This window comes from Molossus molossus, unplaced genomic scaffold (genome assembly GCF_014108415.1).
Source record: "Molossus molossus isolate mMolMol1 unplaced genomic scaffold, mMolMol1.p scaffold_m16_p_13, whole genome shotgun sequence".
Classification (NCBI taxonomy): Eukaryota; Metazoa; Chordata; class Mammalia; order Chiroptera; family Molossidae; genus Molossus; species Molossus molossus.
In genome coordinates this window covers 53,886,582-54,030,001 of record NW_023425348.1, presented here as the reverse complement: position 1 = coordinate 54,030,001, position 143,420 = coordinate 53,886,582, and the positions used below count along the sequence as shown (strand labels likewise).

The window sequence follows — 143,420 nt, the reverse complement described above, 5'->3', positions numbered from 1 at the left end:
TCTTTGTACTATTTTTGCAACTTCCCACGTGTCTGTAATTATTCCAAAATAAAAAGTACAAAAAATAAATAACATTTAGCCCTGCTCACACCAATACTCTGACATTTGAAGGAAGTGGTGCTGAAAGATGAATTAATGAAATCATTGTCCAAAGCAATGCTTTTGTTTCATTATTTATCTTCAAATGTAAACGCATGACTTATTCTTATGATTCAAAACTTTAAATGTATAAATAAAGTAGATAGGGGATACTCTTTCCCTTCACTAGTTTCCTTCCCCATGGGCAACTAATGTTAATGTTACTTGTTTCTTATGCTAATTTTAGTAAAATTGTGTGCACACACATATATGTACTTGTGAATGTGTATGTGAATATAAGTATGTTTGTGTGTATATTTATATACTGTTATGTTTTCTTACTTTTCCCATGTGACCAGATAGCTTGGAGGGTGTTCATATCAGTACACCAAGAGCTTCCTTAGCCTTTGTTATGGCTATACCCCATCATCTTTTAATTGGTGGATATTTATGTTGTTTCCAATCTTTTTGCTTTTATAACAAGCTACAATGAATCATCTTCACTTGTCATTTCCCACGCGTGGGAGTGTGTTTGCAGAATACATTCTTAGAGGTGGAGCTAGGTCATAGGATATCAGTCTTGTAACCTTGATAATGTTAAATTGTTTTCTATAGCACTTGGTCCATTCTGCACACCCACCAATGATGTGTTTCATGAAGTGCTTTTGTTAATGGAGGGATTTTTAAAGTTTTTTGGTGACCTCTGTGTGAGTCTGGTGAAAACTATGGGCTTCTACACAAGAAAAACACAAATTCCACAGTGTTTTGAAGACAATTTTGGCTGGTTCAGAGACCCCTGAAGGCTATCCGTGAAGCCTAGTTTAAGAACTCTGGCTGAACAGGAGGCCATCTGGTACAGGGGAAAGAGATTTAGGGCCCAAAAACCTAAGTTCACACGTACTGGCTATGGAACATCGGGCGAATTGTTTCCCCTCTTCAAGTCCGTTTTATTTTGGATGGAAACATACAATAATTCTATTTTATAGGACACTTGTGAGGTTGGATACATGCATACATGTAGAGCATGCAATACAGTGGTTGGAACAAAGCAGGTGTTCAATATACAATTGGTACTCATGCACGCACTCTCCCTCATGTGCACACAGAGCCATCAGTTCCATTTCAACCGATGTTTCCAGTTGTCTCTGTAGTAACTCCCAATGGATTCACAAGATCAGTCTTTGGAGCATCATTCCCCAGGTGGAATCCTTGAAGCCACAGCATAAGAATCACTGAGGGCCTGCATTAAAATGCAGATTCCTGGGTCCCACTTTAGATCATGGAATTAGCATTCCTGGAAGAGGGGTCCAAGCAGCTTCACAGTTGGGGATTCTAATGCATAGTGAAGTTGGAGAAACACTGCTAAAGTGTTTGGTAGATTCCTTCTAGACCTATACCTGCAGTGCTAGTAGTTACCTCCCTGTGGCTTTGCCAGTGGGCGCCTCTACCCAGTACTTGGTCTGTGCAGACACCTGAGACAAAGCATGATTAGGAACCAGGACAGTCTCCTCTGGTTCCAGCTACAAAAATAAAATTATTTATGGGTATAACAGGCAGCATGCACAGCAGTCCTGTTAGGTATTTCTCTCGTAATAACTGGGAAGGAGAGATAGTCCAGGACCGGATGCCTGTAGGAGGGCTGGGGTGGAGGCACAGAGGGCCAGGGATGGTGGAGAAAGCCTGTCATGACCGGGGTGGCTGACCCACGGCCAGGAGCTGGGGGTGAGAACATTACAGCCAGGCAGCCATCACCAGGAGGGCTTGAGGCCACAGGCCTTGAAGCACCAAACCCAGGAGCTGTCAGTATGACTGGTGAAAACATTCTGGGAGACATATGAGGGCTGAGGGCCAGAGTCACTAATTAGCAAATGAAAATACAGGATGCACAGCTACATTAGAATTTTAGATTGAAAAAAAAACAACATATTTTTTAGTATAAGTATGTCGCGTGCAATATTTGGGATATGCTTATACTGAAAGAGTTATGTGTTGCTTATCTGAGATTCATATTTAAGTGGCATCCTTTATGTTAACTGGCAACCCTACCTAGGGCTTGTCTGAGCTGCCTCTAACCTCAGAAGAGGCTGGTGCCCCCATGGGACTTTCCCAGAGCCTGGAGCTCCATGATCTCGGCTCTAGGTGGGCACGGCACCCAAGGTAGGTGAAGACAGAGTGTGGACTGGGTGTGGACTTCCAGGAGCGAGGCAGCCCTTCCTACCTGTGTCTGGGAAGAAGCAGAAACAAATTTGTGCTGACTGGCACCTATGAGATGCTGTCACTGTGCTAAGCCTTTCAGTATTATTTCATTTAATTCTCCTACAACCCTGAGTTGGGTGTAATCACTATTATTCCCACCTTAGAGATGAGGAGACTGAGGCTCCACAATGTTAAGACGACAAAGCTGTAGAACAAGGGAGCAGGGATTGAAGCCCCTGGGGCTGATGTCGGGTCTCAGGTTAGCTGAATCTCCCAGACCCTTCTCCCTGGTAATCCCAAGTGTTTAAGGTGGGAGCAGCCCCCACACCCAAGTCCCCCGGAGAGGAAATGTTCCCAGTTTCTCCTGGCTCGGGGCCAGGGTCTCAGCCAGGCTCACAGGCTTGCTGAGGATTCCAGGCTGGGAGGTGGATCTGCAGAGTTCCCTGGGTCCCCACTGGCCAGGACAGTGCTCAGCAGCATGAGGTGCCCATGGGCATTGCCATGTGCTGTGTGGATGCCCCTGGGAGGGATCCAGGGCAAGTTGCTGCCTGGAAGGCCCAGCCTGTCCTGAGCCCTGGGCCAGCCTGATCAGCATCCCCTGCCCTTAGCCCCTTGAGCTGGGCCAGAGGGGCTCCCGGAGGAGCTCTGGGCTCTGAGTCCCAGCCCCTCAGAGGAGGCGGCAGCTGAGGCTCCACAGCCAGAGGCTTCTCAGCTCTGAGCTCCGGAGCCAGATGTAACATTGACCTTAAATGGTAAAAGCTCCCCAGAGTGAAGAGAGGCTGGCCAGAGGAGGACCGGGGAATAACTCAGTTTTAGGTAAGTCCTGCTATCCAAGAATAACCTGCCTCTTCAGCCGGGAAGCAGAGGGAAACTTTTCCTCCTTAAAGGTACTTGGTGCTGGGAGGGAGGGGGCGCTTGACTTTAACTTTCCAGGGGTGTTGGCTTTGTTGGGTGACATTTCAGCTGACTATTTTAATGTTTTAATTTTTCAATAAGAAGTGACTCTTGCCAGTCCTAACTTAACTAAATCGTGTTCCTGTTGTTTGCTGTTGGACAGCACGCACAGGTTAGGGTGCAGATGTGGGCTCTGACAGAAGATCCCCACCCCCAGATTTCCTGTGGGCCCCTTTGTGGCAATAGAGTGTCCCCAAACTATGCGAGCCTGCACCGCCTACTCCCCCCTTCCCAGCCCTGCTCTGCTATGGTGCCTCTCTCTGCACCTCAACCACCCTCCCCGTGCCGCCCCCATTCCTTAGTCCCTGCTGGCCCAGGCTGTCTCCATCCTTGACCTGGCCTGTTTCTGTTCCAGCTCCTCCTGTCCTGTGTCACAGCCCCGGTTTTTATCTCTGTCCTCATCTCTCCTGTCTTAGCTTTGCCCCTCTGCTCCCGTGCCCTTTCTCTGCTCCCTAGAGGTGGGGGGTGTGCCCAGTCTGTGCCCCAAGACTTGCTCACCTCCAGGAGCTCAGGGTCACATCTATTCCTAGAGTGAGTAGCACTCAGGCCGACTTTCTCCAAAAGAAAGGCCAGCAGGAGCCAGAGCGGGGCCCAGCTGTCTTGCTGTCCACTGCCCACTAGCCAGCTGTAGAGTTTAAAGATGCTCTGCCGTCTGAGACAGTGTGGGGTCTGCGCCCCCGGCCCACACGCCTGCCTCCTGGAGCCCTGCAGCTGCTGTTCCCTTGCCACTCTCCAGGCTGCTCTTTCGGGGTCTCAGTGGGAAGTAAAGCAGCCCACGGGTTGGTTTGAGCTGGGTCTTCTGCAGGAAAAAGAAGGAAGCTTCCCACTCTTGTTAGGCTGGGAGCATTAGGGAGTCAGAGCCTGCTAAGTAAGGGTTATGTTGTCCCCACCAGGGGGCAATGACAGGCTGGTGAAACAGATGGAGTTAACTCTTCCAACCTCACCCCAACACTTTTATGGGGAGGAAACTGAGGTTAAGTGATTGCCTAAGGTCAGACCCCTAAGACAGAGCAGAGCTAGGACTCTAACCCAGGTCTGTATAGCTCTAACGCCAGTACCTCTGCCCCTCGTCACAGATGTGAGTGAGCACACTCTGCCTTGAATATGTCTTGTGAGTTTTAATGGACAAAACAGTTGTCATCGTTCTATTTGTTCAGTGCATGAGTCAGTGGTGTGTGTGTGTGTATGTGTGTGAGTATGTGTCCACAGCTGATGTAGCTTCCTGTGTACTTGGTACGGAAGACATTCCTGAATTCCCTCTAAGATCATATGGGAAGTAGAATCATGTGCCAGTTGCTACAACATGATCAGTGATCCCCACCAACATGTTTCTGAAGGAGGAATAAAAGCGAACACATTGTTATTACTATGCATCCAACACTGTTCTAAGCATGTCCCATATAGTGATTCAAGACTTCCACAACCTTACAAAGCGGGGGTCGTTGTTACTACCCTCATCTTGCAGAGGGGGATGTTAGCACAGAGACGTCGCACACCTGGTGTTTGATCTCTGGCCGCCTGTGTCTGGAGGCTCTGCTCTTAGGCACTGTGCTCTGTTCATCTCTGGTTGGTACCAGGGCAGTGGGGGAAGCAACGACTCTTCCAACGCTGCGCCGGAGGCTATGAGGGATACATCTGTGCTTCAGTTTTACAAGTGAGGACCCTAGGACTAGGGGATGCTAAATAACTTGCCAGAGCCACCTAGCTACCAAGTGACAGAGCCAGGGATTTAGTGTCCTGGATATAAGGATAGTAGGTCCATGTAATACCTTCCACTTGAAACTAATTCCCAGGGGGCTCATAGTTCCAGGGTGAGGGGTGCCGTGTATCTCTGAGAGGAAGCTCGATTCTGCCTGATGGGCTCATATGGTTCTCAGCTTCCCAAACAGCCTCTTTCCTCTAAGTCTTGGTAATAAAGGTGGATAGATGCACCCTGCGCCTCCAGCAGGAGGGGAGACTGAACTCCCTGCGGGCAGAGTCCCGTTTCGTTCTCACTGTGTGTCCTGCACCCAGAACGATGCTGGGAGTGTACCATGCTCAGGATCTTTATTTTCTTATGAAGAAATGGACATAAAGCTTATAAACTGTATTCTGCTTAAATGGGGCCCGGGGTATATAATGTATGTAAGCCTGATGATCAGATTCTTCTAGTTTGGCTTGAGAGGATGCGAGGGTGGGGGTGTGGGGGTGGGGTAGGCTCTCAAGTAACCCACCTCCCCCTACCCTGCCACTGCTCGTGGGCAGCCCCGTGGAGCCACTGGGCGGCCCCTCAGCCATCCTCTCTGCGGCTTGGCCATCAGCAGAAAGACTGTTTGCTGATTGATGGGGAACAGAGGCATGATGGATGGGGAGGAGAGGTCTGGGGAAGCTCTGTGAGTCAGGGGAGGGAGATAAGGAACTGAGTTCCTGTATAGTAAATGTAAAAGGAAGGAGGAGAGAAAATCAATATAAATTGAGTTCCTACCATGTGCCAGGATCTGTGCTAGAACCATCATTTAACTCAACCCCTGTGTTAGGGACGAGGTCAGTGCTGCTAGAAGAGGTGACGACTTGCCCAGGGCCACACAGCCAGTCAGTGGTGAGCGGGGATCCCAGCTCAGGCTGCCTTAGTCTGAACTAGGCACTTCCTGTTAGCTGTCACCCTGCCTTTAGTTAGCAACCGGCTCTCAGGGCAGTTCATGTGTCATAGACCCAGTGATGGAAACATCAAGAAAAGAGGGAGAGGGAACATTGTGTTTGCCCTGTGGACCTGGGAGGCCAGACTCTGAGCTCAGGTGCTAGCTCCTCACAGATGGGAGCAGAGGCAGTGGCCTTGGATGAGCCCAGCCATCTCTGGGAGGGCCTCCTGCAGGGGAGACGGAGAGTGGGTGACAGCCAGTCAGCCAGACAGAAACCTCTCTCCCTGTCGGCCACAGACGTGAAAACCAGTTTGTGAAGGCTGGGCGTCATCAGCTCTGGTTAGTTTCTTCCAAGTGTTCCCCCCCCCCCCATTTTTTTTTGTTCAGATAGAGTGGGAGGGAGAGAGAGGGAGAGAGAGAGAGAGACATCGACGTGAAAGGGACACATTGAGCAGCCGACCAGCCAGGGCCGGGGACAAACCACAACGGAGGCACGCGCCCCCATCGGGAACCGAACCCGGGTCTCTCTGGACCACAGGCCCACGCTCCAACCGCTGAGCCAAACCGGCCAGGGCCCAAGTGTTTCTTATTTATAATTTTTACTCATTTTTTTTCCTGGTAATAAGAGTAATGAATGTTCTTTTCTTGGAAAATATAGAAATTAGTATAAGTAAGAAATTTGGAAAGAAATAAAAATTGTTCCCCCCAGAATCCTTTTACTCAGAAGTAAATATTATTAATAATATAACGTGTTTCTTTCTTTACATGTCTCTATATTTTATAAATCTAGGGTCTTACTACACATGGTTTTATAGTCTGCCTTAAAAGGTTTTTTTAAAGACCTGTTTTTTTGGAGCAGTTTTAAGTTCACAACAATATTGACCAGAAGGTAGAGATTTTCTATATCGCCCCCTCCCCGCCTCCACACAGGCATAGCCTCCCCCGTGTTCTAGCAAAGAGCGTGCATCTGTTACAGTTGAGGAACCTACACTGACACATTATTACTATCCAAAGTCCATAGTTTACATTAGGGTTCATTCTTGGTGTGGTACCTTCCATGCATTGAGACAAATGTATAATGACATGTATTCACCGTTTTGGTGTCATAAATATTTTCATTGCCTTAAAAATCTTCGGTGCACCCATCACCCCCCTCCTCTCCTAACCCATAGCTAGCGCTGGTCTTTCACCTGACTCCACAGTCTTGCCTTCTCTAGAATGTCATATCATTGGAATCATACAGTACGTAGACTCTCCAAATTGGCTTTTGTCACTTAGTAATGTGCATTTAAGTCTCCTTCATGGCTTTTCATGGCTTGATTGCTCATTTCTTTTAAGCACTGAATAATATTCCATTGTCTGATGGGCCACAGTTTATTAATCCACTCACTAATGAAGGACATCTTAGTCTGCTTTTTAAAGTGAATATTGTATCATGATCATTTTTCCATGTCATTAAAGATACTTCAAAGCATGATTTTTCAATGGTTGTCTAATCCAGAATAGTTTTCGCTGTGCAACAGTTCAGTCATTTTTCCTTTCGCTAGGCATTTATAAATATGGTTTTCTTTGGAGACTGTCTCAGTGGCACGCGTGATGGCCTTTCCATATGTCTATGGCATTTGGAAACATGGCTCACAGAGGCGGCTTGCTCAGGGTGGCCCTCTGCCTGGGCAGCATGATGACGCTAAGTGGGACACTGACTCAGCCTGAGCACCCAACCTTACATTAGAAGAACGTTGCTCCCCTTTAAGATCTTTTCGTCCTTAGCTAAAGGAGAAAGCCTCCACCCGAGGTGCCCAGGAATGGGGGTGCTGCAGGACTCTCAGTGCTAAAATGGGAAGTCCCAGGCCAGTCGGGACAGGTTGTTCACCTGGCCCAAAGCTGCAGTACTTTCTACATTTCCTGGACACTTGCTTATCTACTTGACAAAATGAGACCAAGCCTCAGGCCCAGAGCCTCTGTCAGGCAATAGTGAGAATTTAATAACTGTTCTCATTTAATTCACTTCTACAGCTCCTGTTTATTTGTGGTATAAGCGGTACTGATTTTCCCACTTACAGTAGGGATAAAAGTTTCCTTTTTTAAATATGTGTCATGACAAGAGTAGCTAACACTTGCTGAGCGCTTACTGAGTGCTAGGTGCTGTTTTAATGCTTTGCCTGCAGTATCTCATTTAGTTCTCACAGCAACCCCCTGAAGTAGTTACTATTATTATCCGTGTTATACAGACGGGGAAACTGAGGCACAGACAGGGTAAGGAACTTGCCCAACAACACAAAGCTGGTAAATGGCAGAGCTGGGGTACCAGCTTTCTGACTCACCGCTAGTCAAGCTCAAGAATATTAAATCAGTGAATGTATGGGTGGCACACAGACATGGCAGAAATTGTGAGGGTAGTGTGCAGATGACTCAAGTTTAGGAAACACTGGCTTGGAAGATACCGGGTTCTGTGAGCAGGGGTCCCAGTGAGTGCAGGTGCTGGGGGAAGCTGAGCCACCCTGGCCAGGCCAGGGGAAGTTAGGGACCTGTGTGCTGGCAGGAGAGGACGGAGGGCGAGAAGATAACACCGCTCACAGCGGAGCTGCAGTTCTGGGGTGCGGTGCACAGGGCACGGTGGCCACCCCTCTGGAGGACACACAGAGGCCATAAGGAGTTCTGCCACTGACGGGATGCAGGGAGGATGTTTCCAGAGGGCCCAAGGGTCCTAGCTCATCAGAAAGAGAAGAAACCCTGAAGACACCCTTGACTTTGCTCATACAGGTGTGGTCAAAAATGTGCTGGCCCCGAGTTGGGAGTGGGCTCCACGTTGACCAGCTCTGCCCTCATTGTCACAGTGGGAGGTGTCGCCGTGTATGGAGTCAGTGCGGTGCCACTGCTCACCTGCTGTACACCTGGAGCTACACCTGTTTCTCTGAGCCTCAGTTTCCTTTCCTATAAAGCGGAGATAATGACGGTGCGCAGTTTGTAGGGTTAAATTTCTTCACCCGGTGTCTGTTCTTAGCCCCCAGTAAATGTTAGCTAAGACTGTTTCTGGTCTCTACCCGTCCCCTGCCACAGATCCCATTAAGAAGACTTCTGCACTGGATTTGAGGCTCTGACTGCCCACAATTCTGGGTCCCATTCTCACCTCCTTGAATGCCCCAGGGAGAGTGGTAGACCTATTCTCCAGATGACTGCCCATTGGTACCTGGTAGGGTTTTGAGAAGGCCCAGTAAAAATCACCTTCTTCCATTACTAAGTTCTAAGGCTTGTTGAGAAGTCAGTCTAATGTTACCAGTCTGACAGAAAGCTGGTATTGGAGAATGTCGTTTCTAATGGCAGGCAAGTAGGCTTTCAATGTAGAAATCAGCAGACTTACCCCCAGCCCTCTGTAGTGCCCCCTGGTGGAGGCAGGTCCCTTCCGGTCCTGGAGTATCAGGAGCACCGCAGAGTGTGTGCTCCCTGTAGGCAGCTTGTTCCCAAGAGAAAGGGAAGAGGAAAGACAGGGAAGTCTTCCAGTACCCATTCCTGGTGCTACTTTCTAAGCGGAAATGAAGACAGTATATAAGCATTGGTCCCAGGATCTAGGCTCTGTCTCCTACACATTGTGCCCTTGAGAAAACCACTTCTCCCTTCCCAGGCCTTGGTTTCCTCACCTGGGCACTGTTTACCCCCAAAGCCTGGTGAGTCACCCCAGTAGTCATATGATTGAAGCCACCCCAGAGCAAGAGTTGTGTCAGACACTGCATCTTGCAAGGAGGGTGCAGGTGTGTTAGAAGAGTCAGCTATCAGTGTTTATTCTCCAAAAGCCCTTGCAGTGCCATTAGGGACAGTCCGAACCGGCATCAGGTCCAAAGTCAACATGTTTTTAAGAAAACATGCACTGCTGCAGGGAATGCCTATTCATTCTCTGCTAACCAGGCATTTGACTCATGCTTTGGACATTTGTTGCTCAGATCAGAGATGACAGTCTTATGTTTGTCACTAACCAAAGCAGCCTCTGGAGCCGGGTCCCACTTCCCTCATACTATAGGGCCAGCTGCTCCAGGCTCTCCAGCTCTGAGAACAGGGGGTATGTCCTATGGGGTGCGCCGGGGACAGAAAGACTGTATTTCAGTCCTTTGGAAGAGATGAACCTCTCAGTCACCAGAATTGGAGGGGCCTTCAGGAAACATTGGGTACCCCCTAAGAGCTCCCTAAGTGGAGAAGATCTGGGGAACTTGAGGAGACACAGGGCCATGGTTCTGGCAGCTAACTACCGTGTACATGGCCCGTTTTAGACTGTATCTCCTGTGTTATCTCTCTAACCTTTCCTGATTCACAGTTCTGTGCCTTGTCGGTAGCATAGCCCTCCCACCTCACCCCCAGAACCACATTAGGATTTTTAGGGGCCCTAGGCACTTTTGCCTTCATGGGCACCTTCTTACTTAAGAAATTTACTTTATAACTCTGTAGGTATGGATAAATATATTGTTATCTAAGAAAACATTTTCCTTGACCAAACAGTTTATGTTGTCTTCTGATTTGAAAAGAAACAAGAACATTTGCATGGACACTAGGCACTCTTTCTCCGGACTCACCGGAGAAGCCAGCCCTGCGCATCACCTTACTATCCAGGGCACGGTCTAGGGACCCACAGCATCAGCATCACCTGGCAGCTGCTTAGACATGTGTACTCATGAGTGCTGTTCCAGACCTCCTGAGTCAGACTCTGCGGCTCAGCAAGATCCCCAGGTAATTAGTGTCATCTGAGGCATGCTGCCCATCACAGTTGCCATGGTACTACCGGGAAATTCTGAATCACAGGTCACACTGTGCCCCAAATTACAGCAAGAAGTTTAATAACAGAAAATTCTATATGCAAGATACACCTGGCACCAAACGGCCAGGTAGATGCCAACAATCCTGGCCGGCCCTGTCTGCCGAGGCCGCTGTCCTCTCTTACCCAATCAGTGCTTGCTCTACCCCTCACTGGAGAAGTGAGATCGAGGGGGAGGGGCTTCATTTGCTCCCGAGTTAGTTGTTCCAGCTTTCCCACAAGCCCTTGGCCTCCGGAGCCACCTCAACTGAGGAAGAGATGGGTGCAGGAAGCAGACAGCTCTCTGCCTCAACCCAGAGGTGACACAGTCTGTTGGCCAGAGCTAGTCACACAGCCCCAGCCAACTGCAAGGGAGTCTGGGAACCGCAGAGAAGCACGGGACTATTCAGGGAGTGTTAACCATCTCTGCACAGCCATAGAATTAGTAAGGTGAATCCCAGCTCTTGCAGAGCCTGAGGGCTCCCAGAGGCGAGGAGTTGAGTAAGTGTAAAGCGAGCAACAAGAGACACGGCCCTTGCAGACAAGTCCTAGAAAAACTGGGAGAATTAATTCAGAAGCAAAGGCATGCCCTCCGCCAAGGTCTTACTTCTGCAACAAGGGGGAGGGAACCTCAGTTGGGCAACAGAGGAAAGGGGCTTTGGCAAGAAGGGCCATCCAGGAATTCTTGGCATCCCCCGTAATGCTGGCTGTATGTTCTATACAGGGTTTTCTGTCACAGGGCTTCTCGCTATGGGGTGGTGGCCATCCCACCACGCATTAGACTTAAGTCAGTGAGATGGACATTCAGTGCCACGAAGATGTTGGGTCTGTTCCAGCAGCTACTGCTAATGACTCCAGTTTACCACCCAGACACCCTTGCCATCGCAAAGGGGAGGACACTTACCGCCTGTCACGGGCTGTCCTCTTCCTGCTGCTTTGCCAACCAGCTTCTCCGCCCGCTTAGAGCTCTCACCTCACCCCTCTGTGCCGCGTGCCTGGGTTAGGGGCCTGTTACGTTCTCTGCTATAAGGAAGAAAACTCGAGATCCCAGCAGAAATTGAGTAAGATGGATTTAGAATCTGGCTCTCTGATTCTTAGGTGCCTGTCTGTGAGGAAGAAAAAATAGAGAAGGAGTAGAAGTCTTTCCCAGCCATCAAGGGTAGGAAGGGCTATTCCTGGGGAATCTTGGCAGTCTGTTAACTGCTTCACTCCATCTTCGTGGAGAGATTTTATAAAAGGAGAGGCCGCTGTGGCCTGGGGGCGGGAGTGCCAGGTGTAGACTATGTGCCAGCTGGGTGTGGGTAAGCCCTTCAGTGAGGTTCTGGAAGGATTTTAAATGACAGTTAACATTAATGAGCGATGATTACGTGCCAAACTGTTCTCAAAAGTTTATGTGTGTTATATGATCTGCATGAATATCCTCATCCACGATGAACAAGTGAGGAAACTGAGGCACAGACAGATGAAGTAAGTTGCCCAAGGTCACACAGCTACCACGTGGCATGGCTGGGACATGACCCCAGGCAACCTGGCTGCAGAGCCCACGTGCACAACCACTCTGCTCTCACCTCGGGCCACTCACTCATCTGAGAGGGTCTCCGACTAGTGCTTTGAGGAGGACACGCTGAGATAGTCATTGAAAAATCATTCCTTGGTCAAATAAGTTTGGGAGACAGTCTATACTTTTTCTCCTCTTGGAGATTTATACTGCAGAGTTTTTCCTCCTCCTCCTCCTCCTCTTCCTCCTCCTCCTCCTCTTCCTCCTCCTCCTGCTTCTTCTTCTTCTTTTGCATAGTTGCTTCTTAAAGGCTAGGAAGTCCTGCAGGACAAAAAACCTGTCTCATGCTGCTGTCCCCAAATGTACGAAAACACGGAAACCTGTGTTTTCACAGCTCCAAACATCACCGAGAACGAGGGTTGCGGAGAACAGACTTTGGGAAGAGCTGGCTGGGGACACTCTTGCTCGAGTGGATGCAGGGCGGGTTATGTGGCGCTGGAAAGCCCTCGTGCTTGCAGAACTGCCAAGGCAGGTGCTCAGCGGGCCAGGTCAGCCCCCAAAGCATCTCCCTGGGATGCAGACAGCAGCCAGAGTGGACAACACGGGTTCCAGTCCCACTTGGCTACCCATCAGCTCTGTTACTTTGGAAAAGTTGCAGCACCAGACTGAGCCTCAGTTTTCTTATTTGCAAGCTAACATGTACCTCCTAGTATAGCTGGGGGACTGAACGAACCAACATGCCTAGGGACACGGTATGCCTTTGATGAATGGTGAGTGCTGTCCTTGTTATCTGTCGTCTACTTTGGTTGCCTTATTTTTTAGTCTCCTATCTCCTACATGTTCCATGTGGAAGTAGGAAGCACTAGGGTTGGAGGCTTGAAGCAGCAGGGCTGGGCCCAATCCCCCTGTGTCAGACTGGAGGTCATTGTGCCTCTTCTCTTCCCCAAAGAGGTCAGGGGACTCCTAAGTCCAAGATATAGTTTCCTCCTGAAAAGGGAAAGGGGGTGCTCTCTGCTTGAACTTGGGTGAACAAAAGAATAGGGCGAAATTTCAGGAGTTGAGGTTCAGTTTGTGGGCCACACTCAGACTTAGATTTATGTCAACATCAAAAAGAAGCATTGCCCTGGCCAGTGTGGCTAGGTTGGTTGAGCATCCTCCCGTGCACTGAGAGGTCACTAGTTCAATTCCTGGTCAGGGCACACGCCCAGGTTTGGGGCTCCATCCCTAGTAGGAGACATGCAGGAGGCAGCTGATTTGTTTCTCTCTCACATCGATGCTTCTCTCTCTCTCCCCCTTCCTCTTTCTTTAAAATAAGTTTAAAAAATATTTTTTTATTGATTTTTTTTAGAGAGAGAGGAAGGGAGAGGGAGAGAGAGATAGAAAAATCGATGAGAGAGAACATTGATTGGCTTCCTCCTGCATGCCCCACACTGGGGATTGGGCCCACAACCTGGGCATGTGCCCTGACCAGGAATTGAACTGGCAACTTCTTGGTTCATGGGTCAATGCTCAACCACTGAGCCACACTGACTGGGCTCAATTTTTTAAAAAATGGAGCATTAACCCAGGATTCCAGAAGTTCCCAGAAGTCCCAGAAAAGGCAAATGTACAGGCAGAATCTACCCTAGGAAAAAAGCTTTGCTTATAAATGAGGTCCCAACTGGCACAGTGTGTACAGAAGTCAGTGGTCGCATTGACCAGTCACCTAGCAAGGGGAATTTCTAAACAATGGTGAGTCTGAGAATAAATTTCAGAAGGCTATTACTATTATTTTTTTAAAGACCTTGGACAGCCCGGCCGGTGTGGCTCAGTGGTTGAGCATCAACCCATGAACCAAGAGGTCGCTGGTTTGATTCCCAGTCAAGGCACATGCCCAGGTTGTGGGCCTGATTCCCAGTGGGGGATGTGCAGAAGGCGGCCAATCTGTGTTCTCTCTAATTGATGTTTCTATTTCCCTCTGCCTTTCTTCCTCTCTCTAATATCAGTAAAGAAAAATAAATAAATAAAGACCTTGGACAGAGAGGCAAATTAGAGAGAGGGCCACTGTGGTAGTGTAGAAAGGGCCCTGGGCTGGGAGTCAAATCTCAACTGGGCCCCTAATGGCTATGACCTTGCCAAGTGACTTCACCCCACTGAGTCTCACCTCCTCATCTAAAAAATAGACATAATAGTATCTATCTTATAGTATTGCCATGAGGAACAATAGTGGGTCTGAAATAGCTTAGTCAATGGAAAACACTAAATAGTAAGAGATTGCTATAAAACACTGGGAACACCCTTTAAGGTTTGCCATCAGGATGCACCATCAGGATAAATAGTCCCTTCTTCAGAGCCAATGTGAAGTCAGCCAAGCAGACCCAGGATGCTGGTGGGGACTGAAGATGGCAAGTGTGAGGCTCTGGTGATAACCACAGAATTACCTCTGAGCAAGCTGTTCCACTCCTAGGTATGTGCCCAAAGGAATGGAAAACAGGTGTTCAAATAAAAACTTGTACAATTATGTTTATAGCAGCACTATTCACAACAGCCAGAAGGTGGAAACAATCCAAATGTCCATCAACAGATGAATGCATAAACAAAATGTGACATACCCATGCAATGGAATAGTATTCAGTCATAAGAAGGAATGAAGTGTTTATACATGCTACAACACAGATGAATCTTAAACACATTATGCTAAGTGAAAGAAGCCAGACACAAAGACCACATATTGTATGATTTCATTTATATAAAGTATCCAGCATAAGAAAATCCATGGAGACAGAAAGCAGACTAGTGATTTCCAGGGCCTGGTGGGTAGGGGGAAGGGAGGAATGAGAAGCAATTGCTTAATGTGTATGAGGTTTCCCTTTGGGGTGATGAGGAAGTTCTGGAACTAGACAGTGGTATTAGGCACACAACATTGTGAATGTACTAAATGCCACTGAATTGTACACTTTAAAATGGTTAAAATTGTAAATTTTATGTTAGGCATATTTTACCACAATTTTAAAGAAAGGTTTTCTGGTGAAGAAGAAATGTGACCCAAAGGTCAGAATCCACTCTCCTGGAGTATGGTGGAGGGGAGGGACCGGGGATTCAGAGATTGTCGCTGAAAGCTGAGGTCTTGGGACCAAGCCTGTGTTTGAGAATGACCTGTGTGGAAGACGGACTGAAGGGAGAGAGACTGGGGACAAGGAAATGAGCTGCACCATGGTCTCTGCAGGGGGCAAGGAGGTCCCCCAGAGCAAGGTCAGCGGGAGGGTAAGCCAAATCTGGTGAGCTTTGCATTAGCCAAGGTTCTTATTTGCCTGGAACAGAAACATTCAGATTTGATTAGACAATAACCAGAATTTTCTGGATCACATAATTGAGGAGTCAGGGCAGTTTCAGATATGGCTGGATCCACAGGGCTCATTCCCTGTATCTGTCCACTGTCCTTGGTATTGGACCTCTTCTTAGATGACTGCTCCCTCGTGGAAAGGTGGTACTTGCAGTTCCCAGGTTACATCCTATCCTTTCAGAACCCCCCCTATATCAACAACTCCCCCAGTAGTTTCAGAAAAGTCGCTAAATTGCATTTATTGGCCCTAAGTCACGTGTGTATGCTCAGTGAATGACCAGGGCAGGGGCAGGAGGTGTTCTGATGGGCCAGGGCTGTGTGACAGGCCCCCTCCCACAGTGGGGCCAACCACGCCCACCCCGGCACAGGGACAGTGAGGAATGCTGCTATTACAGAAGAGGGGGCGCTGGGTGCCAAACGGGCAAAAACTGCAGATGTTCCCTCAAAGCACCAACTCTGTGCCGAGTAGTTTATACATCTCATTCCACCTCTCAGCCATCCTGAGGTAGAAACGATTATCTCCATTTTTCAGAGGAGAAAACTGAGGCTGTAGACAAGCCTGTCCTGCCTCCCCACCCCTTGAGCATATTCTCTGTTCCGAGCTTCACGACATCTCCCGGGGGGAGGCAAACGGAGCCACGACAGAGGCTCACAGCTCAGAACATGACAACTAAAGTGCATGATCTCAAGCTGAGAGACCCCCGGACTGCAGGCTCTCAGACAGCCTGCGCAGCGGCTGGAGATCCTGACCGCTTAGTTGTTGGAAGATCCGAGGTCAGTCTCCAGGGGGAAAGGGAGATGCTCCTGGCCTGTCCCAGGGCGAGCAGCTGGGAATCATGGTCGATCCAGAGCGGTGTGAATCTCTAGACACGGGGCTGGAACCTGGCGGTCCCTCAGAAGCATCGAGTGCACACAAGCTTAGCAAGGCATGGAGGGAGAGGGTGCCCCGGCTGGGCAGGGCGGAGGGACTGAGGGCAGTCCGCACAGAGCACAGGATGTACGCAGGCGCGGAGGCATGCTTGGAGCAACAAGGCTTCGCGAAGACAAAACTCCCTGAGAACCCCGAACCATCTGTCAGAGGAGGACACACTGCTGTGGGAACGGCTCCCTTTGGCACTGCAGCAAGCCAGCGCGGCCTCCCCAGGTGACCCCGCTTCCCGGTCTGCACGGTTCCCATTAATTCACATCCAATGACAGAGAGCACCCAGGCCACTTCTCCAAGGGGCCCTGTCTGCCCTTCTGCGCCGTGTGCCAGGTTAAAGGCCTTTGGCTCGGCAGCAGCAAGCATAAATCTCGAGCATTTCCTGTGCGGGGAGCAGTGCCAGTGAGGCAGATTGAGAGGCCTGGGCAGGAGTGAACGAACAGAGGGTTTAATGGTCGCCCAGCCCCACTCGGGGGTCTGACACAAGGCACTCTGCGAGAATAGAGATGTTTTAGAAATGCGGACATTCCCGGGGGACCGGTCCGGCCCAGGATGGAAGATAATTTTAGATGCTCTGACTGCTATTTTTGGAGCTTGGATCCCATTAATTCACTGCTGCTCCAAATGGTGGGCAGCCTGGGAGGTCTTCAGGGCCGAGGGCCATTTCCCAGCACAGCTCTGGTCAGCCTCTCCAGAACCTGCAGGCCAGTGCTCCCCTCCCCCAGCCCCAGGCGCGGGCCTGCTGTGCATCTCCTAGTTATGTGGTGGCACACAGCACCACAGCACCCAACACCAAAGAGCATCCTTTCTAAACTGGTACGAAGGGATGGGTTGCCATTTTAGGATGTGACTGCAGGCGATTTCAGCAAACTGTGCGGCTTGGACTCTGGCTAAGTCTGGAGTTAGGAGAAAAGGGATCAGAGCAGAAGACATCCAGAAACTTCCTTGGCCTTCCCTTCTCAGAGCTGTTTGACTCAGGCAGGGAGCAGACACTGCAGGGAACAGAGTCAGTTTTCCTGCTGAGCTGAGATCCCCTCTCATGTGCCTGTCAGCAGTAGGAAGCCACAGGACAGGGGAGACGAGTATCACATGCTTTTATTGGGCCAGGTCTGGATGGGATGAGACGAGAGTGGAACAGAATGTGTTCTGGGAACGTTCCAGCGGAAAGCCCAGAGGAGCAGTGCTGGTGTGCTTGTCACAGGTCATGTTCTTTGTTTCCAAGGCCAGTCCTCACTGATGAAAAGGAAGGAGGACAAGGTGTCGCCAGACTTAAGGATGAATCCTGCTCTTGAGCTTTGTTTCATAGAGACTTCAGGGGGAGAATAAAAGGTGCCATTCCCATTCATGCCCATACTTGTACAGACATATATTTGAACGTCTTTGTTAGGAGAATTCTAAATGCCTCAGATGAGAAATGGTGCTCCCTGTAAAATGATTTGACTTTTGGGAATGTTGCATGCTAAGTGTGGTGCATTGAGTGTGTGTTGCATGTGTGTATATGAGCTTGCATGTACCCTGTGTACTCTGGAGCATATTGAACAACTGCAAGCTCTCATTCCCCATGCTTGTAATGTCCTGACTGCTGCTCCGTCTCTAAGCACTGAGCTCAGCTCGCCTACCTGGTTTACTACCATACACAGAGCTTAGCGTTTCGTAGATGCTCAGTAAAGATTTGCTAAATGGAAAAATGGACAAGTGACATGTACACACATCTCAGTGAGTTTCTCTTTCTTTTGGAGCAGAGTCTTGTTTCCATGTCTCTGTCCGTCTCTCTGAGCTCGTGTCCGTTGTCCCTGCATCTCTTTCTATTTCTTTTAGTCTATTGTTGTCTCCTCTTTCGTTTCTCACCACATAACCCCATCCTAGACCCAGTCACATGTACTCCTTCTCTTTCCTCAACCTGTTTTCTTAAATTACACACACTTGGGAATGTTAGAGGTGCAAAGAAGCTTAGAAAACATCCAGCTTCATTTCTATCTCTGATGTTGGAAGAAACTGACCAGACTGGTCACAATGTAGCAAGAACAAAAGCAAGTTTTCCCTTTCTTCCTTCTCCTCCTCCTCCTCTTCTTCTTTAGAAGTTTTATTTTTAAACATTTTGTAAGATATAATTCACATACCATACAATGAACCCATTTCAAATGTACGATTCAGTGGTTTTTAATATATTCAGAGAATTGTCATCACTACTGTTTAATTCCAGAACATTTTCATCACCCCAAAGAAACCCTGTACCTATTAATAGTTACTTCTCATTCCCTCATCCTTCCAGCCCTAAGAACCACTCATCTATTCTCTGTCTCTCTATTGCTCTATTCTGGACATTTCATATACATGCAATCATAAAATATATGGTCTTTTGTGACTGGCTTTTTCACTTTGTTGAAAGTTTTCAAGGTCCATCCTTAATTTAGCATGTGTCGATACTTCATTCCTTTTTATGGCTGATTAACATTCCATTGTATGGATAAACTGCTTTTTATTAATCTGTTAATTAGTTGAACATTTGATTTGTTTCTGCCTTTTGACTATTATGACTAAGGCTGTTAAAAACATTGTGTACAGGATTTTGTGTGGACATATGCTTTCATTTCTCTGGGTATATACCTAGGAGTAGAATTGGTGGGTCATATGGCAAATCTATGTTAAACCTTTTGAAGAACTACCAATTTGTTTTCCCAAGTGACTGTATCATTTAACATTTCCACCAGCAATGAATAAAGTTTCAATTTCTCCACATCCTTGCCAGTACTTGTTCTCCTCTGTGTTTTATTTAGCCATTCTAATGAGTATGAAGCAGCATCTTGTTATTGTTTTGATTTGCCCTTCCCTGATGGCTAATGATGTTGAGCATCTTTTCCTGTGTTTATTGACTATTTGTATATCTTCTTTGGAGAAATATTTATTCAAATTTTTTGCCACTTTAAATTGTTGTCATTTTAGTATTGATTTGAGAAAGTTCTGTATATATTATGAATACACGTTCCTTATTAGATATATTATCTTCAAATATTTTCTCCTATTGTATGGATTGTATTTTTACTTTCTCAGTGGTGTTGTTGGCAATGCAAACATTTTTAATTTTGATGAAGTTGAATTTATTTATTTATTTTCTGGTGTTGCCTGTGCTTTTAGTGTTTTATCTAAGGTATTGCCTACCTAAGGGCACAAAGATTTACTCCTATGTTTTCATCTAACATTTTTATAGTTTTAGCTCTTTCATTTAGGTGTTTGATCCATTTTGAGTTAACTTTTGTGTATGGTATAAGGAAGAAGTTCAATTTTTTTCTTTTACATGTGAAACAAATAGTTTGCCAGAACTGTTTGTTGAAAGGCTCTTCTTTCCTCACTGAATTATCTTGGCACACTTGTCTAAAGCAACTGACTATAAATGTAAAGGTTTATTTATGGACTCTCAGTTCTGCTCTATTGATCTTCGTCTACCCTTGTATAGTATCCAGGATCACACTGTCCCACTGCAGTTTTATATTAAATTTTGAAATTGAGAGGTGTGAATCATCCCCTTTTCTCTTCTTTTTCAAGATTGTTTTGGATATTCTTGATCTCTTGCATTTCCATGTGAAATTTAGGATGTGCTTATCAATTTTTTTTTTTTTTTTTTTATCATCCTTACCCGAGGACATTTTTCCATTTTTTTGTTCAGGTAGAATGGGAGGGGGAGAGAGGAACAGAGAGAGAGAGAGAAACATCGATGTGAAAGGGACACATCGAGTGGCCACCACCTGCATGATCCAACCAAGGCCAGGGACAAACTGCAACCGAGGTACATGCCCTTAGCGGGAACCGAACCCGGGTCTCTTCAACCGCAGGCCAATGCTCTAACTGCTGAGCCAAACCGGCCAGGGCTTTGCTTATCAATTTTTGCAAAAGAAAAAGCAGCTAGGATTTTGATAGGGACTGTGTTGAACCTGTAGGTCAATTTGGGGAATATTTCCATGTTAACAATATTAAATCTCTGATCCAAAACACATGATGACATTCTATCTATTTAGGTCTTTTTAATTTTTTCAACAACATTTTGTCATTTTCAGAGTAAAAGTTTTGCATTTCTTTTGTTGTGTGTATTCCTACATATTCTGTGATTTTCGATGGTACTGTGAGTGGAATTGCTTCCTTAATTTCATTCTCAGATTGTTCTTTGCTAGTGTATAAAACACAACTGATTTTTGCATATCATTCTTGTATCCTGCAACCTTGCTCATCTCATTTATTAATTCTAATAGCTTTTAGGTGGATTCTACAGGATTTTCTATATACAAGATCATGTCATCTGCAAATAGAGATAGTTTTACTTTTTTAAAAATTTACAATTTTTAATCATTAAATACTTTTTTGTTGTTGTTACTCCTCACCCATGGATTTTTTTTTCCATTGATTTTTAGAAAGAGAGGGAGGGAAGGGGAGAGAGAGAGGGAAAAACACATAGATTGGCTGCCTTCCACACGCACCCCAACTGGGGCCTAGGATCAAACCTGCGACCCAGGTATGTGCCCTTGACCAGGAATTGAATCCGTGACCCTTTGGCACAGTCCAATGCTCTAACTGCTGAACCACTCTGGCCAGGGCAGTTTTACTTTGTAAAAACTAGAATCCGTAGGGTCTAGGAAAGAGAATTTTTATTTGATTACAAGGGTCCTAAAAGGGGCATTGTGGTTAACCTATAGAAAAGAATAAAACAGTTATTTCCCCAAATTCATTGATCCCAATTCCAAAGATTAGATGTTTGAAACAGACTTGAACTTAAACCTGACATGGCTAAGAATGTCCATCAACAGCCGTATTAGTTTGCTAGGACTATCATAACAAAATACCACCGACTGAGTGGCTTGAACACCAGAAATTTATTTTCTCACAGTTCTAGAGAAGTCCAAGATCAAGATGTCAGCAAGTAAGCAGGTGTCTCTCTCCTTGGCTTGCAGATGGGCACCTTCTCCTTGTGTCCCCACACGGCCTTTCCTCTGTGCACACACATCCCTGGTGTCTCTGTGTGTCCAGATTTCCTCGTCTTATAAGACAGTGTCAGATTAAGTCAGGGCCACACTGATGGCTTCATTTTAACTTTTGCCTCTTTAAAGGCCCTAACTCCACATGTAGTCACATTTTGAGGTGCTGGAGGCTAGGACTTCAATGTATGAATTTTGGGAGGACACAGTTCAGCCATAATAATAACCTTCTGAAATAATAATAATATTCCTCTGAAATATATGATCTCTGGTGAGTTGTAACTAGTAAAGCCAGAATTTGTTAAATAACTCATTCACCAAATGAGAGTGACCTACAGTCAGAATTAAAAGGCATTGCTAGTTGTCCCTGAGCTAAAGGACCCTTATGTGTGGTTCTGCATGTTCCTTGAGCTCATTTTCCAGGGTTTATAACAACGTCAAGGAGGGCTGATGACCAACTATCAGACTCAGACATGCACTTAACACCTAGAACCTCTATACTTCTTTTAAAAAAGCGAAAGTAATTCCAGAACCTGCTGTTAAGCAGAATGGTGATGTAATTACACGAGAAGTCCTGTGACATGATATTTGAAGTTAAATGTTCAAAGACTCCTGTGAACTTTAAAGTTCTTCAATGCAAAAAGCTCACTCTAATTTTGTTTTCTTTTGAGTGGTGGGTAAGTTTTGGTGAGTCAGTTCAAGATATAACTAGTTTTTGCTCTGTAATTTTTATCATAGCCCAAAGCAAGCTGCTGTTGATCTCAGTTAGCTATGTCAGTAGGCAGTGAAAATCAAGATTTCTTTCTAGGTCACCTGAGCTGAGGCGTCATCCCACCTTGGTTGGAGTTATCGTCCTCTTTCCTTTGCAGTCTCTGCTCCCCTTTCCAGTATTTTATTTATTTATTTTTAAAGGTTTTCATCGATTCTAGAGAGAGAGAAAGGAAGAGGAAGAGAGAGAGAGAGAGAGAGAGAGAGAGAAACATCCATGTGAGAGAGAACCATCCATAGGTTGCTGCCCGGAAGCACCCCAACTGGGAATCAAACCCGAAACCCACGCATGTGCCCTGACCAAAAATTAAACTGGCAACCTTTTGGTGCATGGGACGATGCTCAGCCAACTGAGCCAGCCAAGGCCACAGTGTTTTATTTTTAACTCTCTTGCCCTCTGAGTGTTTTTACTGACATCTGGCCACAAACCCATTTTTTTTTTTTTAGGAAGCAGGCAGTTGTAAATCACCTCTAAGGAAGTCAGTAAAAACTAGTACAATCCACAGTGACTGATTTGCCCCCAGATAACCAGGATCCTGCAGGCTCAGCAGTTACGTCCACGGGGGTATTTGCAAGGAGCGGGAAGGCAAGGGGGCATTGCGTTCTGAAAGAGGGGTGGGTTGCTGACTCCCAGAGGCTCAGGGAGAAATGCACTTGGCCTCCGTCCATGCACTTCTCATCTGGCCTCAAGGGAGAGCTCTGTGTTTCCATTTCATCCAGCTCAGATTTTCCCAACCACATCCGTGGCATTTTCTTATCTCCCAAGGATCTGCTTCAGAGCTAAAGTATCTTTCTTAAGCCCCAAGAAGGGGCAGTGTGAATTGTACTTGCTGGGGAGGGGAGGCAGGGCTGTGTGTTCCTGTAGCACAGAACCATGGAAGAGGAGAAGAGAAACTCAGTCAATGTGTCTGTTGTCAGGCTACTGTTTTTCTCACCACGAGCCCCCTGGCCAGAACTCCAGGGAGTCAAAAGTTTGAAAGTCATTGTACAGAAGCTGAAAGCTAGGCCCAGCGAAAGGCATGGATGACTCCCCAAGGTCTCAGAGTGGTTTCATAACTGGCTCACAAAGAAGTGGCCTCACTGCTTTGAAATCCTGGTTCCCTTTTCAAAAGGAGCTTAGCTCGGGAAATGCAAGTTCATGGGAAGTCAAAACTAAAAAAAGAAAAAAGTTAATTTACAGAGGAAGAATATCAATCAGTTGGTTAATTAAAAATGAGTATATCAAATTGCCCACTGTAAGGACCATGACGGTTGTCATACCATTTGGACCAACCTTTTATGCCTTCTCGGATAATGGGAGTATCCTAACCTTTGAAAAGAGAATTTCCTACAAGGGGCCTTTTGTCCTCTCCCCATCAGGGAAAAGTATTCCAACTGCAAGGTCCCAGTGCGGGGTCAGGTTGCGGAGGTGGTGAGAGAATCTGCGGAGCACTGAGGGCAGGTCCTCCGCTGCCCAGGAGGGAGGAGCAGGCTCAGAACAGGGCTGCAGGGAAGAACGCAGGTCCTAAGAATGCCCAGTTCCTCCAAGCTGTATCTCTATGACATCAGCTGTGGTTCTCAGTCTTGCCTCCTTTCTCCTTGGGGGCTTTTGGGAGATATATGCATTTAAAGTGGGTTAAAAAATTATTTGATTCAGTTTAACATTTGCCAAACCTCAATTAAATATAAAGTGCTGGGGATACAAAAATGATAAGGATTGGGTTTTGAAGGATGAATAGGAGTCTTCCATGAAAACTATTGAGTTGTCGTCAGCCAAGTTGGGGAGACCGACCTGAAAACAAATAATTACAATTATGTTAGAGCAAGATTGGCAAACTTTAAAAATAAAAAGCCAACCTGGCCGATGTGGCCCAGTGGTTGAGCGTCGACCCATGCACCAAGAGGTTGCTAGTTTGATTCCTGGCCAGGGCACATGCCCAGGTTGTGGGCCTAATCCCCAGTGGGAGGCATGCAGGAGGCGGCTGATCAATGTTCTCTCTCATCAATGTTTCTATCTCTCTCTCCCTCTCCCTTCCTCTCTCTCTAAAATCAATAAAGAAAAAAATAAAAATAAAAAATAAAATAAAAAGCCAAATAGTAAATATTATAGCCTTTGTGAGTCAGATAGAGTCTGTTTCAACTACTAAACTCTGCCTTATAGTGCAAAAATAGCCATAGGCAATACATACATGAATGACTGTGGCTGTGTTCCAATAAAACTTTATTTACAAAAATAGTCAGTGGGTCAGACTTAGCCCACATGCCATAGATTGCTGAACCCTGTGTAAGAGGAATGTCATGATAGTATGGTAATACAAATAGTAGTAGTAGTAATAATAATAATAATAATAATAAAAGCTACCATCCTGAGAGCTTACTCTGTGCTAGACCCTATACTAGGCACTTTATATACAATTTTCATATATTTTTGTACTTATTTTTTACAACAATTAGTGAGAACACGGAGATTCAACAGCCAAAGTCACAGAGCTAGAAAGTAGCAAATACAAGGTATACCGTCTATGCTCCCAACTAAACAATTTAAAGTTCTGGAAGGCAACGTGCAGAAGGGGGCAATGTGGCGAGGGTCAGTGGTGGCTCCTGAACAGTGAGGAGCGTCTTCCATGGACAAAGATGGAAGACATGGGCCTTCCGGGCTAACAGAGTGCCAGGGAGGCTTGAAAGTACGTGGAATATTCTGGAAACTGGGGCATGAGGTGATGCTGGGGGTGGGATACCTTGGTGGCAGTCTGAAGAAGAAACAGGAGAGGTCGGTGAGCTTAGAGCAGGAAGTGCCATCACGCCAGTGAACCAAACTTTGTCTGTGGACGGGGGTTTTCCAGCTCTGGCCTTCTGGGTGTGCTACCCCAGACTCTGCTGAGGGACCGCCAGCCCTACAGATTCCAAAACCTAGCCCCAAATATTTGGATTCAGTAGACGTGGGATGGGCCCAGGAGTGTGCATTTTATCAAACACCTCGATGATCCTAGTAAGCATTCTCGGGTTTGGGAGGCAGGGCATCGAGTGCTGTCGAAATGTTTTACTTAAGGGAGAAATAGAACCACAGTTCTGTTTTAGGAAGGCCACTTCCACTTGAAAGATGGATGACTTCATCAGGTGAACCCACCCTCACAAGGGTCTATTTTCTGGTTAGTTATCAGCTCCTCTCATCTGGAAAGGCAGATGAGATTTTTCCAGAAGCTTCTGCATTTCCAGAAGCTTCTTAAGAATGACTCAGCTCAAATCCTGGATTGAACTCTAGCCTGTTCACCAAACAGTTAACTTAGGGAGAGACATGATACAAATAGCAAACTGCAACTGAATAGACAAAACATGTGTGAAGCTGATGTTAAGAACAACACCTTCTCCAGGATGGGTTGGTGAATTCTTAGCAGAAAACCTTCTACTCATGTTTCTTTTGTGCTGGTAGAGGTGGTGCTGGTGGCTGATGCCACTGTTGCTGGGTTCTGTGTTGCCCTTGAAGCCTCGTCGTGGTGTGTTGAACAGAATCCTGGCTTGGATGCCTGGAGCACATTACTTATCCTTTCTGAGCTTTAGTTTTCTCATCTGTAAAATAGGAATAATAATACCAGGCAGGGCTGTTGTAAGGACTGAATAAGATAAGGGATGTGAAGGGCCAGGGAGAATGCCTGGTACAATTAATATTGGTTCTTTTCTGCTGAAGCTATGGAATTGTTTCCATGTGCTCCACATCTTTCCATTGTAAAGATGACAGCTCCTCCAGGAGAAATCCTCTACGGTGACTTCCTGTCTCCTATCATTAACAGCACCGCATGCCTGTTGAAGTGGCGATACGATGAAATTCATGTCTAAGCCACCTAAGTTTGCTGTTGGGAGAGCTATTCCCAAGCTCCTGCTTTCACCCTGCCCGCCCCCGCCCCCCACGTCATTTCACGTCACTGTTTACCATAGTCTGTCCTCAAGTGGTGTCTAAAGACTCAAACCCTGCAGCTATTTGCATATATTTAGATACCAAGGAACTGCTCTGTTTACTTTCCTGGGCTTCTTGTGGCCATAGCCTTTGTTCAAGGAGCATCTTTTGAGTTGACCAAACTGCAAGTACATTTCAGCTCAGATTTTTTGGTGGGAAAAAAAAAAGACCTCAGCCAAGATCCACAACTGCTCCTCCCCCTCCATTCGCCTTGGTGGGCAAGGTTTGAGCTTCTTCCTTGTCCTGCAAACCGGGGTCCAGGGCAGAGGGTGTCAAGCCTGTTCACACAGCCTGTCATGGCTCAGGTCTTAGGGGTCTACTCTCCAGGGAGGGTTAGCATTCAGATCCCATCCAACTCTGGGCTAAGGAGTAGGTGGAGTGAGTCCCTGGAGGTTATCCGGAAGGAGGCAATGACATCATTTGCAGGTTGAAATTTGACTCCACAAACTTGTCTTTATGTTCTTTGGGTTATCTTTTAAACAGGAACATGGAAGCTGGTCAAATCTAGTACCTCCTCTGGAGCCTGAGTTAAAATGTGTGTGTATTAGGAGGAAGGGGGTGGGTGGGTATTCCTGGGCCTATTTCCACAGCGTCTGAAAACCAGGGTTCCCAGAGTGGAGACAGACAGCGGGTGGGACTTGAGCTGGGGGTGCTCCGTCCCAGCAGGGAAGAGCTGTCTTCTGTTTGCCTTCCATGCGGCAGCTTCCGGTCTCCCCGGGGAGATGCGGCGGGGGCACTTCCAGTTTTGTGCTTCAGCTAGAGTTGTCCTTGCCGGCCCAGAGGCAAAACTGATTGGGAACCGTCAAGAACCCCCCTCAGGAAACATCTCCCAAATACTCTTGTTTTATCTCTGCTAAGGTAGGAGAAGAATGGGAAGGAGTCCTTTCCTTAGAAGGGCCGGAGACCAGGTTTCAGTTCTGAATCTGTTTCCTAGCTGTGTGACCTAGAGCAAGTCACTGTACCTCTCTGAGGCCCGATTTCCTCACCTGTGAAAAAGGAGCTGTGAAACCTTCCTCTCAGAGCCGAGAGGGTTCAAGAGCTAATCTGTACATGCTGTGTCAGGTGTGTACACAGTAAAGCGAGGCTTGATTCCTAGAGTCCTGTCCTTTGTGGCAAAAGGGATCCACCAGGTATTGAGCAATTGCTCTTGACCTGCGCTGTGTCCCCACAGCTGGAGCCCAGAGGAAAGCTCTTCTGTCAGGCTTGGCAGGTGCGGTGAGTGTGCAGGAAACAGACACTGGCGCCTGGCAGATGGGGGCAGCTGCACAGGGCTGCGGTGGAGAGAGCACACAGCATCTGGGAGAGGCCGGGAAGGCTTCCCTTGAAGGACACACTGCAGAGCCCCAGAGCCTCCCACGGCACCTGACACTGAGGAGGTGCTCGGCCAGCACTTCTTGAATGAGTGAAGGATTTAGGCAGGCACTTCGGAGACTATCTTTCCCTTCTGACTTGCCCAAACCAGTTCCCGCCTCTAGGCCCTGATGGTCACTCCCAGAACAAAGCTGGGCAGGGAGCGGGAGAAGAAGGAGAGGGAGGAACGGCAAAGAAAGGCACATGGGAACTGGATGTTCACTTGTATTTTTTATTTTTATTTCGCGGGGGATAGGGCTGTAGCTGAGTCAAAGAAGACGTTTTGTTTTTCTTTGGAACGAAGTTCCCAAGGTGATAGAGGGCTCATCCTGCCCTTTCAGACAGGCTGCCCCTGGAGGTCTGGCTGGCCCTGGACGATCTCATGTCCTAGACAAAGGAGCAGATTGTCTTGTTCCATCTTCGTCCCATCCTAAGGGATCGACGTCTTCAGGTGCAGAGGCCAGGGGTCAAGGAAGGGGTTGTTGGCTCGCGCTTGGCCCCACTGTTGGCTTCTGAGAGTCTGAGTGTGCAATGCGGCAGGACTGGCTGCTGTCGGGTCCCACTGAGGCCCATCAGACTGGCTTGATTCCTCGTCTTCTCCTTGAAATAAGGGACAACAGTTCCCAGAGGCCTGCCTCACAGGAATGGGGGGTCCCGGGTGCCGAGTTGCTAGGACCCCCAAATCAGAGTGCCCCTGTCAGAGCAGAAGCTGGGCCATGTGAAGGGTTTGAGGAGGGAGGCTATGACCACCTTGCCCACCCTCGTGGCTCCACTCTGCCGGGAAGGAGGTGGTTGCAGGGGCGCCCAGCAGGCAGGACGAGGGGGACGCACGTGTGAGCTCACAGCAGCAGCTGGTTGGGGAAGGCATCAGCTAGCTCTCCGTGTGGAGACAGAGGGCCAGGGGCCTGCTCTGTGGCTTCCTGCTGGTTTTAGGTTAAAGCTGCAAGCCTGTTGGTAAGTTAATTCTGAAAGTCACTTTGCAAAGTACTCCTGGATGGTCACACAGAGGCGTGAAGGTGGCAGGGAGTCCCTGCCCTTTGTGAGGTATTAGTTGGTAAACTCCCAGGGAAAAATCTGCACATGCGTGTCAGGGAAGACAGGAAACCCAGTTACATCATTGAGAGAACTCGCTCAGTGGGAATGAGGACGAGCAAGGCCATCCACCTGCTCAGGCCGCTGCCCAGGTGATGTGTGTTCATGTCACACCAGTAAGAGGAAAACGGAGCCAATTCCACCCCACTTTTCACACAGGGGACTCCACGGCCATGATGGGGCCACAGGTGAAATCAGCCCTGGAGGGGTCACTGGGCTTCCCAAGGCTTCCTCAACACCCCGGGTTTGTTCTCTTAACCCTTCTGTAGCATAGAGTATGTGACACATTTTCTTTCTTTCTTTCTTTCTTTCTTTCTTTCTTTCTTTCTTTCTTTCATTCATTCATTCATTCATTCATTCATTCATTCATTTATTCATCTATTTAAGAAACCTTTCAGTTTATTGATAATTTCACTGAAGATAATCACTTTTGGGTTTTAACTTTTTGACCTTCTCTTCTCCCTACTCCCATGGATAAAGGTAGCCATATAGCTATCTACATTATTTCACATAAAATGTATACACATAAAAATACATATAATTTTGTCAATGAAAAAAAAGGAGAAACATCTGTACCAAAAAATATATATAATTTTTATTTATTTATTTATTTATTTATATTTATTTATTTGAAGTCCAAATAACAGCCGTTTATTAGCCGGCTGGCATCTGATTCCGAACACCCCTGTGACAGAGTCTTTGAAACCAGCCTATTTATTTATTTCTTTTGGTATGTGCCCCTAGCGGGAACCGAACCCGGGACTCTCTGGTCTGCAGGCCAATGCTCCAATCGCTGAGCCAAACCAGCCAGGGCCTACATAGGATTTTTAAATGAAAGTAGACTCATACTACCTGATTTTCTCCCCAATCAATATATTGTGAACACAATGACTACGTTGAAAGCATCGCTTTCTGCCTCTTGGCCATCTTGGATGGAAGTGCTCTACAATGAAACCCACTCCCGTCTTCTGCACGGGGCCGGCGCCCGGGCTGCGCTGCATTCACCCCCACCCGCCTTTGTGCCAGCTGTACACCAGGGCGAGCCCAGTGGCCGGGAAGCTGTCTGAACGGCCCCCGAGTCTGGGCCAAAGTAAATTTTTAAATTAGATTTGACATTTATAAATTGGGAGATATCATATTTAAACATTTGGAATTTGGGCTTTTCTTGAAAAAAGAGAGAGGTCTGGCAAAGTAAGACTGCTATTCTTTTTTAATGACCTCAACATGAAATCGTAACTGTCCCCATTAGATGGAGTCTGCACTTCCTGGTCTACCACACTCTGTAGGGCTGTCACTCATCTCATGCACCTGGCCCATCAAGGACTTGGATTTGGACTCACCTCTACATGAGTCCTATTTTTACAGAAACTGCTGCCAATTAAAGCAAAGCCTTCTTCATCTGTTTATTAGTGATAAGGTTTCATTCATTAATTCAACAAACATTGAGTGAGTAGCCATTCTGTGTTTGACTCTGTCCTGGATTTGGGTCAGAAAATATATTTATAAAAAGTCATAAAAATATAAATAAGAGTATAGTCCCTGCTGCCGAGGTACTCAAATTCTAGCTGCGCTGAGGTCTGTGCACAGTGCTCTGGGAGAGTAGAGAAGTGTGATGAACTGAATAATTCTCCCCTGCCCCCTGCCAAGATGTCTACGTCCTAATCCCTGGAACCTAGGAATATGTTACCGTAAATGGAAAAAGGACCTTTGCAGATATGATTAAAGTAAGAATCCTTATATTGAGAGATTATCCTGGATTATCTGCATGAGCCCAATCCCAAGGGTCCTTGTAAGAAGGAGGCGAGCTGGCCAAAGCCAGACTAGAAGGAAATGTGAGGATGGAAGCAGAGGTCAGAGAGGAGAAAAGATAACACATTGTTGGCTTTGACGATGGAGAAAGGGCCACCAGTCAAGGAATGTAGGCAGCCTCTAGAAGTTGGAAAAGCTAGGAAATGAATTATCTCCTAGAGCCTGCAGATGGAACACCACCCTGCTGATACTCTGATTTTAACCCAATGAGGCTGATTTTTTAATTCAAACCCCCTGAATTATAAGATAATAAATTTATATTATTTTAAGACACCAAATTTGTGGTAAGTTGTTATAGTAGCCATAGGAAACAGGAAAGGAGTAACTTTTTCTGCAGTGAAGAGTTGGAAAGGGTTTAAGAAGAAGGGGATATTTGAACTGGGTCTTGAAGGATGAATAGGAGTTCATCAGATATAGAATGGGAAAGGAAGGGAGCCCAGACATAGGCAAAAAGATATGTGCAAAGGGTGTGAAAAACAGGGCACTTTTGGAGGTTGGCTGTTGGTCCATTGTGGATGGAGCATAAGGTGTATGAAGGCTGAAATAGGAGGTGAGACCAGAGAGAGGGAGGTAGGATCTTGACTTAGGACTGATCCCATGGAAAAACAGAGTCCTCAGAGGTTTTAAGAGGGACAATATGATCCAATTTATGTTTTAGAGAGACTTCTCTGAATCTTGTGGAGGGTGGTTGGAAGGGGCCCGACCAGAGGTAAGGAGACCAATGAGGCTATTACAATGATGCAGGTCACACAGAGTCATGGCAGGGGTGGTGGCCATGGAAGGTGGGAAGTGATCAAAGACATGTCCGAACTAGGATTGACAGGACTCGGAGTCTAACTGAGGGGATTGATGAGAGGGAGAAATAATGAATGACTTCCAGGTTTTTAGCTTGGGTGTCATTCACTAGGGCCAGGAACAGTGGGCTTGGAGGAGGGCAGAGCTGAGGAGGGGAAGAAACTGTGGGCTCTGTCTGGGACTTGGTGAGTGGGAGCGGCCCACTGTACACCTGCGAAGAGTTATCCAAAGGCAGTTGGCAATCAAATCTCTATATACCACCACGGGCTGAGATGAAAGTCATCTGCACTCCATCTGCACCTTGGTAGGGGCGCAGAGGAGGGGGCCTAGGACTGGGAGGCTCAGTGGTGTGCTAGTAAATGCTCTCTGAGGGAGAAAAAGGCCTTGATATGTAGCATGTGCCGATTCCTGTAGTACAAATACTCCCACGATGACTAATTTCAAGGTCTAAGTGGTCACTGAAGATGGAGTTGGGAAGGGATGCACAGCAGCTCATCATTACAGTGTGTCCACCACACAGATACAGTAGAAATACATGGTCTCGAGAGCACAGATAATAGTAAAATGTAGCAAAACACTCAGAGCAGGGTTATTTTGCCATTTATTTCCTTTGTTTTTAATGTAACTTACTTGTAATTTAATTTTTAATGATGTCTGTTTAACGACCAGCTCACAAAATTGTTGCCAATTTTATATTCAGCTCTTGTGGACTGTTAGGAGCATGTCCTGCCCACCACTAGAGAGGCTCCAACAAGCGCAGGAGGGAAGGGCCTAGCAATGCACCTCCTTCTCGGGCAGGCTGAGGGACTCCCCAAGGTTACACACGTGGGAGGCCAGAGCCAGCTCCAGGACCTAGGAGCAGTGCTTCCTGCCTCCGTTTCTCCTGATGGCCCCTGGATGCCCTGGTCAGCTTTGCAGACCCAGGAATATCGTGTGGTCCTTGACCCCAGGACGATGACTCATGCGCCCTGGAGTGAGTGACTCAGAAAGGAGGCTGCGGGGCGGCCCGGAACAAAGAGAACTGGACGGGATTTATTTCTGCTGGGAGCTAAATGGGAAGCTCAGATGCGGCTCTGCTGTTCCCGGTGCCTTTGAACCACCTCCGATTGAGCAATTGCACATATTTCCAAGAAGCAAAAAAATTTTCAAGTGGGCTTATTTTAAAAAAAGAATTGCTGAAGTGAACGAGCTGGAGAGGAAACCTGGGGAGATGTTCTGGCTTACTTCCTGTCACGGCTAGGGTAGGGGTGAGGGTGGGGGCGGGGGAGGAAGTCTGGCCCTGGCTTGACCACTTTTCAGGGCATGTTGAACCTGAGTCCCAGGCATTTCAGGGTTTCTCCAACCCTCCTCTTCCTCCATAGTGGCATTTAAGGTCCAAGGGGCTCCCCAAGTGCCAGGGAGTTGGGCTGAGGAGGGAACCCTGGTACCCCATGTCATCTGTCCTGGCTGGCATTTGACAACATGTCAGTACTTTCTGTCGGTCCTTGGTGGGTAGGTAATCTCAGGACCAGCATCTCAAAGCACCTTCAGTTCAGGCAACTCTGCTCTTGGGTGCCCAGAAATGACTGTGCTATTTGCTCCCAGCCCCCATCCACTCCCAGATGCAAGAAACTGAGGACACCTAAAGGTCTCATCTCTCCAGTCACACCAGAGAGCCGCTTCTTCCTCTCTTGGGGTCTTCTCCTAGGAGTCTGGGAAATGGGCCCCAAGACCTCTCTGCTCGCAGTGTAGGGACCTTTCCTCAGCTCCCCAGGGAAGCGGGGTCAGCCTCTTCCTCAGGGACCACCAGAGCGCTCACAGCCTCTACTCCCCTCCCATCTGTCTCTTCCCCATCATATTTTACTAGTCTTAGTTTGGGGGAGACTTATCCTTACTTAGGATGCCTCCCCCCCAAATCTCTTTTCTGTGCCCTGAGCACTTGCCGTTTCCCTACGAGCTGGCCCTTGCTGATGTACAGGGCAGAGACCCCCTCCCTTTCTCCATCTCCTGCTGCTACGACCTTCCCGAGACTGTGAGGACGGGATGAATGGCCTGGCTGTCTGTGTGCGGAAAGGGCAAGGCGGGGGCGGGGTGTTACTATTTTAAATGTGCCATCTCTCCCTCTCCCCTTTACCCCCCCCCCACACACACACACTGAGCACCATACTCCTGACCTCTTCCTCTGGGAGCTGGCGGGGCCTCTCCTAAATGTGGCCCTGGCACTGTCTCAGGATGCTGGCTCACTCCCGGGGCTGGAATGGGTTCTGCATCAGGGAGGAAGGCACCCCCAGCCAACAGAGCCCATAGGAGATCCTCAGGACTGGTGAGCGCGGCAGAGGTGCAGCCCCAGGGGTGCAGACCTGGGGGGAGGTTTGCAGTGCTCAGGGCCAGCCTCACTGAAGCACCCCTAGGCCGCAGCAGCCCCCAGCTCAGAGGGACTGTGTTGAAGGTGAGAAGTCATTAGGGAAGTGCCTTCTGTTCCGTCATCCTCCCCTTCTTCCTTCTGCCCTTCTATACCCCACCCTTGCTCCATCAGCAGTGACCACAGCACAGACCTGGGACTGACCACTGCATCCTCTCTCTCTAAACCCACCACCTGCAGCCAGCGGCTGCCCCACAGCAGAGTGGAGGTCAGCATCCCCAGATGCATGGCCCCTGGCAAGCTTAGTTCCAGTCGTGTCTGGCGGTCTTCATCTATCTGTCAGTACAGAGGAGAAGCCCTGGCCAGGCCTGGACCATGTTTCCTTTACTTGCAAGAGGCAGGTCAGGAGCTCTTCCACCCAGGATGAACGCAGACCATCTGGGCCTGGTTGGGTTGTGATGATGCCGTGGCTAAGATAACTCAGCTGCCCTATTCAGAGAGAGGGAAAGGAACTCATTGAGTACAGCGTACCAGCACCTTGCATGTACTTCCTGACAATAACCCTAAAAGGCAAACACTATCACCTCCATTTTACAGGTGAGGAAACTGAGACCAGGAGAGACTAGAAAGAGGCAGAAGGAGGATTAGAACCCATTCTGCCAAGCTCCAAAGCCCTCTTGCAGCATCCTGAGATGAGGAAGCAGTACAGGGTCACCCCAAGGTGGACCCCTACTCAGACTGCCTTGTAGGGGTAAAGGACCCAGCTCTGCAGTTGGCTAGGCCCTGGGACCCACAGAAGTGCCTCTCAGCACTTTGAGCTGATATCTGATGCTCCAGGAGATTCTCCAAGTCTGTTCAGGACGGCCCTGGGGTGAGCGCAGGGAGCGGGGAGCATCCTCTCTCTCCCGTGAGAGTGACCGTGAGAGGAAGGAGGACTGGAAGGCACTGCCCAAGGACTCCTGTTTCAGAGCATGGGCACCTTTGCTTATTATTCACTAAAAGTAAACCCTGGGCCCAGGGATTGGGGGTTCTGGGACCTTCTCTGTCTGCCCCTCATTCACAGGTGTGGCTTTGGTCAAGCCCTTGCCTCTATCTGGACCTGTGCGTTGGGAGCAGGGGGCAGGACTGGCCATCTCCACCGGCCCACCCTGTCATCCCCTGAGGTTGCAAAGGGGCCGAGAGACGCGTGTGCAATCCCCTCCTCCGAATTCTTCATCTAGACATAGACCAGTGGTATTAATAGCAACCTAATCTCTTTTAAATTCTTTGTGCTGCTAAAATGAAAGCAAAAATTCAAAGCTGGAAGAACAAAAAAACCTCCCTTCTGAGAATTCTGAGTCACTCCAAAAAGGCCAGTGGAGTCTGGGTTAACCCGTTGCTTCCCTGAAGGGCCTCCGCTCTTCTCCAGACACCCAGACATTCATGAGAGAATGTGCGAGACTCTCGGCTTGCCGGCTGTGCTCTTGGACCACTGTGGTTTCGGAGAGGGCTTTGGTCTCCTCTGGGCTGGTCGCAAGGCTCTGGGAGAGGCATCCTCGGGGCCATCGTGAGAGGCCACTGTTTGCCAAGAATGCCACCCTTGAGCTGATGGGCGTGGCCCTACAAGGAGCTGGGGAGTCGGACAGACCTGCTCCAACTTTGGACAGTCACTCATGGGCCATGTGACTTTCAGCAAGTCTTTGAGCCTTTGTTTCCTCATCTGTAAATGGGACTAATCATAATGTTTGTACTAATAGTACTCACTTTACCCACCTCACAGGGATGCTGAGAGCACCAAGGGCGGTCTCTGCACTGGCTCTTGCTAAATCATGACCCCTGGGGATGGCCGAGTGCCTGCTGGGACATAGGTGGCCCCGCAGCTGACATGTGCAGAAGGGAGTGCTCCTTCGGCTTCCGTGTGGCCCCCACCAGAGCAGCCTCGCCTGCCCCCTGGCCGCGTTCTCTGCCCACAGCCACAGGGTCCTTCAGTGGCCACTCCTAGGGGCAGAGCTTGTGCTGTTGACATAACAAGCGTGGGATTCTCTGAGCTGCAAGGTTGGATGGACAAACTAATGGACTAGTTGTGTAAATGGAAAAGTCAGAAGGCAAGTAGCTAAATGGATAGACAGACAGACGGATGGATGAACAGGTGAATTCGCGCCCCCATAATGGGAGTCATACAACCTCACACTGTCCACCTGCTCTTTTGCCCTCATAAGACCTCTGGCTTGACAACCTGCTGCTCCCCCCTGCCCCATCACCACCCTTAGCTCCACAGGGAATGCACACTCTAGTTCCGGGGCAAGTGCTCACCCTGGGTTCTGCTGCCACAGTCTGGCAGAACCCCTGGTGGAGGAGGCAGAGTAGAAGAGGGGAAAGATGATGGGCATTAGAATCAGACTCTCCCGGGTTATCATCATTGCCCTGCCACTTATTAGCTGTGTAATCTTGAGCAAGTTGCTGAACCTCTCTGATTCTTAGTTTCCTATTAAGTAAAATGGAAACAATAAAACCCATCTCATGGGGGTTAAATAACATAGCACTTGAAATGCACCTAGCATAAGTGTCCGATACTCAGTAGGCAACCTAAAAATGTCTGACGAATGGAAGAATCAAAGAAGTATGTTAGTTTGCTTTCTTCCATGAGCATGTCCAGGGGCAGATGACATATTTAAATATGGTTTAGAGACTGTTGGCCTTTTCAGTTACACACTGTCAGAGGCTCTCAGATAATTTGCACCAGGTACAAAGACAACTGGACCTAGTGAGGTTGCTTTTCTTCTTTATACCTCAGTTTTCCTTCCTGTAAAACAGTCCAGGTTAAACTTAAACACTGGTGGCTGGGGGCAGAATGAGTAGAATCCAAAGAGCTGATTGGCTAACAACCCACCTGACCCTTTACTGACCAGGCCAGAGAGGCAGCAAGAAGGGCCTTGAAAATGCGTTGAAGGAGCGGCTGGAGACCAAACATTACCAAATATTTTTCCCTTTTATGGGTCGGTGCTCTAGATCACCACTTCCTGGAGATTGTATTCTAAACTTTGCTGTGATGGATGCGAGGTCCGCATGCCCACGAACTCCAGCAGAACCCAGATGTCACCCCGGGGGAGGGACTCAGCTTTTACCTTGCTATTTTAAGCAGTAAGTTTATAATAATGGATGGGAGAGAAAGCGAAGGGGCAGGAGCAGCGTGGGAATGGCCTGGGCAGGCGTGGCTGCTGGGACTCCCCCTGAGCAACTTGGGGTTCCGATTTGTCAAGTGTGGGACCGCAGCCAGCCTCTACTCTGCTTTATCCTGCAGCAGCTGACACCTTTCAGTGCTTGTACGACTTAATTCATTTCTGTTTTATTTTACTTTCTGACCCAGGGACTGAATTAAGGTCTTTTTTGAGGAGTAGGAGGCAGAGGAAAAAAAGTGCAGAAATTTCTGATGTGATTTTGGAATATCATGATCCCAGAATCCTATGGGATAGGACCATCAAATCTGGGATTTATTGTGACTAAAAGAGTCCAGGATGTTAGGGACATTCAGGGTTGGAAAAGACCCCTGAAGTGGGTAGAAACCCTGTGACCCTTGCCCAGCCTTTGCCAAAACTCTCCCCGGAACAGAGAGCTCACTACCTGAAAGAGCAGTCCATTGTATCTTCAGATTGTTCCAACCACTAGAAAGTTTTCTCTTCCATTGCTCCGACTTTTCGTTGTTCATGAACCTGCCCTTTGGGAACAATAGAACTACCCGAATGGCTTTCAAATATCTGAGAAGATATTTCGTTCCTCCCTGAACTTTCTCTTCTCCAGGCTAAAGATCTTTAGCTCTTTAAACACAACTTCTTGTCTCCCTATATCCTACTTCCCTTTTCTGAACATCGCCAATTTGTCAGAATGCTTTATAGCATTCAGAGCATAATATACTTTGTGTAGATTAAGACATAAAAAAGTGGAACAGTCACTTCCCGTGTTTTATAAATCATACTCCTTTTAAGACAGCCTGGACCTGCACATACATCACATCATTTTAAGTGGTTTCTTGAGTGGTGCAGCCAAATTCCCAGATAGCACTGAGTTTGTGGATACTCTCGCTACCTTGTTATCAGCACCATTGATACCACTGCTGCTGAAGTCCAAATCAAGGTATTAGAAATTAATCACAGAGTTCACTGTCAGGCAACTACAAAGCTCTGTTTATCTATGTAGTGGCCATTTGGGATGGGGGACAACATGACCTGGCCACATAGCTCGCATTCCTGAGAGCTGGGTTCAGTCTGTCCAGCATGGCTTCTCCCTTCCTGTCTCATCTCCCTCTCTAGGCCTCCCGCTGGTCTGTTCAGGGAATTCCACTCAGCATGTCAGTGCTCATGGCTCAGCTCAAACACCATTTCTAATGTAGAACCCTCACTACAACTGTATTCCACCTATCACAACTTCCATGGTTAGGAACCTTTTTCTCAGATCCCGCAACTTCTCACTTTCAAATGATTTACTCCATTATGCTGTTTTCCAACTGTCTCCTGCCACCAGACTCTGTTCTTCTTGAAGGCCAAGACCACATCTTTATCATCTTCATGTCCCCAGCACCTAGCACAGGGCCTGGCAGAGTGGGTGTAAAGTGAGTGTTTGTGGTGAGTGAGTGAGTGAGTGAGTGAGTGAGTGAGTGAATGAAGGAAGAAATGCTCAGTTCATGGATATTCTACTTGACACGAGATTTCTTGAGCTGTCCAGTAGGGGTCACCCACACTGTTTCAGAGATGAAGGGGGACTACCTTTCCACTGCAGAAAAGGATGAGGTCAAGATGACAGTCACATCAAGCAACCCCCGGGCTAAAGTTCTCTAGTCTTCAAATACAAATCAACAGAAATTTTGGGTAACTCTGGTTACCCCTGAGGAATCAAACCTCTTGCCTGCATCGGGAGCTTAGTCGGGGTCACGTGTCATGGCAGCTGGCGGGCCTCTCTGGCTTTGCCCCCTGCCGCCTCCAGCAGTCTGTACCTTGCCTAGGACCCAGGACGTAGGGGTACTCAGTACAAGAGCGTGGCCTTTGTTCTTTGCATGTGTGTCCCAGCAGCCCCCTGGCCGTGGCTGAGGACTGGGTCCAAAGATGACCCTATCTGTGTCTGGTGGTTTTCATCTGCTGTCCAGCAGAGCAGCTCCTTCAGGGAACCTCTGAAATTGTAGAACCAGACTAGTCGTTGGTACTGAAGGTCTGTGAAGGTGTCCACACCCCACTAGGGGAAAGGGACCTGAAGGCGTTAGAGGTGGGAAGCAGCCAGGCAGAGCCCTCTGGACTCTGGCCAAGCCTCCTGGGCTGCAGACCTGCTGCACCTACATGGCCTCTGGGAGCCCTACTGCATGGGGCACGCTACCTCATTTCATCCTTGGAGCGTCCTCGTGGGAGGCATTCTTGTCTCTGTTCCCCCGACTAGGAAACCGAAGCTCAGAGGCCACACAGACCCTGAGTGGCAGAGTGGGAACTCCAACCCAGGAACCTGGTTTCAAAGCCTGCGCCCTTTCTACCTTGCTATCCTGTCTCTCCAGATAGAGACCCAGCACCACTGGTCTCCTTTGCTAGGAGGAAGCAGAAGAGCCAGACCCATTGGTTCGGGTCTGTTGGAGAGATCATGGTCTTAGGCCCCTTGACTGGCAAGAAACATGAAAGAGCAGTTAGTCATTACAAGTAAACTCTGAACAGATGTACACACTAAGAGATTTGTTTATGTAACGGCTAATTTAGAAAGAGTTCAGCGTGCAGGTAAACCCGGATCAGGGCCCCAGCTCCATTTCCCTGAAGGTCTGTTGACTGTGCCCTGTCCCCCATGTGTGCCAGTTGTACCCTCATGGAAGCAAAATGACATCAGCAGCACCAGGGTCAGGTCTGTGCACTCCACCACCCGGAGCAAGAGAAAGCACCTGAGCCCCAGACACTGCCACGTGCTCATTGGCTCAGGCTAAATCTATTGTCTGTCCCTGAGCCAATCACTGTGGCAAGATGGCTGAGATGCTGCTGGTTGTGGTCAGTCTCAGCCAGGCCTCAAGGCTGCTATACCATGGGGAGGGGGAGGCAGCCCAAGTTTTCTGGGGTGAGCACTGCACAAGGCGCATGAGATCCACGCAGGCCAAGCATCCAGCATCACAGCTTTAGCAGGGCTGACAGGCCCAGTGAGGTCGTCCACAAGTCAGACAGCCCCGTACTGAGTGTTAGAAATGCTGCTGAAGGGTGTGAGGCGACCCGTGGGGCAGGAAGGCAGGAAATACCACCCCTTCCTCTTCCCTCACCCGGCCAAGGAAGGCTGTGGTATAGCGGAAAGAGCCCTGGTCTCAAAATCAGGAAGATCTAGATTCAAATGCATGGTTCTTTATGAGTTGGGTAAGTGGTTGTCACTCTCTAAAGCAGTTTTCTCATCTATAAAACGTGAGTGTTAACGCTTGCATCAGAGGTCATCGTGAGGATTAAATTAGGCAATGCTCCTAGGACAGTGGCTGGCACCCAGTAGGTGCTCAATAAATGGTAGACAAGTACATCTGGTCCCTGTGGAGTGTCCTCCACCAGCTAGGGCTTTGAGGAGGCTGAAGCACTTTTCTCCTTCTGGGGATAGCTGTGTTTACTGTGAGGACCAAATTAGATGCGAAATCTCTATGGCTGCCTCTGGCTTTGTAAACAGAGCTAGTGAACAGGGGGAATGCGATTCCAAATGCCCTCTCTCCCCACCTGTGGTGTTGACCAAACTCAAGCCAGCTCTCTCTGGAAATGGAACCCAGCTTGGGTCAGGGACGGGGGTGGATTTGACCTGTCCTTTTGGCATCTCCTCAGCCTGCGGAGCCCAGGCCTCTTGGAGCATCTTTGGGGCTGACACAGCAGAGGTTCCGGGCCCCCGCGGCCACTCCTGCCAAGGCTGCCATGCCCCACATTCCCGAGGATGAGGAGCCCCCCGGAGAGCCACAGGCAGCCCAGAGCCCCGCCGGCCAAGTAAGTGCCCCCTCCCTGCCTGCAGCTAGCCTGGCTGGGGCCAAGCTGAGCACCCTGGGAAGAGGCCACAGTGCCCAGCCTGGCCAGGGGGTTTGCCGACAGCCCGTGCAGGCTGCAGTGGGCGGCTGGGGAAGGTGTACAGCATCCACACTGAGGAATAAACACACAAAGTTCTTTTGAATTCCCTGAGGCCCCCACATACCCCGAGAGTGGAGCCTCCTAGGCTGTGTCTGAGGCCTCCTGGGACATCAAAGCACCCTAACCCTGTAGGCTCCTCCTTGGAGGAGAACCTCCTCATGTCAGGGACATGATCACCAACAAGGGTCACTTAGAGTGAATCTGCTTAAAATGAAGATCAAAATTTTCACAGTAAATAGAGATAAAGATTTTCAGCAAAATTATACTATGAAAAAGGAAACGGTGCAAGTTAAAGGGTCTCATTGAGATTGTAATGTACCAATGAGATTATAAAAGCAAGTTATTTTAGCTATCTTTACTACAAAATATCGATTATATGTCACTTTTCAGAATGAACAAAGCATTAATCAACTGTGTTGACTTTGGTGTGGGTATTTTACTTTTATACCAACAAGGCGACCTGTTAACATGATACCATTCATTCCTTCACTTTGTACTGTATAGCGCCTTCGTTCAGAGATTCTGTTTGTTTAACATTTTAGATCTTCATTTGTTTTCCCAAGGACCTCTTTCAAACCTTCAATATTCAAATCATTCTCTTGTGAAGAACCTGTCTTTCCTCATCCTCATAATTTCATTCTTCATTTGTTACTAATCCAGCTCCATCTGCTCCTCACTGGTCCCAGACCTTGCACGTGAAGCTCTCCAACCTAGTTTTCCTTGACCTCATGAACTTGGCACTGAACTTGCACCATCGCGTTATATCTGACAGTCATCCCAACTGCCTCCGCCAGAAGGCACCGACGCTTGTTAAGTGAGGGAAGAATGCACGCGCGAGCATTCGTTTGACAAATGGGAAGATTCTTAGTGAATATTTTCATGTTACGATGACATTTGTTTTCTTACACATCATAATTCTGGGAACTTAGATAATAAATACTTAGAAAAGAATGGCCTCTTGTATCTCCATGTCTCTAGCTCATGGTGTTGCAGAATTTGGCAGCCTTAGGAAGCCCTTGAATTTGTAAACGACAGTGGGCCAAGCCCCCATGTCTTTGGCTGGAGGCGGCCAGCTCGGGGTTTTATCGAGCCCCCCTCCAGGAATGTCTTGGGCATGGTGGGTGCTGCCCCTCAGTTGTTCTCAGTGGCCCCAGATTGCTCTTCTGCGGTGACCGCTGGCCTTCCCCAAACCCAGTGCTCCGCTGCAGCCCCGGTCCTGCTGCGGCTCCTACCAAGTGTGGACAGTTCCCCCAAAGCATTGCCAGCAGTGGACTATAAGGGTTAAGCAACCCAAAAATGTGTCGATCTACTGAAAACTTGCAGATTAAAGACAGGAGTGACTACACAGAGCAAAATATTCACATCTGGACTTAAGTGTGACTGCTCCCAGGCCTCGGGTCACTGCTTTCCAGGGTTCCCCTGAGCGTCCCTCCTCCTCAGCCCTGGACTCCTTGTCTTGGCTGTCCCTGACCGCTTCCATGTCACTAACAATGGTGGTGCCCATAAGCCAGATTCCGATGCAAAATCTAGCTCTGAAATCCTGGGCAGCTCCCTCAAACAGCTGCCACGCTGTGCCCCCCAAGAAGAACCCTAGTTGAATAGCTGGAGCTCCAGATTCCTGGTCCCCGCAGGAATCTGTGACCTTGAGCTAGGACCAGACTTCTACAACATGAGGGGGTGGGCCCTATGGTCTCTGAAGGTCCTTGAAATGTCACGACTCTATCTCTGTGTTTGTGAGAAGTCAAGAAAATAAAGAGACTGTGATGGGTTCAATAGCAGCTGAGTTGCCAAAGCCCAGCAGAAGGACCCATGAGGAATTCAGGTGGCCCAGAGCCAGGATGCCCAGGTCGTATAAGGGAGGACTGTTAGCACAGGATTTCAGAATGTGGACCCGAGTCCCACCAAGCTGGGCTGGACTCTGCTGCTCCACATCCTGGCCAAGAGGCCTAGTGTAAGTCTGTCACATTTTCTGTGCCTTCAGTTTCTCATCTTTCCCCAGGGCAACTGTTCGTGGCTGGCTCCCAGACCCCGTCTGTTCAACCAGCCTTTGAGTGCTTTCTTTGGCCCAAGGGACAACAGAGCTGGGGCAGGTAGACCTCAGACTGAAGGCCACGTCAGATTTGGCATTCTTTTATCCTCTGCCCTACTGACAGGACTGGGCCTCCCTGAGTTCTCAGAAGCCCACAGTCATCGTCAGTGAAGAGCTCTCTCTCTTGCACCCATCAGACAAGCCACTGCCTCAGGGGAGGGTCAGGCCCGTGTGCTTGGCTGGAGCCTCCAGGGGCTAGAGCCTGAGTCCCTGGGAGCAGCGGAAACCAGACAGCCAGGGAAGCAGGGTTGGCCAGGAGGGCTCGGCTGGAACTCCTAGTAGCGTGTGAATTCCCACTCTGTGAAGCAGGCAGAGAATGGAGCATCCTTCTGAGTTTACAGCTCCCCGGGGTCCAGCCCTACTTCTGGCTCCTTGGGCCCCAGCCCCCATTTCCCATCACTGACAAGCACTAGCTGAGGCCTTCTCACACAAAAACACTACATGGTAGACCTCGATCCTGTTTTTCTTTCTGCATGCACACACAGACTCTCACACATACACATACACACAAACATAGACACACACACAGACTCACACACACATAGATTCACACACACAGACACACACACAGTCACACACAGACTTACACACATATACTCACACACACAGACTCACACACACAGACTCACACACATAGACTCACACACACAGCCACACACACACAGACTCACACACACAGTCACACACACACAGTCACACACACACAGACACACACACAGACACACACACACAGACTCACACACACACAGTAACACACATACACTCACACACAGACTCACACACACACAGACTCACACACACAGACTCACACACACACAGACTCACACACACACAGTAACACACATACACTCACACACAGACTCACACACAGACTCACACACAGTCACACACATACACTCACACACAGACTCACACACACAGCCACAAACACACAGACTCCCACACACAGTCACACACACAGACTCTCACACATAGACTCACACACACAGACTCACACACACACAGTCTCACACACACACAGACTCACACACACACCCTTGAGGTCCCTCATCAGAAGCTGTAAACAAAACCCACAAGGAACTGGAGTCTCCTGCCAAGCACTGTGAGGCTGTGCCCTGAGCGCGTGTTCTGGGTTGGCCTTTGAACAAGGAGGGCCACCTCCCTGGAGATCCCTTGCAAAATGTGTGCTCCCTCAGTGGGGCAAAAAGGACCCAAAGAATCAATTCTTTCTGTCAGGATTGAGATGAAGACAAAATAGATATTACATGTAAGAAACCTGGGACCTGGTAAGGACTGTGCAGAGTGGGGACGCCTCCCAGCTCACCCACTGAGAACCCTCCTGCCATGCTTCCTGTGTGACAGACACTGCTCTAAGCACTTTATATGCAGTAACTTCACAACTCTCGGAGGTAGATATGGTTACTATCCCATTACAGGTGAGAAACACGCATGCTTCATCGCTGGAAACCAGGGGTACCTGGATTTTGAATTCATCCTCCCTGAGCTCATTTCCACTTACCTCATCATACCCTTTGCAAGAACAGCCTTGATTAAGATCCTTGGTGAAATATCTTTAAATAAATGATCAGTAAAGCATTAGGATCTGAAGACAGCTATTGGGTACCCTCTACGTGCTCCTCCCTCCAAGGTAGATATTCTTATCATCTCTAATTTATAGAAGGAGAAATGAAGTCTTTGTGAGGTTATGTAATTGTCCAAGGTCCCACAGTTGTGTCATGGTTGCGTGGAGACTGAAACCCGAGTTTCTGCTGAGGAGTTCCTGCCAGCTTTGCCTCCTTCCCTGGCCCTACCAGCGGTGAGCCGGTGCCCTGGACACCGGAGCCCCCAGACATGGCGAGCAGGTGCTTGATGCCCCATTCTCTATGGAAAAGAAGCTTGGAAAGGGTTGAGAGCACAGTTCCACCAGGATGGCTCTAGTGGCTCTGGGCACAGAGCAAGGGCTGTGCCCAGGTCAAACCAGAATGTGTTTCAGAAATGTTGATTGTTACAGCGGTCAGGAATATATATTACAATTATTTGTCCTTCGTTCCTGATCTGAGCAATGGAGTAGCTTGTCATTTTTTGTCTCTCTGATTCCTCTGTCGAACTACATGTGGGCTACTTAGGGCCAGGGGCTGCCTTTCATGTGTGTGTCCAGTTCGCAGCATAGGTTGTACGTAGCATGCGGTGGTTGCTCACGGGAGGAGGGCTGGCTGGCTGCCTGGCTGGCTGGCTGTGTGATAGGTTGGGTGGATAATTGGCAAGCTGGATGATTAAATTCTCGGACTGAAGGGAGGAAGATATGGAGGAAGGAATGGTGTTAGGAAAGGATTGGGGAGGAGAGGATGGAAGATGAAGATGGATGAACGACTGGCTGGAGCGAGGCTAATAGACATTGTGTGCATGTCTATACTCCTCAAGTCAGCTATCATAAGAGTCAGACAGTGATGAAGAAGGCAGGATAATCTGGTGATTACTGGTCCCTGACCTCTCGGAATAAGTGGACAGTGGCAGGAGGAGGGCCCGCGAGAGGCCTGGCAGGGCTCGGGTGCACTGGGAAGTGGGGACTCTCCGTGGTGGCACCCAGGAGTTTTCACAGAGCCGGGAACTGGTCCTCCGTGCTCGGCAGGGAGGAGCCCGTGTCCAGCAGACCTCAGCAGAGGCACTTCCGCTCTCCCCCGTGCTCTCAGGACCTGCCTCTGGAATAATCATCTTCTCGCAAGTCCCCAGAGAGTCTTCTTATCCTGCCACAGGAGCACTGACTCCTCTGTGAGGCCCGACCCCCTCTCTCCAGAGGCAGCCCCTGTCTGCCCTCCAGGCTGTGAGAGAGCGGCCTGGGCCACAGCCACAGGGTCCCCCTCCACCACCACCCTCACCATCCTCACTATTACTGCTTTATCGAATCGGATCCTTAAAGCAAGTCTGGAAAATGAGGATTATTAGCTCCACATAATGTTCAAGTACAGGCAGTTAAGTAGCTTGCCCAAGGCCACCCAGGTGGGATTCCAGTCTGGGCCACCCTGACTTCACTATCCCACACTGCCTGTGATGGGGTCCTGCTCTCTCCGGGGCCAAGTGCAGGAGCTACACTCCTCACTCCCGCCTGGGCTGGGGCTGGGGCTGGGGCAAGGGCAGGGGCAGGGCCTGGGGCAGGGGCTGGGGCAGGGGCAGGGCCTGGGACAGGGGCTGGGCCTGGGGCAGGGGCAGGGCCTGGGGCAGGGGCAGGGCCTGGGGCAGGGGCAGGGGCTGGGGCTGGGGCTGGGGCAGGGGCAGGGCCTGGGGCAGGGGCAGGGCCTGGGGCAGGGCCTGGGGTAGGGGCAGGGGCTGGGGCTGGGGCTGGGGCAGGGGCAGGGCCTGGGACAGGGGCTGGGGCTGGGGCTGGGGCTGGGGCTGGGGCAGGGTCTGGGGCTGGGGCAGGGCCTGGGGCAGGGGCAGGGGCTGGGGCAGGGGCTGGGGCTGGGGCAGGGGCTGGGGCAGGGGCAGGGCCTGGGGCAGGGGCAGGGCCTGGGGCAGGGGCAGGGCCTGGGGCAGGGGCAGGGGCTGGGGCAGGGGCTGGGCTAAGGCTGGGGCTGGGGCAGGGCCTGGGGCAGGGGCTGGGCTAAGGCTGGGGCTGGGGCTGGGGCTGGGGCTGGGGCTGGGGCAGGGGCTGGGGCTGGGGCTGGGGCAGGGCCTGGGGCAGGGCCTGGGGCAGGGGCTGGGCTAAGGCTGGGGCTGGGGCTGGGGCAGGGGCTGGGGCAGGGGCTGGGGCAGGGGCTGGGGCAGGGGCAGGGGCTGGGGCTGGGGCAGGGGCTGGGGCAGGGGCAGGGGCAGGGGCAGGGGCTGGGGCAGGGGCTGGGGCTGTTGCTTAGAGCTTCCTAGCCCAGGCCCGGTCACGTGACACCAGGGAAAGGAAGATGCTATTCCCTTCTGACACTGGCCTATATTTATCCTCGCACCCAGGCAGATAGGAAACTGTTGTGCATTCCTGGGAACTTATGAATGAAATAAATATTTACATGTTTCTATAAGTTTATTTAAGGAGAACAAAATGTAACCTGCTGGCTTATTATAGGGTGAGTAAGCTTGTGGGGGTGGCCCAACCCCCAGGGCTCGGCTGACCCCGGGGAAGGGAAGTGGACCCGTGGGGAGGCTGGGCCCCCAGAAGGGAGAGGGGGTGCCCCTGCTATCTTTGCTCAGCTGTGTGTTCAGCCTTGTGCTGGGAGGGCTGCTTGGAAGAAGGGGCTTAGGAAGGAGGATGCAGCCTGGAAAAAGAAAGGAGGTTGGAGACCTGTGGGACACCAGGAGCCAGGGAGGTAAGAGTAGCTTGTGCTGAGGGAAAGCCAACGGGCCTAGTATTTAGCCCCTTCCACATCTACACCTGCACAGCCCTGCGCAGGTCTGTTTTTCTTTGGTAAGGGAGGGATTGAAATGGGAAAGAGAGGAGAAAAGAAATGTACCAATCACCTACTTCACACTCAGGGCGTTCCCTCTCTCTCATTTCCCCTTCACAAGTCCATGCGGTTGGCGGTATCACCCCCCCCCCCCCAGCTGCAGCCACGTATTCTGAGGTTCATTCACAGAATTGCTGGTCGGGTTGAATGAGAAGGCACACGGGAAGAGTCGGGGTGGGGCGTGCACACAGCAGGTCTGAGGGAGTGTCAGTCCTTCTACCCACATTTGTTCCTTGGCTTCTCTTGTCTGAAACCCACAAAGGGCATCTGCTCTCAGTCTGAGAAGCAGGCAATGTGAGAGGATGCGGAGCCAGGGGGAGGTGACCTTGGAGGTGGGCTTCCCTGGGAGCCACTGTTACGCAGGCTGAGTGGTCAGGTGCCTGGTGAAGGTGCTCTGTGGCTCCCCCTGAAAGGCTGGGCCCCCCCATTTAACTCCAAATGATTGCTCAGACCCAAAACTAAGAAGGACAGTCTCTTCAAAACCCAATTCTAAAGTGATAAATTCAGTCCCAGAGGGAAGAGTAGTAGAATGACTCCTGGCTCTTGCTGAGCACTTCCTGGGGCCAGGTGCCCCCTAGACTTGCCATCTGGAGCGGCCAGGTTTATCAAAGGAGAACACACCTATGTCCTATGTCCGTGCCGTATTTGGGGCATACTCATGCTAAGAAAGTATTCGGTGTTTACTTGCATACTGGGCATCCTGTATTTTATCTGGCGATCCTATTTCTACATCAACCTGTTTGATTCTTGTGACACAGTCATTTTACAGATGAAGCAACAGAGGCACAGAGAGTCGAGGGGACTTGCTCAGGTTCACACAGCTGGTAGGTGAGAAGCTGTATCCCGAGTCAGTGTGGCTCCCAAGGCCCAGGCCCTTGCAGTCCTGAAGCTGTGATTTGCCCGGGGTTCTGTATTTGGAGGTGCTGTCCTGCCAGCTTTCTTCGGGTCCTGCCTCTGAAAGCGCAGAGTGGGAGCAGGGATTCGCCCCAGAGGGCACTGCATCTCCCCACATTCTCTCCTGTCTCCCCAGAGACTGAATGTTCCCCTCAAAAGAGTTCTGAGAAAAACTGGAAGTGGTACAGAACTTGTCCAAGCATTCTGTGAGGCGATTAGGGAGAGAACACTTTGATTTTATGACTGTGGATTTTGTGCACATTGGAAGGAGAGAGTGAGGAGTACTCCAGGACATTCCATCAGGGATAAAAGATTTCTCTCTGATTGCTTCATGCCTCCTGGCTTTTAAGCAGCTAAAAAGTGTGTGCTTACATGCTTGGCACTTGCCACCCACGGTCTCTTTCCGTCTTTCTGTGTGGGCACCTGCCCCAACCCTCCTCTGAATGTGGGTACCTGCAGCCCCGGGCACAGTAACCACCTCAGGAGAGCTTTGCTGCAAGTGGCCTTTACACAGAAGGCAGAGAAAACTCACCAGAAAGCAGCCCCCAGTGCCCTGCAGGCCATTGACCTCATAGGCATTGACCTCACCTGGCCCTGGGTGCCACCTGGGGGTGGGAGTTGCGGGAAGGGTACTTCCGCCCTATTTTCCACCCCCTTGTGCTAACTGGGAAGCCTTTCAGAGGCTGCCTGGTTTACCTGTCGTCCCAGGCCCTCCTCCCTTAGACCCATCACATAGCAGGCATTCAGTAACTATTTGCCAGGTGGGCAGAATGAGGCAGGCTAATGTAAGAATGTTTACAGAGCGACCCCTCTCTTAAACCCAAAGACTTTTGAAAACTTCTGTGAGTTGATCATAAAAGGAAGAATCAAGACAATCTGCTCAATAAGTAATTGGATGAAGCATGAGTAAGCTGAGGAGGGAAGGAGGGAGGGAAGGAGAGAAGGAAGAAGAGAGGATTTGGGTGGGGAGGGTAAGCAAGTGAAGAGTCAAAGGGGAAAGAACAGGCAAAGATGGGAGTAGGATTCGTTCCCCTTCAAGTCCTTTGAGAGGTGAGAGTGCAGACAGGTTCTTTTGGCATTGGTTGTTTTTGTCAGCTGAACAGTTCTTTAAAGCTGTCCTTCTTAGTCCTGGCCGGTTTGGCTCAGCGGTTAGAGCGTCGGCCTGCGGTTCAGAGAGACCTCTGTTCGGTTCCCGCTAAGGGCACGTGCCTCGGTTGCAGTTTGTCCCTGGCCCTGGTTGGGTTGTGCGGGTGGCAGCCACTCGATGTGTCCCTTTCACATCGATGTTTCTCTCTCTCTCTTCCTCTCTCTCCCTCCCACTCTATCTTAACAAAAAATGAAAAAAATGTCCTTGGGTGAGGATTAAAAAAAAGCTATCCTTCTTAGAGTCGGGACCACACGGATCACAGCTTCACTGGGTCTCAGGTTAAATTGCTGAACTTCAGAGTCGAACCCTGGGTGGTCAAGGAGCATGCATTTCTCTTTATCTGCTATGATGTTTATATTGACCAAGTCATTCCCACATTTTTATAGTCTCATGTTTTTATATCTTATATTTTATTGCTGGTTAGTTCAACTTGCTTTACGAAATTGGTAGTGTGTCAATAAAATAAAACAAATAAACTGTATTTTACTTACTTAGCAGCCTGAATATAGTCAACTCTTAGACGTGGGTATATAGCATAACCCCAACACTGCCACCATGATTTTTTTCCCAGAACACAACATGAAGAAATTGATGAGTGGCCTCTCCTGCTCCTTTGTGTAGACCGAAACCCTCTTCCCCAAAGCATGCTGGGAATTTGTAAGAGCCCCTCTCCAAGGCATGGCAGGAACCTTGTGATATAACCAGCATGAAAATGATAGTCTAGCCAAAGTAACTTTTTTCTTGTTCACCAAAGGATTCATACAGGGAAAAAACTCTAAATATGACAAACATGAATATATTCTGAGCTCAAACTTTCATGATCAAAATAAACTCCACCCAGGGAGGAACCTCACACATGCTGTAAGCTGTTGGGGTTCCTTTCGGTGGACATTCCTGTGGTACCGTCACCCATGAGGCCACGGAAGAAAGCAGCTCCATGAAGAAGAATGTGGGATTTGTACAAGATGAGTAAATTCTAGAGACCGGGGTGCCTGGAGTCACCAATACTGTATTGCGTACCTAAAAATTTGCTGAGGGGGCAGATCTTATCAGTGTTCTTGTCGTCATGATCATCATAAATAAAAGGCAAGAGGACACTTTCGGAAGTGATGAGTAGGCTTATGTCATAGATGGTGGTAAGGATTTCACAGGTGTGTACTTGTAAACTCATGAAGTTGTATAAATATGTACAGATTGTTGTCTATCAGTCATACCTTAATAAAGTGGTTTAAAAAGAAAAAAGATGACATGGGTGGAGGAATTTTTAGCACATTTACCGAAATGTAGGGCCGTCACTGAATACCAGGAATGTTTGGGTGCTACCCCCTCTTCTCCTGACCTCCGTTTTCCCCCACCAGGCTGACCGCAGCCTGAGCACGCGCCACACCTTCCCAGACGGTCAGTAACTTCCTAGATTGCTACCACGGATGGCTTAGACGTTCCCTAATGTTAGTGCATTAAGCTAACATTAAGCTCAGGTGGATGCCTGCTGGGGAATGAAGGGGAAACTGCCTATATCTATTTTTCTCTAAATAATCCAAATAAACTACATTTGTCCCCTTATCAAGGTGGCTCTGAGCGTCACGATGCTGGAATAAATACTCTAGCTCCTGGAAGCTTCCTCCATCCCAAGCCTAACTTGACCTGTGTTTTTGTTCTAAACCACCAGGGCCCTCCCGCCATCGTCCTGACTGGGGATGCCAGTTCACCGGAAGGAGAAACTGACAAAAACCTGGCCAACAGGTACATCCCAAGTGCCTGATCTTTGTGCCGTGAAGAACAATATTTCCTGGCTCCCAGGGATTAGACAGCTGTATTTTTATAAATCTTTCCTTCTTTCTTGAATCATTTTATTGATGAAAGTACACTTATGCAACTTTTCAAAATGTGAGAGAGAGCTTGGGATTTTTTTCCATTATCCCTCCCCCACCCCCCCAAAATTAGTTTTCCTCTCCTGGATTTGGCACTTTGCACTCTGCTAGCCTTTAAGAAAAGTGCAAATATAGCAGAGGAGTTTCCTGTAATAAATGCCTAGATATGTCCAAATAGACCTGAAGGATGTGAGCCTTTGACTGTAGCATCCTGCCCCTGGCCAGAGAGGGTCCTGGATGGAAGATGATGTCTTGGAAGGGACCTTGGCCACATGTACGGGAACGTCACTGCCTTGGGGGTTTTACACAGCACCTGCCCATGCATTAGTCTAGCTAGAATGAGGGTGTATAATTTCCAAAATGTTACAAAGATAATTCTCATACAAATATAGAGTGAGCATGTATCAGAGATGTATTTAACTCATTAATGAGAGACCCATCAGGGTAACAAAGCCAGCTCCAAGGAGGGTGTAAGAAATGGATATACATATATAATCACTGGGGAAGAAAAGGATGTTGGAATAAAATTACTAAGTTAGCTATAAAACAGGTTAATGTTCTACAGGGCAATGAAGTCATATTTTTATCTTCTCTCCTAAGCAGAAATCATCTGCATCTCTACTAGACAACAATTCTTTGCATGTTAGGAGTTTTTCAGAAGTTAGATGTTCACTCAATCTGGGCCCTAGCAAACAGCAAGTAGTCAAAGTGACAGCTCACCGGGGCAGTGGTTTGGGAACATCAGCTGCAGACACACCTGGGGAGCCTGGCAATCACGGGTGGCTGGGCCTCACCCCAGTTTCTGATTCAGTGGGTCTGGGGTGGAGCCTGAGAATTCTCATTTCTGATGAGTTCCCAGACTTAGGAAGCTTGTAAGAGGATGCTCTCGTGTGCCTTTGGAAAAGCAGCCAGGCGTGTGTTTGTCTACTTCCAAGCTGTGCACACATTTTCCTAACAAGAGGGCTCCTTTCTTCCAGAGCTCACAGTCCCCACCGGAGGCTTTCTCACCGACACTTGAAGGTTTCTACGGCTTCGCTGACCTCCGTGGGTAAGGGCCAACCTATCCTGCATCTGCAACTAGAGCTAGGGGCCCCGCTGAAGGTGTGTTTGGGTAGAAAGACTGAGTGAGGTCTGGCTGTTAGACCGGGCCGGGCCCCTGGCCCTCCCATGCTCCTCAGCCAGGTCCATCCCCATGAGCCCAACAGGACAGTCCATCAGCCCCTCAGGGTCGGTGCCCAAAAGAAGTGTGATGTCTCATCTCAGTTTCTTTTGGTAAAAAGACAAGACCAGGGTGTGAAGAGGAAGATGAGGAAGTCAAAGACAGAACGGCTGTGTGAGGCTCGATCTGGGGCTCAGGGAGTGCCTGAGGTAGGCAGGTGCTCGAATGCAAGGCTGCCCCAAGTAGTTCCTCAACCTGCTCTGGGCCCTGAGCACAGACATGACGCAGACTTGGCCCTGCCTTCATGTTGCTCATCATCTGCGAAGAGACTGAGACGTGAACAGATATAATCAGGACCCTGAATTTAAGGCTCTTTACAGGAGTGTAAGGAAACGGAGGCATGAAGGGGCTCAGTTCTCCCTGGGGAGGGGGCAGTTCAGACAAGTATTCCAGAGGAGAGTGTCTGAGTCACACCTCAGCAAGCTGGGGGGATAGACAAGAGGGAGGACAGGCATTGCCTTCCAGGGCGAAGCAGCAACATGCTGGGGAGCAGAAGCCGTAACGGAGCAACTGAATGTTCAGTCATGCGTATCAGTCAGGGCTCTCACATGATAGAAACCCCACTCAAACTAGCCTAGACACCCCAAAAGGAAAGTGAATAAAAGCCAGGGCTGTGGTTTCAGGTGGTGCTGAATCCAGATGCCCAAGCTGTACCATTAGTAATTGTCTCATCCCATCGCTCAAGTCTCCTCTCTTCTTGGCAAATGGCTACCAACGCCAGGCTTACCTCCCTTCCCTGGAAGGAGCTCCCCTTCCACGTTACCCAACAATTCCCAAGGCTGCCTCTCACTGACCTCCCACGGCCGTCCGGGAGCCAGTCACGGCGGCCGGGGCACTGAGGTCATTGACGGGCCGAGGCTGGTGCACAGGCCCACTCCTGGCACCTGGAGTGAGGTGGGCAGTGGGAGCAGCTCCTTTCTGACTAACAATTGAGACGAAGAGGGACTTCACTCAGTGCAGATTGGGGAGCTACGAAGAGCAGAAAGGGGAATGCAGGCGGGAGACACACGTGGGAGCCGGTCCCCACCGAGGGGCTGCAGGGGCGTGGCCTCAGGAGTACAGGGGTCAGCAGAAGTGGCCGGGCCCAGTCTGGCGTTTGGGCATCGTTCCATGAGGAACCCCGATAAGGTGAGGCAGGAGAGTGCGTTGTCAGGTACGGCTCTTAGCAAGGTCGCTGTGGTAGGCCGAGGAGGATGAGATGGAGGGGGACCTGCAGGTGGGCGGGGCTATAAAGTGGCTGATGTAACTGCAGGTGAGAGCTCAGGAGCAAGGAGGGGGGTGGCGGGCACGTTCCAGAGACAGGTACCCACAGCATAAGTGATGGTCAGGACTTGATGGTCAGGACCTGATGGTCAGGACTTGATGGTCAGTTGGTTGGATGTGGGGGATGAGGAAGAGGGAGGAGTGTGGGGTGACTCCCATGTTTCTGAGCAGCTGGGTGAGGGGAGGTGTCACTCACCCAGAGAAGGGGCAGTTTTGAAGAAAGATGGAGTGAACGGTGAGCAGAGAGAAGAAGGGCGCAAAGATGGCCATGGGACTGAGTCTTTGGCACCTGATCTCGGTGCTCCCTTTGCCCACACTCCTTGAGCTCCTAGCTTGGAGACACAGACCTGAAGGAAGCGCACTCCAGGAGGGGCCGATACATGGAGGCGGGGCTCCTGCTGCCTTCCCTCATAGCAGAGTGCACAGTGCTGGCAACCTAGGTGGCGTCCTGACCTGCCACAGCCGCAGGCTACAAGCCAGGAGGGCCAAACCTGCCGAGGAAGCCTGGTCTGCCCCCACACAGCCCTCTGCATCGCCCAGCGTTGGGCCGAGGGTTGGCTGGCCGTCTGCTCCAGGCAGCGCCCCTGGGTTGGCATGTGGAGTGGCAGGGGCTCTCACCCTGTGCTCACCCTCCCTCTGCAGACCCTGCGGGGCATGTCATTGACCTGCTAAATGACCAGCTGCCAGACATCAGCATCTCAGAGGAGGACAAGAAGAAGAACCTGGCACTGCTGGAGGAGGCCAAGTTAGTGAGTGAGCGGTTCCTGACCCGCCGGGGGAGGAGGTCCAGGAGCAGCCCCGGAGACTCCCCGTCAGGTAGGATGTACATGGGCTGCCCTGAGCCCCTCTGAGGAGGGCTGGGCGGGGGAGGGCCAGGCCCCAGCTTCATGGGGAGCCCTGCTATGAAGGGGTGGCCTTTGACTTGCCTGTCCCCAGGCCTCTAGGCCAGGAGGACAGAGCCTTATGGAGAGGATCTGGTAAGGAGAGGACATCTTCCCCCATTTCAGAAGCTCCAAAATACTGACCCATCTCTGGCCCCCAAACTCTGCTTTTGGTGTTCTGGCCTGTGTGACTGTTGCGGCTTCCTGTTTCTATAAGAAATGTCAGCACTTGATCCCGCTCCTTGATTTCCAGCTGCGGGGCCCCGAAAGGATGCTCGGCACTGGGGAGGGAGAGGAGGTCTTTGGTGTCTTCATGGAATTTCTGAATTAGAAGGAAGGTTTTCTTGGGCCCTGAAATCCACCCTGCTACACCTTTGGCTAAAATCACTCTTTTTCCTGAGCAAAGAGTTGAGGCAAGGTTTAGACAAGTCTGAATGTACTCAGGCAGCAATGTATTCAGGAGCTTCTGAAATCAGGGCATCCTGTCAAGTCTAGGAGGTACAGCCCCTGCAAATGACCCGGTGTCCCTATGTCGGGCTGGCAGCAGGGGGGCACTGGGCTGTGGGAGGGTCTTTTAATGGCAATCCAGAATCAGCCCCTGACCTCAGCGCGTCGGATCTAGTTCCCAGAGGTCAGGAGCACCTGCAAGAATGTTTCTGTTAAGCTGAAATCCTAAGCCTTCACGAATGCTGGCCAATTTGTGTCTGTCTCAACAGCGGTTTCCCCAAACCTCAGCCCCGGAGCTTCTCCTACAACCTCACGGAGCAGCTCACTCACTGTCCCCACGCTGCCTGGTGAGGTCCAGCCCCTCGGCATGTCCCGCCCTGTTTCTCCCTGTGGGTGGCCGCTCAGCCCCTCCCCTGGCCTGACCACGGACTGCTCATCTTGCAGGCTTCCCACGCAGACCCCCTGTTTGGCCCTGTCCCCAGGGTTCCCAGCTGGGCCTGGCTAGGCTGCCTGAGGCAGCAGCTATATGTGACGTTGGGGTTTGAGCTAAGGTGGGGGGACAGGTCCGGCCCAGGATGAGGCAGGTGGTGGGGAGGGGGCCATGACTTGCGTTCTCTGCCCTGAGAGAAATCAGAGAGAGGCCATTTCAGAGCTTATTTGGAAAGGCCTCCATTTGGGCCACTTTGGCTTTTTGGTTTCTTTCCTTTCACTGGGCTGTGTTCTGGGCTACACCCCCAGACCAGCAGGGGAAGGAGGATGCCAGGGAGAGCTGAGGGGAGGCCTGGGTTCAGATCCCTTGACCTCCCTCTGCCTCATTTTCCTGAGGTGGTTTGTGTGATGATTACATGAGGATTCACCCCAGAACCTGGCATGTGAGAGGCACTCCCGAGGCTGGCGCCACCGGCTCCCAGGCCTGCGGGGCTGAGGGGGGGCGTTCTGGGGGCAGACGGGCGTTGCTAGAGGAACAGCTGAGGGCGGGGCGGCTCTCACCTGTGTCTGGACCCTTCCAGGTTTGGATGCGTGCAGTGGCCCACAGTCCCCTCCGCCTGGAGTACCCGCACAGGTATCGGGCCCTTCTTGGGTTTTCTACACCAAATGTCTCTCCTCTCACCCCTTAACCCCGAGAGGCCCTTCACGACCCACTGAAGCGAGGGTGCGGGGTGGGGGAGGCACCTACACTATAAATACCTCCTTGAGGGTATTTCCAGAGTCAGCCACATTACTGACGGACTCTTGTTGCATTTCTCCAGGAGAAGGAGGATGAGGCCGAAGTCCCTTCACCTCACTTTGGCGAGCCTGTGAGTTTGAGCTATGCCCAGTTTGGGTGTGGGAGAGAGTGTCCCAGCCGCCAGCTGGCCCTGGGCAGCCGGTGAGAGGGTGTGCACGAGGGGGGAGTCAAGGCTAGGGAAGCGAGAAGCTTGCTCTGCCCTATGGTGACAGGAAGTCTGAGGCGGGGGTGTGAGGAGGCAGGATTCCATGGGGTGACCTCCATGGTGGGCCTGCCTTGGACCCTGCACCCTAGCCAGGCTGCTGGCCAGAGACCAGGCGGACCACCGGGCCCAGCAGGAGCCAGGCAAGTCTGCTGCCCTCATGAAGCTCACAGGAGGGTTCCCGCCCCTGGCCTCCAGGAAAACCCCCTTTTCCCTCACACCTGCTCAGAGGAAAGTGCTCAAGGGTGTTGAGGGCAGCATACACTAGTCTCATCTAGAACTGGGTCTGGGTTAGTCCTCGGGGAGAGTTTCAGTGCAGGTGCGACAGCCACACAAATGTCCAGACGCAGAGCTGCAGGCTCCTCACGAAACTGGTGTCCCTTGGGCAACGGAAGGAGCGTGAACTGCTGAGCAGTAAGGTATCACCTTTGCACGAATCGCCTCGTCTGACTATTCGTAGCCTCTTTTGGATTATGGAACTCTGAGAAATTGTTAAAAGCTGTGGAATCTCTTCCCAGAAAAATACAACACACACACACACACACACACACACACACACACACGCATATATGTTTGCATATCATTTCAGAGGGTTCACAAGCCTGATGGGAAATCTGAGTCCTAAAAGTGAAGGGCTTTGCCAGGCAGAGCCAGGACTAGAATCTGGGGCAACTGAGTCAAGGCAAAACATGGGACTGCCCCCAAGCTGTCCTCTGTTCCAGACTTCTCTCCCGCTCCTAGCCCTTCAGAAGTTCTTGGCAAGTTTTGAATGGCAGGTTCCTTGTCCTGGGTATTTTACAAACCTTAGGCTTTGTCTGGGGGTCCTCTTCCCTGGCTCAGACTTCCACCGAGCTCACCCCCTACACACACACATACTCTCTCTCACACACCCCTCAGCAGGGTCGATGGGTCAGAGGCCCCACAGCAGAAGGGTCCCACCTGTCTCCTCCCCAACCTGCCTCCAGGGTCTCAGCTCTTCCTTGTCTCTTTCAGAATATCCCCAAAGGGCTAGCTGACCGGAAGCAAAATGACCAGAGGAAAGTGTCTCAGGGCAGGCTGACTCCTCGCTCTCCCACAGTTGAGAAGTCCAAAGAGATTGCAATAGAACAAAAGGAAAACTTTGATCCCCTCCAGTGCCCCGAGGCCACACCCAAGGGCCCACCTTCTGGCTCAGGCAGTGGTGGGAAAATGGCTCTGAACAGCCCCCAGCCTGGCCCTGCTGAGAGCGAGCTGGACAAGCCGCTCCTGAAGACAGCCAGGGAGGGCAACCCTCTGCCCAGAAGTCCAGCCCAGGGCTCGGGAGGGGCAGCGCCCCCGGGCCCCCAGGGAAAAGGCCCAGCTGGAGAGCCAGTAGGGCCCAAGGTTGGCTCCAAAGCCGAGCTTCGGCCCCCTCCTTCCCGGCCGCCCCTGCTCCGGGGGGTCTCCTGGGACAGCGGCCCTGAAGAGCCTGGCCCCCGGCTGCAGCAAGTGCTTGCCAAGCTGCCCCTGGCCGAGGAAGAGAAGCGTTCTGCGGGCAAAGCTAGCAGCAAGCTGGCCAAGGTGCCTGGACTCAAAGACTTACAGATACAAGTGCAGCCTGTGCGGATGCAGAAACTGACCAAGCTCCGTGAGGTGGGTTACTGGGGGGCAGTGGGGTGGGGTGTGCACTCTGGTTCCCCTCTGGGAGGAAGACCTCTGGGCTGAGCTGGGCCCTGGGGCAGGACAGTTCTGGCCTGGACTTGGGCCTTATGAGGCCCGAAACTTCCCTACCCTGATTGAGCAGGTCCACTGTGCAGCAGCTCTTACCCCACTTGCTAAGGGGGTCAGCGTGGGATACGGTTGCCACCCAACGCCACATTTCAGGGGGAGGTGCTGTAGGGAGGCACCAGGGCCCTCAGCCCTGGGCTGTTCCCCCTCCAGCTGGAGCTGGTAGCTCATAAACAGGAAGCCCATGATGGAGTGCCTTGTCATGCCTAGGACTGGGTTAGGCAAGCATGGAATGCTTTTTCTTTATCATGCTCCCAAGCTTTCCTTCCTGACGGCTGTTAACAAAGGCCCTCAAATCCATCCCCAAGTATGATAATGGCCATGAGGGGCTGCCCCCACTGTGGTGAATTTCTCCCAGCATCCCCCAGTTTTCATTGGCCCTCAAACCAGGCACAGTGCTCTTTGATGGGGCTGCCACCCTATGCAGGGGTTGATTGGGGGTGTCCAGAGATGGAGGGGAGGGAGACCCGAGTGTGAGGGACAGAAGAGGTCAACAGGACAAAGAAGTCTTTATCCAGCCCCCTCTTCTCCAGAGGGCCAACCCAGGCCACAGGCCAAGGCAGCCAGGACCCCACAGGGCAGGACGTGGCACTCCCACAGCTTGAGCGGGACAAGACCCTCCTGGCCCCTCTATGGAGGGGCGTGGGGCAGGGCAGGAATGGAGGCACCGCCAGCAGCCAGCATAGCGGGAGGTTTCTGTGCCGGCAGACACTCTGTGCTGACCACTGCCCTATTCAGAAACCTTCCACGATGCTGATGTGGAGGCTCGGGCTGGCTGCTGCTGTTAACATTTCACACAGAGAACCCCACCCAGTCGGAAAGGCCTCACTGACTAGTGGGTCAGCACAGGCCTGGAAGGGCTTCCGGGCTGCCTGTGGGGCACAGTCCCAGATCTCTGGGGAAGGTGGTGCCAACACAGCCAGGTATTTGCCTTCATGGGCCTCTGGCAATGAAGGCAGGGCAGGCCCAGGCAATAGGCCACCCCCACCCGATACCCCTGCAAGTCTTCACAGGTGTGAGCTGACCTGTGCCGCAGACTGTGGTCAGAATCCCCACCTCTCCCCCGGGCTGCCCGCTGAGGCCCCAGGAAGGGCAGTGGCTGCTGAGCCTGTTGCCTCGAGGCAGCAAGTCTCAGGCCTCATTTGTCTGGCAAGTGTAACAGCTCAAGAGAGGTCGGAGCAGACCACCGAGAGCCCACAGCTCCTGGAAGTGGGCACTCACTGCCTAGGACAACAGGGCAGGAAGCTGCAGCAGCCGGAGCGCGGCCACGACCTCACCAAAGATTGTTTCCGGTGGCAGCCACACACATCCAGGGGACCCTCCCATCCCCAGAGCCCTGGGCTCTGCTTCTGTTTGTCCTCCAGCCTCAGCCCCAGGATGGCTGGCAGCTCATTCACTCTGAGGCCCACAGGCTGACTGAAAGAGCAGATGGTTCTTAACTTAAGGAATGTGGTGCCACGGGTGGGCTTCAGGCAGAGTTGTGGGCTGGAGAGGGCTGTCCTCCTGTGCCCTCCAATGTCACCTTGTTATGCCTGCCCATCCACTTTGGAGGCTGACCCTGGTGTCTCCCACGTTAGGTGGAGTGGCCACAGAGCCACAGACAGAACTGAGAAGAGAGTCCAGCCTGCTGTCTCATCTGAAATGCTGTGGTCTTTTGCTTTTTCTAAAAAGGAGCACATCCTGATGAGGAATCAGAACTTAGTGGGGCTCAAGCTTCCAGAACTTAGTGAAGCAGCTGAGCAGGAAAAAGGTAGGTGGGGTTGGGGCCTCTGCTCTCCTCAGGCCAGGCCTGGCTCATATTTGCCCGATCAAGGAAGGCGAAACTGTAAACACTAGATTTCATGTCACAGCCTTTATCTGTCCCAGTGGTGAGTGAGGACCATACACAGAGCAGGCCCTTGGTAAATATTTGCAGATGAATAAATTAATCAGACCATATTTCCTGCCCACTAGGAGAACCTCCAAACTTGTCTCCTTCCAACCAACCCTCCTTCTAGACCCTGCCAGCCTTCTGGAGCCTTGTTAGCACCAAGTGGGCCTGGAAAGGTGACCCAGGCCCGAACTTTTGACACTTCCTTTTTCTTTTACACCCAGGAAGCCACCCAAATAGAATAGTTCCTCTTTCCAAGACATCCAAGTCATCTCTTGCTTTCTAATCTGCTGTCACCACAAAGTCCAAACCCCAACCCTTCCCTCCTGATGACTATAAGTCCCCACCCAGCCCTGCTGCCAGACTCGTCTTCTGAAAAATGAGACTTTGGATCTTGTCCCCCTGATGCCCCCATCTCTGGCTCACCTCTCCCGATACCTCATATCTCATGCTACCTGTAGTTAGTCTCAGCATAGAAGCCTTCTGCTTAAGGATTGTCCCATGGGCGTATGTATCCAGGGTGCCACCAACCATGTTGGAAGACCCTGGTCTGAAATATAGCAACTAACACCTACCGAGTCAACATTAACAAGAAGATTCCCGGAAGTAAAATTTCCAACAGTTTTAAAATCTTTGTATTATTTATTAATTATTGTATTATTTTCCTTTATATTGGATGTATTGGGGTGACATTGGTTAATAAAATTATATAGGTTAGGTGTACAGTTCTATACTACATCATCTGTATATTGCATTGTACATCACCCTAAGCCAACAATATTTTAAAGTACTATTTTTTTTTAAAAATTAACCATCTTTAGAATAAATTTTTGGAAAAATTATTATATACCGTTCTGCTTTTAATTTTTAACTTGTTTATGAAAACAGATTAAAAATACTAGGTAAATATTCACCTTAAAGTTTCACCCATAACTCCATAAATTCTGAAAAAGCAACAATTTTTATTTTTTTCCAGTATTTACCCATATTTATAATTTTTTCACAACTAATTTGATAGTAAATATAACTTCCTACTCCTACTTTTTTTTTTTTTTAATCCTCATCTGAGGACATTTTTCCATTTTTTGTACAGACAGAGTGGGAGGGAGAGAGAGGAAGAGAGAGAGAGGGAAACATCGATGTGAAAGGGACACATCGAGTGGCTGCCACCCTCACGACCAACCAGGGCCGGGGACAAACTGCAACCAAGGTACATGCCCTTAGCGGGAACCGAACCCGGGTCTCTCCGGACCACAGGCGGACGCTCTAACCGCTGAGCCAAACCGGCCAGGGCCCTACTCCTACTTTTTAAAAGTTATTTCAGCCCTGGCCAGTTTGGCTCAGTGGTTGGAGCATCGCCTGCGGACCAGAGAGTCCTGGGTGTGGTTCCTGCTAGGGGCACGTACAAAAAAAAAAGTTATTTCATAACTAATTTCATATATTTTGACTCGTTCTTATATTTATAATTTAATAGGTGCATACTATCCTTTTGTATTGCTGTATATATTGTTGGGTATTTCAGATGTGTATAGTTCTTGTAACTACAATGAAGAACCCTACTATGAACAGCTTTGTACTTGTAGTTTGTTTATTTATCTATTTATTTATTTAATTTTTATCCTCACTCGAGGACATTTTTCCATTTTTTATTCAGATAGAGCGGGAGGGAGAGAGAGGAAGAAAGAGAGAGAGAAACATCAATGTGAAAGGGACACATCAAGTGGCTGCCACCCACATGACCCAACCAGGGCCAGGGACAAACTGCAACCGAGGTACGTGCCCTTAGCGGGAACCGAACCCGGGCCTCTCCGGACTGCAGGCCAACCCTCTAACCACTGAGCAAAACCATCCAGGGCTGTAGTTTATTTATTTATTCCTTTAATTTATTTCCTTGGGATAAATTCTCAGGCTTGAGAGTCACAGGGTCTAGGTGCAGAAATATCTGCATTGACGAAATTGCCTCCGAAGTATAAAGCTCCCTGCGAAGACAGCCTTTCTCCTGAGAACCGCCCACACTAGGCTTGGCTTGGCTTTTGCTCCTTATTGGCCAGAATACAGTGAGAATGAGATAATCAATAATAATAACAGATAAAATGTATTATTAGTATAAGCGTGAAATGCCACGTCATTATAACTTCAACTAATTTGCTAGCAAGCAAGCTCAAACTTTAAGTTTTTAAATATTTATATCCTCCCCCCCACCCCTTATTGGGTGAATTACCATTTGGGTCTTGGGGTGTTTTGTTGGTTTGTTTGTTTTTGTTGGTAATGTATATAAACTCTATAAATAATAACTGTTGGTGGTATTTTTCTGTTTTTCATTCTATCATTTTTTTTTTGCTTTTAAACAAATTTTGTGTTATTTTAGAGAAATCGAAATTTTAATATGTTTGCCTATTTTTTCCTTTGAGAAGTCTTCCATTATTTAGATCATTATAAAACTATTAATTCTCTTTAATTGGGATAGCAAGTTTAATTTCTATGAATCTATAGTTTGATCTATTTATATTTATTTTGCTAATACCTCTAAAATTAACATACAGGTATTTGAAGATTTAAGATCCTGTTGCCTCCATCACATTTTAACAGTATTTATATTTCTTGCTATATTGTGGCTTAGATAAGGATATACTACATTCTTTTTTATACATTCCAAAGACTAGCTCTGAGCCTTCGAGTCTGTTTCATTCTGATCAGAACTGCATCGTTTTTATTTTTGTTTTTTTTAATCCTCACCCAAGGACATTTTTCCATTTTTTGTTCAGATAGAGTGGGAGGGAGGGAGAGAGAGAGAAAAACATCGACGTGAAAGGAACACATTGAGCGGTTGCCACCCACACGACCCAACCAGGGCCGGGGACAAACTGCAACCGAGGTACGCGCCCTTAGCGGAAACTGAACCCGGGTCTGTCTCTCTGGACCACAGGCCGACACTCTAACCGCTGAGCCAAACTGGCCAGGGCAGAACTGCATCGTTTTTATTGCTGCTGCCTTGTCATATGTTCCAGTGTGCAGCGGGGTTACTTCTCCCTCGTCGCTCTTCTTTTTCAGCATATTCATTTCATCCTAGATGCAAAGATTCAGTGTAAACTAATGGAAAAACAACTAGACAAGAAGTCAGGAAATTTGAGTTCATGTTCCAGTCCAGACACCAATTAATGGAGTCTTTGAACATGTCCCTCATCCTCTGTGGGTCTCCATCCCCTGCTGGATTAGATGACCTAGGATTCAAGGATTCCATTCTTTTCCAGTTTGCCTGTTATTTACCCAATTCTCTAAGTGCAATTTACACCATTTTATACATTTTCATTGTAATAGCTACAATGGATTCAGAACGGTCCAAGTTTTGTTTGTTGTAGCTTATAGATTTTAAAATTATTTAATTTGCAAACATTTTGTTCTCATGCAGGCACATGATTTGTCCCTCTGTTAATTTAGGTATTTCTTTCTTTTTCCTCTAAAAGATTTAAAGTTCTTTTGATAGGTCTCCCATCTCTTTTATTGGGGTACGTTGTACATGATGTATATTTTTGATTATTTATGAAGAAGACTCTTTTTAAATAGATTTTTGTAGTTGATAATTAGTGGTATAGATAAATGCTGCTTGGTTATTATACATGTTTCTTGTATAATATTATTATTACCAAATGGTAGAGAGTGATCAGCATAGTGATTAAAGAACATATGGACTATAATTAGAGTGATTACTATGTCCCAGGTACTGTGCTAAGCATTTGACAATATTTCACATAATGCTCATAACAACTTTGGGAGGTGGGCCTTATTATACCCATTTTACAAATGACGAAATTGAGGCTTGGGGAGGTTATGTTCGCATGACCAGTAATGCTGAAGCCAGGATTGTAAGCCAGCTGTATCTAAATCCAAAGACTCTCAATCACTTTGCAGATTGACTTTCTTTTTCCAATTCACAATCTTTTTATTTGATCAAGTTCACTCTTTGTCTTAGTTGTATGACTGCATGTAAATGTGTGTAATTTCTCTTCTGTATCTATATATGTTTTATTACTCTGCAACATTCTTTAATGTGATAATGTTGATAAGGAAAATACTTGCCTGGTTTCTGTTTATGATTGAATTGTTTTTGTTTTTTCAAGGATCATGTTGTGTCTCATTATTAAATAAATGCACTCTTTTAATTTTTAAATATTATTTATATTATTTTACATTCAAAAATAAAAACTATATGTAATCTTTTGTTACATATTATATTTTATTTTATATATTTCTTATATTTTGTTTTCATTTTTTAAAACATATCTTTATTGTTGAATGTATCACAGATGTCCCCTTCCCCCCCATTGACTCCTTCCTCCCCAATCCCGCCCCCCCATGCCTTCTCCACATTATTGTTTGTGTAAATTGGTTATGCATATATGCATAGAAGTTCTTTAGTTTATCTCATCCTGCGCCCCCTCTTCCCTTTGAGGTTCATCAGTTTAACAACCAATTTGTACTGCTTAATTCCTTCATCTTCTTCACTCATCTTCCCAACCCCCCTCCCATATGGCAAGTAACAAAAAGTTCTCTGTGTCTATGAGTCTGTTTCTGTTCTGTTTGCTCATTTTGTTTGTAGATTCAATTGTTGATAGATATTGCCTTTTTATTGTTCATATTTTCATTCCTCTCCTTCAAGAAGACCCTTCAATATTTCATATAATACTGGTTTGGTGGTGATGAACTCCTTTAGCTTTTTCTTGTCTGGGAAACTCTTTATATGTACATCAATTCTAAATGATAGCTTTGCAGGATAGAGTAATCTTGGTTGTAGGTCCTTGCTTTATATCACTCTGAATATCTCTTGCCACTTCTTTCTGGCCTACAAAGTTTCTTTTGAGAAATTGGCTGACAGTCTTATGGGAGCTCCTTTGCAAGTAACTAACTGCTTTACTCTTGCTGCTTTTAAGATTTTCTCTTTGTCTTTAACCTTTTGCATTTTGATGATGATGTGTCTGGGTGTGGACCTCTTCAGATTCATCTTGTTTGGGACTCTCTGTGCTTCCTGGAATTGTATGTCTATTTTCTTCACCAAGTTAGAGAAGTTTTCTGTCATTATTTTTTCTAAATAGGTTTTCAATTTCTTGCTCTCTCTCTTCTCCTTCTGGCACCTCCATGATGGGAATGTTGGTATGCTTGAAGTTGTCCCAGAGGCTACTTACACTGTCCTCATTTTTTTTTTTTTTTTTTTTATTCTTTTTTCTTTTTGCTGTTCCGATTGGGTGTTTTTTGCTTCCTTATATTTTAAACCAATGGTTTGCTTCTTGGCTTCACCTATTGATTCCCTGTAAATTATTCTTTATTTCAGTTAGTGCATCCTTCATTTCTGACTGGTCTTTTTTTTATGTTGTTGATGTTTCTTGGAGTTCTCCTTAAGTTCCTTGAAGGTTTCACTAAGTTCCTTGAGCATCCTTATAAAACTAGTGTTTTGAACACTGCATCTGATTGACTACTTATCTTTATTTTGTTTAGTTCTTTTCCTGGAATTTTGTTCTGTTTTTTCACTTGGGACATGTTTGTCTCCTCATTTTGGCTGCTTCCCTGTGTTTGTTTCTATGTATTATGTAGAGTTTCTATGTCTTCTAGGCTTCTTAGGGTGGCCTATTGTTGTAGGTGTCCTGTAGGATCCAGTGGCACAGCCTCCCTGACCACCCCAGCTGGGCCCTCGAGGTACACCCCTAGTGTGGACTGTACCCCCTTCTGTTGTAATTGAGTCTTGATTGCTATTGGCACATCAATGGGAGGGGTTTACTCAGGCTGATCAGCTGCAAGGACTGGCTGTGCCCACTAACCACCGACCTCTGACTACCTTGGAGGATCAGCTATGTAGGGACCTACCACACAGCTCAAGACTTACTTCAGCAGGGCTCTGGTACCTACAGAGTCCACTCATTGAGTGTGTCACTTGTGGAGGTGGTTGGATGGTGGTGCTTCATGTGGTCTGAAGCTGTCCACTTGGTGTGCTGGCTCTGAAGCAAGGTCAGCCTCTACCTGTGTTCTACCTGGGGCCACCCAGCATAAGCTACAAAGTGATCTGCAGACAGCTGCTTCTTGTGCTGGGCTTGGAAGTGCCCAGGAAAAGCCAAGTTGTGAACAAGGCTGGTTGCTTCTAGTGCCGGGCCTGGGGTCACTTAATGAGAGGTATGGGGCTTGCTGAGATCAGATGCTGCTTGTTTGAGAGATTTTAGGAAAATCTGAGGCAGGATCCAAAACAGGCCAGTCCTATGGTAAAGCCACTGGACAGCTGGGGTGGGCCCAAAGATTGGGTGGGGCAGGGCCCCAGGCAATCACCAGGGCGGGGCAAACAATATGAGCCAGATTGCTGGAGTCCAAGAATATGATGGCTTCTGCTGCCCCAGGGAAGGGTTCACCAAAGGAACAATGGCCTCTCACAGCAAGTCTGTCCAGGAGAAAGCTGCCGCTCCAGCTCTCGCCCCAATGCTGAAAAATTCAGTTCTTCCCCGTATGTCTCTGGAGGCTCAGCTGCCTCCCCAATGCTGGAGCCCAGAAGGAGCCAGTCTGAGTAAGTCTGTGTGTGGGCCCTTTAAGAGGAACTGCCTGGGACTCCAGAAGCCTCAGCCTCCCTCAGCCTCAGTTTCTGCTGGTTTTAGTGATGGGGACTTCTCTTCCTGGCACTGGAACCCTGAGCTGGGAGCCTGGTGTGGGATGGGGTCTCACAGAGGACCTTCCCAGCTGAGGGATCCTCCTGATTTTTATCCACCACACACGGGTGTGGAATCAGCCTCCCTGAGCCTTCTCCCTTCCTACCAGTTTCGATATGGCTTCTTCTTCAATTTCATAGTTGTAGGACTTCCATTCAGCTCTATGTCAGGTGGTTCTGAATGATGGTTGTTCTGTAGTTTAGTTGTAATTTTGATGTGGCTGTGGGAGGAAGTGATACCGCAATTGCCATCTTGACCAGAAGTCCCTTGCTTTCATTTTTTATTTTAAGGAAATATTCTTGTCTTGCAAGTTTCAAGATTTGTGTTAAATTTTATCAAATTGCTTTGGATATGTATTGAAAGAATAATGCATATTATATCATTTAATATATTAATTAATCATTTTCCTCATATAGAAATAAACCCTTGTGGTCCTGGAATAAAAAAGAGTTCTTTTAGGGGGTCAGAGATAAGAGAAACACTAAACATTTCATTTCATACTGTGATAGATTTTATAAGGGAGAAGGATCTGGAGGTGTTAGGAAGGTCTTCCCTAGAAAAGTGCCAGTTGAGCAGACATGTGAAGACTAAATGGGAGTCCACTGGGCAAGGACAGTCCAGGTAGAGGGAACAGCAATTGTTGAGCCTGAGGAAGAGGAACAAGTTGCTGAAGATCCCGAGATGCTGGGGAGGGTTAACCACAGAGGCCTTGTAGGTCCCACTGTGAATTCTGGTGCTCATGCTAGGAGCAGAAAGAGACCTCTGAAAATGCTGAACTGGATTTGCATTTAGAGATGCAAATGCTCTGGCTGCTTGTGGCCAGTGCACTGGTCTGGGAAAGGGGCTCAGGAGTGCAGATGAGACCGGAGGCTGTGGAGATAGCCAGGGGAACTGCGTATGGCCCCCAGGTCAATGCCCTCTCCGTAGTGGCAGGCTGAGCCTTTTTCATCCCTGCATCCCCAGCACTCAGCCCTGGAGCTGGCCCCCAGTCAGTTTCACATCTTTGGCTTGGAATGACCTCCAAATGATCCTACGTCCTGCAGACCCAAACATCCTACAAGTGGTCCCTGTGAAGAGAACTGGTTGGATTGCTGGAGACCACATGCAACAGGGAAAAGGCCCATCCCCACCCCAGTCCTCAGAAATTGACAGAGAGCCAAAGTTCTTAAGACTCCGGAATGTTCTGATAAGGATCTTCCCCATCTCCCAAAGGAACAGCAAACAATCATCATAAGAGACTCGAGTTTACCCTGTGAGCTCATACGTACTGTTGTATTTAGAGCCTGTTAAAGGGCCAGCCTCTCCAGCTCCCAGGGAGGACTCCCAAAGCCGCCTGCCCTGGATACAGAAGGAATGTGGCTGTTTGATAAGGCTTTCAGAATGTAGGAAAAAGAAGTCAGAACTCTGTGGATATCAATCAAAACACATGTGGTTGCCTACCACGTCTCCAGCACTGTCCTATACCGGAGAGCACAGAGTACAACATCCCACTTAGCTGGCAAGATAGAGTCCACAACCTCGATGACAGGAATTAAAATGTATGCTAGGTTTCTGCTGAAAGAAAGACCAGTATCTCATAAAAACATTCTATGAGCTCAGTGAAGTAGGTACTGTCATACCCATTTTATACATGAGCAAACTGAGATATCTAGAGAACAAGAAACTTGCCCAAGGCTCTGCAGGTTGTAAGTGGGAAGCTAGAGCTCTTAGCCACACAGATCCTAGAAATGAGAAAATGGGAGGCAGGATGCATTTACTGAACACTTACCATGGTTAATTTTCTTTCTTTAAATTCAGTGTTTATAAGAGTCAAATTCATTTATCTGATAATTTCACTTCTGAGATCCGTCTTGTTCCCTGCCGGCATTGGATAGCGAGGTGCTGCTGTAGGCAACAATATGGAGGGAGAAACAGTCAGCTCAGTTGTGGTGAGTAAGTCAGGACAGTTTTCCAGAGGAGCGCTTTGAGTCGAGGAAGATAAGGGTATCCCAGGAGGGAACAGCAGGAGCAAAAGAATGCAGGCATCTTCTAGTGCTTGGCGTGTTCTGGGAACAGAAGGAATCCATTTGAGTCAAGTATGGGCCAAGTGTCCCAGAGAGAGTGGGGGAGGGGATCAGGGAGAGTGAAGACTTTGGGGGCAATCAATGAGTTTGAACTTTATTCAGGACCTCTTGTAAATTCAGAGAAGCCTGCAGGTAAGAAAGCATCAGGATAGAAATTGAGTTTGGGAATAATTTCGGATAGATTATGAAAGCTGGCCTAAAACTGGAAAGGCTGGGGCAGGAAGACCAGGTGAGAGGGTATGGAAACAGCCTGGTGAGAGGGGATGAGACTGTAGGCTGAGCTAGACCGGTGGGGGCACGAGGACAGGTTTGAGAGCTATTTGGAGATCAGCTTGGTAGGACTCGGTGAGGAGATGAGGTGGAAAGTGAGACCAGGAAGACCACTTGATGACTGTCTGTGTGGCTGAGGGGTGATGGTGCCATTATTCAGGATTGGGAGCACAGAGAAGCTCACTGGAGAATGAAGATGGTGAGTTTGGGTTTGGACATGTTGAATACCCGTAGGGAGCAGCTTGGATGCCACAATCAGACAGACCTAGTTTTGCATCCCAGCTGTACACTAACCAGCTGGGTCCCTGAGGATCTACTTAACTTAGCTAAGCCTTGGTTTCCTAGCTTGCAATTTCCCCAGAAAATGAGCTGAGCAATATTTACTTTGCAGAATTGTTGTAAGGAAGAATGAGGAAGTGTGTCTAACGCATACTTATGTTCAATAAATGGGAGCTGTTTAATGGCTTTTATTATCCTGATCCAGGTGGTAATGTCTAGAAAGTGGGTGGGTTTCTGGACCTGGATGTTGATAGAAGTGTGGGCTGAGGCAGAGACGTGCATTAAACGGGCAGTCCTCCCAGACACCCCAATCTGGGCTCCGAGCCTTCAGTCTCAGGAAGGAAAAGGCCTCCCTGAGAGGATTGACCTGAAGAAAGTTTATCCCCCACCAGTAGCTTTAGCCTTTTCGGGGTGATCCTGGGGCTCAGAGCACCTTTAACTACAATCACCAAAAGTTACTTTTCCAAGAACCTGAGATTTCCAGAAACAAATATTTTCATTGGAATGAGCTAGTATAGGCAGATATTTTAAAAATAACTTTACTGCTTTTGTTAAAAAGACTTCGTGTTCATTATTTTAAAATTCAACTAATAGTGAAAGATACAAAGAAGAAAGTAAAAATCGCTTACACGAAATGTTCCCTTCCCCACAAATACAGGAGGAGGAAGGGTGGAGGGAGAAAGATTATGTTAGATTGCTAGAAATTTTTTTTTTAAATGTATTTAAATTTAATTGAACTTCAATATAAGTGAAGTGAAACTGTAGGACTTGCTGAATTTTGGTAATTGCTTCCTCCAGATAAAAAGAGATTAGTTTTTTAAAGTTTTCAAATATATATTATGAAATGCATTAGGGTTTGGAATCATTGAGGTACTTTTTTTTACATCATATGTTTCAAATTTAGATAGTGACTTCCTGTAAGAAAAGATAAAATGGCAGCATTTCTTCCCACCCTTATTATTTCTTCCTACCTTTTCATATCTATACATACAAATGATGTTATTCTTTTTATATTGTTAAGTTTATAATATTTACATTTCATTCTGTAACCATAATTTCCATAGTTTTTTAAGCCTTAAACTTATATGTAAAAGGATTTAATGCTCACCACTAATCCCTTTACTATGGCTGCTCATTCCCAATTTTATGATTTTGATTTATGTCTTGTTTAGCTGGGTTTCATTATTCAATAGTTTTCCTAGAAGGACTCAAAGGTGCTATGTTCCCTGAATTCTAGCATGGTTGAAAATGTCTTTAATTCTTGAAGGACAGCTTGAATAGTTACAACTTCTGGGCTACTCTTTCCTTCAGAACTTTGTAAATGCTACACTGTATTTAGTGTTGTAGAGAAGTCTGAGACCAGCTGATTTCCAACACCACTCAGTCCTCACCTCTCCCTGTAGATGGCTTATTCTTCTAAGAGGGTAGCTGGAGCAGCATTTTATACACATATAAAATGCAATCTGCAAGTTCAGCTTTTATCTCAATTGGGAAAATTTTTCTTCTGTTCTATCTTTGGATATGTTTTTTTTTGTTGTTGTTCACTACTTCAGAGACATCATAATCCATGAATTTCTCATCAGTGTCTCAAGTGCAGGTCTATTATTCCATCTCCAGATACTTTAATCTTTCTTTTACATTTCTTGTGCTCATCTCAATCCCTCCGATCCTCCTTGCTCATTCAGTGTGAGGCTGTATTTGTTTTACTCTTTCATACTTCCAACACATTGTACTTCTATCTTTTTATAATTTCCTACTTAGTTCTGTTATTTTGGTCTTTATTTCCTTAAATTGTAATATTCTTCCATCTTTGTGTGATCCTCTCATCTCATCTCTGATTTCCTATTTTCTTTCTTTTTTTTTTTTTAGGTTCTAATTTTTCCACAAGTCAAAGAATATGTGGTATACATTTTGCACAAAATTGCATTTTTGCTGTGTTTGTTGCCTCTGTTTTTATCCTGACATCTGCCTCCTGCATGTTTCCTTTCTTCGTTCCTTTTTACCTTCCTTCCGTTTTTCCTTCCTATTTTGACTGTATCGTATTTTGATATAGTTGCCATGACATTTGTTTTCACTTTATTTCTCTTTTACATGGACATTTCTACCTGGATTTTCTCTGTAGCTAGATATGTTGTATAGGTCAGATTTCACTGACTTCTTCCTGTCCTGAGATCCCCGTCCTCCCTGCAGCCCTTAGGGGAGGACTGTGTATTCTGTGGCTGCTTCATTACTGCTTGAGTGGTGGGGGAGGGGAAGTTCAAACAGAGCTGTGTGTATGGTGTTTGTGGGATTGGTTTCTGCTCTTTTTCTGACTTTGTTCATAGTCCAACACTTGGGTTTATTACATCAAAGTGGAGGCTTGTCTTATTCCCTTAGGTGGGGAGTAGTGGGTGATGGATTATTTCACCACTTCAGGGTAGAACTATGGAGACAATCTACTCTGGTATTTATTTCCCACATTGGATCCAGCTGTTTTCAGCAGCCACTTTTCCTGATCCTGTCAAGTGAAGGAAGGAAAAGGGGTGAAGGTCAAGGAGTTTGGCCACTATGCTTTATCTCAGAAGTGGCAGGGGTGGGGGGCAGCTTCAGTTGGGGTTTTCCAGGTGTCTCACCCCATCAGAGAAGCTTGTTTTCTCTTCATTTTCCTTTCTGGCAAATCCCTCCATAACGTTCTATGTAATCACCACTGGTAGACTACTGTGCAGTCTTTTCTTTCTGTCTTTCCTTTCCTTTCCTCTTCCTCAAGAAAAGCAAACAGCGCTTTTTCTCGGGATGGAGTCTTGTTACGGTGGGACGGAGACCTTTCTACTCCAGAGAAACGCTCCGAATCTCCTCTGCGCTGCCCTCCGCTCTGGTATTTCACTCGGTCAAAACTCTCCCTCTCACCTCTGCCTCTCAATGCGGAGTCTTTGAGGGAAGAAGAAAGGGTTCCCAAGGGTGGGAGCACTACATTTATTTCTAAGTTTTGTCTTTCTCTGGGCATTATTTTGAAAGATTATTGCCTTCTTCTGTATTTGAGAGTGGCTGGTATATCTTTGGTTAATTTTAAAATTTGTTATTATTGTTAAGTTAACTTGGTTGAGTTTAGGAAGAGGTTGGCTGGTCCCGGGATCCATCAGTTCTAGGATCACTCTTCAGACAGCCACTTTAGCAGGGCTGGAAGCCCTGACTAGTTACTTTTTGGGGTAGGGGATGCTCAAAAAGTGCCTAGGGCACTTTTCTAGGCAAAAGCCACTGGTATGATTTTTACTTGATTATTAGACCTTGGTATGATTCAGTCAATCATATAGATTTCTCAGGAGCCTATTGCTTATTTATCTCTTAGTTGGGTATTGGTAGAATGAGGCCAGAAACAACACAGGATTTACCATCTGTCGCATGAAAATGACAGAGAGCAGTAGTGCCAGGACAGAACCCAAGAGGTGACAGGTAGCAAAGAGAATATCTAGTCCAATCTTATATTCAAAGAAGGACCATTGACTGCCGTGCCTCTGACAAATGGCCCTCCAGACTTTTGAGGGATACCTTGAGTACCAGGAATTGCACGAACATCATTCTGTTCTTGGAAAGCTCAAAGTATTTAAGCATTCTTTACCTTGAGCCAAACTACACCCCCTCTTCTTTCTGAATGGTCTCCCTTGGTGAGGCTTCTAATTCACGTGACTCCCAACCTTAGCTCCATTTGGATGGCCACCACAGCTATGCCTATAGTCCTGAGCTCTGGCCTGGCCTACAGTTCTGAAAAATAATTGAACAGGTTGGGAATATTTTGGGTCAAAACCCATCAGAGATGGTAAAACATTTCACTATAAAGTCCTGCATGCAAATGGAAAGTAACCATGGTATGGGACGAAGATACCTGATTTGGCTCAAGTGAAAGAGATTTGAGGCTTTTTAACCCTAAATGTACTGTCCTCCCATAGCAAGGCCAAGTCTGTGCTGCGTGAACAATAAATGTGGACGTCAGGGACAGGTGCCAAGTCTTCCTGAGCTAGGAGCTTATAAGAGCACATCTGGGCCTCTGGGACAGCAACAGCTATAGTGTGTGCAGGGAGGGGATGAGATCTAGGAGCCAAGGGCCACAGTGGGTTACAGTGAGCAGCTGGGAAAATGGGGCTAGAGCCTGAAGGAGAAAAACTTTGGGAGAGGTATAAGAGCCGTCTTCAAACAGGAGAAAGATTTATGGGAAAGAAAATATTTCATTTGTTCTTTTTGCCTTCAGAGCAAGACCCTGGATAGTTTGAGGAGATAACAAAAGCTTGTTCATCAATTCTGTTGACTAGGAGGCATTTATTTCTGAGGTCATCAAAAGACCTACTGATCTTAGGTTTACCCTGGAAAAGTCCTGTTTCTATTCCTGTTTAAGGGGATATGGAACCAGATGCTGATTTCTAGGTAGGCCACAGATGATTGAACTGTTGAATTCATTTGAGGAAGAATAATTGGGCAACAGTCCTCCTGAAAATCCTGCTAATGAGAGGGGAATTTTGCAAACATTATGCCAAATAGCCAACCAGCTTCCAGTTGCCAGAAACCAACCTTTGACCTCAGACACAAGAGCCTGCTTTGTATTTTGGGAAGCAATGGAAAGAACTAGAATTTGGAACAGACAGAATTGGCTTGAAGTCTGCCTATGCCATTTACTAATTCTGTGACATGAAACAAGTTCTTAACCTTGCTGAGTCTTGGTTTACCCACCTGTAAAATGAGAAGATTAAGTTCTAGCTTATTGAGTCATTATTGAGTAAGGATAAAATGAGAGTCACAAAGCCCCTGGAATATAATTAGGTTCTCATGAATGTTAAAGTTCCTTCTATCCATTGATGCAAGTTGCCAACAGCACTACTGCAATTTCAAACAGACATTTTATAAGTTAAGCCCTTTTATTTCTTTTAGGGCTGCCTTCTGAACCCTCCCCAGCTACTGAGGAGGAAGAATCAAAGAGTGGCGTGGATGTCATGCCCAATATTTCTGACATGCTGCTACGCAAACTGCGGGTCCACAAGTCTCTCCCTGGAAGGTAAAATCAGGGCATGGGTTGCAGAAGACCTGTGTTAGGTGGCCTGTGTAGATGGGACCCAGAAGTGCACCGGCCTTGATCTTGGACCCCAGATGGGTCAGAGTCCAATGGTCCAGAGTCCAATGGTCCAGACCGAGCAAATGCATCTAAACCAAAAAGAACAAGAAAGGGCCAGGTGGGTGGTTCCAACTCAGAGAGCATGTGGGGTTCTCAGGCATGCACAAGGGTCACCAAGGGCCTCATGGCAGCAGAGGGTGGTGGGCTTTGGGCCAGGAGACATGGTTTTAATCCCAGTTCTTTCATTTACTTATAACCGAGAGATTCTAGGTCTGATATGTGCATAGATAGAGATGTAGAACATTTGGTACCACGTGAAGAAGGATTGCTTAGAAAACCTACCAGGCTCTTCCACACATGGGGAGAAAGCTGCTTCACTTCCTAAGCCTCAGCCTCCTCACCTGTACAACAGGACTCTGTCACTGGTGGCTCAATGACGTGCTATGTGCACCGGGACTTAGGATTTTATCAGCACATCACAGGCCCTTGATAACTGGGTTGAAAAATGAACAGTTTCGAGTATAAAGGAGAGAAAACAGGGTACCACTAAGCAATAAGGATTGGGTGGGTACCTGCAAATGAGGCCTCCCATGAAGCCCAGGAATCTGGGGACTACCCTTTTGGGGACAAAGGCCATTAGGAGGAGCCTATTTTGGGGTAAATATGAAAGGAAAACCAGTTTTGCCCATCAGGTGTTATGCGTTTGAATTCCACACTGTAATCACCTGAAACAGAGCCTGTCAGGGCAAGACTCAGAGGGACCCAGTGACTACACCAACATTGAGAAAAGGGCTAGAAACAAGTTGGAAGCAGGCTGAATTCACAGCTGGAAAAGGGCGTGGCCAGTTCACCTGGTAGAAAGGCACAGAAGGGGCATCCAGAGACAGAAACCAAAGGAGAAGCACCACAAGTCCATGGTTTACATGCTGTGTGTCTTCTGGTGTTTGCGACAACACAGTGAGGCAGAAAAGGAAGATTTTATTTGGTTTACCTTCAGTGTGACACAGAGAAGCTAAGCGACATGCTGGGAGGTGATGGAGTCAGGAACTGAATTCAGGGTGGACTGATTTGCCTTTCCAGCTATACCAGGGGCCTGTCAAAAGTACCAAAACGTTACCTCTGTAAAGTTGAAGATAGTTAGTATGATTAGGGAACACTTCTAGCTAATTAAACTTCCTCAGCATCCCAGGAAAGGGAGACTGAACAGTTCTATCATTCTTGAGAAACTTAACAGTGACTAGCTACCAACCATGAGGCCAGGCTGGGCTTTCATGATCAAGGAACAGGATCAGCTTCCAGAGCGTGGGGTCCAGGCTGTTAGATCGAGGTCAGTGTCTCTCATGTATTGTGTCAATAGCCATGTGGCCCATCCTCAACTTCCCTGCTCCAAATACTAAATCAGCCTCCTGCTTCTGGCCTCAGTAGAGGCTGTTTTAAAATTGGGACCTTGGTTGGGCCCGGAACTCTCTAGCTCTGACTTGGGATGTGGGAGACATGGACAAACAGTCATGTAAGATGTCATCCAAAAGAAGAAAGCCGAGCTTCAAGATTTCTTTCCCAAGCAGAAATACGGAAAGATTATACTTGAATTTTAACATGCAGAAGGAGTTTGTTTTATGTTCTATGTGAATTACGTGAATTGGGATTGAACCATACCAAGAAGGAGCTCATAGGGTCAGCAAACTGAATGGATTCAGTAGAAAAACCAGGTCTAGAACCCAAGCCAGGGACATGGTCAGTGGTTGGTTAACAAGAGTGCAAAGAGGAGATGTCACTGGATAAGGGTCAAACACCAACAGGAGCACTAAACAGGCATTTAATCAACAAGTATTCATTGCGTGCCCATTATGTGTCAGACATTAGAATGGAGAACAAGAAGACACAGTCCCTGTTCTCATTACATTCTGGATGAGGAGAAAAATAATATTCAAGTAACAAAATGAATAATTTCAGGTAGCACAGCTTTCAGGAAGACCATGAGATGGGCACATATAGAAAATGACATAGGAATGGAGCACTGGGTAGAGTCCAGGAAGGCCTCTATGATAAGGTAGTAATTAAGTTGAGACCTACAAGTGACCAAAAGAAATTATCCATGCAAATATTTCAGGGAAAAAATTTCCAGACAAAAAAGCACAGTAATTTCAACAAATTATCCTGGGATGACTGGACAGCTACCTGCAAAAGAATAAAATTGGATCCTATCTCACACAATACACAAAAATTAGCTCAAAATGGATCATAGGACTAAATGTAAGAGCTAGTGCTTTAAACTGTTAAAAAATATATATATAAGAGCAAATCTTTGTGACCTTGGGTTAGTCTATGGTTTCTTAGATATGACACCAAAAGCACATGCAGCAAAAGAAAAAAATACATGAATGGCATTTCACCAAACTTTTGTGATGCAAACAATATCATCAAGAACGTGAGAAGACAACCCATAGAATGGAAGATAATATTTGCAATTATGTATCTGATAATGGACTTGTTTCCAGAATATATAAAGAACTCTTAAAATTCAATAAAAAGACAACTAATTTTTTTTAATGGGCAAAGGATTTAAGTAGACATTTCTTCAAAGAATATATATGAGGAGTTAATAAACACATGAAAAGAGGCTCAACATTATTAGTCATTAGAAAAATGCAAATCAAAATGATAATGAGATACCACATTACATCTACCAGAATGGTTATATTACAAAAGATGAACAATAACAATGTGGAGGACTTGGAATCCTCATGAAAAGGTACAGCCACTTTGGAATAACAGTTTGGCAATTCTTCAAAAACTTAAACATAGTTACCCTATGGGCCAGCAACTCCAAACCTAGGTATATAACAAAGAAAATAAAAATATATGTTCACATAAAAACTGTACATAAATGTTCAATAACAGCATTTTCATAATAGCCAAAAAATAGGAAGAACTCAAATGTCCATCAACTGATGACTGGACAAACAAAATGTGATACATTCATACTATGGAATACTATTTAGACTCAAAAATAAAATACTGATACATGCTACAAAGTGGATGAACCTGGAAAACATGCTAAGTGAAAGAAGCCAGTCACAAAAGACCACATGTTGCATGATTCCATTTATAAGAACTATTCAGAACAGGGAAATCTCTAGAGGTGAAAAGTAGATTAGTGGTTGCCTAGGGCTGGGGATGGAGGGTTGGGAAAGATGGAGAGTGACTGTTAATTAATGGATATAGGGTTTCTTTTTGGTATGATGAAAATGTTCTAAAATTGTAGTGATGATTGTAAAACTTCTGTGAATATACTACTAAAAACTACTGAATTATAAATTTTATAGTCTGTGAATCATTTTTCAATAAAGTTACAAAAGAAAATGAAAAAAAGGAAAGAAGGGTGACTGCAAAGGCCCTGGGGCCACAGTAAGTGTGTTTGAGGAGCAAAATGGTCAGTGTGGCTGGACAGTGGGAAGAGGAGAGTCTGGTAGGGGCTGGTTCGCAGAGGGCCTTGATTTTATTCTCAGGCCGATTGAGGGAGGCTGAATTCTGAGGCAGGCAGTGCCATCCAGAGTGGTCTCCTTGTATGTCACCTGCAAGCCTTCATGTTTTTGGAGACCCAAGGCTCTGCCCCTACCTGCCCATGCCAGTTCACAAGGCGTAGCTCTCTGCACCGAGCTAGCTGTCCGTCATGTGGCTTCCTTAACTAAATCACACCTCCCCAAGTCCACAGGGCTTTGAACATTTTTTTGAAAAGTGTATGCTATAGCAAAAAAGCAGAAAATGAGTCATCTAAATAGAAAAATACGTTTGGTTAATAAGTGATAAAATATGCAAATGTCACACAAAGCTAGGAGTCAAAGGCAAGCTTAACAAGTTTTGATAAATTATTTAAGCAGTATGTGCATGTTCTAGAAGATTATATTGACTGGCCCACAGCAGAAAAGGCCTGATGGGTGGGGTTGTGACAAGAATTGTAAGCATTAAACATGTTTGCAGTTGTTTATCTCATGCTCTGTACTCTGCTGACTTGCTGACCATGGGGTCTTGCCTCATCCTGACAGGAAGGGTTTCAGAGTTCCTTGTCGGGGTGAGAACCAGACCCCTGTGGAGATAGCTGACCCCTACCTTTGCTCTTGGGGTCCCTCCACACCTGTCAAAGGGAGGAAGCTGTGTTTCCTGAGAGTCTTATCAATGGCACACTGTTGCCAAGTCCTATGATGCTCACAGGACCTCTCCCAGTCCTCCCACCCCAGCACAGGAAAGGGCCTGGGCAATATTTACATTGTCCAGGTTTCAGAACAGGGCTGGCTTAGTCACCAGCAGGAGTGGCAGCAGCAACAACACAGTGAGCGTGCAGAGGCAGGACTGCTTGCTGTGGGAACCGCACATGACAAGGAACCTCAGAGTATGCCGCTGTGCTAGCTGGGACTTCCTCGCTCGATCTCTGGTTCCGGCTCTCAGGAGCGTTCTCGCTGTGGAGAGGAGCTCTGGCCACTCTCTCCCACCTTGTACTCTGTGTCCTACATGCACCCTGTACAGTCCTCAGAGACAGGAGGAGGGTCAGGCTTTGGGGACCTGGGTAGCCCCGAAAAAACGGGCTGCTCAGATGTGTACAGTTTATAATGTAGCACATGTATTTTCTTAGTAAGTCCTCAAAACAAGCCTGTAAATGAGTCATAATATTAACATCTGACTGCCTGAGTGTGGATGTCATGTATATACATATGTGTACATACACATATACCTATACACATAAATACACATGTGGATATCATATATATGTGAATATATGCACACATATGTACATACGTATATTTATTATAAGACTGCTGTAAGATAAATATATTATCCCCACTTTACGGACAAGCAAACAGAGAGAGATTAAAATAACTTGTCCAAAGTCATGGGCAGTAGAGGCACTGATGAAGGACTGACCCCGAGATCCAATACTTTCCACCGCACCTCCTCTGAAGGAGTCAGTCCCTGATAGAATTTCCCACACATTACAGAGTTCACATGAAGCGTACCCTGAGTCTTTCCCATCTCGTTAACTTCACTTAGTTCATTTCTGGAAAGCCATGGTCTACTGGTTATTCAAAGTCACCTTTTTGTTCATTTCGTAGGTTGGATAAGGTTCATTTGCGTGTCTTTTCTTTTTCACAGTGCCCCTCCGCTCACCGAAAAGGAAGTTGAGGTGAGTAACTCCGGTGCTTTGTGAAATGATGAAGCCTGGGCTTGATTGGGTTTTATTTACACTTTTGTTGAGAATTAAACATTGAACATTATTGATAAGTTTAACTGGACTGAGGCTTGGGTAGGACAGAGACTCACCACCCACTGACACTGGTGGAGATGGGCCACGGGAGGTGTCCAAGGGCCGCCCCTGTCCTCAGGTGTGTGCTGAGATGACCAGTACCCAGCACGGCGAAAGCAGGGCCGGTTTGGAATCAGACAGGCCGTGGTTGAATCCTGGCTCTGCTGCTCTGTGTCACCTTGAACAAGATAATGACCTCTCTGGGCTTCGTCTCTTTACCCATATATGGTTATAACAGCGTCTAAAGAGAGGGTTTTGTGGGAGTAAATGGTGCATAAAACTCAGCATTGCTGGCGTATAGTAGATGCTCAATGAGGAGTGGTTTTCAGTATTGCCGTCGCTGGCTCAGTCAGGGCCCTCTGTCCTCTGGAGATTTCTGCCCACTGTGGGCCTTGTTACATGAACTTCCGAAGCTCAGGCGGAGTTATCTCACCACAACGGTATAAATCTGCCACCACTGGACTCAGGCAGAGCAATGAAAGCTATAAAAACGAAGGCCATCGCTTCCTTCCTGTGGAGTCCAGCTGTCTCCTCCTCCTCCCCAGTAGCTTCCTATTATTCCCGGAATTCCATGTCTGATCAGTACCAGCTTTCAAAGTTCATTCATGCAGGCTGCGTTTCGGGCATGACACTTGTTCCCGAGAGCTTCTCCTACTGAGTCACACCTGACTTCACTTCATCCCCCGGCAGCCCTGAACGCTGCTTTTCAAGGAGGGCTTGGAATGCTCGGGCAAGATGCTGGCTGACGTTTGCTTTAAGTCAACAAGGCTTACATCTCAAATTTTCTTTACAGTGGTTTCAGGCAAAACCTCCAAAACCCACGTGTAATAAATCCTAGCATGAATCCAAACTGCTTACATAATCAGCTGAGTTGGCCCAAGTTTATCTAAACCCAAATACAGGATGTTATTTTCTTAAAGTTCAGGGAAAAGCAAAGTGTTATTCTTTTATTATTCCTCAGTAAAATGCATTTGGTCTTCTGGTTTGGGGAAGGACCGAGCGTGGTCCTCGGGTTACTGTTTCACCATCCTCTGAGCAGTTGGCTGTGTTGGTGACCGGTCCCAGGAGCTGATGTAAAATGCTCCTGCAAGGACACCCCCTGCAGCCGTGCTCCCTGCAAGGACTCCTCTTAGCACCTCTCCCACACTCTTGTTCCCCACAGAACGTGTTTGTACAACTCTCCTTGGCCTTTAGAAATGACAGCTACACCCTGGAATCTAGAATTAACCAGGCTGAAAGGGAACGCAACCTGACAGAAGAAAACACCGAGAAGGAACTGGAAAACTTCAAAGCTTCCATCACGGTAATTGCCGGGCCTGAGTAGGGAATCCAGGGAGGAGGGTCTGTCTCCAAGGGCTGTGCTGGGTATCCTGCTTTTCTCAGTCACCAAGTAGAGTCTCCTGAAATGAGAAGTCAGGCCAAGGCCCTGAGCCAGACAGCCTTCCTCAGAGTGCTGGGAGGAGCTGAGCAGAGATGCTGAAGGCCTGGTGACCTCAGGGCTGTGGGTAAGGCCTCTGGGCCCTTGAGAGCATCTCAGGAGGGGGCTGGGTGATCTAGCATGGCAACGGGAGCTCTGTGGAAACCAGAGACCCGGATGTGATTCCCTCTTTTAGGCCAGCCAAGTATAGCGTGTCCACTGGGCTTCTCCAATCCCCAGAAGGAGCTGTAGCCCCGGCCCCGCAGAGGCCACTCCTCTCAGACAGGACGGGGACCAGGGTTCATCCTGTGAGGACCCCAGGTGACGTTCCTTCTCACTCCTCAGTCTTCAGCTTCAGTCTGGCACCACTGTGAGCACCGGGAGACCTACCAGAAGCTGCTGGAGGACATCGCTGTCCTGCACCGCCTGGCTGCCCGCCTCTCCAGCCGGGCCGAGATGGTGGGGGCCGTGCGCCAGGTGAGCCGCGCCAGCTCCCAGCCCTGCCAACGGGCTGCTCTGCCCGCAGTAACTAGAGCATCCTATGCGCAGTGACAACTACAGACACCACCTGTTGATGGCTCCCTCTGTGCCAGGCAGCCTAGGTACACGATTGTGGTTTTTTCAGAGCTTTTTGGGTAAACCGCTAAACCCTCAAGTGCTCCTTGTGGACACATGTGTGAGAACGACTGCACACTCCCTTCTTTCCCCGGAGATTTCCAACGCACATTGCAATACTCTAGACTTTGAGGAGTCTCGCAGTGAAGAAGCCTGTTTAAGTCCACCTCTGTGTTTCCCAAATGCCTTGGACTGAAGAACTACCGCCACTCCTTTACTTTTACTCACCAAGTACCTACTCAACTCCCATGGAGCTACTATTTGGCAAAACATACTTTCGGAAAAACTGCTTTGTTTCATTTAATCCTCCCAGCAACCCTGTGAATATCCTTATCCCCTGAGGAAAGTAATAGCTCAGGAATGGCAGAGCTGGGATGCCGGCCCGGGCGCTCCCTCAGCCTCCGGGAAGTCCGGGAGCACACACCGCACTGCCCTGACACTGATGGCGCCCCAGGAGCAGACTGCCTGAGGTCTAATCTCATTGCCACCAGGATTCACTGTGTGGCCTTGGGCCATTACCGAGCTCTCTGTGCTCCAGCTTCTCCAACCGTAACACGGCTCATGATAGTATCTGCCATGCAGGGCTGGTCTTACTGTGGACGCATGTCCTGCTGCACTGATTGCGTCAGCGGGGTGTTGCTGGGGCACAGCCCCAAGCAGTTTTTGTAGAACAAAGGAAGGACAAGCCACTGGCTTCTGGCTTCTGGGGAAAAAAAGCACCTGACTCAGCAGCAGCACCCAGGAAGTCAATCCAGCTGGGAGCAGCCACAGAGGGAGAGCTCAAAGAAAGTGGTGGGTCTCAGCTCACGGCCATAAGAAACTTTTCCAGGGCATGGTCACTGAGCATGTCCCTCTGTGGCCATGCAGGCCCTGGGCTAGGCTGTCTGAGGGATCCAAGGAGTATAAACAGAGAAAAATCTTTCTTATCTGCACAGCTCTCCCAAAAGTGTTTCTAGGTCCACGTGTTTTGCTCACTTTAGTCTTCCCCCTTCTCCAAATGTCTTTCCACGCCTGTCTTCTGAGTCTCAGTCCTCACCTCTCTCTAGTTCCACAGCTGGTTCAGGCACACCTTACTCCACCAGTCTCACTCCTGTCTGATTTCCACTGTGGCCTGATTATGTCACTGCCTGCCTTTAAGACAAGGTCCTTCACAACCCAGCCCCAACTACCTTTACTTCTTGTGAACAAACCCAGCTGCTTGCTGATTCCTACATGAGTGGCATGACCTGTACCTTCCTGGTTTTCCAGACACTCCTGTTATTTGCCTATCATCCCAGCATAATTCTTCTTATTTTTAATTTTATTAAATGTATGGGGGTGACATTGGTTAATAAGATTACATAGGTTTCAAGTGTAAGTTCTATCATACATCATCTGTATATTGCATTGTGTTTTCACCACCCAAAGTCAAGTCTCCTTCCGTCAGCATATATTTGACCCCCTTCACCGTCTTCTACCTCCTCTCACCTCATTCCCCTCTGGTAACCACCAGACTGTTGTCTGTATTTATAAGTTTTTGTTTGTTTATTTTGTTTGTTCATTTGTTGCTTTCTGTTTTATACTCTACATATGAGTGAAATCATATGGTTCTTGTGTTTTTTTCCCCATCTGACTTATTTCAGTTATTTCACGCTATTCTCAGGATCCATCTATGTTGTAGTAAATGGCAGTATTTCATCCTTTCTTATGGCTGAGTAGTATTCCATTGCACATATGTACCACATCTTCTTTATCCAATCCTCGATTAAAGGACACTTCAGTTATTTCCATGTCTTGGCCACCATGAATAAAGCTGCAATGAACACAGATGTTCATATAACTTTACAAATAAATGTTTTCAAATTTTTCACGCAGATACCCAGAAGTATTGCCTATTCATATGGTACTCTACTCTTAATTTTCTGAGGGACCTCTATACTGTTTTTCACAGTGGCTGCACCAGTTTATATTCCACCAGCAGTGAATGAAGGTTCCTTTTTCTCTACAACCTCTCCAATACTTGTTATTTCTTGTCTTGTTGATAATAGGCATTCTAACAGGTGTGAGATAGTATATTATTGTGGTTTTGATTTGCATTTCCCTAATAGCTAGTGAAGTTGAGCATGTCTTCATACATCTGTTGGCCATTTATATGTCTTCTTGGGAGAAATGTCTGTTCACCTCCACCCCCTCACCCCCGCCTTTCTTTTTTCCTTTTAATCCTCACCCAAGGATATTTTTTCATTGATTTTCAGAGTGGAGGGAGGGAGGGAGGGAGAGAGAGAGAGAAACATCGACATGAAAGAGACACATCAGTTGGCTGCCTCCTGCATGACCCTGACGAGGGCTGGGGACTGAACAGCAACCGAGGTACATGGTGGCCTTGACCAGGAATCAAACCCGTGACTCTTTGGCCCGCAGGCTGATGTTCTAACCACTGAGCCAAATTGGCCATCCCCTTCCCCCTTTATTTTAATTGGATTGTTTGTTTTTTTGTTGTTGAGGTGTATGAATTCTTTATATATTTTGGATATTAGCCCCTTATTGGGGGTGTTGTTTGTAAATATCTTCTCACATTTGGTTGGTTGTCTTTTTCTTTGTTGATGGTCTCTTTTGCTGTGTCTCTTTTTGAGTGTGATACAATCCCATTCATGTATTACTTTTGCTTTACTTCCCTTGCTTTGGGGTCAAATTCATAAAATCCTGTCTAAGACCAAGGTCCATAAGTTCAGTACCTATGTTTTCTTCTATGTATTTTATTGTTTTAGGTCTTATAGTTAGGTCTTTGCTCCCAGCACAATACTTTTTTGTTTTTAACCCTCACCCAAGTATATGTTTTTATTGATTTTAGAGAGAGAGAAAGGGAAAGAGAGAGAAAAAGAAACATCAATGTGAGAAACATCGATCAGTTGCCTCCTGTACATGCCCCAACCAAAGATCAAACCCACAATCTAGATATGTGCTCTAACTGGGAATCGAACCCATAACCTTTTCGTGTATGTGACAGCATTCCAGCTGACTGAGCCACCCAGCCAGGGCCCCAGCATAATTCTTAATAGCACACTCCCTTTCACTTTCAAAGGACTCCTGTTTGGAGGGTAAATTCTTTTCCTAGATACAAGGCCTATGGTTTCTGTCTCTGGACCCTTGCTCTCGGAGTTCCCTGGCCTGAATGCTCTTTGTCCATTCTGTTCATGTCTAGATGCCCAGATGCTGCCCACACCCTACAGCTACTTCACTCCATCTCCATGCGACCTCCCTGACCCGTTCTCTAACACACTTGCACCTGCCATCCACTGAGGCGTGGTGACTGTGCTTTTCTTATTCTGAGTGCCTGCAACCCCTCTCAGCTCATGTGCTGGGCAGCAAACTCCTAGAGGGAAGGGTCATGTCTAATTGGTCACTGTACCCTTGAGATTCTCCCAGCCCTGAGCCTCACTCAGTGCAAATAATTGCCAATGAGCCTTTCCTCCAAATGCCCATGTGTTCATGCTCTCCTCCCCTGCAGGAAAAGCGCATGTCAAAGGCAACAGAGGTGATGATGCAGTATGTGGAGAACCTGAAGAGGACGTATGAGAAGGACCATGCGGAGCTCATGGAATTTAAAAAACTGGCGAATCAGAATTCAAGCCGCAGCTGCAGCCCCTCTGGTAAGGAAACAGGGTCCTGCCCTCATCTTGGGCCTGCAATGTGGGTTCCTGAGGTCTCTAGGCTCGGACTGCACCTATCAGGGCTGCCCCAGGACTTATTTCAGGTTGAGCATGGTTCACTGCCCCTGCCCAGCGCTGCCCATAAGGGCTTCACCGCTGCTGCTCCAGTGAGCCTCGGGGCCTGGAACCAGAAAACATGAACGGCCCTAAGCGACTCCTGACTTCTGACCCAGTTAACCAGAGTAGCTGACCACTGACACAAAGCCCACAGGCTGCAAGAGCTCACTCTACTTTGTGAAAAGACAGACCCCAGACCCTTTGTGCTCTGGGGCCCCCTTTTAGGCAACATATTAAGGAATTTGGACTTTATCCTGGAAAGCATTAGAGATCCAACCAAATATTTTAGCCAGGGAAATGACATGATCATATACGGAGTTTAGAAGGTTCCCTCTGACTATGGTAAGGCAAGTATATTCCCGGGGCAAAGCCAGAGACAGGGGACCCCATGAAGCTGTTACAGCAGCCCAGGTGAAAGATGAAGTCTGGGCAGTAGAGCCAGGTGAGAGCCTGGCTAGGGGAGGTGTCGCTGAGATGAGACTTGTGGGCAATGCAAATGTTTTGAAGAAACATCTTTTTTTTTTTTATCCTCACCCAAGGACATTTTTGCATTTATCTTCAGAAAGAGTGGGAGGGAGAGAGGGAGGAAGAGAGAGAGAGAAACATTGATGTGAGAGAGACACATCAACTGGTTGCCACCCACACAACCCCAATCGGGGCCGGGGACAAACTGCAACTGAGGTACGTGCCCTTAGCAGGAACCAAACCTGGGTCTCTCTGGTCTGCGGGGCAAAGCTCTAACCACTGAGCAAAATCGGTCAGGGCTGAAGAAATATTTTTTATAAAAAATGTTCTATAAAATTGCTATAGGAGCAGAGAGGAGGGGGGAACCTGATTCTGCATGAGGGAATCAAGGAAAGTTTTACAGACAGGTGGGGTCTGGGCAGTATTCTAAAGTAAAACTAGGAGTTCTTCAAGCAAAAGGGAGACATGCATCCAGGTGGAGCTAACAGCATGTACAGGGGTGTGTGGCTGCAGTGTTGGGGTGTGATAATGACAGGCTGAAGGTGAACGAGGCAGGCCAGGGCCACCTGCCAGGCCTTCGTTCCCTAGGCAATGAGGAGTCCCTGGTGAGTTGACACCACCTGACATTGTCAGATTGTATTTTTAGAATATCTGACTTCAGAGACAGTGATGCAGAGACGGTGGGGAGTGTAGACACTGAGGTATGGAGAGATGCAATGGGAGGCCTTGAAGCAGCCTGGAGGAGGAGGACAGTGCCTTGGAACAGAAGTCTCCTTGGGAGCTGCCAGGTGCAGGCTCTGGCTGATGACGGTGGTGTTAGTGGGACAAAACAGACATTTCAGTGACAGGAATCCTCGTGGAGTGCAAACATCCGTGTTACCAAGAGCGGCAGGAGGGAAAGTGCAGAAATTGTAGCAGACGGAGAAACCTTTGTAAACAGGAGGTTTCACGAGTTTCCTGGGGAGTATCACTGACGCGTCCAGCTCCAGACTGTCTGCTCGGGATCTTGGCAGCAAGGATCCTGAGCCACATGCACCCGGGCCTTCAACAAGCCGCTCTCTGTCAGTGTTGGAAGCAGGGGAAGTTGCCATCAAGGAAACCCTAGTACATGGCTCTTGAATTATTGTCCTGCAAGGGGCAGTGACACCTGTGAACCACCTTAGCCCAGATTTATGAAACGAGCAGTTACCTATTTATTCTACAGATGTTTACTGAGCACCTTTGGTGTGCCTGCATGGTACTGGAATAGAGGGAAAGGGCCCAGAGCCCCTGACCAAAAGGAGCTCCCAAACCCATGGGGAGGACAGGGCAGTGTAGCCAGTGCTGTGGCAGGTTAAGCAGACTTCGTGGGGAGCACGCTGCTCAGTCCCACCTTCAGCCTGGGGGGAGGAGAACGTGCCTACAATAAGTACCGAGTCCTGAATGGTGAACAAGGGTTGCAGACCTTCGTTCCCACTCCACTGTCTTTCCAAGCCATACCTGAGCTCGGCTGGTGCAGAGAGGCCAGCACTCACCCGACAGGTGTGTCCATCAGATACTCTATGACCATTCCCTAATATATAGTGTTTATTTTTTAAGCCTTTACGTAACTTCTGGCAATATTTGTCTTTGCCTGAGACTCTACAGATGACAGTGAAATGAAAATACCTCTGATTTCAAGAAAAGTGATACACATGAAAAAAAAAGACCTAGTATTTTTTCTAAATGTAACACATGCTTATTGTCTGCATTTTGGATGTTTTCCTTAGGACAGATTCTAGAAGTGTAAATATAGATCATGGGAAAGACATACTTATAAGGCTCTTAAAGCAAATTATTTTCAAGTAACCCATTGATATTTCCATTTAGTGGGTTACAATAATGCTCAATTCATTGTACCATTGACATTTTTGTCCTTTCTTTTTGAAAAATATCTTTGACTTTTATGGGTCAAAATTGTATCTCATCTCATAGTTTTAATTTGTATTTTTTTTTAACCTTTTCAAATGTTCCCTGGATATTTGTATTCCCACTTTCATAAATTCTCTAATTATGTCTTTTGTTTACTTGCAAGATAAATATTTTACTAATTTGTATGAACTCATCATATATAAAGAATATTTTCTGGTTCTGCTATTTTGGCTGACTAGGAAATCTGTAAACCTTTGACCATAAATACTTTTTGCTGGATGAAATAAAGCAAACATTAGTCTAAAAGAATAGCTGAATCTACAAGAAAGAACCTGAAGTACTCAGATACAAGAAAAGAAAAGAGAACTGAAACCAAGCTGACCCTGCAGCCTCCCTGGGACAACGGCAGCCTCCCAGTCATCTGAGTGCTGGGCTCTGCCCTGGCACAGTCTAAGAGGCCCTGGGCACCTATGGCAGAGTTGGCTCTGTCTCCCATAGAAAGTTACGACTTTCTGAGGTCTGCATCTTTAGACAAACTTGGACAAGAAAAAAAAAAAAAATCACCAAACAGCAGAGAAAGAAATCAAGGAAGTCTGTGTTGCCCTGGGCTCTGGTAGGAAAAAAACACGTTCTCCTTCCTCATAGGAAAAGTGCACACCCCAAAGCACTTGCCATGACAGTAGTGATGACACAATATGTGGAGAATCTAAGAAGAGCGTGGCAGTGGGACTCTGGCCCACAGACACTTGGGCTTAGTTTCTGACTGTTTCCTACTGGAGCCTACTCTGAAAACTTACCCGAGTTCTCCTCTCTGTTCCCTCCTGTTGCAGAAGACGGGGTCCCTCGCACAGCGCGGTCCATGTCCCTCTCTCTGGGAAAGGTATGCATGTTCAAGGAATTCCAGGGCTCCCGAAGGAAGTACAACAGAAGTTTCCACAGTCACCCAGGAGATCATTCATTCTTGGATCCAAGGGTGGCAGAGTCTCTAATCCAGCTCCCCACACCTGCTAGCTCATCCTCCAGCCTTCTATTGTTCATGTTTTTCCTGACTGTACCATCCCTTAAATGAATATGAAATGATGCATACACCTTGGTATTGCTATAGTTTTCATGCACTATCCAGGATGTTACCCAGAGACTGGGGGTCATTTCTGTTTTATTTCTTCAGGATTTAATAAGCAAAAATAGAAACATGTTGAGACATCCCTCACCTCTAAAAGAAAATTTCTGTCAACTTTGGCTACTCTCTCTACACCAACTCCCACCACCATCACTGTCCCTAAGCCAAACCATCCAGTGAATATTATTACAGCATTAGGAATGAATAGGTATATTCAGGGCCTTTCTCAACTGTGGGTGCTGCTTCCTCCAAAACAGTGGGCCTTGTCAATTTTCTTCTACAGAACATGCCCCGTCGAAGGGTCAGTGTTGCTGTGGTTCCCAAGTTTAATGCCCTGAACCTGCCTGGTCAGACTCCAAGCTCCTCACCCATCCCCTCCTTACCAGCCCTGGTGAGTATGATGAGCTTGCCTGCTGGGCCCTATTTAATGTCTCCCTCAGGCTCACTAATATGTGGGTGATGTGGACGTGGGCAAGGTCAGTAAGGTGTGGACATTCCCAGCATAGATTCTGGGCAATGGGCTTAAACAGCCCAATATAGACCAGGCTCCCATGTCTTCCACTGTTCTGGGAAGAAGACATTATCCTTGAGCAAGGTGCTGGCAACTCAGAGAGTGTTCCTTGTAAGGCATATCCTTTTCTTTCTTGTGCTTAAACCACAACCCTCCAAGGTGGGTGTGATTTTGTCCCACTCTGCAATGGTCTTGAACAGCTGAGTTGCATTGTGTAGTGTTAGAGCTGAGCTTGAACCATAGGCTCTTTGATTCCAGAGCTCAAATTATTATTATTATTTTTATTGGAACTGCTTTTTATTCATTTAAACCATGAGGTTTGCAAACCATCAAGGAGCACTTACTTGGATGGTGAAGTTGTTTATGTTTCTTTACATTTTTGTCACTTTCTCTCATGGATTTCTTGGGTTATTACTAGTGAATTTGTAGCAAGGTCCTTATCAGATCAGAATTCTGTAATGCCAAATGGTTTATTTGAATCTCCCTGCCCTTCCTTTCTTTGAAGTTGGCAGGGATAATTCAATTGAGATAGTGCTTGGGTGTGTCTACTTGGAAGCAGGCTGGGCCACTGCATGTGTTAGAGACATGCCCATTTATTTATTATAGATGAACATTTATTGAATGTTAATCTGAAAGTGAATCTGAAAGCAGATGTCTGAACTGCTGAGGGTCTCCACTGACCACTTGAGGTTTACTCGCAAACTCTTATGTACTTCGTTTGAGATTCACATGTTCTATTTTCATACATTTGGTCTTAATAAAAAATACATGTGCTGTCGTGTGGTTATAGCTGTAAGGAAAGAGGTTTACCATGCTAAGTTTAAAAAATTATAAAAAATATTTACACAATATTTCACTTTTTAAAAAAATAGCAGTATTTTGTTCATGAAAAAGTTTTATGATTTTACAGGTGCTATAATAAACTATTCTCTTTTGTTTCAGGAATAAGTTAAGTATCAAATGTTTAGTTCCTGAATTCTAGAACATAGAAATCATGGTGGTATAATCAAGTTTCTATTAATTAGGGTGTCAAATTATTTTTTTAATCCTCATCCGAGGATATTTTTCCATTTATCTTCAGATAGAGTGGGAGGGAGAGAGAGAAACATTGATGTGAGAGAGACTGCCTTCCGCATCACCCCAACCAGAGCCTGGGTCCAAACCGCAACTGAAGTACGTGCCCTTGACCAGAATCGAACCCGTGACCTTTTGGTGCATGGGCCAACGCTCTAACCACTGAGCAAAACCTGCCAGGGCAGAGCTCAAATTCTTAAACCCAATGTTATCCTGCCTCGATTCATTGTAACATTGTTTACAAAATGAAAAACTGTAGACTATTCAAATGTCCAATAAGAGATTAGTTAAATAAATTAGGGACATTCCTATAAGGGGTTTCTATGCAGTTGCTAAAAATAATGATTAGAATATAAATACAGGGTAGAGAGAAAGTAGGTTTACAGTTGTTCATATGGAAAATAATACAATAATTAATAAATGATATAAGAATAAACTCTGTTTCACATACTCACAACTGTAAACCTGCTTTGGCCCCACTCTGTATTTATTCACATGAAAAACATTTCATAATTATTTAGTAAAAAGCAGCCCTGGCCAGTTTTGCTCAGCGGTTAGAGCGTCGGCCTGTGGTCCAGGGAGACCTGGGTTCAGTTCCCGCTGAGGGCACGTACCTCGGTTGCAGTTTGTCCCCGGCCCTGGCTGGTCGTGCAGGTGGCAGCCACTCGATGTGTCCCTTTCACATCGATGTTTCTCTCTCTCTTGTCTCTCTCGCTCTCTTCCTCTCTCTCCTTCCCACTCTATCTGAACAAAAGATGAAAAAATGTCCTCAGGTGAGGATTTAAAAAAAGCAATTAAAAGCAGTATATACAAAAAATAGTATATATAGTATAATTCTGTTTTGTAGGACCACCTTTTCCGTGTTTCTTTCTTAGGAATGAATCCAGAGCCTTTCTTCAGTCTTCCTTCTTATCTTGTTGGTAGATTTGCTCCTTTTCTAAACCAATCTCAGGCTTTCCATTTTTAAAACAAAGTCAGTTCTTATATAACAAAATTTTTTCCAGATCCCCGTGAATCTACTTAAGCCTATCCAAACTTCGACTTTTTTCTCCAGTTGTCCCTCCATGCCCCCTCCCACGGCTGGCAGTGCTCTGTAAGGAACCAGCGATGTGCAGGCAGCGGGTAAAGCAGACCCAAGCACTGCTCTGCCAATAGGTAGCAGTCATCTTAAATTTCTTTCACATCTTCCTGCCTCAAACATTGCAATCAGCTTTGAAATCAGCATAACTCCCAAATCACCCACTGAAACAAAGGAGCCTAAAATAAAAAAAATTTTAAAGACCCTTAGGGAGGACTAGTTAGTATGTTTTAAAGGACCTTTTTTTCATACTATACTAAATGTGTAAATGTGGTTTCCAACTATACATATATATATTCCTTTAGACTAGAGGTTGGCAACTAGGGCTATATGTTCAAATGACTTGGGGTACTTCTTAAACATTCTGTGCCTGGGCCCGCCCAAGATTCTGGCCTGGATCAGTACTTTTTTTTTTTTTTTTATCATCACCTGAGGACATTTTTCCATTTTTTCTTCAGAGTGGGAGGGGGAGAGAGAGAGAGAGAGAGAGAGAGAGAGAGAGAGAGAGAGAGAGAGAAACATGAAAGGGACACATCGAGTGGCTGCCTCCTGCATGACCCCAACCAGGGAATCACAACTGAGGTACATGTCCTTGGTCGGAATTGAACCCGTGACTCATTGGTCCACAATCCAACGCTCTAACCGCTGAGCCAAACCGGCCAGGGCTGGATCAGTACTTTCAAAAGTCTCCTCAAGGTGATTCGAATGTGCAGCCAGAGTTGAGAACCATTGCTTATGTCAAACCCATTGCAACAGAACAATGTGATAGTCCTGGGATATTTATTATAAGAAATGTGTGATGGCTTGAGATTTTAGTAAGGATGGGCATCTCCTGAGAACTGTGCTTGGAGCTGCATCTCCAGGGCAGTGGTGGGCTTGGGATCTTGGGGTCTGTGTTTGGTAGGAGGCCCACTGGTATTTAATCCAAGTCAGGAAACAGTAATCCAAATGAGGAGTGAGGAAAGGGAAAGAGGGGGAGCAGCGACAGCCCCTCCACCCCCAGCATCATCAAACACCCAGCAGCTCTAGTTTCTTCCTTCCTAGCTAATCCTCAATTCTGTCTCCTGTTTTCCATTCAGTCAGAACCAACTAATGGGAAAGGCAATTTTCCTGTCGTCACCTCAGCACTGCCAGCACTTTTGGAAAAGTAAGTGTCAATTTTCCTCTGAACTTTGGGTATCTGAGGAAAATTTCCCCAACTCACCTTTCCTCCCATCCTCACTCCAAAAATGCAATAGAAAGCAAATTTAGTTCTGAAAGAAATAAGTGGGACTCTGAAACCCACAAAGATTTCAGACCCAGGGTGCAGAATTCCTAGACCAGGAAGATGTTGTGGCTTAGGTCAAGGGCACCTAAGACCTAAAAAGAGCCCATTGAAGATGGGAACCTTCTCTGTTGGTTGGGACTCTTTGGGCTACAGATACAAGAAAGCCCCAACTCAAAGGGGCTTAACTAAGTCCAGAGAAGGGTCTGCTCCAGGTGTGGGCCCCAGCTCTGTCTCTCTACACTTCCTTGCCTCTGCCCATTTTGTGCGTTGACTTCATCAGCAGGCTTGTGGCAAATGGCTGCTGGTTCAGGTCCTACCCAGACACGACAATATCTAGAGGAAAAAGGACCACCTTTTCCCATGTTTCTTTCTTAGGAATGAATCCAGAAGCCTTTCTTCAGTCTTCCTTCTTATCTTGTTGGTAGATTTGCTCCTTTTCTAAACCAATCTCAAGCTTTGGGAGTGGGATTGTCATTCTGGTCTTAAACTATCCCCTGGAGATGGAAAGAGAGGACCAGCTTCCCATGAAGCAAGGTGGCTTCATAAAGAAGAGTCAATTCTTCTTCAATAAAATCACGTTGCTATGATGAAGTAGAAAGATGATGAGTATTGGATGGGCAACCAGCGGAGTCTGCCATCCCTAACTTGTTGAGACATCTATGCAATTTGTAGGTCTTTTCATCCTCAAAGCAAGGCAGGCCATTTCTACAGACTGAGAGGAGTTTATACTTGCTTTTCTAATTCTTCCATTTGCTTGCTGGAAAACATCTGGACCACAGCTGCCACCTCTCAGAACTTTCCCCTTGTGTCTTTCCTCACTTGGTAGAACATTCACCTTTATTCTTCCTTCTTCCTTGCCTTGAGACAACTTTAGTCCTTTATTTTTCATTGCTGTTAGAACAGTTTTGCTTGACCTGGTAAAGAATGTCCATGTTGGGCCCTGGCTGGTTTGGCTCAGCCGTTAGAGCGTCGGCCTGCAGTCCAGGGAGACCCGGGTTTGATTCCCGCTAAGGGCACGTACCTCGATTGTGGTTTGTCCCTGGCCCTGGTTGGGTCATGCGGGTGGCAGCCACTTGATGTGTCCCTTTCATGTCAATGTTTCTCTCTCTCTCTCTTCCTCTCTCTCCCTCCCACTCTATCTGAACAAGAAAAAAAAGAAAAAAAAAGAATGTCCATGATGGGCCCCTTTTCAGTACAGACAAGCTCCCAAGCTCGCCACCCCCAGATTTAGCCTGTTTTCTTCCCCTCTCAGTATATCAACCACAAACCTATCCCTCAGTGACTGACCCCACATTAGTCTTTTTTTTTAAATTAATTAATTAATTTTTGTTACAGATGTTTCTCCCTGTTCCCCCACTGATTCTGCCCCCTCCCTCCCCGCCCTATCCCCAGCTTTGTTGTCCATGTCCATTGTTCATGCATACATGCATATAAGTTCTGTGGTTTATCTCTCCTCCATTACCCGCTCTTCTGGGGATTGTCAGTCTGTACCCCATTTCCATGTCTCTGGAACTACCCCATTCCTCAGACTGTTATGTTCATTATATTCCACAGATAAATGAGATCATATGATACTTGTCTTTCTCTGTTTGGCTTGTTTTGCTTAGGGTAATACTTTCCAGGTCCCTCCATGTCATCTCAAAGGATAAGAGATCTTTCTGTCTTACAGCTGCATAGTGCTCCATTGTGTATATGTAACACGGTGTTTTTATCCATTCGTCTACTGACAGACATTTGGGCTGTTTCCAGATCTTGGCTATTGTAAATAGTGCTGCTACGAACATGGGGGTACATATATTCTTTCTGATTAGTGTTTCAGGCTTCTTAGGGTATATTCCTAGAAGTGGTATCACTGGGTCAAATGGAAGTTCAATTTTTAATTTTTTGAGGTAACACCATATTGTTTTCCATAGTGGCTGCACCAGTCTGCATTCCCACCAGCAGTGTACTACAGTCCCCTTTTCTCCACACCCTCGCCAACACTTGTTGTTTGATGATTTGTTGATGGCAGCCATTCTGACAGTTGTGAGGTGATACCTCATTGTTGTTTTAATTTGCATCTCTCTGATGATTAGTGATGATGAGCATTTCTTCATATATCTCTTAGCCATTTGTATGTCCTGTTTGGAGAGGTGCCTATTTAGTTCCTCTGCCCATTTTTTTTAATTGGGTTCTTTGTCTTTCTTTTGTTGAGTTGTATGAGCACTCTCTATATATTGGAAATTAACCCCTTATCTGATATATCATTGGCAATGATGCTCTCCCATACAGTGGGTTGCCTTTCCATTTTGATGATTGTATCTTTTGCTGTGCAGAAGCTTTTGAGTTTGATGTAGTCCCATGTGTTCATTTTTTCCTTTGTTTCTGTTGCCTTAGGTGTTGTATCGGTGAAAATTCTGCTGTGTATGATGTCTTAAATTTTGTTGCCTACATTTTCTTCTAGGATTTTTATGGATTCATGAGTCACATTTAAGTCTTTTATCCATTTTGAGTTTATTTTTGTGTATGCTGTAAGTTGATAGTCTAGTTTCATTTTTTCACATGTAGCTGTCCAATTTTTACAACACCATTTATTAAAGAGGCAGTCTTTACTCCACTGTATGCTCTTGCCACCTTTGTCAAATATTAATTGAGCATATTGCCTTAGGTCTATTTCTGGGTTCTCTGTTCTGTTCCACTGGTCTATAGGCCTGTTCTTGTGCCAGTACCAGGCTATTTGATTACAGTGGCTTTGTAGTATAACCTGATTTCTGGTATTATGATCCCTCCAACTTTGTTCTTCTTTTTCAAGATTGCTGTGGCTATTCGAGGTCTTTTTTGGTTCCATATGAACTTTTGAAATATTTGTTCTAGTTCTGTAAAGTATGTTGTTGGTATTTTGATGGGGATTGCATTGAATCTATAGATTGCTTTGTGTAGTATGGACATTTTAATGATATTAATTCTTCCAATCCATGAACAAGTTATATGCTTCCACTTTTTTTATCTTCCTCTATTTCTTTTTTCAATGAACTGTAGTTTTCTGCAAATAGGTCCTTTATTTCTTTGGTTAAGTTTATTCCTAGGTATCTTTAATTTTTTTGCTGCAGTGGTAAATGGGATTGTTTTTTTAGTTTCTCTTTCTGTGAGTTCATCATTGGTGTATAGGAATGCCATTGATTTCTTGATGTTAATTTTGTATCCTGCTACTTTGCCAAATTTATTTATTAAGTCTACTAAATTTTTGATGGAGTTTTGGGGGTTTTCTATGTATAGTATCATATCATCTCTGAATAATGACAGTTTTACTTCCTCCTTTCCAATTTGGATTCCAATTTTTTCTTCCTGTCTGATTGCTGTGGCTAAGACTTTCAGTATATGTTAAATAAGAGTGGCAAAAGTGGGCATCCTTGTCTTATTCCTGTTGTTAAGAGAAATGCTTTTAATTTTTGCCCTTTGAGTATGATGTTGGCTGTAGGTCTTTCATATATGGCTTTTATTATGTCGAGATATGATCCCTCTATTCCCAGATTGCTGAGCGTTTTTATCAGAAATGGGTGCTGGATTTTGTCTAATGCTTTTCCAGCGTCTATTGACATGATCATATAATTTTTATTCTTCATTTTGTTTATGTGTTGTATCACATTTATTGAATTGCGAGTATTGTACCATCCTTGCATCCCTGGGATGAATCCCACTTGGTCATGATGAATAATTTTTTTGATGTATTGCTGGATTTGATTTGCTAGTATTTTGTTCAGGATTTTGGCATCTATGTTCATCAGGGATATTGGTCTGTAATTTTCTTTCTTTGTAGTGTCTTTTTCTGGTTTGGAATTAGAATAATGCTGACCTCATAAAACGAGTTTGGAAGGCTTCCTTCTTCTTGAATTTTTTGAAATAGTTTGAGGAGAATGGGTATTAGTTTTTCTTTGAATGTTTGGTAAAATTCCCCTGTGAAGCCATCCGGGCCCGGGCTTTTGTTTGCTGGGAGAATCTTGATTACATCTTCAATTTCTTTTGTTGTTATTGGTTTGTTCAAGTTTTCTATCTCTTCCTGGTTCAGTTTTGGGAGACTACGTGTTTCTAGAAATTGGTTCATTTCGCTTAGATTGTCGAATTTGCTGCCGTATAATTGTTCATAATATTTGTTAACAACCTTTTGTATTTCTGTGGTGTCAGTTGTTACTTCTCCTCTTTCATTTCTGATTTTGTGTATTTGGGTTCTCTCTCTTTGTTTCTTGGTGAGTCTAGCTAATGGTCCATCAATCTTGTTTATCTCTTCAAAGAATAGATCTCTTTGTTTCATTGATCTTTGGATTGTTTTTTTTTTGGTCTCCATGTCATTTATTTCTGCTCTAATTTTTACTATTTTCTTCCTTCTACTTGCTCTGGGGTTTTCTTTTTGTTTGCTTTCTAGATCTTTAAGTTGTGAGGTTAGATAGTCTATTAGAAATTTTTCTTGTTTCTTGAGGTAGGCCTGCAGTGCTATGAACTTCCCTCTCAGAACTGCTTTCGCTGCATCCCATAGATTTTGTGTTGTTGTGTGTTCATTTTCATTGGTTTCCAGGAAGTTTTTAATTTCTTCCTTGATCTCCATGGTAACCCATTTATTGTTCAATAACATGCTATTTAGTCTCCATGTTTTCAAATGTCTTTGCATGTTCTTGTTGCAATTGATTTCTAGTTGCATGCCATTGTGATCTGAGAAGATGCTTGATATGATTTCAATCTTCTTGAACTTGTAGAGACTTAGTTTGTGCCCTAACATGTGGTCTATCTTTGAGAATTTCCCATGTGCACTTGAGAAGAATGTGAATTCTACGGTTTTGGGGTGTAATTCTCTGTAGATATCTATGAAATCCATTTGATTTAGCGCTTCATTTAGAGTCTGTGTTTCCTTGTTAATTTTTTGTCTAGAAGATCTATCCAGTGATGTCAGCAGGGTATTGAAGTCCCCTGCTATGATTGTATTGCTGTTGATTTATCTTTTGAAGTCCTCCAAAAATTTTTTAATATATGTTGGGTGCATATATGTTTACCAAGGTTATATCTTCCTGTTGGATAGGTCCTTTCAATACTATGTAGTGGCCTTCTTTGTCTCTAGTTATGGCCTTCATTTAGCAATCTATTTTATCAGATATGAGTATTGCTACCCCAGCCTTTTTTTTTTGTTTCTGTTTGCTTGAAAAAATTTTTCCATCCCTTCACTTTCAACCTATGTGAGTCTTTTGTTGTGAGGTGGGTCTCTTGAAAACAACATATATGTGAGTCATGCTTTCTTATCCAGTCAGCTACTCTGTGTCTTTTTATGGGAGCATTTAATCCATTCACATTTAAGGTGATAATTGAAAAGTACTCATTTATTGCCATTTTTGTTTAGTGTGGTTCTATTTGTCTTCCTATTTCTTCTACTAATTACAGCAGTCCTTTTAGCATATCTTGCAGTGCTGGTTTGGTGTTAATATATTCCCTTAGCCTTTTATTGTCTGGAAAGCTCTGTATTTAACCTTCTATTTTGAATGATAGCCTTGCTGGGTAGAGTAGTCTTGGATTCAGATCCTTGTTATTCATGACCTTGATTACTTCATGCCACTCCCTTCTGGCCTGTAGTGTTTCTGTTCAGAAGTCAGCTGAGAGCCTTATGGGATTTCCTTTGCAGGTAACCTGTTGCTTATCTCTTGCTGCCTTTAAGATTCTCTCTTTGTCTTTAATTTGTGGCATTTTAATTACTATGTGTCTTGGTGTGGGCCTGTTTGGGTTCTTCTTGCTTGGGGCTCTCTGCGCTTCTTGAACTGAATGCCTTCTTCCTTTACCAAGTTAGGAAAGTTTTCTGTCACTATTTCTTCAAATATGTTCTCTAACCCTTGCCCATTTTCTTCCTCTTTGGGGACTCCTATGATGCGAATGTTATTACGTTTCCAGTTGTCCCACAGTTCTCTTAAGTTGTCTTCCTGTTTTTTAATTGTTTTTTTCTTTTGGTGTTCTGATTTGTTGATTTTTTTTCTACCCTGTCTTCTAATTCACTGATCCGGTCCTCAGCTTCCTCTACTCTGCTGGTTAGTCCTTCCGATGTGTTCTTAATTTCTGCTCTGTCATTCTTCATTTTCACTTGGTTGTTTTTCAATGTTTCTATATCTTTACTTATGGTGCTGATGTCCTTACTCATGCTGTTGAGCTTTCTCAAGATCATGGCTCTGAACTCTACCTCTGATAATTTGCTTAGCTGCATTTCATTGATCTCATCTTCGATAGAGTTCTCTTGTTCTTTTATTTGGGATTTGTTTCTTTATTTCACCATTTGGGCTATCTCAGTGGGTTTTGGAGCCTACCAAATTTTTCCTGTGGATGTTGGTGTTCTGCTGTTTGTGACTCCCTCTACTGGGTTTGGATGAGCCTGAGTGGGCCCATGTTAAACACCAATATCAAGTCTTACTTTCCTGGGTAGATCTGCAAGCCCAGGATAGGTTCAGTTATCCTCCAGCTTTTTCCTTGTGGCTAGTAGTCTCAGTTACTCAAGTGCCTTGGAATGTAGCCCTGGTGTTCTGCATAAGAGGATTTCTGGGATAGATGCTGGTTATTAATGAGCCTCAATTTGCATTTCTTTGCCTCACCTGGGAAAAGCTGAATCTCTGAGGTGGGGGGTGCTGCTGCTTTTCCCCACAGCTTGGGGAAGGAGCACACTGGCCACCGTCCTTCATGGCCACAACTAAGCAAAAACTTTGAGTGCCCTCCAAATCCCGGGTATCCCCACAGAGTTCCAGCCCAGTCTGCCCTCCCTCTGCCTTAGCCCCCAGGTGAGTGGCTGTGGCTATTTTAGTGCTCTGTCCTGGCTCTCTGGGCTGTGGAGCGGGCTTGGTCTTTATTCCCCAAGGGCGCTGCTCACAGCTAGGACTGCTGCTGTCCGTGGGCTCGCAGCCCACCACCCTCTTATACCTCCGCAGATCCTACCAGTGTCCCTAGTTATATGATCCTGTACTGCTGCTTTTCTGTTGCTTTTTTTCCGAGGATTTGTCTTTATTTTAGTTGTAATTCCCGTTTTGTCCTGGGAGATCATCTGTGTAGCTTCCATTCACTCCGCCTCCATTTTCACATCCTCTAAGCCTACCTTGTGTGCAGCTGGGTCTCAAAGGCCTCTCTGGTGCCCCCGCACCCTGCAGGTCCCGTCGGTAACTGGATCGCACAGTCCCTCTGGGGACCCGGCTCTATGCCTATGTTATGGGCTGCTGGGGTGCACAGGCCTCTCTGGTGCCCCTGCACCCTGCAGGTCCCATGGGTGGGCAGCTGGATCGCACCATTCCCTCTCAGGCTCTGGCTTTCCACCGCTCTTGTGGGCTGCTGGGTCGCACAGGCTTCTCTGGTGCCCCAGCACCCAGCAGGACTCACGGGCAGCTGGATGGCACCAGTCCCTCTTGGGCTCTGGCTTCCCACTGCTCTTGTGAGCTACTGGACTACACAGGCCTCTGTGGAGCCCCAGGTCCTGTTGCTGGTGGCTGGGGAGTGCTGCTGCCCTGTGAGGCTCAACTCCTGCTCAGCTTTTACTGTAGATTTTGGGGATGGGTGTCAGCTGCTGGTCTGTGCTTCTGTTGCCTGGGGATGGATGTCTGCTCCCCAGCCTCTGTTGCTGGGGGTATGTCTCGACTCTGATCGGGCTGCTACTATGGGGGATGGTGCTGGGATCCTGGCTGTCTGCGGCTTCCGCGACCAGCACCTTGGGGGCTCCACTACTGTGCACTGGTCTGTGTTGACACGGTGTCCACTGGTCCGATGGAGCCAGGTGCGCTGGTGGGCTCAGGTTGCTTGGCCCTACCCGCTCCCACTGCCTCCTCCCAGGGAAGAGCCGGGATCTTCCAAAATGGTGGGGCCTCCCCGCGGTGCAGGGAGAAGCGCCCTGAAGGGCCGCTCACCGCGGTAGCCGGCTGCTCCCTCCACAGCACAGGGACCTTCTGCTCCACGGCTCTGCACTGCTCGGGTTTCGTCGTCCACCTTCACGTCCACTCACACTCTCTCACACACTCCCCCTCCCTCGGTCCTGCCTGCCGTCATGTTCCTGCAATAATTTTCCCACATTAGTCTTGATGTTTTTCCAGCATTTCCTCTTTTGGCCACCTTACCCCTCGTAAGCGTACGGGTCCTTGATGTTGTATAGGGCATTTTTGTTTATTTGTTTCTCTCTTTTACTGATCACTATAAGAAAATATAAAGGAATGACAAACTAACAACCACATGGACATAGCCAAGGTTATAGAATCTTACCGAGTCCCGAGAGTCATAGTATGTAGTCCATGGTCTCTGGATCTCTGCAGAAATAGTCACTTATGCCTTGAGAGAGAAACATGCTAAAATTCTCCCTTCCAGTCCTGCCTTGGGATGCACCAACCCTTTCTCTAGGAGAGCCCTCAACATGGCCCCATTCCCAACTCTTGGGCTACAGAGCTAATAAGGGCAGAAGATTTATGTCCCCACTTCCCTCAAGAGACCAATCATGATGGAACAGGGCCCGGACCCTGTAGAACTAATGTTCAGGCCAGCTAAGAACTTCTACCTGAGGCAGTGAGGATCACCAAGAACCTGAGGCAAACGTGGTAGGAAACAGTGAGGTGCAAAATTGGGGACAATAGGCACCAGCCCCAAATCAAAAGAGGCAATGAATGAGCATCAGCCGTGACAAAGATGTCTGCAGCTCAGTCTTATGGGCTACCCAGAGAGATTGCCGTGATACATTCATTACCCATGCTGTGGCTGACTTACCTGTTGGAAATATACCCAGACAGTCAAGGTGGCTGCACAAAGGGGAGGGAGAATTCAAAGGAGGAGGGATTCAGGACTAAAAGCAGCTTCCCACTGTGGATTTCTAAAAGGTGCTAAATGATTTCCATCTGAATGTATGAAACTGGAAACATTTAACAGATGGCTAAGAGACTTAACTGAGACAATCTGTGAATGACAACAATTCATATCTTCTAACACAAAAACAGTCAACTCTAGCTACCTTCTCCATACTGTTAAAGAAAAAGAATGTGCATTACTTTCTAGATTATTTTTATATTCAACTTAATGTTAAAAACATGTCACATTTCTCTAAGCATACAGTGACTAAGCAGGAAGGGAAATGGCTAAATACATGAAAGATAATAAGATCACATTGCCTATGGCTAGTTCTCAAGCAAATACTTGTTGACTGCACTGCCCGGTGTGATCTGAGAGAATTCTGAGCCTTGTTCTTATGGGTCACTTTATAGTAAACTGCTCTTCACTCAACAAGGGTCTAAGAACCTGTAGACTTAGAGAAAAATATAGAAAGTGAAACATACAGTAGTCCGCCTTATCTATGTGGAATACATGCCAAGACCCCCAGTGGATGTCTGAAATTGTATCCAGTACTGAACCTATTATACTGTTTTTTCACTCATACACACACATACATATATATGATAAAGTTTAATTTATAAATTAGCCACTGTAAGAGGTAAACAAAAAAATAAAATAAAATAGAACAATTGTAACAGTAATAAAAGTTATGTGACTGTGGTCTCTCTCATATTTAAAAAAATTTTTTTTTCTTTATTCATTTTAGAGAGAGAGGAAGGTGAGAGGGGGTGAGAGAGAGAAACATTGACAAGAGAGAACATCGATTGGCTGCCTCCTGCATGCCCTCCACTGGGGATTTGGCCCACAACCTGGGCATGTGCCCTGACCAGGAATCGAATGGCGACCTCTTGGTGCATGGGTCGATGTTCAACCACTGAGTCACCCCAGCCAGGCAAGTCTCTCTCACATTTTATTGTGCTCTGCTCACCTTTTCACTTACAGGAAGCACTGTGCAGCTTCTCTTTGGCATATTTGAATTGCCAGCATCACTACTCTTGCAGTTCAGGCCCATTATTAAGTGAAATAAAGGTCACTTGAATACATGGCAGTTGACCTACTCAGTGACTAACAGGCTGGTAGTGTATACAACGTGGATACACTGCACAAAAGGGTGATTCACGTCCAGGGCAGGATGGAACAGGAAAACGTGAAATTTCATTATTCTACTCTGAAGAGTGTGCAATTTAAAACTCATGAATTATTTATTTATGGAATTTTCCATGTGATGCTTTTGGGTTGTAGTGGAATACAGGTAACTAAAACCACAGAAAGTGAAACTGTGGGTAAGAGGGGAATACTGTATATATTTTTAATTAAATTAAAAAAAAAATTTGCAGTTTACATTCATTATTCTTTTATATTAGTTTCAGGTGTACAGAGAGGGGACTAGTATATTTAAAGTGTCATAAAGATGAAAATAGAACAAAGCTCGAGAACACTTTCACAAGTATGAAGAGCTATTCATTGTCTTTCATTCTTTCATTTCTTTGACAATGACCAAGAGCCAGGCACCTCGCACGCACTCAGGGAGCTCACAGTCCAATGGGAATGACAGGTGGGAAAGGGCGTTGCAATACAATGTGAAGGGTGAGAGCATGGGCAATACAGGCTACCGAGGGAACCACACATACAAAAATGAGCACTTTAACCCAGATTTGGTACTGTGAGGGGAGCAAGGGCCTCAGAAAATGTTTCCTCTAGAAATTTACTTTTAAGGTGAAACCTGAAAGTTATATAGTTAACTAGGTGACCTAGAGGTTAACAACATCTCAAGATCTAAGGTGAGAAAGTCAGGAGTCAAGGAATGATGATGATGATGATTACGCTTCTTGTTTGTTGCATGTTTACTTTATGCCAAGTGCTGTTATAACTGCTTACATTAATGCTCCTATTGAATTCTTACAATAATCCCAAAAGATAGGTCGAGTGTTAATATCCTTATTTTATAGATGAGGAAACTGAAACTCAGAGAAATCATCACTTGCCTGAGGTTACATAGCAAATAGCAGAATTCATGCTCTTAACCTCTTCATGAGCTCTCCAACTACAATAGAAGGAAGTCCAGTGTGACTAGAGAGAAGAGGATGGATTTAAGAGCTAGTTTTGAAAGAGGTCTTGTGAAAGAACCTGCTGACCGGCTGGGAGCGGAGCGGAAGGCAGAGTGGGGTAGGGGAGAAGGGTGTATGAGGAGCCATCCACTGGGATCAGCACAGCCACATCTGTGGATGACATGCAGGCCGAGTTTCATAAAAGGAACCATTATGCTGATAAGTCACAGAGCAATTTTAACTATAATCTATAAAATAACCACTTTTCTACACTTTTGCAGTAGCCAGGAAAAATTGCTTAAAGGTTTCATATGATATCACATAAGCAACTCCCCTTTGCTGATAGAATTCTAGAATGAATTAGCCCTCAGTCAGCTAGTAGTGGACCCCAGGGATCTGGAACTGAGTACTAGGGGGGAGGAAGCTTTTCTGGCTCAGGCCCCCTGGGCTGGTCTTGTCCGTGGGAGCCGTGGCAGTGAGGGTAGCTTAGAGACATTGCTAAGCCCAAGAAGGTAAGATATGTCCACTGGTAAGTGTTGTAGTCACTTTCAAATATTGTTTAACATGTGGGGAAAAATAGCCTTTAGTACACCTGCCAGTCAAACAACACATTTTGACTAAATAGCCGTCATGTCACTGAGAGTTGAGCATAATGAAAAACATTGTTGACTGGGTGAACATGAGAGAACAATGAGCCTCATTTTCATGAATCATCTTCCCAAAAAAGCATACAACATTTCAGGCTGGGACTAGATTGCGAGGCCCATGAGCGTTTGGCTCAGACATCCCTAGAGTAGGCACAGGCTGTGCTCAGCTCCAAGTTTATAGCCATGAATAGAGATTCCTTCAGCTCAACTCAAACACTGGGTTTTCAGGAAATAGCCGTTTACAGAGAGGACCTGCTCATTTTGTAAGATGAATAGGCAGGGACTGGATGAGCCACAGTAAAGTCAATGTAACTCAGCAAACACTTAAACGCACTTACTGTGCCAACCACCATTCCAAGTCAAACACAGTGTCTTTCCCTGCGATCACAGTCACAGGGAGGGATGGGCATATATATAAAACATAAAAATTCCCTAACTCCAAGTTATGCTGTAACAGAGGTGTAATGAGGGCAGAGAGGGAGGGAGAGATCAACTTTAACCACAGGCTGTGGGACAGGGGAAACATTGGCAAAGATTCCACAGAGGAAAAGGTATTTGAGCTGAGTCTTAAAGATATATAAGGAGAAACTTCCAGGAAGTTGGAGAAGATAGTTCAGGAACTGTAAGCTCAGTCTAGAGGTCAGGATATAACTGCAAACATTTCACATATTGTGTATTTCCCCTACTTGCCATTCTACCCTCAGTATTAAACCAAAGGTTCTCCTAGTCTGACTCTTAACTCTGAACAAGCAACCTTTAAAAGAAGGGCCACATCATATGCCATGACCAGCTTAGAACAGGCATGTCCTCACTCAGCAGGTTCCCTGGAACCACACACTGCTCAGAGCCCCAGAAAAAGACTTCTGTTGAAACAGAGGGCTCAAGGAGGTGTGGAAAGTATACTTTGACATGAAGTTAGTAGACCGAGGAGAGAGTCCCAGCCAGGTCCACTCGCCACCAATAATGTGAATTTAGGCAAGTCACTTACTCAATCTGAGCTTGGTTTCTCATCTTTCAAATGGGATAATGCCCCCCATGGGTTGTAGATGGTGCCGCCAAGAGAACAGGCAAATGTCAGACTGCATAGGATCAAATTTAAGCTCTGTCAAACACCGATTGTGTGATCTTGGGCTGGTTATTTAACCTTGCTGCGTCTTGGTTTTCTTGCCTGTCAAACTGAGAACAATAGCATTACTATCTTATTGGGTTACTGTCTTAAGGGAGATCTTAGCACAAAGCCTGATAATAGGATAAATATTAGCTCTTCTTATCACTGGGAGGGTCAAATGAGAGAACTGTGTGAAAGCATGTTAAGAACTAAGGCCCCATAGGTGAGTTGAGTTGCACAGGGCAATCAAGTCAGCCCAGGAGATCTGTACCCTGGACAGAGGATTCACATGTTAAAAAGTTGTTGAAATGGGCTTCCTGGTTCTATTGGGGAAACATTTTAGTTCTACAGAGCATTAATCTGAGGGCAGTAAAAGTTTGTTTACATCACTTGGTCAGTAAAATTTAAAGGTGCATGAGTGTATATGGAAAGCGATTCTATGTCCAAGTCACAGTTAGGGTTCTGATTCCGAAGTGTCAGAGTAATCTGTATCAAGTTCTCCTCTTGAAGATATAAATAATCACCTGGTAATATATCGGCTTGGATTTTTTTATGGATCAGGTTTGGAAGAACATCAGATTGCTCCCAAAATCTACCAATAAGTTTACTGCATAACCAACAATAAATAATATCATTTGTCGAGTACCAAATTACAGAAAGTTTACTTTTATTTCTTCATTAATTTTTACACTATCACCTTCAGGTATATAGTATTATCTTGGTTTGACAGTTGAGGAATCTGAAGGTCAGGATGGTTAAGTGATTTGCATGTGTTGGAGCTGTTTGAACTGGTGTTTGCCTCAGGCAGGTTCTTGTCCTTTGTGCTACACTGCCCTTCAGACATGTTGACCTCTAAGGTTGACAGCTGTAGATAAAAGAAATTAAAAGTCTGAACCAACCCTTTATTTCTAATATGTAAATATATTTAATAAAAGAATTGCTTTTGCTGCCTTTGGCTATAGCCATATTTTTACTGCTCTTGTTCCAGTTGTTTGGACAAATAGGAAACTGCACCTTAAGCAAAGGTCACATGGAAGGGAGTGGATAATGTAATTTGCAAAAGGAGAAACGTTATGAATAGCTGATATTTTTAGAGTGTTATTTTTCTTGTTCACAATGGGTTTTGGTTTCCAGCCTGATAAAATATAAATTCTACAAGGTCTGAGGAGAACTAAGAGATGAGACACTGATGCCCAGTGTGAGGGGAAGATATAAACCTCACTCATAAAGCCTGTCTGAGGGGTGGAGAGAGTGGCAGCTGTGATCCTCAGAGTCCTGGCTGAAAAACTCTGTTCACTCTTCTGCCTTATTTGAGAGTTCCTACTTAACGTGGCTCCCACGGGATTCTGGTTACCTAGGGGGGCTGCAGGATCTGTAGGGACGGCGGGGCCATCGGGGTACTTCCTTTAAATTTGTGAGCCCATACCTCAGACCGGTTCCCAGCACAGCCCAGCCATCATACCATGACTTTCTAACATGTTTGTTCGTCCCCCGCCCCATGACTCTTTATGCCTTCTCCTCTCTCCTGAAACCTGCCTAGGCCTCTCTACCTCTCACTGTCAGTACATGGCCTTGTCTTTCACTTGACAGAGAAAATTTAAGCTATCAGATAGTAGCCCTCTCATCTTCCTTCACCAAATCCCCAACCTGCAGCCTACCATCCTCTCTTTGATGTAACCAAGGAGAAGTTTCTCATTCTTTCTAAGATCTGTCTCTGCTTCCTTTTTCAAAGACTTAGTTCCTTTGGTCATCCTCTTTCTCTCATTCCCTCTACTGGATCATTTCTGTCCACATTCAAGTGTGCCTGCATCCTTTAGCCCACTTCTTTTTAATTAATTAATTAATTATTTTTGTTACAGATGTTTCTCCTTTTTTGCCCCCTGATACTCCCCTCCCCATCCCTACCCGACCTGACCCTAGCTTTGTTGTCCATGTCCATTGTTCATGCATACATGCATATAAGTTCTGTGATTTATCTCTCCCCCACCACCCCCTCTCCTGGGGATTGTCAGTCTGTTCCCCACTTCCACGTCTCTGGGACTACCCCATCAGCCCACTTCTTTAGTTATGAGTTCCCTCAACACACTGCCTTTCCTAGTCAAATTACTGTGTCTGTGTCTTCCCCTTTCTCATCTCCCATTCTTTTCCCCACTTCCATGTCTCTGGGACTACCCCATCAGCCCACTTCTTTAGTTATGAGTTCCCTCAACACACTGCCTTTCCTAGTCAAATTACTGTGTCTGTGTCTTCCCCTTTCTCATCTCCCATTCTTTACTAAGCCCACTTCAATGTCTTTGGCTTCTGCCATTTCATCAAAGCTCCTCTTGACCTTCATATTCTCAAATCTAAGAGTTACTTTGTACTTATCTAACTTGAACTCTCAAAAGTGTGTGTATGACACACAACTCTTCCTCCTTGGCATGCTTGCCTCCCTTGACGCCCCCGACTCCATGCTCTCCTGGTATTTCTCCTACCTCTCTGGCTGCTACTTCCCAGACTCCTCTGTAGCTCCTTCTTCTCCACCTGAGCTAAGGGCAGAGATGCCAACGGCTTGCTCCTGAGTCCTCTTCTCATCTTTCCTCGTACTATCTCCTAGGCAACCTTACCCATTCCCCTCACTTTAAGTATTATTTGTATTATGATGGTACCAAATGAATTCCTTCTGCCTTTGGTATACCCAACTACCTACCTGCTCTCTCCACTGGGATGCCTCTTGTCCAAAAGTTAACTCCTGCCTCGCTGCCTCCTTTCAGTGCCTCAAATATCTCTGTGTCTTTTGTGTCTCAGGGTCTTCATATCCTGCATCCTGTACCTAGACAGATCTTCCCTCTGTAATAGATATAACCAACTGACTTCTCATCTTTTAAATCTATGCTTCAGTTATACCACCTCTGGCCTTTTTGACCATGTGGTCTAAGCAGATTCTTTCATTATTGTCTGCCACCGTACAGATTTGTTTCTATCATGAAAGTTACCACCACTTGCAATGAATTAGATATTTTTTCTTTCCTTTTTGGACTTTTTTTCCTGCTAAGCTCTGTGTTGGCAAAGATCATTTATTTTCTGATGTATCCCCAGCACATTACAAGATGCCTGAGTCCGTCAGTACTCAGTAGATGGACAGAGGAATGGAATGACATTGAAAGTTTGGGTCCGCCTCCATCTTTCTCGTCTTGGTGCTGTGGAGCTCCCAGTAGCTGTCTGTCCACCCGCAGCATCTCCTGGAATAAGAATAAAGGTGGACTTGGGAGCATGAGTACAAGAGGGAACTGGCGCAGTATTTGATGTTTGGGGGCCTAGGGAGGATTCATGGACTAGGGACTTTATAAATCTTGTCTCAAGGTAGAAAGACTGAAATGAACTCAATGCAATGAGTTTCCTCACTTCTGACCAGGAATCAGGCCAAAGACGTGGTTTGGTTTTCAGATGCCCAATCTGTCCCTGAAAGGACACACTGTACTTCCCTCTTCTCACTAGTGGAAAAACAAACGGGGCCCCAGATTGTGAAGCCTCTGCTCCCACGCCAACTCCAAGCTGCCTGGAGGAGATTAGCCAGGAGACCAAGGCCGGGATGGAGGAAGAAGCGTACAACAAGAGGTGAGTCAGGCCGCTCTGCGGTCACCTGGCTAGTCTCAGAAGATACCTTCCCACAGACCTTCCCTGTCTCCTAGAAGATTTGGGGAAGCAACCAGCAGCCCCAGCATCTCCTTGCCTCAGTAAGGAGCTACATCGGAAAGAGTAGTACTATTCCACAGGAAGCACAGGAGGAAGCAAGGCAAGAGGGTGTGGTCAGACAATAACAAGACTGTCCTCTTTACAGGCAAAAAGCCACCAGAACGTCACTGCCCAGAATGATATAAAAATCCAGGGCTCTGGGTGGGTTCCTCTTGAGGGTGCTTGAGGCTTTTGAGCACCCCGAGCAGTCATGCCGCTGCCAAAAATGCCCAGGAGCAGCTGCGACTCCGCTTGCGACAACTGCCTCAGCCTTTCCTTCTTCCTGTAAACCGGAGTTTCCTCAACTTCCAACTGTCCCCTTCTCTAGCTGAGCTTCAATAGCAACTCTGGCTTGTCAGTCACAGATGGGACAGAGTACTGATCAGGGCCCAAGCCCAGCCAGGTGGAGGATTACCTCTGACCAGGCATCGCATCCTGAGGCTCCTAGGGAGACAGCTTCCCACTGGTGTAAAACCTGGAGCCTGTGTGTGGCAGCCACGCACGCCATCCTCGGGTGCCCCAGCCAGACTGTCCTGGTAAACTCGGCGTAATATTGATGCCGGGAGAAGGAAATCAGAAGGCTCTCTCTGGGAAAGCCTGTGCTTAACCCAGAGCTATCCTCTGCTCTCGGAACGTGTGAGCATAAATGACTCCATTGGCTTTGTACACATTCACTGAGTACCTCTCTAAGGCGAGCTGTGTGCCTGTCACTTCCATAAAACTTCCCACAAGCCTGAGTGACAGGTGTCACCCTCCCTAGATCAAGCCGTCTTCCCGGCACTTCCTCGGAATGTTCCAACCCCCGCGAGACGAATGACATGCTCTCCACTTCACACGTGAGGAGCTGAAGTGCCAAGGTTCCATAGCAAACAAATGCGGGCTTCGCCCCACTGAGTGTTTGGTGGCACAAGAACCCAGTCGCGTTCCTCCCTGTCCATTTTGTCACACTTTTGTAAACAGGAAGGATGACTGAAGATTGAGGGGAAATTGTACTGACATGAGCCATGGGAGTCAGGGGAGCTTCCCAGCTTTTTCCTGTTGTGTGGAACCACGGGACGTGCGTCATTACTGGAGGTGCTCAGGTCCTCTCCTCTCGGACATCAGGAAAGGATGCTCTGTGCCTGGTCTTTCCAGACTCAATTATTCCCTTTTTGACTTCCAGATACCAGGAAGATCTAAAGAAGACCAAGGAGCTCCAAGACCTAAAGGAAGAGGAGGAAGAACTTAAGAGTGAGGGCCCTGAGGAACCCAAAGAGGCAGATGAAACTGAGGAAGAGGGAAAGGACCAGAAAAGCAGGTGGGATCCCTCGCCATTGCCGAACTGAGTCACGATGCATTAACTGCACAACATCTGCGGAGCTGCCAGTCCAGGGCATCAGTGGGCCTGCGGCCCAAATGAGCAGGCAACAGAAACCAAGAGGGCACTCGTGTTGGGGGAGGAGGCAGAGGAAACTCCAAAGAGCCAAAATAGTTAACAAGGGGATGTTTGCAAGAGCTGAGAGGTCAGAGGTGTTCTGGGGGTGGTGGGGGCTGGGAGCTGTAATCAGGAGCCAAGAAACCAACTTTAAGGTTCCCTGACTGGAGTCCCTCCTAGCCCAGCCACAGTTAGCTCCTTTTCCAGCCATCTTCATGAATGATCCAAGGTCAAGGAAGCTGGCCTGAAGCCCTAGAGGGGGTTTCTTACAAAAACAGAGGCAGCGAGAATACATAGATGTAAAGGACAAACTCAGGCTGGTGGCAAAGGTGAGTTTCCAATAGGTCCCTTCTTCCATGCTGAGCAAACAAGCTTGGTCTCTAGACAGTGGTTTCACTTTGGATTGGAAATACTTGGAGTTTTAAAAGTATGCTTTATATTTCAAATGTATTTTTCTCTAAATCTGAAAATATGTATAACATGTAGATAAAAATAGTATAGATTCTGCATCTTGTCCTTTTTGTGTCCTGGATTTTAATGATATCCCAACTTCATATATTCTACCCTATTATCTGTATTAGTACATTCAACCCAGAAGTCGAGTTTTGATGATTGAAAATGTGGTTACAGCACACTTGGAACACTTCACCAAAATCTTTGTTTTTAGACCCCCAGGCTATCCTAGGGTTGAGAATTTCTCCAGCCGAAATAATCAATGATCTAATTAGCTGCTAAACTTGGGACAGGGTATGTGCTATGTCTGGAAGACTGTGGAAATCACATGTATGCAACCAAGGTAATAAAATGAAGATTAAACATGAGATAGATATGCTTCAAAGCACATAGGAACAACCAATAGAGCCCAGTTGGTGGAAGATTCAACCACAGTGAAAGGTCTCGGCCTATATGAGTTAAGCCCCATGTTCAAGGGAAGAGCTTCACCATGGAAAACAACCTCTGCTAGGATGCACCACCTCTACTAATGAAGGAACCCCCAAGTTTCAGCAGTGAAAGCACAGCCCCTACTCCAAGCAGCTGGATCCTGTTCTCCTTATGTCTTCTCTCTCTCGGGGTCGTCTGCTCTTATTTTGCAGACCACCACAATGCTTTCCTCCTTTTAATGCAGTCAAGCCCAGGCCTGGACAATAGCTCCTCTTTTGGCCCCCTTCAATAGAGCTAACACAGGCTGGAACTTCTAACATTTCCAAACACCGAGAAAAAACAAAAGAGAACTAAACAGAGTATATGGAATATAAACAGTCTGGTTCACAAGGCACAGGGCTGGAATCCTTATCTAGCTAATTTGATCTCAGAAGATTTGTGGCTTCCTCCCATTTCATGAACCCCCAGGGAAAGTAAGCCCGTGCCTGTGTCCCTCTCTGTACAGCTCCTGGTCAGTAGCATAAGGAAATGGCTGCCCTTTGCATTCTTCATTTGAGGGTGTCCTCCTGGTTCTACCTATCCTGAGGGACCTCGTTCTCTCTCCAACCTTGGCTCCCTTTCGGATTTACATTTGGTCTTGAGTACATGCCTATACCACAGGTGATGGATACCAGGCATCCCCACAGCCCTAAGAAGGGTCCCTGTCCTTCAGCATAGCGGTGTAGCTTCACCTTTTCAGGCCATGCATGATGACTGACATTGCTGTCATATATACTGCCCTCTCAGAGTTATAGGCTCCCTCCCTCAACTGGGACCTAAGCCAGACTAGCCCGAGAGCTGTTGTGTTCAATGCCAAGCAATGCACTCATTTCTGAGTTCCTTATACACACAACTGCCTGCAGGCACCTTCATTCAAACATGATTCCCCCATGAAATTTTCCTATCTCACCAACAAGCAAGGTCTGAAGTCATTGAAAGTCCATGTCCTACTTAGTGAATTTCAAAACAAAACACAGAAAATACTGGAGTAACCTCAGCAGCTGACCCCTTATTTAAGAGATTCAACAACAAACACTAAAGTCTTTTTGTCTGAATTTCTCCTCTGTTTAATAATATATAGTAATGTAATCTGTTATAAATATTACTTTCTGGAGGATCAGCTTAGATGAACTTTGGTGAATCAATCCAATATCTTAACCGTATTATAAAGAGAACACAGTTTTCTGACATTGAACAAGTAAAACTCATTGGTGCAACAGAAAACTTTAATCTTTTCTCCCACTGCCTGTTCAAATTTGCTCTACAGAATTAAGGTAATATTAGGTACATTCTTTTACTTTTCCAAGAACTCTCGGAAAATCTAAGTCCTCTGGTCAAGTTTAAGTCCCAAGAATAACCTCATTTCAGTAATTAAAATGGTCAGTTCCCTGAAATAGTTAAAAGTTTAAACTTCTTATAAAGTTCAAGTGTCTTCCCTCCCCCAGCTCTGGTCTGCTTCAGGAAGGAAGTCCACATTGGGGACAGGGAGCATGGCTTCTCTCTCAGTCTCCTACTTACACTCCTACCTGCCACCCCAGCTTGGCTAATGCCGTGTCTGACCTCTCCAGAGTTAGTGCTGGGAACGGGAATCTAGAGTAAGGGGTAGGAAAGGCATTACTTGGCTGGTGTTGTTGTCACTGGGCTCCGGGCCTTGCAGGGTTTGAAGCTGATGTTCTGACTGTTCAGTATGGCGCTTTATGGGACCTCCCGAGAAAACCACGTCTCCGACCCCAGCATCACACACGTTCAGACCATTGCTCAGGCTCTCTCAGCTGCAGGCTCTTTTATGAGGGTAAATGCCTCTTTTCCAGTCGGCTACTTAGAACTTGTCTCTTGGTCCTTGGGCATTCGGACGTATAGCTTCATTGCTCAGCTCCTAGGTAGCATTTCCAGACAGAACCCACCACCTCCCATGCCAGCTCTCCTTCACCTGACTACACCCAGTGGAGGTGAAATATGTACCTTTGGCCCACTCCTGGTGGGAGGGTAGTTCTCCTCCTCATGGCCCCCTACTCTGATGCCACAAAGCACTTCAGCAAGATCCTCGCTCTTCAGATTTCTCAGGTGTGAATCACACACAACAGTCCACTGTCCCCCTTAGGGCTGCATATCGGGCTGTCCAAGCAGCGCCCCCAGGTGAGGGGGAAGCACCTTCACCCCGCCTTATGGGTGAGTGGGCAGAACTGAGAACAACCAAAAACTGGTTTCCAAAGGAATTCTATTTCTAATCTAATTCTATTTCTAACCTCTTTTATAGGCTGAAAGTGGGTGACCAGCTAAGGGTCATGAAGCCAGATCCTGACCGCCTCCTTTGCCGTCCCACAAAGTGTGGGGCTAAAATGGCATTCTCTCCACTGTAGCAGTTTGTTTTGAGAATGGAAATACAGCCCAAAAGAAAGGCTGCATTTTAGCATTTAATTATATCTAAATAGAAATGAAAGAATCTGAATACAGCTGAAAGAAAATAAGCTTGCATGTCTAAGCTCTCCCTTTCCAACAGTTGTGAAAATAGCCGATGATTTTCACCTCAGCGAATGTGCTCAGTTTTGCTTTGCTCAGTTGCTCCTGAAACGAACATCAGAGAGTTCCCACATGGGAAAGAAACTAATCAGTACCTTAGCTTAGCATCCGAGGCAGGCTCTCTCAAGTATCTGGTCCCGTACTAAAGAGGGCATCGTTGAGTTATTTTATGCGTTGTTATGGCGTCTTTTGTCTGGTCACTCTGCAGTAGAGTGCTCTGCTTCTCAGTGAACAGCCTGCCTGTTTCAGTGTCTGTGTGACCCTGCAGGTCTTCAGAAAGCCCTCTGCCACTGCTCATCTCCTCCATTTGGTGATCTTCAATATTCTCTCGTATATTGTACATATTTAAATAGATTTGGGATTAGAAACAGGAAGAAATTCTAGGTTAACGAATGTGTCCAGGGCTTCTCCAGAGAGACCTAAGAACGGACTCTTCAAAGCCATCTGACGAAATGCCTTTTCACTAGGCCACAAACAAAGTGGAAAAGTTGAAAGGCAGTTGGGAAGAGGGGAGTGAAGCAGGCAAGAAATGAAGGGGGACGGAGATGAAAGGGAAGGAGGGAAGAAGGAAGAGAGAGAATGAAAAGGGGAGAGGGAAAGAATATGAAGAGAAAGATAAAGAGAGAAAAAATAATGAAATGAAAATCAATGGGGTTGAGAAAACATCTTAACGAAGCCTCGCAGAGGTTGCTGGAGCCCACGAGTCCTCTGGTTGACCCGGGGTGGTTTGAAGTGAACTCTTGAGGTTGATCTGGTTGCTTGTCATTTATCATTGACATCAAGTCTTCTAGGAGTTTAGCATAATCCTTCCACTCTGGACATAGTCAGATGTGAAAATGGGGACAACAAACCGTGTGTCCGAACAGGGAGGCAGACAAAAATTAGAACTTGGAACTGATCACTAATACCGCTAAGTGCAGAAAAGATGCTGGTCCTGCCTAGATGCATGGACCTACAGTCAGCTAACCTTGTATCCTGGGGCGTGGGAGAGTTCAGATATCTATGCCATCTCATGAACAGATGAGAGCATGTGTGAATAATCAAACAAGCAAATAGAGTGTTGTATCTCAGTAGCTCCTAACATCAAGGCTATGGATTGGTGGCATCAAAATCATCTGGGGAAACTCTTAAATATGGATTCCTAGGCCATACCTTTGGCGAGTCTTATTCAGTAGGCCTGGGTATTTTGAATAAGTGCTGCCAAGTGACTCTATATACTACTGAGTTTGAGAACCACTGCTCCAGATAGTATGGAAAGTATCCCAGACAGAGAAGTATGGGTCTGGGCATTGTATATGTGCTCAATATATTAAATCTTCCACCTATTTTTTTCATTTCACAGCAAACTTGAAGAATTGGTTCATTTCTTACAAGTCCTGTATCCCAAACTGTGTCAGCACTGGCAAGTCATCTGGATGATGGCCGCAGCGATGCTGGTCTTGACTGTGGTGTTGGGGCTGTACAATTCCTATAACTCTTGCGTGGAGCAGACGGAAGGGCCCCTTGGAAGATCCACTTGCTCAGCAGCCCAGAGAGACTCCTGGTGGAGCTCAGGACTCCAGCACGAGCAGCCGACAGAGCAGTAGGAAACCTGACATCTAGCTAGTGTCCTGCTCCAGCACACAGCTCATCACCCTTTCCCCAAGTTACAGTGCTGCCGGGCCCAGGTGTGGTCTTGCTGCCACCAGCCCATCAGGGAATGAGCAGGGGTTCTTTCAAAATCAGCTCCTCTGTGAAAGCTAATCACACATCATAAACTGATGTTCTCAGAGGATCAACAAAACTTCTCTGGGAAAGCAGCCAGTGGATGAAGAAGTCACCTTCGCCATGGAACTTTAATGGAAGGGAAGGTCACCTGCCCTTGGCTCAGATGGCCAGGAGAAATAAATACCTTCACTGCGGGGGACAGTAAGAAGCTCCCTCTCCCCCTTTTCCTCTTTGCAATAGGAAATCAGGAAGAATTGTGCCTTAAGGCTCACTCTAACCCGAGGATCAGGCTTGGAATTTGGAGTCACAGCGTGAATATCTTCCCATTTCCCATCTCATTCCTATTCTCTTTCTGCCCCTTTGGAATCAGAGTTTCTCTTTACAGAAGTAGGAAAGGTTTCTCGGAAAAATATTTAGGCTGAATTTAGCTCAGCGCTTGAAATGCAATGGGAAGGTGTGAACTAATATATACGCATCTGTACACACACACACAACACACATACACACAGCACGCATGTGCATGAAGCCAACAAGCATCCAAACATGTGCTCTGGATAAAGCCAACCCACAGATTTTTACTAGGTATAGGGCAGTCGCCAGACACCTGTTCAATGAGCTCTCCATGTGGATTCAAGATGTTTGCAAAACACTGAGAACTCATGGCTTCGAGGGTGAACTTGCTGGTCTCCGTGTCGAGTACAATTCTAAGCTGTTGTACAGCACAATCTACTCCCTGTTGTTCTCTCCCCACTGGGAGCAGTTAACCCCCATGTAGGGTGAATGGGGAGACACAGTGTGCTTCAGCTGCCGTGTGCCCACACGCCAGTGTGCAGCTGCACCGAGAGCTTCAGTCCCAGCGGAACTGCCAACTCAAACGTGTTTCAGAGCATTCCCAGTTGTGTAGCCAAACACGGAGAAAGCACATCCCCCCTTCCATTGGACCTCTCGCTCCACCTTCACAGCCTTCATTCAGCCCTCATCAGTTTCGGGGTGTTGGTTTCTGTGTGGGTTTTATTGTGGTTGTTTTGCTTTTGTTTTTGTTTTGTGGAAGTTGTTTGTTTTTGTTACTAATACTCATAATATAAAACTATGAGACAAACACGGTTGTAGGTATTACATAGGTATTAATTCATTTAGTCCCCAAGAAAATCAAACAAACAAACTGTGAGGTGGGTACTACTCTTCTCATTTTCAGATAAGGAAACTAAAGCACAAAAAATACAAGTAACTCTGAGAGGATACCCAGGTAGTAAATCATGGGGCTGGAACTCAAAGCCAGGCAGGCTGGCCCAGGGGCTGCGCTCTTAACCGCAGCACTAAATTGCCTCTTCCAGGGGTCTCCTACCTGGACGCCTTACTTTCCAGTCCCACTCCGCCAAGTGACCCTTCAGCACCTCCAAACCATTTCTGGTTCCCAGACTACCCTGTTTTTTCTCACAGCTCTGTTCCTCCACTGACTAGTCTTTCTTCTGCTATTCTCTTTTCTTCTGGTCACTCTTCAGGACCAAGTGCAAAAATCATCTCTCCCATACAGGCTTTCATGACCTCCCGCCAGCTCCCCACTCTACCCCACGCAGTAGGACACACCTCCTCTGTGCTTTCTGACACTTTTTAGACATCCTCGTTATTGACCAAACAATAATGTGTAGCAACTTATTTCTGTGTCTCTCTCCCCTAGCATTTTTTCTTCAAAGACAAGAACCATGTCTTACCAGTTTCTGGGTAAGGCTTATTATGGTGGCTAATGCTAGGGAGGTCGTCACTAAATGTTGGTTGAAAGAACAAGGGAGCCTCCAAGGTGGCAGGGAGCAGCCTGGGGACAGCTGACATTTTTCATACTTCCCAGTACCAGCACCAGCACCACCTCTATCGCAATAAGAAAAGTAACATCTTTATTAGCCTCGACTTATTCTAATATTTTTCAGTCTATTCTGAGAGAGAACAGAAATGGGGCCCAACTAGCAACATCATTTCCAAGCTCCAGAACGAGGCGTGATGCAAGCCTTCCTTTCAGAAGACCCACCTAGATTAGGCCCCACTTGAGAACGGCATGTTGATTTAAGGGGCACATCCTTTCCAGTGTCTAGAAAATCACTGTGAGAGAAGCCCAAGCCAAGGTGGACCAAGGATGTGCATTAGGTAAAGAGGTGCAGATCAAGGCAGACAGACTGGGGGCATGGATGGATGGTTTCCCTGCCCCTTCCAGGGAGACCAGACATGAAGGAGCTCTAGGCCCTCGGAGCAAAAGACAGGATGCAAATAGAGCTCTTGAGAGAGTGGCTGAGAGACGGGGCTCTAGGCTGTTAATGTCCAGCCTCCGCCTCCTCTTAAAGAAGGACTAGCTGAGCTGATCTACTGTCCACTTGGCCACAGGGTTCCCACCTTTGTTTCCAGTTGAGGCAAAGGCCAGGAAAGGGGGTACAGTGAGTTCCTGAACCTCCAGGCGCTCCACAGAAAGGCCTGCTAGAGTCCTCCCAGACTAGGCCTTCACTCAAACTACTCCGAGAATAAGGGAGACCGAGGAAAAGAAGGGCCATGAGAATAACCACATTTCCGTGGGTATTCCTGAAAAAGTACTCATCGGTATTTCTTTTCTGAAAAGCAAAGGTCAACCTGAAGCGGATGGAACTGTTGCCAAAGCAGCAGGGAAATGGAGAGAAAGACGCTCTGTCTTTCCAAAAGTGATATTGATCTGAAATAAAAGTTCCCCTCAAAATGCCTCTGAAGTCCGACATTTCTGCTTTGCCCTAGGACTCTGGTGCCTGTTCTATTGCAGAGTGATGTGTTGTATGTGCCATTGTTGATGTCACCTCCCGAAGGACCTTCAATTTCCAGCTGCTACAAAGCCAATATGTATTGCTCCCTGTGTACAGCCTGGCAGAGCAAATGGAGAGGGAGATGCTGGATTTGTGTAGCACTGGCTGTCGGTTCCTAATATTGTTAAACCTCGCACAGGTGTGCTAGCATTGAACTGTAGAGTGTCACATGCCTGAGTTTGAAAATAAAAGCACATTTCCAAACCTTTGGCAACAGCTAAATGCCTCCTCATTTTATGGAGCTGAGCCAACAATCTTGCCCCAAACCAGAATTAAATAGATCCCATTGACGATTAGTATCTCCCAGAGCAAGCCAGAAGTCCCCAGTGCAGGCAGCTGGATCAGTTCTTCTCCTTCTCCCCTTCCCTTCCTGACCCTAGTTCCCTGTGCCTTCCTGGCCTGTGGTTTAAACTAATACATTTTTGCTATGATTGAGCCTGCTGAGTGTTTACCAACCTAATTTCCACAGCTAGACTACATTCTTCAGTCTTTCTTGCAGCTGGGTGCAGGGGAATGTAGACCTTCCAGATCTAGTTTCCTGGAAACAAACTATCTTACCAATACTTCACACCCTCTTTATTCCACTCTGTTCTCATCAAATTCAGAGGATTCAGTTGAGGACCCGAGGCTGAGAACATGGCAGAACCCCTAGCAGAAGCTGAGTCTCTGAATGGGCACTCAAAGCATTCCATGACATGAGTGAAAACGAAATTTTAGTGTATTAAGCTGCAGAAATTCAGAAATATTTGTTATAGCAGTGAGCCTACCCTGACTAATGCATATACTTGAACCAGAAATGGGGTGCTTCAATAACACATTTTCAAAATATGAAGCACTGTCTTAGCAGTCAAGTGTCAGGAAATTAGAGACTGGTAGCAGGGCCGGAAATAGTGTGACACCATGTTATGAATAAAACAAAACATTTGGTAAGGTCTTACCCCTGATAACTTAGGGTAAGCCCATGGACAGCCATTATATTTAGAAGTGGTTGGAAAGAGTCAGAGTTGGAGTATGTGAACTTGTATTGGCTACCCTTGGCAAGATATTGTAAGAAAAAAAAGCACTCAGTCAAGAAGTGGCTATTTGGCTCTGGCCGGTTTGGCTCAGTGGTTGGAGCGTCAGCCTGTGGTCCAGAGAGACCCCAGTTCGGTTCCCGCTAGGGGCGCGTACCTTGGTTGCAGTTTGTCCCCAGCCCTGGTTGGTCGTGGGGGTGGCAGCCACTCAATGTGTCCCTTTCACGTCAATGTCTCTCTCTCTCTCTCTTCCTCTCTCTCCCTCCTGCTCTATCTGAGCAAAAAATAGAAAAGTGTCCTCGGGTGAGGATAAAAAAAAAAAAAAAGAAGAAGAAGAAGTGGCTATTTGGATGCAGAAAGGGAAAAAAAAAAAAACCCCAGTGTTCAGACTGAAGGGTTAGAAAATCTAACTTCTTCTAAACCCCAAACAGTAACTAAAAAGAGCTTTGAGTGAAAAAGAACCCATAAAATTTCTTAGTTGAAACTAGATCAACTTAGCCCTATGGCAAAGACCAGATTAAGGGGACTCCAATTGTGCTTTTAAATTAACTAGCCACCATTAAATTAGAGAGAGGGAGGGGGAGGGAGAGGGGGAGGGGGAGGGGGAGGGGGAGGGGAGGGAGAGAGAGAAAGAAAGAAAGAAAGAAAGAAAGAAAGAAAGAAAGAAAGAAAGAAAGAAAGAAAGAAAGACAGACAGACAGACAGACATGGGCCTGAGAAAAAAATGAAATACATCTTGAGAATTGTAACTGGGAAAGGATTTGGGATATAATTATCTTGGGATCTAATCAAAGGTAGGTAACTGTGGCGGGCAGAATTTCAAAATTCTTCCACCACAGAATAAGCATGGAAATGGATATTTTTCAGTGTCTCCAGGTGACAGCCCAGCCCAGCCAGCACCCTGATTTTAGTCTTGTGAGATCCAGAACAGAGGACCTAGTGAAAGGCCACCCAGACTTCTGACCTACAGAATGGTGAAATAATACATGGGTGTTGGTTTAAGTCATTAAGTCTGCATTGATTTGTTACACAGCAATAAAAAGCTGACACGGTGGCCTTTATAATGTCTCTTCATTGGTATTCCAGAACTCCTACTGCCCGGTGACTGCTGTGTCACCCATTTCTCTCCCTTACCACATGGCAGTTTTTACTGAGGTGATCAAGATCTTGCTTCACCATTGCATAGCGGGGAAGGGGGGGGGTAGTGTGTGTGCAGCATACAACTATTCTAGTTCATAGGTTACCAGACTACAAAGTACCTACCACACCTGGACCTGATAGAGGTGGCTGAAATAACTCAGAGATCATGGACTTTGAGCTGAATAGAACCTGGAATTGTCTCCTTTGAGAACAGAGTGACTGTATTTTGTGTGTGATAGAAAAAGTAAATTCTATACTGGCTGATCAGAAGGGTAAACTGTGGCAGAAACTGCTATGTTCACCAATTAACTTTTCCTTTTGTTCCTGGGCACACAGCTAGATGACATTCCAGACTCCTTTGCAGTTAGATGGGAACATGTGACAAAGTTTATCCAATGGAATATGGTTGGAAGTGATATAGCTACTTCCCAGGCCTGGCTTAAAGGCTCATGATGGGGAGAATCTGATTCCCGCCTTCCTGTCTACCTTGTTCTATAGTGGTAGTCACATACGTTTCTGAGGTACCCATAGCCTGAGGCTTATGCTCACTGAAGTAATGAGGTCTAAAGATATTAAGATATTTAGATATTGGAAATATTTAAGGGCTATCTCCCAGTCTCTTAGAAGTTTCCTGTGTTTGTGTAGAGGAGATTCTCCTTTTGCTCTTGGTATTTTCTGTATAGATAAATAACTTATGAATACCATTTATATAGAAAAGAACTAGTTATTCATACACTATTCCTATATATGACATTCAGATCGGAGAAAACTCATAAACCTTTGCTCAAGGCATTACTCTCAAGCCAGAATTTCATAATTACTATGGGGGACCAACCACTGAAAATTCAGCTGGAAAAACAGAAGACAGTCTGCTCATAAACCTCCCATTCATCAAGGAGAAAAAAGAAGTCTAAATTGGATTTTGGTCTACCAGAGAAGTTATTTGGTCTATAAGAGAAGTTATTAAAGAAAGTTATTATAAAGGACCCCTGTAGTAAATCCTATTGTAAAGTCAAAAAAACCTTTCTTGTAAAGTATAAAATCACTAATTTGGTAAATTGCCCCCTACTTGCATTTTTGAATATGAATTTTTTTGTGTTTGGTTTCTTTGAAGAAGGAATCACCTGCAGTGGTATAGAAAACTGAAATGTGTAAAAGAAGTCCCAAAGGGAGGCATGAAGACTCTGTAATTGGTATTTAAATGGGCATTTGTTTTCATGAACCTTAGCATCATTCCCTAACAGATCAGAAGACTATGCAGCTGGGAGAAAAAACACACCCCACTGATTGTGAAATAAAAAGTACAATCCATGCTCACTCTCTTTTAGAGACAGAGACAGAGACAATCCTAGGAGTACATGATGAATGGGCTCCACAGGCAATAACAAGGCGCATGTGAGAGATGAGCTGGTGGGGGCAGTGGGCGGTGGCACGGAATATGGGAATTGGGGAAACCTTCAGCAGTTTACATTGTGCTATCTGCCTTCCTCATTTCTGTGCTTTCTGAGTCAGCATTAGCTAAATTTTCCAGAAAGCTATCCACAAAGTACAGCCTGAGCATTCAAGGACGTCACTCATTTCCCCCAGTGACCTTGACAAGTCAGAGCTTGAAAGCAGGGAAATCCGGATGTCTCGGTTATGAAGTGGAGCAGTGGGGGCCCCAACATATTTCCAGAAGTCTCCATCCAGACTGGTGATTGCACGCCTCTGTTACTGCCAGTGGCTGTCTGAGGTGTTTCTCTGGCTCGGAAGGAGTTGACACAATGACCAAGTGCTTCAGCCTGGTGTTGCTTCTTACCTCCATCTGGACCACAAGGCTCTTGGTCCAAGGCTCTCTCGGGGTACAAGGTAGGTTTCTTAGCAGAATGCCAACCTGAGACAAGGCAAGATCTTAAAACCTGTCCTAAGCCTACCAAGTTCTTGACTGTGGATTGCTGGGAGTGGGGCAACCTTCAGTGTCCATAGAAGATCAAATTGGTAATATTTGTCTGCCAGGAATGTTTTCACCATATTGTCAATTTCACCAAAATGATTCACATTTACCTTTATGTTATCTTGACTTTTGTTTTTGGCTATGGATTATTTTTAATGATATTTTTAAATAAAACATTGAGGAGAGATCATTTGTTTTTAAAAATGTTTCATTGAAGAAGCAAATCATAATTATAAAAAATAACTAACTTTCACAGAATATTGGCTTGTTTTATATCTTTGGAAGTGCAATATAATTATTTAAATTTCAATTTTACTATATTATCATGAAATGCATATGTTTTTAATATGCAGTAAATAGCAAATTAAATGAAAGAATTATGAAATATAGGTTTGAAAATTGGCCATCAGTTTTCCACCAAGGGAATGACTTGAAATGATTTTTGGGCTTTGAGATGCCTAAATGGTAACCTCATTCTGCATTGTAGGCAAAAAAACTGTAACCACAAATCACTCATTTCAGCTCTGGACAAATGGAATTCTGAGTACATGCAAAGAAAATTGTGTATTCCTATGCCGAAAGATGCCTGAGACACAAAATAGGTTGAGAACAGACATCCGGAGTTAATTCATATATTGTTGTCTTTAATTTTATAAAGGAGGCTAGAGTTATATAATTGACTTTTTTCAAATACCAGAACTGTTACTGTCAAATAAGTTTGGTCCTCTTTGAAATTCCCCCAAGAAGACTATTCATTTTTTCCCCAAAATGCTGCCATTACTCAAGCTATTTTGAAAATTGTTCTTTGACAATGACTCTATCACACTCTTCACACCATCTTCAATAACGGTAAAAATGTCCTAAGGAAATTAAAGTTTTGGAAACAACTGGAAGTTATTCAGAACCATGATTGAGGACAAGGTGGCCGGTGAAGGTGAGTATGGGGATGGGAGCCAGTATTCTTGAGGGTTATGTAGAGATAGAAAGTTAAGTGTTTGTATATATTATATCTTTTTTTTTTTTTTCATCCTCACCCGAGGACATTTTTTTCTATTTTTTGTTCAGATAGAGTGGGAGGGAAAGAGAGACAGAGAAACATCCATGTGAAACGGACACATCGAGTGGCTGCCACCCGCACGACCCAACCAGGGCCGGGGACAAAATTCAACCGAGGTACATGCCCCTAGTGGGAATCGAACCCGGGTCTCTCTGGACCACAGGCTGACGCTCCAACCCCTGAGCCAAACCAGCCAGGGCTGTATATATTATTTCTTAAAAAGGAATGATTTCTGGGCTTTTGAGATGCCTGGCCTTTTGCATTGTAGGCAAAAAATTGTAACCACAAATCACTCATTACAGCTCTGGGGAAATAAAAATCTGAGCACTTTAATAGAAAAATTATGTGTTCCTCTGCTTGAGAGTATTTCAAGAAGACATTTTATAGATGAAAAAACAGGTTCAATGAGGCCAAGTGACTTGCCTGATGTCACACAGGCAGTAAAAAATAAAGCTTGGGTCTGAATTCAGCTCTGTCTGATTGCTAAACATATACTATTTTGACTTTGCTTGTTGTTTCCTGAGAACTCAAGAAATTACTGGTGTTCCCCTTGGATATCAGCTCCTTATTGCTTAAAATCGACTATTATTTGTTAACTGCCTACTATGGACCCAGGCTCTTCTAGGTACAAGTTATCTAATTTAATTCTGACAAAAATTCTATGAAAAAGATATAATTATCTCCATTTTACAGATGAAAATGTTAATTTGACCAAAGTCCCACAGTCAATTAACATTACGAGAAATATTCAAAGCTAGGTCTATTGCCCAGAATAGGTCTGTCATTAGTACTAGTAATAATATTTAGAGTAAAAATGAGGTATGATGAGAGAGTGTCAAGACTTTATAGTATACTTAATCAACCTGCAAGTGTCCCCACGCCCCCCAAACAACAGCCCTAAGAAGTTTGAACAATAGTCAAACTTATAGGCTAAGTGAGCCAAATTCCAGGACAAACGGTGTTCCAAGAGTTCAGCTCTGGTTTTGTGTGTGCATGTTCATCTTTTCTCCATAGCACAGTGTAAAGCAGAACTGTGTCCTAGTTAAGGCCTGGGGTTTCAGAGTCAGTCGTAATTGGGTTTGTGCCCTCAATCTGCCACCTAGTTGCTCTATATCCTTGGGCTTGGGAGAGTTACTTAATCTTCCTGAGCTTCAATTTTCTGTTAACAGAGACAGTGTTTGGCACAGAGTAGCATCAACAGATTATAGAAGTTGGAATTTTATTGGTATTCATATTAATATAAGAGGTTTTGTCACAAACAATTACATTGGACTGTTGGCTCTCAGGTCTCTATTGGTGACAGCAGCGTCTGGAAGCAAACAAGGCCATCACAAATATTACATATAAAATACATATTCCTTTCCGCAGCCCCCTGATCCAGAGCATAGCACAGTCACGTGAAGGACTTAGAAATGCTCCCTCTGTGTTTCAACAAAAAAACTTTTTAATACTAACCTAGAAAGTGGTCAAAGCATTTGGGCATCCGATGCACAGAACTGTGTACAAGCAATTACTTGGGAGATTGAAATGTCCTTTTATGAACTTTTGCATGTGAAGCCCAATAGGAATAATGTTCCTGAATGCAATGCAACTCACAATTTCATACTGGTCTATAAATCTTAAAACTCAGAAGGAAGAGATCCAAAAAACAGATTCATTAGATTTTGAGTAAAATATTCACATCTTAGCTGTTCAACTACTCAGCTTCCTCAGAAAGACTATTAGAAGACTAAAAGCAAAATGCTTTGAAGATAACATAGTGATAATGTTATTTATGATTTATTGAGCACCTACTGTGTAGCAGGCACTAGGCTAAGCATTTTTATTTGAATTAACTCATTTAACTCTCACTACCCTATACAATGGACATTCTCTTAATTTTATAAATAAGGTAACTGAAGCTAAGAGTGATGAAATAACTAGCCCAAGGCCACAGAGCTAGCAAGTGACAGGCTAGATTCAAATCCAGGTCTAACTCTAAGTCTTACTTCCTTTAGTTTCTCTGCCTTTCAAGGTTTACTGCCTAGCTCCTGCAGGAACTTCTGAGTAAGCCTGCCCCCCAATGGTCAGAGAAGACTCAAAACTAAGAAAGCTCCTATTGTACCAAATGCAACATTTTTCAGCCTGTCTCAGAAACAGTGGTGTCTACAACCCACATTAATTTGCAATATTGCTAACTATTCTACTAGCAAGAGCCCTGGACTCTACTTTCCTCAAAGTCTCAGACTGTTCATTTAATAGACTCCAAAAAGGTTTACAGCAACAGTGTCACCTAGACCCCACCCCAGGAGCTGGTAGCTGACACCTCCACGCAATGGACAAGGCACCTTAATGCAGTGTGACAGAGTGGACTTAGGTCCACTGAGAGGATCAGACCAAGCACCCACCTACACCAGCAGAATGTCTTTGTGGGAAATGTCTGGCCTGTGTCCTGTTATTTCTAAACTTCGATCCCACCCACAATGACCTCACTGCTGCATTAAGACAACAACGCTGCGCTGGGAAGAGGAGCCTAAGGGCTGTGAACAAGGAGAGCAGCAAACTGAAGATCTATGTGATTCCTTTGCAGAGCTTTCCGTCTCGGTGCCATGCAGAATTAAGGGGGTCACCCTTGTGGAAAAGAAGACACCTGAGCAGCTGAATTTCACAGACGCCAATGAGGCCTGTAAACTGCTGGGTCTAACGTTAGCCAGCAAAGACCAGATTGAAGTAGCACTGAAGTCTGGCTTTGAGACTTGCAGGTAATAAACAACTGGATTCACAAACATGGCTGGAGCTCTTCTGGCTCTGTGTTCTTGTTCAGCCATAGAGATGAATATATCCATTCAACTAAGATGTATTTTGTTACAGCTATGGATGGGTTGCAGATCAGATCTTAGTCATCCCTCGGATTCTCCCAAACCCCAAGTGTGGAAAGAATGGGGTAGGTGTCCTGCTTTGGAGAAATCTTCCCAACAAAAAGTCCAAGGCCTATTGTTACAACTCATCTGGTAAGTCAGATCTGCAGTCTCTCCATGTGCCATGTTTTCTCTGGGGTTCTCTGGCTCTATAAAGTGTCTGAGAAGAGTGACCCTGAGCAGCAGCAATCATAATGATGGTCATTTAACCCTCCCAAGACGGACCCTGTAATCATGCTAGAGATCGCTGTATGCCCCTCAAAGGAAAACATTAGGGAAAATATGATTGACTGGCAACATCAGGGGGAGGGCATCCCAGGAGGCTCCTTTACCTTCCTACTCCATTCTATAAAATAAACAGGAAGAAGAGAAAGAAATATCCACTACGGACAAAGTAATGTACTAAGTTATCTCACTGAACCTTGATAATCTCCCTATGAGGTATACTTTATTACCCCATTTTGTAGAAAAAAAACTTAGCTCAGAGGATCTAAGTATAGCTGTCTAATATCTCATTACTACAAAGATTCAAACACAGGTCTAACTCTAAAACCATGCTCTTTCCATTATCCTACATTCATTTATAGGAGACAAAATGTACCAGATGGTACATTTGACTTTTTTTTTTTAAACAAGACCCAATTTTGATTTTATGAAGGAAGTAGTTGAAACTAGAAAGTAGAACTGATTTGCTCATGGTCATGCAGTCATCCTTGAACCTTGTTTGGAGACCTTGGTCACCTTAACCCAAGTGCTTTACCTTCACAGAGAGGTTTAAGAACCTTCTCTGAAAGGATTTTCTTTTACTAAAAACTTGTTCTCAGTTTGTCATAAGAACTTCTGCCTGATTTATTACCCTTCACACATACTCAAAAATCTCACCTTCTATAGGTCGTACAGCTGGTCATACACAAGGATAGATTCCAAAATCATTCTCTAATATCCAAGAGATAAATGTGCATCAACGATATTATGTTTCCTAGAGGCAACATAGGGTCCAAGCAGTTCTCTGAGCCAAGGGGCTTTGGCACAGGAAGGACCCTGAAAAGTGCTCTACTTCCCTAACTTCACAGATGAAACTACTGTAGCTCAGAATGGAGGTTTGGTTTGTTCAAAGTCCTACAGTCATTTGCAGAGTCATGACTGGAACATAAAGCTTCTTCCACAATCCTCTCCTTTGCCTCTTCAGCCTGCCTCTGTGGGCTGGGGAACTGGTGATGTACATGCCTGCTTACCTCATAGGCAGCCCATGCCTGCCAAACAGCCTGGCCTTTTAACTGCCGGGCCTTCCTGCCAGCTGTCAGTGTGATAATATGATAACCAGCCCTCTAGACTCAACAGAAAGGAGCCAGGGGAAGAGGACTTGGATATATGTTTCCCCAGTTTCATTTAACTTGTACTTCTATCCCCTATTATTTCCTGCATACTTAAAGTTAGGTCTAGAGGCTTAATTAGAAGCATGTTTGATTTTTGGGCAAAAATACTGCATGGATAATATGGACTTTGGCTTGCATCCCAGCAAAAGGCACTTAATGTAGATATGTCCCACTATTAATATGCTAATTTTGATCATTTGACTAAGACGGTGACTGCCAGGCCTCTCGAAGGAACTCAAAGATATGTTTTCCCCTTTGCAAACAGTAGGTAATCTACACTGTAGTATTTTGGCACCATGCAAATATTCTGACCCCCCAACTACCTTTTACCTAATAGTTGAAGCAGCCATTGTTGATCCATCCTTGCTGGAATCAGTTATTATATGGGGGGCTGCAAAAGTAGTTATTTTCTCTTTATTTCTTGTTTTATTTTGTATTTGCATTTTTTTTATCCTCACCCGAGGACATCTTTTTTCATTTATCTTCAAATAGAGTGGGAGGGAGAGAGGGAGGAAGATAAAGAGAGAAACATCGATGTAAGAGAGATACATTGAGTGGCTGCCACCCACATGACCCCAACTGGGGCCGGGGACAAACTGCAACCGAGGTACATGCCCTTAGCAGGAACCGAACCCGGGACCCTCTGGTCCATGGGCCAGTGCTCTAACTGCTGAGCCAACCCAGCCAGGGCTGCATTTGCATTTTTAATTAAATATATTGGGGTGACACTGGTTAATAAAATATATGTTTCAAATGTACAATTCTATGATATATCATCTGTATATTGCATTGTGTGTTCACCACCCAAAGTCAAATCTTCTTCTGTCACTATGCATTTGACCCCCTTTACCCTTTATTACCCCACATCCAGCTTCCTTCTCTCTGGTAACCATATTGTCTGTGTTTATGAGTTTATGAGTTTTTATTTTTGTTCATTTTTTGCTTTCAGTTTTATATCTCACATATGAGTGAAATCATATGGTTCTTTACTTTCTGTCTGACTCTTACTTCACTTAGCATGATATTCTCAAGATCCATCCATGTTGTTGCAAATGGCAGTATTTCATCCTTTCTTGTGACTGAATAGTGTTCCATTGTATATATGGACCACATCTTTTTTATCCAATTCTCTATTGAAGGACACTGTTTTTTTTTCCCTATGTCTTGGCCATAATGCTGCAATGAACATAGGGGTGCACATATATTTATAAATACATGGTTTCAATTTTTTTAGGCAGGTACTCAGAAAAGGGGTTGCTGGGTCATAGGGTAACTGTATTCTTAATTTTTTGAGGAATTTCTGTACTGTTTTTCATAGTGGCTGTACCAGTTTACATTCCCACCAGCAGTGAATGAGGGTTCCTTTTTCTCCATAACCTCTTCAACACTTGTTATTACTAGTCTTGTTGATAACAGCCATTCTAACAAATGTGAAGTGGTATCTCATTGTAGTTTTGATCTGCATTTCCCTAATAACTAGTGAAGTTAAGCATGTTTTCATACATCGTTGGCCATTTATATTTCTTCTTAGGAGCAGTGTCTATTCAGGTCCTCTGCCTATTTTTAATTGGATTGTTTGGTTTTTTGATGGTTGAGTTGTATGTGTTCTTCATATACTTTGGATATTAACCCCTTGTCATAGTTGTTGTTTGCAAATATCTTCTCCCATTCAGTTGTTGCCTTTTTGTTTGACAGTTTCTTTTGCTATGCAGAAGCTTTTTAGTTTGATATAGTTCTATTCATTTATTTTGTTTTTACTTCCCTTGCCTTGGGGTCAAATTTATAAAATCCTCTCTAAGATCAAGGTCCATAAGTTTAGTACCTATGTTTTCTTCTATGTATTTTATTGTTTCAGGTCTTATATTTAGGTCTTTGATCCATTTTGAGTTCATTTTCATATATGGGAACAAACAGTAGTCTAATTTTATTATTTTGCATGTAGCTGTCCAATTTTTCCAGTACCATTTATTGAAGAGGCTTTTTTTTCTCCATGGTATGTTTTTGGCTCCTTTGTCAAAAATTAGTTAGCCGTATATGTGTAGGTTTATTTCTGGGCTCTCAATTCTATTCCATTGGTCTGTGTGTCTGTTTTTCTGCCAATACTACGTTGTTTTTAGTATTGCCACTTTGTAGTATAATTTGAAGTCAGCAAGTATGATACCTCCAGCTTTGTTATTTTTTCTCAGGATTACTTTGGTTATTTAGGGTCTTTTGTGGTTCCATACAAATCTGATTTTTGTTCTACTTCATTAAAAAATTAAAATGGTTATTTTCTAAATCTATTTTTCCTTCTGCACTTATTAGCTGGCATCCTTGATAAAGAAAAACCTCTCCCCTATTCCCCTCATATAGACACACACACACACACACCTCTTCACCTTATACTATCATGGACACATGGCATTTTACATATTCTGTGTGTTCAATATGCTGTACAATTTTTATTCTTTTTAAGGCTCAAATTGCCCCAAATTTGACAAGTGGGACTAGTTGACTTTTGCCCTTAATCCAATTAGTATTTTTCTTATATGGGCCATCTTAGTTCCCAACAAATAATATTAGTATATTTCCTTGTTCTACAATAGTTTCACAATTACAAAATCAACATTATTAGGAATAATAAACCTATTGAATGTAATCTAAGAATTTTTTTTTTTTTTTGCATTTCTTTTAGTCCTTAGAATATATTCCTCTAAAGATGGACTGTCAGAGAATTGTGTACAAAAGCAACTTGAAAAAATTCACTATTCTGTATGTTTATATCATTCTTTTGAAATAAATCAGGTTTACCTGCTTCTTCTGTTTGTGAGGATCAGAATTACCCTAACCCTTATCCTTATGCTAATCCTAAACTTACCCCATGTTTCTTTGTGTGTGTGTGTGTTTTAACTTCCTATTTAATTGCTATCTTGTGATATCTGGGGATCAGAGTAATTTAACCCTGATTCTCAACCTTACCCTAATCCTCTTTCTTACTGCTATCTTTGTGAGCTTTGGGGATCAGACCAAAGTGCCTTTAAAGCTTTGCATGCACCATCTGTTTCATGCTGTTCCTTCTGCCACAGTGCCCATCCTCTTCCACATGGCTAAATCCTCCTCTTTATTCAAGTATCAAGTGCGATCTTCTCCAGGTTCCTTGCTACACCCCTTACTCCTACCTTTCCTCTTGGACTCCAACCCCACTCTGTGTCTAATCTCTACCAGAGCACTTGGAGCTCTCTAGAGAATTACATTTATAGATGGGAAGGGAAGGAGAGCCAGGTCCTAACACTTCCAAGTGAGATACATTGTCTCCTTGACCAGCTAGGGATCACAGGACCAGACTGCTGTTGCTCCCTTGCACTAAAGCCTTCTTGGCTACACTTAAGAGAGACAAAGGAAAGGAATTTTTACAGATTTTATCTATTTTACCCTTAACTATGCTAAGCTCTACACATTTACCATCTCACTGCTCCTCACTAAAAAGACACAAGTGTTTCATTTCTACTCTCCAGGAGAAGTAACCGATGCTTAGAGTGTACCATGCTGTGCTCACAGTCAATAAGGGGAAGAGCCAGGATTTAGATCTTAAATCATGTTACTTCCCTGCAGCACCTTCCATGGTAAGAAACACACATCAATGACACAGGCCTGGAACGGGTCCTGGGCATCAATATTTTTCAAGCTCCCTAGATGAGTCTAACCCACAACCAGAGATGAGAATCACTTTTCCCTACAAGGTCTTGAAGATCTAAATGCCAGGATCCCCTATTTCTGCGCAGTGGTAATCATCTCCTTTACTACTGGGTTATACTCTCTGCCCTCTGTATTTCATCCTCCACCCACCTCCACTAATAACTATGTTACTCCTCTGCTTCACAACTGTGGATAACTTCTCATTTGAGAATACGATGTAAACTATCAAGCCTTTTACACATAACAATGGACATATTTGAGATCTTATATATCAGTTGAGAACTTTTATATATCAGCTTGTGGGTCCTATTCAAAAATCCCTGCTCCTACAGAATACATTCTGAATTCTTTAACATGACAGTTATGAACCTCAACACCCTGGCTCCAAACTGTCTTCCCAGTCCCATCCCTTGCTTGCAGTCTTCCATGCTGCCAATCATACACACAGCCTACTCTCCAGACACACTGCGCTCCTTCTCGTTTCTCTAACCTAACCACATTTTCAAACTTCTGGATTCTTGGATCATGCTTATTCCTATTGACTGAGATATACTATTCCCCCTTCTATAGTAGATACGTTGCTCCTCTGTTCTAGCCATTCTGCCCCAAACAGGCTGAGTTCATTCAACTTCAGGATCCTGAATTTCTTGTTCTCTTTACTTGCAATTCTTTTGTCCTAGATCTTCAGTGACTGGCTAACTTTTTATCATTCATATCTCTCAGCTTATGTATCACCTCCACAAAGAGATGTTCTTTTATCATTCTATCCAGAGTGTCTGTCCCCCATCCACCACCCATTCCAGTTTAATCTTTATCCTGTTCAGTTTTCTCCTCAACATTTACCATCCTTTGACATTTCTGGCTTAAAAAATATATATATCATCGCTCTCATTCCAATAGCATATAAGCCCCTTGGCAGGCAGGGACTTTGTCTCGTCGACACCATGTCCCTAGCAACTAGAACAGTGCCTGCACAAAGTTGGAGCTCAATAAATACGTGTGCCGAATGAACGCATGCACTCCATCCCCTGCCCAAACGCGTATCTTCTGTGAATCTCCCCCTATCCTTATCAAAATACTCTGTCCTCCCAGGAACCATGCCTTATTTGTCTCTATATTTTCAGTTCCCAACACAATATTTTGTGTTCAGTAGTTATTTTCCCCCAGATATTCATTTTCTGAGGGAAGGACTCAGCATTGCTAAAAAATGGGAAATGTATCTAAAAGTTCGGGGCAGAGAAAGTCAAGGATGATGTCTATTTGAATAGAGGTCTTTTCAAAGTAAAATGAATAGCATAAAAATCTAACTGAATGCATATGTAGTCAAATGTTTTAACAGTATTATAGTATCCGTGACTTTGATAATTTATTTAATTTTCAAAAATGAATGGGATGACTTTTCTTCATAGCTAACATGCCTGCTGATGCGACCCACTGCCACAAATAACTAGGATTTTAAATAGATGCAAATTCATATTATAATATATTCATGGCTCTGCCATTTACTAGCTCTGTGACTTTGGGCAAGTCATTCAGCTTCTCTGAACTTCAGTTTCCTCCTATATAAACGAGGGTTTGATAACATTGTTAAATGAAGTGCTATCGTCACTCAGAGGAAATACTCAACAAATGTTAGTTTCCTCTCTACCATGTTCAACAGATTAAAAGGCAAACCTACATCTCTCTCTCACCTCTCTCCACCCTTTTTTGATGAGCACAGAGAAATCTGGTTGTAGTAGATCTTTGTCCTGAAGTGGTCTCCCTGTTTATTCCTTCCTTTCACTTTTCCTTCCTCGCTTTATTCATCAGTTATTGAGCATGTACTACGTGCCAGGACCCGTGCACGTATCATGATGACCAAGACAGACCAGTGGGGAGGAGTGTAATGAGAACCGTGACAAGGGACGTACAAGGAGGTACAAGAACATGTACCTAGGTACCCAATCTAGTCACGAAGCCTGCCTGAGAAAGAGATGTTCAATCTGAGGCCTGAAGGACAAGTAAGAGTTAGCGAAATAAAAAGGGGGCAAAGAGTCTTACAGGTAAAGAAAGCATGGGGGTCAAAGGCGTGTAAGAGACGTGAGAGAAAGCATATCAAAGAACTGAAGGAATTTCAGTATGGCAAGAGCAATGAGAGAAGGACTGACCAATGAGGGTGGTCCTGTCAGCAGGACCAAATCATGGAGGGCCTTACAGGCCATGCAGTAGAGGCAGTCACCAGAGGATTCCAAGGAAGGAAGTGATACGGTTAGATTTACATTTTTTGTAAAACCATTCCAGCTACCGTATAAGGGGACTGGAGGGGCGTAAGACTGCAGGCAGGAAGACCAGTTAGGAGGCTGTTTCAATATTTACTTGTTATTTCATTTTTCCTTCCACATAGATACTTGGGCTAACTCATGCTTACCAGAAATTTTCACCACCGAGGATCCCATATTCAACACTCAGACTGCCACATACACCACAGAAATGATCGGCAGTGACACTGTACACTCAACATTATCTCCAGATGTGCCTTACTACACTACACCCCCTCCTGCCCGTACTCGGGCTTCCACTTCTCCAAGAAAAAGAAAATTAATTTGCATAACAGAAGTTTTTATGGAAACTACCACCACATCTATAGAAACTGAATCACATATGGAATATAAAGCAGCATTCAAGAATGAAGATGCTGGGTTTGGAGGTAAAGCCTTCTCTGTCTGTGTTTTATGTGTGTGTGTGTCTAACAGACAATATACCAATACATAGCTCGGCTGTCTCTAGACTGGGCACTCAGGGCCACCAAATACAAATAAAAGCTTAATGCAAACTCAACTTCCGTAGTCACAGAACTTGAGAGCTCAAAAGAACGTTAATAATGAAACGAAAAATCATGAGTACAAAATAGTTTCACTTTTCAAACTCAACTTTTAAAACCAAAAAGTTCTTGTTAAAATATATACCTTAAATGCATATGATTAGAGAGTCGGTTTTCTTATTTAAAAGTAAGGGTCTTAATTACACTTAATTGGCTTCAAACTTCTCAAAGCCACGGAGAGAAAACGGTCTCTTTCTGTCATATTGCAACTTATAGAATAGAAAGAGTATAAGAGGCAAGGCCGAGGGTGCTATAGGCAAGAAGCAAAGAAGCAGATGTGGACCATCCTAAGTGGTCCCTGTGTGGTCCCGGGGAGGCTTTTCTCCATCACTGTCTATGTCTCAGTCATGGTAAAGATGCAGTTAGAAGAACAGTGCACAGCGATGTGTACGTGAAGGGCCGACAGGCGTGTCTCTGTCTCCTGCAGGTGTGCCCACGGCTCTGCTAGTGCTGGCCCTCCTCTTCTTTGCGGCTGCGGCTGGACTCGCCTATTGCTACGTCAAAAGGTGGGGTTGTTGGCACATCGTTAGTCGTGTAATCTTTGTTGTATCCCTATCTTGTGTTTTCCCAAAGTTGCTATTAGCGTTCTCCTGGTCAAAGTGGAGACGGCTGTCCTCTTATACTGTCAATTTTCTCCCTCATCTCATCTCTCTTCCCTACGACCCAGTCTTTCCTACTATTTCAGCACATGCATATCAGCCAGCCTTTAGATATGGGTTAATGGCTGTCCCTTCGGAAATTAAGAAATAAAAAGAAAAGACTGACATCTAGGGGAGAATGTATATGCTTTATTTAATTTTCTATTCTTTGCTTGGTGGGAGGGTTGTGAGGTCAGTCTAAAGGTTGGCCTGTGAGATTACTATCCCATCTAAATGAATCCATTAGCATGGGGATGTGTTGATGTATTTGAGTATGCCTGTGTTAGCATCTCTCGGAAATAAAGTACCCAGTGTGCTGTGCCAACATGGCCACCACAGACAAAGCATTATCTATTGTTACATGTGTTATGTGGAAGTCTCTTACTTTGATTTCATGTTTATGCCTACAGGTATGTAAAGGCCTTCCCTTTTACAAACAAGAATCAGCAGAAGGAAATGATTGAAACCAAAGTAGTGAAGGAGGAGAAGGCCGATGATAGCAACCCTGGTGAGGAATCAAAAAAAACTGATAAAAAGCCAGACGAGCCCAAGAGCACACCCAAAACTACAGTGCGATGCCTGGAAGCTGAAGTTTAGATGAGAATGAGATGAGAGAACACACCCGAAGCTGATTTCTCTCCTGACACACATCCTGGCCCCAGAGGGGGAAACTAAAAGGGCCAAAGAACCACATAAGAAAGTCCAGCCTTGCTTCCTAACTGGACTCAGCGCAGGGCTACCTTTGGACTCTGTAGGTAACATAACCTTCTTACTCAATCCTGCTGGATCCTATCCTCCTGCCTCCAAAGCTTCCCACAGCTTGTCTTGCCTCATTATGTCCTAATAATATCCCAGTGGGAGGAAGGAGCTTAGCAGAGCCCAAGGATCTAAAACAGCTAATCAGGACACATTTGTAAAGAGGCCTCTGGGCTGGCGGAGAACAGGGGAGTCGAGAGCCAAGAAACCACCCAAACCAAGGCTTTTTCTACTGACTCCACAGCCCCGATCCCTCCTTCAGCTCTGAAAAGGAAACATTTATACCACCTGGCATGTCTCTCTGAGCCAGGCAAGAGCAAAAGAAGGAAAGAAAAGCTTAACAACTGAAGGCCAGAGAGATTCCCGTGACTTGAGACCTGATCTCTGTAAAGCCAAAATAAACAGAGAAAAAGAATAAGACCGAGGATATTACCAGCATGTTGCCAGCAGGGACCATAAATACAGACAGGGTCAACGTATTCATCTCTGAGGAACTGGAGTTGGAATTACTTTTTAGAACATACACACCTTTTCTTTTCTCTCTCTCCTGCTGCTGCCATTTTCTTTAGAAAAATATACTTTTATAAGAAACCCAAAAAATCTCCTAGAAATTTCTATTTGAGTTATAGAAATTATTACTGAGGAAAATTACTGTTAAAAAGCAATAAAACTTAAACATTTGCTGAATAATATACTAAATATAGTAAATACTATACATTTACTATACATCAGGTGCTATGCAAGGCGTTATACTCTGTAACTGAATATTATTCATCAAAAGATTGCATATAGTATAATGTTGTATGAAGATAATTGTTTTGTTTTGATATTCATAGCTTATCTACTTTTAAAACTGACTTTTTTTTTCTGAGACTAATCTATTAATTATTTTCTCTAATATGGCAACCATTAGAACCTTAATTTATTATTAACATACCTAAAAAGTACATTACCTTTATACAACAACGCACATTTTTAATGTCATCAACAAATATATCAGTAGCTGTTCTTTTTCCAGCAAGAAGAACCTGAGATGCAGAAATATTTGTAAATATTTGTGTCAAAAAAAATAAAAGCATTTAGAAAACTTCTTTTCTCTCTTATTTACATAGATGTATTATACCTTTCATAAAAAATAAAAGTAATCTGGTGTTTGCAAAAGTAAGAGACAACTACTACAAACAACTGTAAACCCAATAGTTTATACATCACTATGTGGGGTTGGTCTTGCTTTTTAAAATTTTCATTTATTAACTTGAGAGAGAGAGTGAAAGGTGGGGAAGGGGGGAGGAAAGGAGACAGAGACATGATTTATTGTTCCAGTCATTTATGCATTCATTAGTTGCTTCTTGTGTGTGCCCTGACCGGGGATTGAACCCACAACCTTGGTGTATCAGGACAGTGTTCTAACCAACTGAGCTACAAGTACACACACATAAAAAGTCCTTTTCTTGTCTCAAGTTCCCGTGTCCAGCGGGCCGGACTGCAGGTCTCTCCTTGCGGCCGCGGCGTGAGAGCAGAGTACAGGCTGCAGCGGTCGAAGTCATGGCAGGACAGGCGTTTAGAAAGTTTCTTCCCCTCTTTGACCGAGTATTAGTTGAAAGGAGTGCTGCGGAAACTGTAACCCAAGGAGGCATTATGCTTCCAGAAAAATCTCAAGGAAAAGTATTGCAAGCAACAGTAGTAGCTGTTGGATCCGGCTCCAAAGGAAAGGGAGGAGAGATTCAACCAGTTAGTGTGAAAGTTGGAGATAAAGTTCTTCTTCCAGAATATGGAGGCACCAAAGTAGTTCTAGACGACAAGGATTATTTCTTATTTAGAGATGGTGACATTCTTGGAAAGTATGTAGACTGAAATAAACCACTGTTGAAATGGCATCATGTGAAGCTGCCCATTCCATTGAAGTTCTGAAATCTTTCATCATGTAAATAATTTCTGTGTCTCTTTTATAATAAACTAATGATATCCAAACTATAAAAAAAAAAAGTCCTTTTCTTGGATTCAGGTCCTATATTCATTCCAATCTGTTACAGAGTTCACAGGAAGCAGGATATTCAGGATCGCTCATTCGTCTTTCTTCTCCAGCTTCCTGTCTTCCCCTCTCTAGTCATCCCTCCTTAGACTGCTAATAATTTCTTCCCCTCACAAGTGACAACACAGCTTCATGATCCTTTTATCTCAGAGGCCATAACGGGTTGGCATAGTTTTTTTTCAGATGTCCCACAAAGTATTATATTAAAATTTGGTTTAATTGCCAAGAATTAAAAATCAAGAGATTTGCCCTGGCCAGTTTGGCTAAGCTGTTGAGCCTCGGCCTGCAGACCAGAGAGTCCTGGGTTCAGTTCCTGCTAGGGGCACGTACCACACACACACACAAAAACATCAAGAGATTTCACGAATTTATATTTTGGGATTTCCTTGAAAAATGGGAAGATCTGGAGATAAAGAATCCATATTCCCTCACAGCAATAATTATCTGATACTGAGTAGTGGCTGTCTTCTTTCTTTCTTTATTTTTTAAATATTTTTCCTTTATTGATTTTAGAGAGAGAAGAAGGGAGAAGGAGAAAGAGATACAAACATCGATGAGAGAGAACATCAACTGCCGCCTCCTGCATGCCCCCCACTTGGGATTTAGCCCACAATCTGGGCATGCGCCCTGACTGGGAACCAAACTGGTGACCTCTTGGTGCATGAGTTGACGCTCAACCAGTGAGCCACACCAGTGGCTGTCCCCTTTAAAAGGCTATGCTCTGCCCTGGCTAGTCTGGTTCAGCAGTTAGAACATCAGCCCACAGACTGAAGGCTCTTGGGTTCAATTCCTGGTCAAGAGCACCTACCTGGGTTGTCGTTTGGATGCAAGAATCCAGTGGGGGTCATGCAGAAGACAACCAATTCATGTGCCTCTCTCACACTGATGTTCTGTTTCTCTCTCTCTCCCTCTCTCCTCCCCTCCCTCCCTCCCTCCCTCCCTCTCTTCCACTCTATCAAAACGACAACAACAACAACAAAAAACAAAAAAATATCTTTGGGTGGGGATTAACAACAATAATAAAAATAAATAAATAAAAGGCTATGCTCTCTCCACTTCACCACAGTCCTCATTTGCACCCTCATGCCAAAATAAAGGTGCCATTTCCTATGGATCTGCTAAAACTTTTGTCTTTTTTCACTCATTTACAACCTGCCCAGCCTTGCAGTCTATGACTAGAAACTGGTTTGTCAGTCCTTAAGCTTTATCAGTCTCATCTAGTTCTCAGGAAATGAAGAAAAAGAGGGAAAAATCTAAGTTAGTTGTCTTCCTTCCATGTGTGCTGAAAAATAATTAGATCTCCCCACTAGAGACATATTGTGGGCATGTTCTATACATTAGGATACTATCATCATCTGTTAATTTAGACGGGTATATGCCCTACCCAGGAGCTAGGGGGAAGAAGAACAATCCAATCAGCCACATATAATCATTATATAGCCTAATGTCAATTACAAATATACTGATAAAATATGTGACCTATCATCACTATGCAAAGAAGGAAGAAGGGAGGGAGAAAGGGAGGGAAAGCTAACATTTACTGAGCATAAGCTAAGTGACATTTTCACATGTTCTCCCATTTAATTACCACATTTTCCCTGAGGAAAATTTTTACAATTATGTTTTAATAGAAAATTAGATTTTAGAGGAGCTAAATCACTTATCTGAGGTCATAAGTCTAGTTAAATGGCAATGTTAGGATTCAACCCCAGGTCAGCATGACTGCCCTTACTCCTTTCTCTACACAACATGCTTCTTTTGCCAGTGACAGTAGAAGGATGTAAACTATTCCAATATGTAAACTTAAAATAGATCACTTGCCAAAAGCAACTGTGGTGAAATAAGAATAACTCAGGACTTCTGTCCCAACTTCAGGAGTCTTTCTTAAATCCATTTACAATAACAAGGAAAAAAGAGATCAACTGAAGAACTTTGAGAACCACCCCTTCAATGATGTAGACATCAACCTCAACAAAGACTTACCTGGTCCAGCTCATATGGCCAAAAAATGTGAGTCTCAGGAGGTTCCAGTCAAGATGGAGATGTAGGTAAACATGGTACTCGAATCCCCCCACAACCACATCACAATTACAACTAAACTACAAAACAACCATCATTCACAACTGTCCCAAATCGAGCTGAACAGAAGTTCTACAACTAAGGATATAAAGAAGAAGCAAATAAGCCACATGAGACTGGTAGGAGAAGCAAAGATAAGGAACAAGCTGGTCCCAGACCCATGTGTGATGGGTAAAAACCGGAAAGGAAATCTCAGCTGCACTGGTCCCCCTAAGGGGTCCCAGCCCCATACCAGGCCCCACAGCCCAGGGTTCCAGTGCTGGGAAGAGAATCCTTATAACTTCTAGCAGTAAAAACCAGCAAGGATTGAGGCTGAGGAGTCGGAGGGCTTCTGAAGTCCCAGGCAGTCCTCTTAAAGGGCCCATGCATGGACTTACTCTGACTCACTGGCTCTGAGCTCCAGTGCTGGGACAGCAGCTTGACAGGCACCAGAGACATATGGGGAGGAATAAATTATCTGGCATCAGGGTGAGAGCTGGAGAGATGGCTTTCTCCCAGACAGAAGTGCTAACAGAGGCCGTTGTTCCTTTGATGAGCCATCCCCCTACAATGCAGGCAGGTGGGCACCATATCTGAGTCTCCATTAACCTGGCTAATACTGTTTCTCCCACCCTGGTGATTCCCTGAGACCCCATCTCACTCAATTTGCAGGCCGACCCAAGCTGTTTCCAGTGGCTTTTCAGTATAAGCAGCCTATCTTGGTTCATGCTTCAGACTTTTGTAAAAATCTCTCAAACAAATAGCATCTGGCCTTGGTGTTCCCCATACCTCTAAGTGGTCTCAGGCCCAGCACTAGCAACAACTGGCCTTGGCTTGCAGCTTGGCCTCGCCTGGGCACCTCTAAGCCCAGCACAAGTAGCAGCCATCTGCAGATTGCTTTGTAGCACATGCCAGGTGGCCCTGGGAAGGACACAGGTGGCAGCTGACCTTGGCCTACACCTCCCAGAAGGCCCCACAGCCACCTCCACAAGCAACACACTCAAAGGGTGGATTCAGTGGGCACCAGAGCTCCCCTGAAGTAAGCCCTGCTCCATGGGGTTGGCCCCTGCACAGCTGATCCTCCACAGTTGTGGAAACCAGTCCTTGCAGTCAATTGCCTGGGTGTAAATCTCTCTTATTGACATGCCAACAGCAATCAAGGCTTAACTACAACAGAAATGTGTACACAGCCCATGGGGGGGGGGGGGTGATGCAAATCTGGAACACCCAGCTTGGGTGATCCAGGAGGCTGTGCTACTGAACCCTGCAGAACACCTACTGCATTAGGCCACTCTACTAAGCCCAGGTGACATAGAAGCTCTACTTAATACATAGAAACGAACACAAGGAGGCTGCCAAAATAAAGGGGGGAAAAAAACATGTCCCAAATGAAAAAAAAAAAAAACAGAACAAAACTCCAGAAATAGAACTAAACAAAGTGGAGAAAACAATCTATCAGATGCAGAGTTCAAAACACTGGTTATAAAGATGCTGAATGAACTTAGTGGGAGAGTAGATGAACTTAATGAGAACATCAACAAAGAGATAGGAAACATAAAAAATGAACTAGCTACATAAAAAGAACCAGCACAAATGAAGGATACATTAACTGAAATAAAGCATACATTACAGGGAACCAATACAGTAAATGAAGCAGAGGATCAAATCAGTGATTTGGAAGATAAGGAAGTAGAAAAATCCAATCAGAATTGCAAAATGAAAGAAGAATCCAAAATAAAATGAGGATAGTATAAGGAGCCTATGGGACAACTTTAAGCATACCAGTATTCCCATTATAGGTATGCCAGAAGAAGAGAGAGCGCAAAGAATTGAAAACTTATTTGAAAAATGACAGAAAACTTCCCTAACCTGGTGAAGGAAATAGATATACAGGTCCAGAAAGCACAGAGAGTCCTAAACAAGTTAAATCCAAAGAGGCCAACACCAAGACATATTATAATTAAACTTCCAAAAGTTAAAGACAGAGAGATCTTAAGAGTAGCCAGAGAAAAGCAGTTGGTTACCTACAAGGGAGCTCCCATAAGACTGTCAGCTGATTTCTCAACAGAGAGTTTGCAGAGCAGAAGAAATTGGCAAGAAATATTCAAAGTGATGAAAAGCAAGGACCTACAAGATTACTCAACCCAACAAAGCTATCATTTAGAATCAAAGGACAGATAGTTTCCCAGACAAGAAAACGCTAAAGGAATTAATCACCAAACCGGTATTATGAGAAATATTAAAGGGTCTTTTTTATGATGGGAGAGGGTTTGGGGGATGGGTGAAAAAGGGCAACAAATTAAGAAGTACAAATTGGTAGTTATAGAATAGTCATGGGGATATAAAGTACAGCATAGTGAATATAGTCAATAATATTGTAATAACTATGTATGGTGTCAGATGGGTACTAGAGTTAATAGGGTGATGATTTAATAAGTTATATAATGCCTAATCATTGGGTTGTACACTTGAAACTAATATAATATTGTATGTCAACTGTAATTGAAAATTTAAATTATTTAAAGTAAAAAAAGAAAAAAAAAAAAAGCCCTTTAAAAAAATGGAAGTCACAGAAGGAACTGAGAAAGCTCCTCTAAACTCCTATTCACAGAGTAAAAATAAATAAATAAGGACCAATTTCACAGATGACTAGAAGTAAAGTGTGGTCTGGACATCTCCTTCTTACTAGTCAAATTTTCTTTATTATCCATTGAACATTCCCAAGTTCAGATCTACAATCCAGTCTACCAAACCAATCTTCAAATGAAACAGGAAGACAGCCATATGATTACATTTCCAGGTGGTGCAAAGGATCTCCCTTCTTAGAAGTTCCTCTTCTTCATGCCTGCCTCCCTGACTTAAACATCATAGATCTATTTCTTTAGGCAAAGGTATTCTGTCCCGAGAAGTAGTCCCCTGTAAAATTGCATGCTTTTTATAAAGACCAGGCCAACTCTCAAATATTAACATGATAATGTAGTTCCACTAAAAACAAGCTTATTTCTAAGGGTAGAGAGTTAGAGTAAAGCAGATGACTTGAGGACCAGCACATGCTTGCACATAGTGGGAGTTTATAAATGTTCATTGGTTTGAACAAAATTGAATCATATTGATTTCCATACCAAAAAGAACCCTACATTTTATTGCCCATCTCTAGACCTTAGTCAGAGCCCAAATCAAAACCAACTACTCCAGGGAAGACTGGTTTCTAAGGACAATAATAATAATATGCAACAGATTTTTACTAAGGAGTAAGAGAGTCATTCACAGCAAAGGAGAAAGAGGTTAAGTCTCCAAACAAAAAGAAAAGCAATTATTTGTGAGTTTATTCTTCCAGTTAAATGTAAATAAATATTAGTTGTTTACCCCATAATCGTGTATATGTGAGGTCAATTGACCAAAAAGCATTTTAATAATACTAAAATCAACTGGGAGAACTCTCCTCTATGTTTGTTCCCCAGGAAATGCCCAAAGTTCTAAACAGTGCTGATGTGATTTAGGATGCCCCCTTTTAGTATTCAGAAGGCCATTTAAATTTTTTAAAAGCTTATTTTATGATAGTTTTAAATTTACCAAAAGAAATGTGAAGATAATACAAAGAGTTA

The 143,420-nt window shown here is 45.8% G+C and overlaps 3 protein-coding genes across 3 annotated transcripts; all 3 read left to right on the top strand.

The window, feature by feature from the left end:
- The first annotated feature begins 40,220 nt into the window (after window positions 1-40,220).
- On the top strand, window positions 40,221-118,578 carry IRAG1 (inositol 1,4,5-triphosphate receptor associated 1). The gene is made up of 20 exons (XM_036258987.1): window positions 40,221-40,359; window positions 50,727-50,800; window positions 51,906-51,976; window positions 54,053-54,226; window positions 55,008-55,085; window positions 55,749-55,801; window positions 55,989-56,036; window positions 57,162-57,779; window positions 59,586-59,664; window positions 73,973-74,096; window positions 79,302-79,332; window positions 80,615-80,755; window positions 81,215-81,346; window positions 84,972-85,113; window positions 88,416-88,465; window positions 88,989-89,096; window positions 92,448-92,515; window positions 108,766-108,885; window positions 110,165-110,299; window positions 115,200-118,578. Exons 1-20 carry the CDS (start codon window positions 40,291-40,293, stop codon window positions 115,441-115,443), a joined length of 2,559 nt encoding a protein of 852 aa, XP_036114880.1. The 5' UTR covers window positions 40,221-40,290; the 3' UTR covers window positions 115,444-118,578.
- A 3,559-nt stretch (window positions 118,579-122,137) lies between these two features.
- Window positions 122,138-135,939, top strand: LYVE1 (lymphatic vessel endothelial hyaluronan receptor 1). Its single transcript, XM_036258847.1, has 6 exons — window positions 122,138-122,381; window positions 126,093-126,264; window positions 126,374-126,513; window positions 133,855-134,157; window positions 134,759-134,837; window positions 135,380-135,939. The coding sequence occupies exons 1-6, from the start codon at window positions 122,297-122,299 to the stop codon at window positions 135,564-135,566; spliced, it is 966 nt and encodes a 321-aa protein (XP_036114740.1). The 5' UTR covers window positions 122,138-122,296; the 3' UTR covers window positions 135,567-135,939.
- A 1,262-nt stretch (window positions 135,940-137,201) lies between these two features.
- LOC118628812 (10 kDa heat shock protein, mitochondrial-like) lies at window positions 137,202-137,691 on the top strand. Its single transcript, XM_036259778.1, has one exon. It carries the CDS (start codon window positions 137,271-137,273, stop codon window positions 137,577-137,579), a length of 309 nt encoding a protein of 102 aa, XP_036115671.1. The 5' UTR covers window positions 137,202-137,270; the 3' UTR covers window positions 137,580-137,691.
- The last annotated feature ends 5,729 nt before the right edge of the window (window positions 137,692-143,420 follow it).

What these genes read in the sequence shown, in the direction of transcription:
- LOC118628812 (XM_036259778.1), top strand. Translation starts at nt 137,271, where the DNA reads ATGGCAGGACAGGCGTTTAGAAAGTTTCTTCCCCTCTTTGACCGAGTA.
- IRAG1 (XM_036258987.1), top strand. Translation starts at nt 40,291, where the DNA reads ATGCCCCACATTCCCGAGGATGAGGAGCCCCCCGGAGAGCCACAGGCA. An exon ending in AACTGACCAAGCTCCGTGAG is followed by an intron (nt 57,780 to 59,585) that starts GTGGGTTACTGG and finishes TTTTCTAAAAAG; the next exon opens with GAGCACATCCTGATGAGGAA. An exon ending in TCCCCTCCTTACCAGCCCTG is followed by an intron (nt 89,097 to 92,447) that starts GTGAGTATGATG and finishes TTTTCCATTCAG; the next exon opens with TCAGAACCAACTAATGGGAA.
- LYVE1 (XM_036258847.1), top strand. Translation starts at nt 122,297, where the DNA reads ATGACCAAGTGCTTCAGCCTGGTGTTGCTTCTTACCTCCATCTGGACC. An exon ending in TCTGGCTTTGAGACTTGCAG is followed by an intron (nt 126,265 to 126,373) that starts GTAATAAACAAC and finishes ATTTTGTTACAG; the next exon opens with CTATGGATGGGTTGCAGATC. An exon ending in TGAAGATGCTGGGTTTGGAG is followed by an intron (nt 134,158 to 134,758) that starts GTAAAGCCTTCT and finishes TGTCTCCTGCAG; the next exon opens with GTGTGCCCACGGCTCTGCTA.